Source organism: Rhinolophus ferrumequinum, chromosome 24 (assembly GCF_004115265.2).
Source record: "Rhinolophus ferrumequinum isolate MPI-CBG mRhiFer1 chromosome 24, mRhiFer1_v1.p, whole genome shotgun sequence".
NCBI classification, from domain to species: Eukaryota; Metazoa; Chordata; class Mammalia; order Chiroptera; family Rhinolophidae; genus Rhinolophus; species Rhinolophus ferrumequinum.
Genome location: NC_046307.1, coordinates 20,782,556 through 20,904,678, shown reverse-complemented (window position 1 = coordinate 20,904,678; position 122,123 = coordinate 20,782,556). Strand labels below are relative to the sequence as shown.

Genomic DNA, 122,123 nt, shown 5'->3' with positions numbered 1-122,123 from the left:
AAATTTTAAAAATAGTCCACAATTTTTAAACTTTGAATATTTAACAAACAATAAACAAATAAAACATGAGATTAAAAAGAAATATTTGGGCCCTTTATTGCCAGGGCGAAAATCAGCTGAAGGTTAGTGGTGTTTGGTTCACTCACCTACCTTACTTGTTGCGGGCCCTAGAAGGTATTTTAGTGAGAATCTGGCCATTTGACACTGATAATCCTTGAGAATTCTTAATTCTCCATGAGAATTCTTAATTCTCATGACACATGTCTTTACTTTTCTTGTGAAACTGTTCTACTTTGTAAAATTATGCCCATCTGACACCTCTATTTGTCTAGAGGCTCCCTCGGAATAGAATCTATACCTTATTAATCTTTTACCCTTCAAATTTCTGTCTTGTATTTAGCAACTATTCCACATTTATTTACAAAAAATAAGATTTTAAAAATATAATTTGCATTATATATTCATCAGAGATCATTAGCTACAGTTGTAGCCAACATTTTCCAAAATCTATTGTTTTCCTTTTTTGAAACAATGTACCTATAGACATTGTACGTTTTCTACAATTCCTTTCATTTCTTTCATTTCCTGTAGACATATTTCAACAGGACTGCAACCTCACTTATAATTCTCTCTGTTCTTACCTGTTTTCTAATGAGCTAGAGGGAATTAGTCCAACACTCACTGATTCACATACAATATCACACAGATAGCCCATCACATGATTGGGAGTCAGATTTTGCAATTTGATAAACGTTGAATGGCAGTTCTCTCTCCATTCAAGCCATATAACTTGTTCCATTAATTGCCTTTGCTCCACTATCCATATTTCCTTCATATCCTATTTTATTATGATCAAGGCTATCTACATTTCTTTATATTACTTTAGCCACAATAAAAACCAAACTAAGTCATTTAGTTTGCTTTATGAAACTTTTGGAAGTTAACTGATGTTATGAATTTTAATATAGTATTAAGGATTTTTTTATTTCATTTAAAATGCTCTCTTCCTAATTTTCTTTTTCATATTTTTGTATATTTTTACATTGATTCATTTTTTAAGGATGAATTTTGTATTTATGTTTTTATATTAAGCCTCCTCAAATCTCTTACTTTGAAATTCAAGTGTTACAGCTTAACATTAATTTGGATAAAATTCAAGAAGAGATTACTATAGTATAGGTTTAGGGATACTGTGGAAAAAAATGCCATTATCCTTAAGTATCAAAAAAAACCCCAAAAAAACAAAAACCAAAGGTCAGGGTAACTTTGTTTTTTTTTTGATTAGGCTGGTAGATCTGAGCTATATTGGAAATATAATGGATTGAATATCGGCAAGGCATTAAATAAAGTCTCTCATGCTGTCATTGCTAAAGGATAAAAATCATGAGTAGATGACTGTATCTGGTTGAACAACTGAACAAAAACCTGCTAATGGATGAATTAACATAACTGAGAGGAAGAGAACGCTGTCCCAGTCAGGACTTTTATAACTGACTTAAATGAAGATATAAAAAGCACACTTTAAAAATAAAGTCATATCTCTGTCATGCTCTCGTTTTGTGGTTCATTTTCTTGACTTCCTTAAAGAGTGTTTCATCTTGTTCATTTCAGCCAGTCATCACTCCCAAATGTAGAAATCTTTTTCACTCCTGACATGGAATCCTTTCTTTAATGACTGCATCAAATTTATCAATAAAACTGTTTAAGATAACATGGGTCCAGTCTATTCCTGCGATCATTTATCTCTCTCTTCTTAGAGCTTTCTAAGTTGTTCCACAGAGGTTGGTACTGAATTGCTATGTTACAGTATTTACTGATTGATTTTTGTTTGGTAGTTTTATCTACAACATGAGATTAGAATGCTCTTGAGGGCAAGACAGGAGTTTACCTTATTTTTCTTTTTAATTCTCCTATTGATTTCCCTGGGCTGAGCCCATAAAATATTTTTTGAATGAAAAAATGCAAACTATTTTTATATTTATTTACATTTTTTACCTAGCAATCTTTTGGTTATCTTATCTAAACTGCCTCCTAATTTTCTATTCCATTCTTTGAATGTTGAGGTTTCTCAATGGTTTCTATCAGTTTGCTTGGCTTGCTTTCTATACATTCTCATAGTGATTTGCTCATGCCTCGAACGTAGTACTTATAACACTGTGTTAACCCTGAACTCAAGGAGCTTACAGCTTAGCAAGTCAGATATATACAATATAATTCACATACAATGTAATGACTTTCTAGAAAATATACTTTTTCAAAATTCTATGAGTGCATAAATAAAGATTCAACTAATTTTGTTAGGATAGTGTCATCCGAGGTCTCATAAGAAAAGAAAAAGATACACTTGCACAGGTGTGAGCCTTGGAGGATAAATAGCAAAATAAGGCTGGTTGGAAGTGGAAGAGTGGTGTTGAAGAAGAGGAGGACACACAGGTATAGATAAAAGCAAGCTAAAATCCGTAAGAATAGACATGAAGTGTGAAGACAAATGACTATAGGAACACCAACTACAAATAGCTCAGTAGGCTAAAGCACAGGTTCCTTGCTAAAGGTGGCTGAAAAGGAGACTGAAAATAGGCCAGGTCGAAATCGGTCCTGAAACATCATGCTGTTTACACAACGCACAGGGACCTAAAGGTGAAATGAATCAAGACAATAATAAAAACTCTTGCTGGCATACTGGCTTTCTCTACTATCCTAAGTTGAAACATTTATTCTCTCTGGCAAGTGTGATGGGAAAGCTAGGGTGAACTGTACTTTTGGTAACAATGGAAATAAGGAAATAGTTTCAGTTCAACTAAATGTCTGGCTTTGCTTGTTCCCTTTGAAGCTTAATTATAACCATCACGGGAAGCCTCTTAAATGATTGCTAACGCACTCTACAATATGAGGGAAAAGTTGGCCAACATCTTTTAAAATCACAATGAAGCAGTATCGCCCAGGTCAGGTGATGTAGTTCACACAAGACATTATTACGTTTGCCCTAAACGCTGGCAAAGCCTCTGCACGAATTTTTATTTCTAAGTGCCGGAACATTACTACTTCTCTACACATTCTTTCCCAAGCCTATCAACTCTGGTCCTGACAAGCTACCCCAAGGAAAAAATACCTGGGAGTGCCTCTCCATTGCTTAACAAAGCTTAGCCAATAAAATTAAAGAGCTTTAGCCTGGGATTCAGTGTTCTGTGATCTGACATACCTTCTGCGTCAATTTCATCTCCCAGTTTCCTTTCGCAACCTCAGAGGCTCAAACCACTAGAATTATGAGTATGCTGCATTTCCCTCTTTCTGTGCTTTTGCCCATTAACATTTGCTCTGTCGCAAACACATTGTTGCTACCTCTGCCCATCAGAATCTGACCCAGTTTCCCGGCCAACCTAGCATAAAGCCCATTCGAAAATATTTTCCACAGTTACCCAAGAAAGAACAAATCACTCTCTCTCTTCTGACTTATAATAATACCCAACATTTTATCTTTCACAGCATGTAGCATGTAGTATATTATGACTATACATCTACCTTCTAGACGTTTTTCATTATTACTTAAAATACTATATAGCCTTTGAGGGTAGGGATTTATTTGACTGATTTATTTATATATCTTTCAGAACCACTAGAAAAAAAAAACAGTAGAAGCTAAATAACTATGTTGGGTAGAAGGATCATGCTTGTATGACCCAATTTACAAAAGCTTGATTTATTTTATTTAATTATTTGCACATAGAGGGCAATATGTGTGACTAGGGCTTGTTGCCTGAATATGTAAAAGACTGAATCCTGTATGTATCAGTTAGTACAATCCAGTAGCTCCCTTATCTCCATACCCTGATGCAGGTAAATTGTGCATTATACTTTTTATTACAAATTGTTTCATGTAGAATGATCTCAGTTGATATAACAAATTACCCCCTACGTATATTAACTTACACAGGAAGAAGTCTGTTTCTCAGATGATTTTCTTGGGCTTATAGGCAGCTTTTCTCCAAGTTGTGACGGACAGATCCCGTCTCCTTTCATTTCTGGCTTCAACTAAGTTGTTCCTCAGAGGTCGGTACTTCACCATCTGGCTCAAATTTGCAATGCTCATTTGCATCAAGGTGATGGGAAGATGAAAAACACTGGGAAGGCTTCACACATGATTCTTTACCAACTTGGCTTACAAGTGAAACAGCAGTCGTCATTGATGAGAACTAGTCACATAATCCTCCTTATATGCAATGGGGGTAGAAAAAGCAAGCGCCTCGTTGGGCTTCCACTCCCCAGCAATGAGTCGATATTGTAGCAGTGGAGTGTGAATTTTTCTAGACAATTTGCCCCTGTGACTACCAGACAGCCATGCACATCCTTTTCCCCACACTTAGGACATACTTACAAGACACAATCTAAAGCACTAAGCAGTCATTGCACGAGCTAAAAGTTCAGGATCGCTGCAAGTGGCGCTTTATGGAGACCTGTGTATTATTATAAGGCAGCTATCAGCCCCTATCTCCTCCCCCATATACAAGGTGTAATGGAGGAGCTTCGACAGGATCACCACAATGCAAGCTCCCATTTAGAAAAAAGGTGTAATGAGATCCACGGACATCACTGGCACATAGCACTGATAAACTCCTGCTTACCTGGGCTGGTGAAAACTCCTGCCCTGGTAGCTGGGGAACCTTCTTTGATAAGACTCTGAATTTGTTTATCTGAAACAATGCCCCTTTCCCTACTTCTTTGTAGTTTCTGGCTCTGCCCTCTGATAGGATCTTACTTGCCCTTCTTTCATCAGTGACCAGTCTGAGATGGAATTGGGAAACATGTTTACCTTTGGGGCTGCACTATTTTCAAAACCTACTTCTTTACGGTCAAGTTCAGGGGTTTCAAACTTATTGAAGATAAGAGGCTCCTTTATCTCTTATCGTTTCTCTGGCAAACCAACCCTCAAAATTTAGAAGGTCCTTGAACTTGTGTCCATATAATACAGGTAACTATGTTCAAAGTCCCTTCTAACTTCAATTCTAAGGCCTGTCCTATGACTTTTCTGTCTTGATGTTTTGTTTCCATCTCTATTAGTTAGCTTGTGGCATCTGAAATAAGCTTAGTGGGAAAGTAACATCTTTAATGTGATGTTGGCAACAAACCTGAATGACTTTTTTAAACTGAGGAAATGACTGTGGCTTTCGTTACTAAAGGGCTTTTTCAGTTTTATTTCTTACTGTGTGGGAGTCTAGAAACATCGTTTTAATCTCCTCTGAAACCCATTTCTGAGGAGTTCTGAGTGTTCTCTATATTCTCTTTAATTTATATTCATAAGCCTCCAAATACTGCAGCTCTACATCCTGGATCAGAGACAAACTGTAAATCCCCTATTGCCTGCTCCCTGCCCCCATAGATTCCATAAATAGAATACAATCGTTGTTATTTTATACTACTAATTTAAAGTTTGTTGGTAATGCAGAATTAATAAATGGAACTGAATTTAGTGTCTGGAAATTATGTTTGGCAATAACAAAAATCTAAACATGTGTCGTTGGCTTTGGGACAAGGTGGTAGGCAGAAGCTTAGAAGGACCTTGAGGAAACAATTAGCAGAAACCTGATGAGCCCCACGCAGGCTCTTGGAAATAGCATAAGTAAAAATGGGGAAAAAAATGTTATAGTAAACTGGAGGAAGGGAGACATATTTTATTTAGTGTTGAAAAGTTTAGCAAAACTGAGGTCTGGACTAATGTAGAATATAGAAAATTATCATCTAATGAGCTGATTGATCTTGCTAAGGAGAATTCCAGGTTAAACGCTGAAAATATCAACAATTTCATCATAAGGCACAGAAAAAGAGAGCTGAGATAAAGGAGGAATTACTCAGCTTTCAAGAAGAACCTGGAGGGAACATAAAGGACCTAGGACTTTCTGGATTAGAAACCATAATTGTTTCTCAGCCCCAGTCTCTCCCAGAAAGGAGACTTGGGACAAAAATAAAAGCGTATTTGCTGCCAGTAAAACATCTCAAGGTAAAGATATATCCAAGTATGGAAATGTCAGACCCTTTTAAACCTCAGATAGTTTTCAGGTGGTCCCTCATTGGGCCTTTGTAGTAATCAATAGACCTTCTAGGTATCTTAAGGATGTGTCTCATAAATTCTGTGTGAAACAACAGACCTTCCAAATGCATTGTCTGTCAGTAACCACACAGGGACCAAAGGTTCAGGAGGGCTTTTCTTGAATAGATTTGAAGTGTGCCTTTTGCCCAATAAAGTCTAACGCAAAAACGATGCATAAAGAACTCAAAACATTTTTGAAGACATTAAGCTTAGACTCAAAAGGACAGATAATGAAAATGAAGAAACCGTATTTGCGCAACTGGATACAAAACATCTATGGGCAGGAAGCAGGCTAAGAAAATTACTCAGCTGTAAACAACAGGCCATTTTTTATGGTGGTGGGGAGGGGAGGTGACTCAGAGGGAATAACCCACAGACCTGAGGACACAACCGAAAACAACAGAGAATACTCTGAGGTAGTAGCAAGGGGCCTTTATGAAACAGCTGGCAAGTCGTCCCTGGTTATTAGAGACTTCTGATGAAGGAAGTGGCATGAGAAAAATTATATTTAGACAGAATTATTCTGTCTGAACGTATAGTGCTAGTGTATAATGTTGAAGACAATACTGAAAGAGTAGACACAAGAATGGTAATTAGAAGATTATTATAGGAATTCAAGTGAAATAAGACAGTGGCTTGTGTTGAGGGATTAAAGTGGAGGTGATAAAAAGTGGTCAGCTTTAGGGGATATTTTGAAGACAGAACCAGAAGAATTTGCTGATGGATTACATGTTGGGTGTGAGAGAAAGAGTGGAGCTAAAAATGACTTTAAGATTTTGGGAACTAGAAAAACTGGAGCTGCCATTTTACGAGTTGGGGAGCAATAGGGAAGAAACAGTTTTGGGGGGAAGGATGTCAAGAGCTCAGTTTAGGACAGAATAAACTTGATATTTTGCTTAGATATTGAAATAAAAATGAGGTGTGGCTGTATGTATATAAGAATCTAGATTTGGGGGAAGGCTGACTTAGAAGTTTATCCATTTTATTAATCTTCTCAAAAGTACAGATATGAGAGCTAAATCTGGATCGAGGTGAGATCACTAAGAGAATAACCATAGGCAAAATCCAGAATAGGTCCAAAGGCTGAAACCCGATAGCCCTCCGCTCCTTAGTGGTCAGCTGATGAAGAGGAACTTGCAGAGAGAAGATGGAGTATCTCTAAGAGGAAATTGTTATGGAAGCCTAATGGCGGAAAAAACATTTCATAGAGGAAGGAGTGTTTAACTGCATGGAATGCTGTTGATATGTAAAATGAAATGAGGATTAAGAATTGACCTTTGGCGTTAGCAACATAAAAGGACATTGATAATAAGTTTTGTTGTAGTCATGAATGGAACTTGATTCGGCTTTATTAAAAATAGAAGGAAGTAACTTGGAGTCCTCCTTTTTAGAGGAGTGTTGGCCTAAAACGAGGAAGTTAATGAAGAAAAATCAAGGAAGATGCAGAATCCAGGAATTATTTATTTTTTCTGTTTTATTTTTCTTAACGGTAGAAATAACATGAAGTATATAAGCTATGGGGAAGGTCTAAAAGGAAAAGTAAAATTGAGAATTCGGGACGTTGATAAAATTGCTGAAATAGCATTCTTGGGAAAACAAGAGTAGATGAGCTAGTGAGCACTGGAGGAGAAGTTGGTCTTTTATTTCTCAATAAAAATTGTATATGTATAAGGTGTACAACATGATGATTTAATACTGTGTTTCCCCGAAAATAAGAACTAGCTGGACCATTAGCTCTAATGTGTCTTTTGGAGCAAAAATGAATATAAGACCCGGTATTATATATGTTATATTATATTATACCCGGTATTATATTATATTATATTATATTATATTATATTATATTATATTATATTATATTATATTATATTATATAAGACCCGGTCTTATATTATAGTAAAATAAGACTGGGTCTTATATTAATTTTTGCTCAAAAAGAAGCATTAGAGCTGATGGTCCAGCTAGGTCTTATTTTCGGGGAAACACGGTAGCTGGAGTTTTACTTTTTACTCTACTAATGGTGTATTTTGATGAACTGAAATTCATAATTTTAGTATTATACAGTTTACCATATTTTAATTTACACTTAGTGCTTTTTTTGCCAGGTTAAGCAATATTTGCGTACTTTAAGTTCTTGAAGATATATTTCCTTCTAAAAAGATTTTTTGAATTGGCTTTTTGAATATTAATTCAAATTGAAGTTGAGTCAAGATTCATTTACTCCCATGTGTATATCCAATAGATTCAGCATAATTTAATAACGAGTATCCTTTCATAATGTTATTACAGTGTCTTTTTGTGATAAACCAAATGACCATATATGTGTGGGTCTATTTCTGTACTCTAAATTCCATTGTGCTGATCTATTTGTCTTCTTTGCATCCTGTATTTTCTTTATTATTATTGCTTGAGAATAAGTCTTGTTACCTGGTAGTGTTAAGACCTCCAGCTTTGTTCTTCCTCAACATTATCTTGTCTATTCTTTATTCCTATTGGTTTCACACAAATTTGAAAATCATACTGCTATTTTCTCAAAAAAAATGTTGCTTGAGTAAGATTATGTTGAATCTATAAAACATTTTAGAATGAGTGTACCTCTTTTCAATATTGAATTTTTAAATTGATAAATAGGTACATATTTCCATGTTTTAGGATTTCTTTAAAATCTTTGATTAATTTTTTGTAACATTCAGGGTAGAGATTATACATATTGTTTGTTAGAGTTGCTATTCCGTATGTATTTATTTTTGATATTCTGTGAAATAATATCTTTTTTTTAATTTATTTTTAATTTATTGGGGTGACAATTGTTAGTAAAATTACATAGATTTACATAGGTGTGCAATTCTGTACCACATCATCCATAAATCACATTGTGTGTTCACCACCCAGAGTCAGCTCCCCTTCCATCACCATACATTTGATCCCCCTCACCCTCATCCCCCACCCCCCAACCCCTTTACCTTCTGGTAACCACCAAATTACGTTCCCCAGATTAATTTTCAAGCCCGTGGCCATCCTATGGTCACCGATTGCCCTCCAAGTAATATCTTTTAAATAAGTTTTATTTTCAATGTATTTATTGCACACATTCAGAATGTAATTTCTTCATTTTTATATTGACTTGTATTCAAGAAGCTCTCCTTTCAAAAGTAGCATGTATAGTATGTTCCTTTTTACGATATCATTTCTATCACACTCTTAGTCATTAAAAGAGGAAGAAGAAGAGCTCAGGAAAGATTTTCATCTAAATTTGATGACAGTAAGCCTTGGTTGTAATGTTTTACATAATTTTATTTTTTAATTAAAATTTACTTTTCTGTATTTTTGAATTCTTGTTAAGAAAGTATATATTAGTTTTTTTTAAGTAAAATAATATTAAAATACAAATTTTAAATTTAAATTTAAAAAATCAGCCACAGTGTAGGTTTGTTTGTATGTTATTTCAATGAATCTCTTTGGCTGCCTACACATGCCCATACTTCAAGTAATTTCTAACTTCTGTTTGGAAAGCAAATGATAGATAGCTTACTCAAGTCTGTCTCTTTGAATTGACTAACATTCTTTGGGTAAAAAAGAGGAGAGGAGAGGAGGGAAGGGGAGGAGAGGGGAGGGAAAAGGAGAGCTAAGAACTCCATAGAATTATACCAGCAGGGGGTGAGCAGTTAGCTCAGTTGGTTAGAACGTGGTGCTAATAACACCAAGGTTGCCCGATTTGATCCCCAAAGGGCCACTGTGTGCTGTGCCCTCCTTAAACAGAAACAAACAAAAGAAGTAACAGTAATGTTCAGTCTAGTAGTTAGAACCATTTTCCTACTCTCCCCACCAATGGGAGACCTGAATAAGAGTTCAGCATGGAGTATATTAGGAGATTTCACCTTCCTGGGAAGAAGAAAAATAACATCAGAAAGTGCTGGAATCTCTTTCCATCTTGAAATCTTCCCCTTAATTGGGTTCAGAAATGGGGATTCATAAATAGGCAATGAAAGAGGGCCCTCTTGCTTCTACTTAAGGTTTTGCCCTCATTTGTTACTCGCCGTACATTCCTATTTAAACTTTTTTTGGAGCTTCACTTCTCAAAGTCAGGTATGTGCTATTATTATCATCATTTTAAGTGACGAGAAATCTACAGCTTAGAAACTTGTTCAAAATCACATTGTTGGTATGTGATGAATTGGCCGTAGGTCTAGTGAAAGTTATTGGTTTAAGCAGTAGTGCATTACTGCCACCTTGTGGGCAAATAGGGTTGGTTACAAATCCTATAAGAACATCAACAAATCCTATAAGGTTAAAGTTGGGCTTTAGAGAGTGCCTGTAGCAGATAAAATAGTGTCTTGTAAGTCATACTGAGATAGTGATCTTTGAAACAGGTCATATTTTAATGATTACAATAATAGAGATAGGATTATGGGTGGGAGAATAAAATGCAGGCTGCGATTAACAGTTAAGAAGAATATCAAAATAACCTATTAAAACGTGGTGAAGACTTGGATGAAATACATGTTCATGTGTTTAATTTATGTTTAAGATAAAATAAGGAATATCTATCTATCTCTCTCTCTCTCTCTCTCTATATATATATATATATATATATATATATATATATATATATATTATACTGAAATCGATTTAGACTGAGAAAGACTCAGAGTAGTTACATTGACTTTCATTAAATCAAAATATGGAGGAGCACATTTAGAAAGAAAAAAACAGGACTTATATTTGATAGATTGATTTTAAAGATTCTATGAGCCAATGAAATTAAAGGATGTAGTATCTGCTATTTAAGATGGATACCGTCTTATGATGAGGATCCATGAGTTTTAAGTTTACAGGCAATTGTGTAAGTACAGATGTGAGTGGGATTATCAAACAGAGAAAGTATGCTGGGGAAAGAGAAGATAGCCTTGACACAAATTTGGGACTCATCAATAATTAGAGGCTTAAAAATAAGGGGAACCAGACAGAGGGATTTCAAAATTGAAAACGCCAGAGAGGGAGAGGGAGACGGTGAAGGCAAAGGAGAAGGGGGAGGGAAGAGGGGGAGGGGAGAGAGCGAGAGAGGAGCACAGGTAGTGGCTGTCAGAGCTAGGACACTTAGAGGGAAGCTCCTTCTGTGTTGGCAGTGGTAGGACATGTGTAGAAATGATTAGCTTTTAGGAATTGCACTGAAAGGACGGAAGTCTTGCATTGAGATAAATATGCTGACTTTCTTTCTTTCTTAGAAAATGTATACGATCAAATGATAGAAAAAAATATTAATACGACAGTCCTTTTTAATCTTGTATATAGCAAACTTGAGTAAATGCTTTATTATCCACTGAAAAAAATTATATTATTACAGAGCACAAATCTTATTGTTTGGAAATCTTAGAAAATTAGAATAATGACATTATGCTGTAGTCTAGATTTTAGAAGGTATTAGAGGAAAACATAACTACAGTTGTCCCTTGATATCCACAGGGGATTGATTCCAGGACCCTCCAGTGATACCAAAATCCACAGATGCTCAAATCGCTTATATAAAATGGCCTATATTTGCATATAACCTACTCACATTCTCCCATATACTTTAAATCATCTCTAGATCACTTATAATACTTAACACAATGTAAATGCTATATCCGTAGTTGTCATACTGTATTGTTTAGGGAATCATGACAAGAAAAAAAAGCCTGTACAGGTCCAGTACAGATGCAACCATCGTGGGCCTAACTACATAGTACACTTTGTGTACTATGTGTACTATGTGTATTGTGTACTATGTGTACACTTTGTGTACAAAACTTTTTTTTGATCTGCAGTTGGTTGAATCACAGAAGCGGAGTCTGGGGATACAGACAGCCAACTGCCCAGTGACATGATAAATAAAAAGCTGACTTTTACTTTCAGATAATATGGAGTAAGATAAACTAGATATACCTCCTACCTAAGAAGAAAACAAAAAATCACACAAAAATATATGAAACCATGGTACTAGACATCAGGCAATGAAGGAGAGTGGTTCCTGATAGATGGGAAATAAATATGGTGAACTCTACGACTAGCCTTGGTTTCTTCGCTGTGAGATATTCTAAGAATACGAAAGAGGAACTCAGATGGAGCAAGTGGATTCCCTGAATTGAGGAGAGAGCTGAAAGGAGAGAGATCAAAGTGGCTATAGTTTGCAAGACCACAGTGCTGGAGAGCTGGACAGAAAGCTCAGCAGGTTACTGGCTGGTGCTTACATGTGCGGACACTACCCAAAGCCAAGAAAGGACCACCAGAATTAGACATAACAGAGCCCAGATTTCACATAGGGCTGATATTGGTGCCTGTTCCTATCAGCCAGACTAGAAAAACCTCATAATTCACAGAGCATTGAGTAGGGTACTCAAAAGGGTCTTGCCTCAGCAGTGAGGTATTATTAGCTCTCTTAGTGAATACTGCACTTGTCCCACCTAACAACTCTTAAAAGCAATATTCCAGAGGGTCAGACTATTTCCGTGTAATTGAGCAGTGTCTCAGAACAAAGCTTAAGAATATTTCTAGAAGTACAAAAATACTCAGAACCAAACAAGATACAATTCACACTGTCTGCTATCCTAAAATACAATCCATAATGAGAAGAAAATCAACAAACCCAAACCTACCTAGAACTGACAGATATTAGAATTAGCAGATAAAATCATAAAAAAAAATTATTATAATTACATTCCAGTTATAATAACTTTTTTGAAAAGTTAGAAACATGGAAGATATAAATCAAACTTGTAGAGATTAAATTAAAATGTTTGAGATAAAAACAATCCACTGAATGATAACAGATTGATTATTGCAGGAGAAAGGATTTGTGAACAGGAAGTCAAAGCAATCGTGTTGGAGAACAGTCCTCCCTGGAGTTCTTGGTGTTCCTGCATATGGCCCAAGACTTGGAGCAATGGAAAGTGACACGCTATAAAGAGAGAGAAGATTTCATTTTCCCCAAAACTATTTGCTTTCCATATTCTAAAGATGATAGACCAAAGGGGACTCTTTCTTTTTCAATGGAGTCGTATATCCACCATGTAATTGCCATGGTGGTCAAGGTCAAAGAGCTAACAGAACATATAAACTCTCTGACCGTAGTCTTATGGGATACTCAGAGGCAGAAGAATGCTCCTTCCTAAGCCAATAGGGAGCAAGCTGCTCTCAGAAGAGGGCATAGTAGTGTACATCAGTCTTCTCTCCTTATTAAAACACTCACACACAACTCAAAGAAGTACACTCCCCTTATGTTTCAGAGGTTAAAATGGGTCAAAAATTTAAGAAAAAGACGAGTGACCAATGGTGCATTCATGGATACCATCAGTTGGGCCTCCTTCTACGGAGAAAAGTAGAGCCAGTGAAAGTGTTGGGCGCTGTTGAACTAAGCCAGACATGAATAGATGCTTCTCTTTCAAGGCTGAGTCTAAAAGGGGGGCTGTTTGATGAGGAGTTTGCAGAAAGTAGGCAAGAGGAATGACTAGGAAGAGCAGAGTGCTTCATAGTTCTAATTGTTTTTTCTTTTCTTTTTTTAATGCTAAAGGAATATAGAAAAAATTTCTGTCATGTTCCTTGAAAGACAGCCGGGGCCTTTACATAGATTACTCCACGTTCACAGTATCAGAGAGCTGATTAATCCCAATGTTTGTCTTTGACCCGCGGCTCAAATGTTTCATTTGTTCTACTTCTGAGACTTGAGACACAGATATGAAACCCAAGTGAAATCAAACTTTCAGAACATTTTATTAGAGAGAGCATGGAGGGCAGTAAACCCATGAAGGAAAAGGTTTAAAGAAAGAACACTTAGCTGTCTGATACAAGCCTGTAAGAGCAACTCTATCACCAAGAACACACGTAAGGAGGCGTAAAGGACAGGTGAGTTGCAAGAGGAGGATTGATGGAGAGTAACAGAAGATATCTTCTTTCCCATCCAAGTCCACTCAGCTAGCATTTTCCATCATGTAGAAACTTAATTTCCCCCTTAGATTTCCTAAAGGAAGAGTCAGAATAAATATTACATTAAATAATAGAATGTCAGAGCTACAAGAATACTTTAAAAATTGTCTTATCTAACACCCTTATTTTATATTTGAGGAAACTACGAGCCAGAGCATAAGGGGGAATTGACAAAAGACACTAGTCAAGTTATTGCATTTCCTACCCAATTATCCTTTTATGATTCTAAGATGTCACTGAAGATATTATGACCTATGCTACAATCTCATTGAAAATAGGTCATTGAATTAGTCCTGAGCTTGAGATATGTGAGGCATATCAACCCTCGTATCTGTCAATACTCACACACTTTGGCTGAATTACTTATTAGTTCTGATGACCTGGGGTTTACACACTCCTGTCATTGCTCCGTGCACAAAATTACAAAATAATAATTGGGATGAGGGCTCCAGTCTGATGCCGTGGGAATAATTTTTCTCCCTGTGAACTGCACTGGCTTATCCAGAGATCAAAACTGAAGTCATAGTTTTATGAGACCTCCATATCTAATCACACAATCATGTCACATAAATCCAAAAAATCTGAACACTCCTTCTTAGCTGAAGGACGCAAATTTGCTGTCACCTCCTCCCAGCTCAGAGTTTTAGACACATCAGAGGTTGACTATATCTGAAAAAAGGCAAAACCACAATTTGGCTTAAAAATCAAAGAATTTCAGGACTTGAAGGGATATTTGAAGCTTCAAGTGAAAATCCATCCATCACTTGGCATATGGGGATGCGAGGACTCAGCGAGAAGAAAGGATCTAACAAACACCACTGAGCACAGAGAGGCAGCTTGCTTCTCCAATGGGCTTTAGATGACCAAATGCTCTTTTGAGGAGGGACTGGTTATTATTTGTGCAAATTCCCGGCATCAAGGCTGATAGAGAAGAGGTAGATAATAATTGCTGTGGCCTAAGCTTCTCCATTGTTCTCTCCTTTTCCCCAGTTAGTACTCACAAGCTCTCAACGCACAGGATGCAGGGGTTTTCATAGGTGACGAAATCGGTGCCGCAGATGGGTTGATATACACCAACGCAGGGGTTTATTTTTCCTTTGAACCAATGCAAGTCTACTGTTTTATATGGACATTTCACCTGAAATTCAATTGAAAAGAACGATACACTTAGAACCACATGCACAGATGGGTAGGGCACCTCTGGATTTTATTAGGAAAATCTAAACATAGCCAGGATCATATTCCAACCTCACCAAAGCTCTCACAGTTCCCTGCTCCCCAAAGCAATGCAATCAGAAGCTATGCATATCTCATCTGATAACACCATGATGCCCTCAGTGTCAGGACCTCCTGACAGTAACAGAGAACAGAGGCCTGCTATGCTAGCGTGGGAGTAGGAAGACTGGGTAAACAGAATCTGCTTTGAAAATTTAGCTTCTCTCTCAATCTCCTTTGCTCCCAGAGTATTAGACCTGGAAATATTCTGAGGGATTTTCTATGCCAACTCAGCTAAGGAATCTAAAGCCCCATAATTGGAAAAGATGCTTCCCTGAAATCCAGGTGCCTTGATTTAAAATATTTATCACCTTTCATCCACTCTAAAAACCCCAAGTCAACTCTTATTTTGAAGTTTTGAAACGTGAGATCATTTGGAATAACTCCCTGATTTTGTAGGGAAAAAGTGAAAACAAAGGAAGGAACATGTGTCATCAGGGATTAGAACCCATGTCTACTTGCAAAGCTGGTGTCAGTGATGGCTTCAAGCAGTGACTCTGGGATGATGGAGCTTGAGGATGGTGGTCTCTCGGGCTGTGTGAGTACCATATGATAGATAAAATACCTCTGACCCAAGGTGGGAGAGAGTTTTGGCTGAGTATTTAGAGAAAGAGGATTCATATTTGAGCTTAGAAACTCTTCTTCCTACTTTCCTTATCTTATCCACCACTACCACCACGGCCAGGTGGCTCTCTTCATCTACCTCCTGTACGTCTGTCACTCTATGACCCATGTCCTCTAGTTTCCATGATTTAAACATCAACGAAATCATTTTATTCCCTTGATCCTTAATTATACCTCATTTCCCATAAAAAAATGTGCTTAGTATGGGATAGAAGACCTTATGTGATCTGGATCCTCCCAACTCTTCCAAGTTTGCCATATACCACCTTGCTCTTTGCCTTTTTAGTTTCATTTCTCCCAAATGCTCCATGTTCCCTCCATCTCAGGTTTGTCATGACCACCCCACCAAACATATTTTTTCCAGAGTTTAAACTCATTCTACCTTTAGAACTCAGGTTATATAACCCACTTGTTCAGCAATATTTCTCAAAATACAATCCCAACTCTCCATTCTTTCTTTTTATACCTCTCATTAGTGTGTAATAAAGCATATGTGTAATTATTTGCCTAATTTCACATGCCGCCAAAATTATAAGCCCATCAGGGTAAGGTCTGTATCTGATTAGACTAACCAATGTGTGCCTGGCACAAATATTGGCACTTAGCCATGGCATAAATGAGTGAGATATACAATAGTTTAATCTGAATTAATATAGAGTAATCAAATAAAAAAAGCAAGAATAGTTAGTATCATTGTCTATAAATATAGCTCCATTTTTTTTTCCTCTTTCGAGTGAGATGTTTTCATCAGGCTGTAATTGTAGCATCTGCCGCACTCCTCTCTCAATGTTCCACTCACACAGGTGTTCAATCAGTGACTCAAGTCGGTAAGTCTTCCTCACTGCTCTCCACCTGGGTGGCGCCTTTTTACCCTTCAGGTCTCAGCTTAGATGTCCCCATGCCAGAGAGGCCATCACTGATCACACTGTTATAGTAGTATCTCTACTCCCAATATATATTCTCTATGGTACCATCCTACTTCTTTTATTTATGGAATTTACTACAAATAATCATTGTCCCTTTCTCTTTTTTCTGGCTATTTGTAAACTTCTGAGAAAAAGGAATATATTTCTTTTCCTCAATATTGTATCCTAGGGCACAGCACAGAAGTTATGTAAATATTTCTTAAAGAAAATAAGTAAAAATGAGTAAATTAATTTTTATTTATGCATTGCTAGGCAAGGGGATAACTCCTGCAGGCAACTTTCTGGAGAGGAAAATGCTGAAACTGGACTCTATGGGACCAGAGTATAAATCCTGGACAAATTCTGCAGATTCTTTTGCTGGAGCTACAGCCTCTGTCAGGTTCTACGCTCTGATCTATGGGTCCCTTGAAAGCCAAGCTGCCCTCGTAATGCCTTTCTCACCTGTCAGCTCATAGCTCACTTTTTAAAAGAAGTCTGTTCATGGGTTTCCTATTCCTTCACATTTTCCTCAATACGTATCTCAGAGGTTGTGTTCCCTATTCACAACTCACTTAGGCATCATCTATAGTCTCAGAGCATTTAGGAGCATTCCCTCCTCCAAACTGTGAGTTCCTTGGGAGCAAAAACCATGTTATGCCCAAGTCTGTGGACTCTTCCGAGCCTGCCCTGTCTCTGGCTGTCGTCAATGTTCACGCACATTCCCCAGGCACTCTGGAAGGTTCCCTAGTATTCGCCTGACCAAATTTCAGCTTGGTTCCCAGTTTGGATCACTCTACTTTGGGCTCCTATACCTGCAGTGTACCTGTCACATTAATATGAGTGGCCCTTGAAAAATGTCACAGATGACCTTGCTGTAGTAAGGTTCTAAAACAGCAATTCCAAAGAACACGCAGATCAGATCCTCGGTCCCGGGAAATCTAGTAGGAGATTACCTTAATATTTCCATGCGGTGGCCACCAGTGTCGAGGGCCTGAAACTAAGACACACTGAAAATAGTTATAGAATCTAATATCTGGAAAATCATATCTCAATAAAGTAGCAGAACAAAAGACTTCCAAATTATTCCCAAGGAAGCTTGCAATAATTTCAAACATTATTTTGTTTATAGTTGGACATGTATTCACTTATTTGTTTTTCAAAAATGTAGAACAACTCTTCTACTCCTGATAGATAATCAGCAGACAACTATATAGATGTATCACTGCTCTCATAAATGTTGCCAATCCAGTAAATCAAATAACTTTTTGGTTAACAGGAATTAACCTCAGCTTGAGCAGATTCTGAACCAGCAGCCCATATATGGGAAAAAAAAATTAAGAAATGCTAGAACTTTCTAGAGACTTTTTAGCTCAATCCCCACATTTTGCAGAGAGGGGAAAGACACTCGCTCATGAAATGCCTGGGAATTCATGCAGATATATGAAAAAATCAAACTCTTGGGTCTTTGAGGCTAGGTGACTTTATAACTCCCTACATGACTCTTCTCTAAAAGAGGATACCAAAAATAATAACCCAATCAAATACATGGCAAAGCATTTTCAAAAGTTCTGAGTTTTTAAGATGCACTGCAATGTAAGCATATTGCCAATCACTTCTACATGTTCCTTCACTGAACTACGCAAAACCCTGGTCCCCATGACTTGGGTCTCATACTCGGCATTAATAGATGAAAAAACTAAGGTTCTTTGCCCATTGGCCAAGGGACTTTTTTCTGGCCCTCATTCCATTGTCTTTCTCTCTATAGATACAGATATATAGAGATAGTAAAATGGTACCTTTAAATAAAAATAAATAAATAAATAAATAAGAACTTCGAAGCATTCTATTTCAGATCACAATGTTAGAACCCACAAATCAACCTTGCATGCCTGCCTGAACCAGCCAAATTACTCACCAGAAGGTAACACCAAGTGTATCAGGATGAAGAACAAAAGTGAGTAGAGCACTGGGAAAGATTTGGCCATGTTTTCCTCCTGGTCTGTCCTTAGAACGATGCTCTGAGATATTGTCTCAGGATGTTGCCCTCTAGATAAAATCACCAAAGCAGAATAATCAGGATATTAAGACCACCTTTGAAGTGAAAAGTCATTTCTAGTCTGTCCACTGTAGTGTAAACTTTCTATACTTCACTTGGATGGTCCATTCCACCCTTCCCTAAGGACAAATGCTCAGGAAAAGTTAAATTTTGGTTAGTCAAAATCACAAGTATAGACCTCAGTGACAGATCTGTGACGACTCAGAGGACAGAAGTCAATCTTTGGGCATAATTGTATTATTTTAGTATGGAGGTGTCTTGAAAAGGCAACTCCTTACCTGAAGATTCAACCAATTTTTTTTTTTTTTCTTTAAAGGGCTAAAAGAAAATGATGAGGCCACGAGAGGCTTCTGGATAACAAGAGCTTCTCACAGAAGAAGCCAGTCTGTACTTGCTCATGAAGCGGAGACCATCTCTTTGGATTAAGACAAAGATTTCTAATGCTCCAGGTACACTTGCCTGTGTTGACAATTTTCTGACTGAAAATGCTAGATAGATTCTCTTGGAGCATTCTGAGAGAGTGCGTAGGGAGAAAAACCATTTTGTGCCATCTCAGGGGGCCCCAGAGCTATTTTCTTCCAGACAGGAAAGGGAGACATCAATGATCAAATCCTTCTGTGGGATTGCCTTGCCTGTAGCAGCCTTCCCAACTCTAGAGACTGGCATATGCACATTCCAGGGCCTGATCTAGGACCACACTGAACTCTCCCTGTCTCCCTAATGATGCAAACGTGACCTGGTCCTCCCTATGTCCCTTAGGCCTTAATCTCTGCTCTGCAGCATGTGCCAAGGTAATTTACATGAACTCTTTGCTGATACGCCGTGGTGAGACATATTACCTGAGACATTGACATGTCTCCTCAGTATTCCACTCTCCAGGACGGTTGGAGGTCCTTGGCACACAGCTGCCTACTCTGCCTGTTCCTGAGACCATCTAGGACACCACGTTTTGGTGAAATACACCCCCATCTCTTCCTGACATCTCCCCTGGATTCCTTCAGGAATGGAGCAGCAACAGTGGAAGATCCAACTACGCTAAACCACAATGCCAGATGTCCACTCTCCCCACCACGTGTGCCCCAATTGACCCACCTCAGAAAGAAGAGGAAAGGAAGAGAGATGCGACATGCTTTTGTGGCTGGTGACTTTTATGTAAGGAGCATGTGCTAGTGCCTCAGGAGGGGTAGAGTAGCTGCGTAGGAGAAGGCACTGAGGCATTGTGTGCTGGGCTGAACAGACCCTGGGAGGCCAAACATTCAGGTTGACTCAACACCAAACCTCAGCAGGAGGCACTGGGGAAGGAAACACAGAGCTGCCTAGAAGACTTGGGAGGTGGACAGAGCAGCCTTGGGTAGGCATTCCAAAGAGGCAAGAGCATGAGGCAACATACCACAGTAAGAAAGAGCACAGCAGAAAAAGCATAGCGTGTTCCACAACAAAAACTAGTACCTTGGGCTAGAATGCAAAATATGGAAACAGCTGAGGAAGAGAGGAGGTTGCAGTGACAGATGAGGTAATAGATGCCATTTGCAGTGGATCCAGGCTTGTTCCTGTATCAATCCAGAGTCTTTGCAGCTTTGCCACAGGGAAGATATGTTATGTAGTAGCTGAGTTTCCTCCTGTTAATCTGAACTTGCGGCCTCTCTCTTCCTTTCTGTAAAGAACAATTGTTCTAAGAAATTGTGGTACATACATACGATGGAATATTACTCCACCATAAAAAGAATAAAATCTTACCATTTGAGACAACATAGATAGACCTAGAAGATATTATGCTAAGTGAAATAAGCCAGACAGAGAAAGACAAATACCATATGATCTCACTTATAATGTGGAATCCAAAGAACAAAATAAACGAACAAACAAAACAGAGGCAGACTCATATACAGCGAGAACAAATTGATGGTTACCAGAGGGGATGGGGGTTGGGGAGCTGGGTGAAGGGATTAAGAAATACAAATTGGTAGTTACAAAATAGTCATGGGGACGTAAAGTACAGCATAGAGAATATAGTCAATAATGTTGCAACAACTACATATAGTGTCAGGTGGGTACTAGACCAATCAGGGCAGATCACTGTAATTATTTAAATTATATAAATGTCTAACCACTCTGCTGTACACATAAAACAAATGTAAAATAATATTGAATGTCAACTATAACTGAAAAAAATAAATAATTAAAAACAATTGTTCTTATAGCAAGGAAATACATGTTACCTTTAGAAAATTAGAAAAACAGAAATATAAAAAAAGAGAATATGTGATATCTCAAAAACCCAGAGATACTGTTAAGTATATATTGAATTATATCATTCTAGGTTTTAAAATATATATATATATATATATATATATATATATATATATACACACTCATGAACACATATATATGTTCTTACAGTCATATTCAAATTTTTGTAGTATATATACCTAGTTTTCTGCTTTTTTCACTTAGAAATGTACTATGACATTTTCTTGATCTTTAAATATAGTCACACTGAACATGAATTTAGATGCCTCATGTCATATTTCATCACATATATGGATTATATTGTACCAATATTCTTCCATTGCTGCTCAATTAGGTTGATTCCAATATTCATTATTAGTAACAATGCTGAATGAACAAATTTTTATTTACCTCAGTTGATTTATCTCTTATTTCATTTTAATAAGTGACTAAAAATAAACCTACTGAAAACTTCCAGAAAGGACCTGGGTCACATAGCACATGAAAGAGGTGGTTTTCATCCAATTTATGGGCTCTGTGCTTATAACCTACCATGGAGCGTTTTGAAAATACCCTGTCACCTTCCTAAGTGAATCATTTGCCTCCCAGTTCAGAGAGGTAGAGGCACCTCATCATCTAGAAAGGATTCTGGACAGAATGAAAACAGAAGATCTAGTTATAATAGTTTGTCAGCTTGGAAAGTATAACAATTTCTTCTCTCTGGACAGAATTTTCCCATCACGGGGTCATCAAACCTTCCTTACGGGCCTCTTTGGAGGTTTAATTGAACTAACATTTAAACAGCTGGGGAAACTTCCTGACCCCCATTAGCCACCAATAAATGCTATTTATTTTGGCTCTTTCTTTGCCACAGTGACTGCATGGGCCTCACAGGCTTTGAGCTGAAGATTCAGGCCATTATGTGAATATTCAAAAATAATGAGTGTGAAATTACTTCCCACCTGAGGAAAAATAATTTATATTTTAACTTGGCTTTGTCACAGATTTTGTTATGAGCAGAGCCTCACTGGTTAAGGGAGTCCCCGGAGGCCTTCTACTGTCTGTCTGGCTTTCTGAATTGTCAGGAGCTGTGTGGAACACTGAAAATACAGCCGTGAAAAAGACTCACCTCTTCCTCACCCTAATGGAGATTATATCATGGCAGGGGAAAATCATCAAACAAATAATTACCCATGGCAGGCAGACTTGAGAAAGGAATTGCCAATATTTAAGTTTTCTGAATCTTGTGAGATTCAGGTACTAATCATGGCCCCTGTGATTCTTACCCACATCAGCCCTGAAAAATCAAACAATAAATTCCACAAATTCAATATATCAAATAGGTAAAAGGGAAGCAAATAGTCCTAAGATAAAAAGAATTGCATACCGGTATTATCATTATGTGGCTCTATTTAATAGATGCAAAAATAAGATAACAGAGGGAGGTCTATAGACATTACTCCACACTAAAGCACACCAAGGAAAAAGTGAAACATCATAGAAAAGAAATAAGGCTAAAATATCTTTAGCTTTTCCATGCTCTCCTCAATTCCAGTTGAACTAATATTGGAGAAGAGAACAAGTAAAATAAAGTTATCACATGTCCCTAAGAGAATCCTTAGTCTATGATTTCTTCATCATCTGTCATGTCACATGCATGGCTTAATTTCACAAGCTACAACCTGGGGGCTTTGTCCCTGGATGTCAGGCTCCTATTCGTAGCTATGGAAAAATTCAGTTTACATGTTCCATTATCACCTCAAACCAGCTCCTCACTCTATAGTCCAGGGGTGTCCAAACTGCGGCCCGCGATCCATTGTTAATTGGCCCACAGCAAATTCCAAAAATATATTTAGTTTACTTAAATAAACCAGGTGAGGCAATACGTACTTCACCTCGAGTGAGTGGCCCGGCTGTGTGTGTATTTTACCGCATACGGCCCTTGGTGAAAAACGTTGAAAAAAGTTTGGACACCCCTGCTAAAGCAGACTCCTATAACCTTGCAAGGATGTCAAAATCCTTCACAGAGTTTAACTTAAGGCATCACTGTTTTCTTGCAGAAAGGAAAGTCTCAATTCCATGGCACACACTACACAATTTTCACAGTCTAGCCCATTCTTTAAACAATTATTTCTCCACAATGGTACTGAGCTGTCTTCCTTTAGGTCTCAACAGCTATTTCTCCATCACAGAAGTGCCACCACACAAATGACCAGTCCCACCACAGGCTGTAGGATAAAGTCTTTCCCTTCTCAGGGGTTGTATGGAAGCCAGAGGTTAGTATTAGCCAGGTCTGTATATTCTCCTGCTCTGTTTTTTTTCTTTTTCTTTTTTCTTTTAACTTTCGTGGGAGTAACTTTGGTTAATGACGGTATATAATTGGCAGGTGTACAGTATAATTCCACATCTGTATACCCTACTGCGCACTCACCACCTGGAGTTCACTTTCCTCCCATTTCCATATATTTGATCCCTTTACCTATGTACTTATGGACATTCGTATCAGAGGTGTTTCTGTGAATTTGATCCCAAAGGCAAAGGAAACAAAAGCAAAAATAAATGAATGGGACTACATCTAACTAAAAAACTTTTGCACATCAAAAGAAATCATCAACAAAACAAAAAGGCAACCAACGGAATAGGAGAAGATATTTGCAAATGTTACTTCCAATAAGGGACTATCATCCTGCTCTTTTCTTTCTTTCTTTCTTTCTTTCTTTCTTTCTTTCTTTCTTTCTTTCTTTCTTTCTTTCTTTCTTTCTTTCTTTCTTTCTTTCTTTCTTTCTTTCTTTCTTCTTTCTCTCTCTCTCTCTCTCTCTCTCTCTCTCTCTCTCTCTCTCCTTCCTTCCTTCCTTCCTTCCTTCCTTCCTTCCTTCCTTCCTTCCTTCCTTCCTTCCTTTGTTTCTCTTTCCCTCCCTCTCTCCTTCTCTCCCTCCTTCTGTCTCTCTCTCTCTCTCTCTCTCTCTCTTTAATGACTTTAATGTTCCACTCAGCTTGGCTAAACTTTAAACAGACTTCTATCTGACTCTAGGCCCTTGACGACCTCCGTTATCTTCCATCATTTGCTTGAGAAAACTTGTAATAGTAAGATCTCTTTCCCTTTGAGATGTAAATCTTTTAGAATCCTCTTGCCAGTTTTATAAGCCAGTTTTATAATCTGAAGGACCTAGGAGCCATTCCTTTGGAATATAACCCTCAAGGAAGACAGTGCAGGTTTTTCCTAGTATCTGTGGAAGGGCAGGAACTTAACTTTTTAAGGGCACTTTGCTCCAAGTTGCAAAACTACCTCCTTTCATAAAGATATGTGAAGTTTATCTTCCTTTAGACAAGCCAATTAGCAAGCAGATGGCCTATGACTTCCCCCTAACCACCTCCAGCACTTTCCCACCAACTCACCCCAGACCTTAAAAGCCCTCCTTCTTTTTGCTGTAGAGTTGAGTTCAGACAGGTTCTGGCCTCTCTCTCTAGTGCAACAGCCTTGAATAAATTCTTCCTCGCCTACTTTCTCCAGTGTTGTGTTATTTTGACAAGACCATCTCACATGCCAAATAAGACTAGTTTTCTTATTATCCCTTCTGTGTGGATAGAATTACTGTTTTGTTATTTCCTAGACTCCTTTTTTGTGAAGACCGGTGTTCAATCTAGTATAACTCAACTGTCATTGTTTCTGCCTTTCAGAGGTGCAATTCCTCTAGCACAAAGTGGAACCACTATTTTATAAGCTTATTTCTTTCCTAAGTGGTCCACTTACTCACCCTTCTCTGTCGTTCTGAGCTCCTCCTCTCTGAACTATGCACTCACTAGCGGCTGGTCCCCACTGGTAACTCCCTGTGGGGAGGGCTACTGCCTGGCCCTTGGGGTTAACCGAGAGCTGGCACTGAGACAAGCCACTCTTCCTTGTTTTGCCCTAACCCTTCTTTCTCCCCAAAGCATCCCCGGCTGTACAGATGTACATGAATTGCTTTCCTAAAAGGGTGGAGGGAGGGAAAACTTTAAATGGAATTACTGAGAAGGGGAAAAGTAAAAAGCTATTACATAGAGATGGGTTTCCTGAAAGATTAGGAGGAAAATAACTGAGAAGTCCTTCAGGCGAGGCCTTGGTGGTGAGCTCACCCCGTGTCGGATCTGATGCCTCTTCCTTCCGGTTTATGTCCCTTTTCAAAGACTGATTTTTTTTTTTTTTTCCATTTCATTTTGGGACAACAAACCCTGCCCACGATATCTGACAGGGTGCCTGGAAGGAGAGGTTTGACAATCTAAATCTTGGTGGGGGCCCAGGTTGGGGTGGACCATCTGGATTAACTCTTCTTTGCAACAGTGTGAGTTGAAGATATCCCTCTTTCTTTTCACCTGACACAGAAGTGTGAGCACACACACACAGAAACACATTCATGTTGCCCAATTTAAGCATTAATTCTCAGGACACTACAGTGCAAGTTTTTCAAATTGCATATTGTGACTCTTTAGTAGGTTGTAAAATTTATTTTGTTACCATCATTATTTTTAAATAAAATACAGTAAAACAGAGTAAAGTAAAATAAAGTAGAATAAAATAAGAATTATAATGCATCTTAAATAGTGTGTGTATGTGTGTGTGTGTGTTTCTAGGTGGTGAGGTCAATACATTTTTTTTTTTTTTTTTTTTTTTTTTACTGTAGTTCATAATCAAGAAAGTTTCAAAGTCTCTAGACCAAACCTACAAGTAAGGAAACAAAGCTTTGCTATCTACAAGCTGTGAGCCTCTCACAAGGAGAAAATTACTTTTATTTTCTTTCATGTTTTGAGAAGGAACCCTTTCAGGTTTGCCAGAATAATAAAGAAACAAAATATCCCTACATAAAAAAGTCTATCAGTTTTATTTGTAATATATTTGGAAAGACCATTTTAGTGAGGGCTTAAATTCTTGGATAAGAATTTTTGGTCTCCTGAGGCTCCAAACAAAAGAATGAAAAGAGATGTTCTGTTCTGCTCTTACCTTCCACTTTCTTTCTTTTTCCTGATATCCATGGGAGTACTACCCTACGTGCAGGTGTGCATTTCCTCCTCTAGCATTCTCCCTGTCTATTGATTTGGATTTCCCTATGTGGCTTACCTCTAAGAATACTAATATCCACGAAAGCAGAATTTGTCTTGGGCATCACAGGACCCCTAGAACCTGGCACAAGGTCTGGCGATGGTGGGTGATAAATTACAATCATTGAAACTGCGTTTCATCCTTTCTTTCCATTGCTTTCTGGGCACCAACCTCTTACTATATCTCAGTAAGACCAATCACCAGTCTAGACTCCCAACCCCTGCAAAATAGTAGTTGATACATATGTATTTGCAAGAGGTGCATAGATAGAAGCGTATGGAAGACTGGAAGACGGAGGCACATTCAGAGACTGCCCTGGCTCTGGCCAGTTCTTTGCACAGAGGATTACTGGTGGTCCTATAACTGTTTTGAAGATTAATCCAATAAAACTTGATATCAGACATTGTTAGTAAGAATAATTTAACAATTTGGAAGACGTTTTTGTAAGATATTTAAAAAGAAGGAGATACTTGGAAGGGGGTATTTGGATACATTTTATAAAAATGTATTTCAATAATGAGAGACATGGTTTCTTAAAAAAGAGTACAAACCCAAACTATAGGCTCAAAAGTGTAGAGAAGAATTGACTACATTAAATTTAAAATTTTTTGGTATATGCTTACATGGCTTCATATTTTAATAATATACGCTAAAATTTGTCCCTTCTTTCTCTTCAGATTTGCATCTCAGCTGATGAATGTTAGTAATTATAATTTATTTATATTTATATAAGATATAACAATTTATTTATATTACCTATTGTAGAGTAGATTTACTTATATAACTTGTTTTAAAAATATGTATACTTGTGCAATTACAAAATTTTGCTTTTTAATCTATAAATTGGAAAAGTGAGTTTATTTACATAAACTGTTTTTGTCTAATCAAATTTTTCCCAGTATTTAAACATTTTCTTCTAAAAATATAGTAGCCACTCTATTCATTTAATGATACCACATCTTTATTATTATTTTATCAACATATAATTGCTATTTTTACTTAACTTACTGTTTTTCAGTTGGAAAGTATTTATTTGATATTAACCTTAAATCTCTACTTTCTTAAAGCCCACAAGGAGTATTGTGATTATGAATTATTTTATTTATACTACCGTGTTTCCCCAAAAGTAAGACCTAGCTGGACAATCAGCTTTAAAGCGTCTTTTGAAGTAAATATTAATGTAAGACCCAGTATTATATTATATATCATATCGTATCATATCATATTATATCATATCGTATTAAAGACCCGGTCTTATATTACTGTAAAATAAGACCGGGTCTTATATTAATTTTTACTTCAAAAGACACATTAGAGCTGATTGTCCGGCTAGGTCTTATTTTCGGGGAAACACAGTATATGCATATTATGAAATCAAACATGAATATCAAGACTTGATTAAATAAAAAGTATAATTACATGTTATGTTTTCGTATTTTTAGTCTAATATCAGCTTGAGATTTCACTTTACTTGGCAATTTTGTTTTGGTTGCTATCATAGACTGAATTATGTGCCCCCTTAAAATTCGTATGTTGAGACCCAGTACCTCAGAATGTGACTGTTTTTGGAGACAGGGTCTTTAAACAGGTCAGTAAGGTTAAATGTGGTCATTGCTTGGGCCCTAATCTTACGTGACTGGTGTCCGTATAAGAACAGGAGATTAGGAAACAGACAGGCACAGAAGAAAAACCACGTGAAGCCACAGGAGGATGGCCACCTCCAAGTCAAAGAGAGAGGCCTCAGAAGAAATTTATATCTATATCCTCATCTGTCCCAGCTTCCTTGAATTTTCCTCTGGCCTTTTTAACGACTTCAACATTTAATCGGATCATATTGTTTTTAATCTCTTCCCCAACATGATCAGCTCAGGTCTGTTTAAATGGTAATAACCTAAAGTATAAGTTATTCCTGGTCTATTCTGATTAGCTTGTATTGTGGATTCTCACTCTATCTTTCTCCAAATCTGAATTTTCCACTCTTCATTAGTGTATCAAAAGGTAACGTAAGACTAGTGGTCAGATCCCCCCTTGGACATGTTTACTTAAAAAATTTGAGTCTTTTTAAAATGGGGGCCGGCCTGGTGGCTCAGGTGGTTGGAGAGCCAGGCTCCTAGTGCCGAGGTTGCTGGTTTGATTCCCACATGAGCCAGTGAGCTGCACCCTCTACGGCTAAGATTGTGAACAACGGCTGTCCCTGGAGCTGGGCTGTCCCTGGAGCTGGGCTGCTGTGAGCAGCCAGAGGTTGGCATGGGCTGCTGAGTGCTGCTTGGGCTACCGTGTGCCAGCGTAAACGGCCGGCAGCCAGCGTGAGCTGTCGTGGGCTGCCGTGGGCTACCGTGTACTGCCGTGAGCTGCTGTGAGCTGCTGACAGATGACTGGGGACCAACTGCCTCAGCCCGGGAGAGCACAAGGCTCATAATACCAGCATGGGCCAGGGAGCTGTGTCCTACACAACTAGACTGAGAAACAATGGCTTAAGCCAAAGTGGGGGCGGGGGAGGCGGAAGAAGGTGGAAAAAAGAAACATACATACATACATACATACATACATACATACACACATACATAAATAAATAAATGAAATGGGATGCTATGAGATTTTTTTCTCCACTCCCAACATGAGTAGAAATAGAGGAAATCTTTCCATGTGACTTACAGTTCAGCAAAATGACCATAGTTATTCTCCTCAAGAGAAGAATCACATCCACAGAAAAAAGCCTGACAGTTTTTTGCTGAAATTATTTTATTGAAGATTCAAATCCATATATTTGCCCCCATATCCATCCTAGAGGAAACTGGTTCTCTCTGTGGAATCTGCCAAAGGGATCTGGGGGTCCTTGAGCATCAGAGAGACTCAGCATGTTCCATACTTTGCCAAAAATATTGCACCACGGCTCTTCCTATAAGAGAAATCATATTTTTAAATGGAAGCCTTTGGAGACCTTAAATTAAAAGTTTGATATCCTTAGATAGAGCCAGGAAAATGAGTACACAGCATGAACAGTGAGCAGTTAACCACTGAGTTTCAGCATGGTGAATAAAATAATTCAGTATGCTAGTAAAAGCCAGTGTTAGAAGGCAAAAAAAAAAAAAAAAAATCTGCAAATTTCTCTTTTATCTGCCACTTAATAATATTACAACTCTTTAGTTTTCCTAGCTTCAGTTTCTTCCTACTATCTACTTTCTTTCTCTTTCTCTCTTCTTACTTTTTGTAAAAATATTATGATGATCAGTGAACCATCTCACTCTTACGCTCCATAGCAACATCTAGCTTATTAGGTAGCTAAGATGATTTCTGGCTCTGCGAGAAAGGTTATCTCTGCAAACAACATACTGATTCCAGCACTTACACAACACTGTTGCAAAACAAGCATTTGTTGCCATACACTACTCCATCAGATCCACAGTGAGGTTTGTATTCCATGGTACATGCGTTTGCATAGTGGGTGCACTCAACCTGCCCATGTCCAAAAAAAAGGAAACAAAGAAAAAACAATTTCAAATAATTAAATCATAGAAAATGAACTTTTAAAAGACCTTGAAGGATCATTTAGTCCAAAATCCCACATGCAAAAGACATAGCCTCCGCAGTTTATATAATGTGACCCAACAGTCTTGGGAATATTGTCTCAACAAGTCTCAAGCTCAGCTCAAGTCTAGGGCGCCCTTCTCTCTCATTCTCTACATCTCAGTGACAAATACATCCGGTGGATTCAATCTTGTACTTAATTTCCAAATTAGTCCTCTCCTCACCATACTGTCATTCAGGCTCTTGGTATGTCTTGCCTACACATTTGCAATTATCTGCCAATTTATTGCCCAGCCTCCATGCTTTATCTGAGATTTCAATTACCCTCCACACTGATGCCAAAGTGATCTCTTACAAACCAAATTAGGTCTTGTTCTCCACCAACAGAAATTCCCCTCATGACATGTGCTTATCTCTCCAGTCTGATCTGCTGTCCTCTTAGGCTAGGTAACTTAAGGACTGGATTCTCTGCTGTGGAACATCCCTGTGCTTTTGCTCATGGTGGCTTTCCTCCATTGCATGGCTTTATCCTCTTTATCCATCAGACCAACTCCTATTTCTCCTTGAAAGTCAATTTATCTACTTTTATAATAGTTTCATGATGACGTTTCTCGCTCACCCACCAAATTGGGTTGCGTGCCCTTCCTTAAAATGAACTGTCATTACTACCAAAACCCCATGTTTACAATTCTCTTATATCACACTTCAAACTCTATTAATATTATTGACACCCCACTCACATAGCTCCTTACCCCTGAATTGTCTCTATACTTGTTCGTGAATTTTTTTTGTGCTTTAAAAAAATAACTTCCTTTATTGTTATGAGAGTGTCCTTGAGTCTCTAATTACCCTGAAATCCTTTTCTTAACCTGCTGATTAGTTGCAGTGTTAGAAAATAACCACACGTATAACAATCTGCCCCAACTAAGGGCTATGAGTAAAGTTTGTGGAGTCTTCCTCTGAGTAAGTCAATTAACTGTACTTCAGGTCATCTGTTTGGGCTGGCCAGGTGTCTGACCTATGACTATACATAGTGTCATGCGGGGCGTCTGGCGGGGTCTCTGGTCCCACTCCCCGCACAAGAACGCAGGATATGGTGAGGCCAAAAAAGAACACCCACGGAGCCATAGGTAGGGGAGTCACACCACTATACTCTCACTGGCGACTGGGTTGGAGACACAGGAACCAGGAGCAACACAATTCTCAACCCTCACTGCTCCGCTTGCAGGCTCAGCCACCATCTTCTTGCTAGCTCCCCGTTTTTCTGCTAGCCTAGCCTCGGCAGTTATATTCATGGCTAATGGCTCACTGGTTACAGCTGACGGCCAACTAGCCACAGCTGATGGCCATTTGATCACAGTCGATGGCCATTTACTACCTGAGCCAGCACCTTTCTATGTGAGGCCGAGAGCCTGGAAACTGCTTTTTGGGGCTCTGTCCCCACACATAGTCATAGATAATTTCTAGAATACACATTTTAAAATGGTTTTCTCTATGATAGTGAGGAATTAGAGTAATATTTTATATTAAGAATAAATAAAATTTCTGCATATACTTACACACTGGTCATCATGAAGTTTTCTGAGGATAATTTTCTTATTCCTGGAAGAGAAGATTTTATTGACTGGGTAATACAGTTACTTGATATTTCATAATCTACAGAGTAAAATACAGTCCCATGTCGTTCTGTGTTGTCTGACCTGGACTGAGAATGAGGATTTCTGGTTAACATAGTCAATTCTAGTTGGCTAATATTGACCATTAACATCTTTGATGGATAATCATTTTGCAAACAGAAATTCTTAAGATCAACACTAGAAGGAGATTGGGCATTTTAAAAATAGTCCACGAATATTAAGATAAAAATCAGAGGCATAATATAGTGTGAAAATATTTTTGCAGTTAAGAAAAAGAAAATATGCTCAAATCCATTTCTGGCACTTACTAGTGTGGTTAATTTTGTGATAGTCACTTTTCCTTTCTGTGTATTAGAGTCCTGCCTTCTAAAAAGAGGATATGAGATAATGTAATAGGTAAGACCTTATCAGTCTTTCAGCTCCTATGGTTTTAGTAGTGCATGTGTTTGCATATCCCTGAGACTTCATTATGGATAACACTTGCTATTACACTTGACTGTAAATTTCAGAGGAGCTAGAAAATAAGAGAAAAGGAGGAGGAAAATGAGAAGAAAGAAGAACTCATTTCTATGTGTATTTACTCTGTGTCTGTTGCTTAGGTAAGCTTTGACATGTTTCATCACAGCAAATTCTAGACGCTGGTATAATTTCTATCTTACAGGTGAGAACACTGAAGCGTGTAGTGGATTGATTGGGTATTTGCCTAATGTCACAGATCTCGTAAGCGCAGTTTGGATTCTAATCCAGACGTCGGACACCAAAGCCCATGATTTTAACCACTTAATCATAAAGTAGTGAATTCATATGGCTGGAAATAACCATTCTTTCATTTCCCCGGAAGCTGAGATGTTGCTTCTACTGAGGAATTATTTAATTTGAGGCGCTGGTGACAGCAGGGATTCCAGCTGGTTCCAACTACCCATTTGTACTTTCACTCTCTTCCCCAGACTTTTCCAGACAATCATGTGAAGCAACATGAATTTCCCCTGGGGTACGAAGGATAGAACAAAGTCTGACAATAATGTCCATGGCTAAGAGCCTAAATAGAGAGAGCTGTCCTCTGAGTTCCTGGTGCAATAAGAATAATGTTGTTAACATAGGAGATTCATGGAAATTTGACCAAGATGCATTTCCTGCCTTAGACCCAATTTCCTTAAATGCCATGTGAGAATAAAAATGTCTATATATAGCAGTTAATGGCCAAGGGATAGTGTTATAGGAATGAGAATTTGGTTGGATAGCAAAGAAATATATATATATATATATATATATATATATATATATATATATATATATCCTGAGAGATATAGGTACATTTATTTATTTATTTAATTTATTAATTTTAACAAAGCAATGTCCAAAGAGTATTGGAGGAGCATGACAAAAGAGGATGTCAAACCATGTTTTTAAAAACCAAGGAGATTTTGGCCAATGTGGACTTTGTGATCTTTAAAAAAATGGTGGGCGGGGTGGGTTCTTCAAGTTGAGTACCACACTTACTGGTTTAGGAAGCAATACATGCATTCGCTGCTGTAAGTTCTCTGATCTGCTCCACATATTGGTTTCCACTCCCTGGAGCATACAATGCTGTTTCCTTCTCTCATGTATTTGGAGCAGTCTACCTGTAATTGGAAGAAAACATAATGCTCTACATTCTCTTGCTTCAATTCTGTAGTCATTCTCATTTCAAAATGGTGAGGAGAAAAACGAGTGGAAAGAATACTAGCCTCTTCAACTTCTCAGCAAACATGTCCAGAAGATCTTCAATGGACAATGTGCTGTGCTACAAAAATTAACCAAACCTAAAACATTCCTTAAGCAAAATGTGAATTAGCTGTTTAAGAAGGGAACATTCACCTCCCCTTGTAGGGTTATGGTGAGAGTCCAAAGGAATAATGAATGTAAAAAAAAATTCAGAAAAGTTTAAATGCTACCCAAAGGTAAAAGTTCACTTTATCTGCTGTTCTCCTTTTACAAGGAAATTCTTTTTGTAACCTTTAAAGAAAGAAACGCCACCAGAAGAATCAGAGTAAGAAGAGTTTTATCTCCTGAGAATTATTTCCGTCTACTGTGAGCCAGTTTAACTATGTATCTCACCAGCTCCGTTTACACATTAGCTTTGATTTCATTTTTACAAAAACCACAGAGAAGGTTGCACTCACCGTTGTGGGTGTTGCTGGATCACCCAAGACAGTGGGATGAGATGCAGTTGGAGAGAAGGAATTGGAGAAAAAGGAAATCCCACAGTTAGAAATGCAAAGCTGAACTCATTGTTCACAATAATTAAAACCATTTCCTGACATCCCTTGCCCAGGCCAGATGTAAGAGAGGTCATATCTTAACTCAGGGCCAACTCGGGGTGAGGACAGACATGTATGTGATCCTGGTAAGAAAACATGGGGGAAATCCCTGGTCATTGGGGGAAGGGCTGTCACAGGTATCCATGAGTGCCTGTGGCCATGCCCAGTGTAGGGTTCAGTTATGGTCTCAAAGTTGCATAAGTGGTTTGTGAAAGGGCAAGTCAGAAACCTGATGGATCCTGGATCCTGATCAGGAACTGAGTGGAGAGCCGACAATCCTTTTATTCTTCTCTGTCTCTCTTCCTGAAGGTCTCAACCACCCCCACTTTGTTAATTGGACCAATCCAAATAGATCCCTTCTAAATTATCTCCGGACTTTAACATTCTATAATTACTGAAGGCTGAATATATTGCAGTTAACATAAAGGTATGAGCATTTCAAATGAATCCTAACTTACCAGCCCATGTAGTAGCTGCCAGAGCAAGAATGGCAAAAGCAATGATGCTTTTCATCGTGCTGGTGAGTGAGGGTAGTAGAGATGGGCTGCTCTGAGGCCAGAAGTCCAGAGAAAGAGAGAAGAAACCGTCTGACACACACACACACACAGTGGATATATATACATGGAAGGCAGGGTCCCACCCTCATTACAACTTGACTTTTTCAATGATGATTGGCTGTTAACCCAAGCCAGGGCCTTTTTTTTTCTTTGTCAAGGAAAGCTTCCTTATTATCACGATTTATAGACAGAACAGGTACGCCCTGAAACTCATTGACCGTAAGATATTTTGCGTAATATTCTTTGATTTCTTAACAAATACAATGGCAGGGCTATATTTGAGGACAAATAAATCACAGGTGTAGGAAGGAGAAATAAGAATTAAAAGGACACATATAAAGGGTAAGTTTGCACAGTGACAGATAAATACTGGGATTAGTGGGGTGATCACATTGTAAGGTATAAAAATGTTGAATCACAATTATGTACACCTGAAACTAACATAACTAATATAATATTGTACACCAACTATACTTAAATAAAAAATTTTTGAAAAGGTTATGTTAAATGCAGGAAAGTTGAAATAGACAATAGAAGCATGAGGACATTTCTTTAAAATCTACAGTAGTAGACGACATTAATAGTTCGCACCATAACACCTTGCTTTGCTAGAGTATGAAGATACTTACAATGTTCTCTGAAGGTTTGTTAAATGATTAAATAAACTGGTGAATTATTTAGAGCATTATTGTTGCTACTTAGCAGATAGGACAACAAACTCAGAAAGATTAAATGTATTCTATTTAGTCCAGAGTTCATTATCAGGAGAGCCAGTTCTTCAAAATCCTAGGCCTGTACTTCTCTCCCAAAATATCTTTTCCCTCATTAAGATATACTACTTCAATAACTAAAATGGTTACAGTGGTACCTCGGTTTTCGAACATCAGCATTGACGAACATTTTCGTTTATGAATGCCGTAAACCCTGAAGTAAATGCTTCGGTTTTCGAACATGACTCAGAAGTCAAACATGTCACATGGCTTCCGCTGAGTGCAAGATCCTAAGGCCTAGCTGTCGGCTGTTTTTGAACGTTTCAGAACTTATGGATTATGTTAAAAAACTGAGGTACCACTGTATTTCTAATGAAAATTCTGATTTTAGCATTCTGTCTCATGACTCATACGATTATAACCATGATATTCTGTTTAAGACAATCCCCTGCACTCACGCCTATATATTTCTCTCTTTCCACAACCAATATTCTTTTTCAATAACCCAGGCCCAGTGATTTCCAATTACTTAGCACTTTCATCCCTATTGTCCCATGTGGTCGTCACATCAGCTTTCCAGAAGATAGAGTGAAGATAATTGATTTACAAAGGACAAACTCAAAGATTGGAGGAGTTAAGCAAATTCTTCAAAGCAGACAGCTACTGAGTGATAGAATCTTGACCAAAACTACATCTTCCAATTTCAGATCGTACAACTTCACAGTAACTGCATTTGTTTCTAGTTCTTTAAGGAACGCCTCTCTTATTCATATTTTCCATTTTCTAATACCACCTCTTTTCCTCAGTTAGCATTCTATAGTTTTAGTTTCTGCCATTGTATAATTAGAGTAGTTACACCTCACCCGTATTTCAGTGCTTCATCACCATTTGAAATATTAATAAGTATACTTCAATGAAATGCTCCCCAGAAGCTTTTGTGAATGGGATAAACGATCTTCTTCCTAAGTTACAGTGAAGCATCTCATTAGACTCCCATGTTCTAAGAAGACAGAAATAAGAACAATGGCTCAGGGAATGTTAGAGCTGATGGGTCCCTGAACAAGCATCCGGGTCTGTAGTTTTCAAACTTTTTGTTGTTGTTTAATTAAGAAATGGAACTTTCCCCCTTCCAAATGTAATTCTATAAGGCAAACAATAAAAGAAGCAGATTTTTAAAAAGACGTTAACTTAAATGGAAGCAAGACGGGGCTCAAGAGTACCTCCATTTCCACATTTCCACCACACACCTCAAGGTTCCATGTAAATCCATTTGAGAACTTCTGATCTAGACCCGCCCCTCAACCAAATAAAAAAAAAAAAGTGAGGCCACTCAGTGAATCAGACCCCCTGATTCTTTTGTGCTTTGCCATATTTTCTCACACCACCACACAGCCCTGTGTCAACATGGGATTTCTGCCCTACTTACTTTTCCAAAGAAGGTGAGGATCTGCCACCTGGGTCCTAGACTCAGTTCTTCACTACTTACTGGACATCACCTTCTGGATATCCCAGAGCACCTTCGAGGTCAACATGTTCTCCCAAAACCTTGAAGCTAAATCTCATTTTTAATGGCTTTTCTCCAGTGTCACTCTATTAATAATAATAGTTGTCAGTAATAACCTAATCCAGGAAAGTTCAGGAGTCTTCATTCCTAATTTTCACACTCTCATCTAATATCTTACCAACTGAGTTTTAATTTGTGCGTATGCTTTCTTTTCCAGGAAGAATATAAGTTTTGGGAAATTTTTTCCCCCTTTTTTCACTCACAGTTCACGAATAACGGTGCAGAAATCCACCTCCCATTTTCCTCCCTTTCTGGAAATTCTCATGGGAATGACAGAGAAATTAATCCCATCGATACATTCTAACAAGACTGAATTTTTCTTTCTTTTGCCACCTACTCAGTAACTAAGGATTTAAAAACAATGCATAGAATTACGTTGAACTCAGCATCATCACAATATATTGCCCAAATTAAAAGTCACTTCAAAGAATCCACACCCATTTCTATTATGAATTGCTCAAGGTTCTTGTTTCACAACAAATTGATTGGCTGTGACTATATGGTAGCCATGAGGATCTGCACGGCACATGGATCCCCAGCAGTCCCCATGTATACTAGAGGTGCGTTTCGATCAAGAAATGTGGATGTACAAAATGGTCTATTCCTTCTTTTTCTCTAAATAAAATGACATCTGATTCTGAGCCCCTCCATTCTCCCTGGATTTGGGAGATTTGGCTCCATTCATCATTGGAGTTTATGAGGATGTAAGATGCTTCAGCAGTGCTAAGAAAATAAGAACAGGCCCTCCAGTGGGGACAATCTTGGTTGTTGCCTGGCATCCTGATGGCCCAAGGCAGCCATAAATGGTTCCCTTCAGTGAGATTGCTCCCTGATTCTGTGCCACACGTGGGACATGATGAATTTCGACTGAGACTGAGAACCCCTGAACCTAGGGTTTGGCAGACACTTTTTGTAGTCACACACTCAGCAGTTTCTGCCTTTTCAGGGTGCTGCCAAACAGCAGTCTTGGTCAGTGTTAGAATTCGGTTCCTTTCATTTTTCCTGAAAGTTTTATTCCTTCTGTTTTGTTTACTTTCTAAAGTCTTCAAGCCACTAGGTGTCATTTCTTGCCTATTATTTATGCATTTGTCCAGTTCAACTCACAAATGCCTCAAAAACGGCAAAAGTACACACCTTTACCTGCCAGCTTTATGATGAGAGGGAAGGAAAGCTACAAGGAAACTAGTTAATAGCTTTTAGCTACTGCTTTCATTGTTGACACTGTATTATTATTTCTTGTTTGACATACTGACACTAAAACGACTGTGTCAAAATTCCATTCTTCTTTAGAATCTTATCATGTGCTTCCAGGTAAGTGTTGATCGGGGGTTAGCAGCTTGACCGGGAATCCTTCAGTGGGCATGTAAAACTCGAGCTCATCCAACCTCCTTTGAGGGTACAAGAACAGCCTCTGGGTAGGAAAAGATGTGGCATTTCCTGTTTGATTTATGTCTGTCCTGTAACCAGAGGCCAGGACCTAAGCAGATATCCTTTGTGGACACGGTTCATTTTTAGAGAACTTGGCAACAGTTCTGGCAACTTTCTCACTTAAAATTTTACAAGCAGTGTGGATCCAGAGATGTAAATATAATAAACTGGCAACTTTTCATTTTATCACTTGTTCTCTGTACTTCTTTTATGGAAGCCAAGCCACTGGCATCCACTTTTCACTGCCAATGCCATTACTATATGCTAAAAACTCTGTGCTTTCTCCTCACGCATGTTCCATAGATTTGGAATCGAAGTGTTCCACAAATGAGCAGAAGTGACCATTTCTGTAGATAATGAACACTTTTATAGGATCACTGAATACAAACTCCATTCCTTTTATCCGGAAACATAATCAGATAGATAATTTCATTTACATGAAGAGAATGGAACTCGTAGTCATGTGGCCAGAGAGACTGGTGTAAGGACTATGAGCGTAAAAGCCACACACTTGGAATTGGATTTCTGATTTACACCTATTTGGGTGAGCTCAGAAAATTACTTTCCCTCTGTTGGCTTCAGGATTCCCATACATTAAACACGTTAGCTAAATCATCTCTAATTTTCTTCTAGCTCTGTCAGCCTAGGATTGTATCAACCTAAAATAAAATAACCTTTTTTCCTGAGAGTGTCTTTATCACTATGTATCATATATTTAGCTGATAAAAAGCAGTTAATTAGTTGAAAGTTAATGCAATGTTAATTACAACAATACCCTTCACAGCATATTTTTCTGCTTTCATGCTGCTCTTTGCATTCCTCCTTAGCTATAGCTTGTGCTAATGATTCTGAGAAACACCTCATGAATCTAGCTTTTCTGGGGGTGGGGAGTTACATTTTATAAGTTCTTACGTGCATGTAACTATGTTTCCAACCATCAGTGCCAGCAATTTTTAATTTGCAATATCTCTAAATTCTTTGCAGAATAATGGTGCTCCCCTATCCTTGTAGGCTTTATGTCATAGGCCAGAACTGAGAATGTCTGTCCTAAATTTCCTTTAAAAGTTTTTATCTTAAGGGTCTAGGTTTACTCAACAACTTTTAATAAGCAATTCCTCCATACCAGGAATTGTATTAGGAACTGGGGGTATAAACCAGAATAGTAAACTGTCTCTTTGCTTAAAGAAGTCATATAGTCTAGTGAGAGAGATGGATTTGTAAATAAGCAACAGAACAATGACAGCTGGTAATATAGGTGCAAGGACAGGACATTATGGGACCATAACAAAGAAATAATTAATTCACACTCTGAGACAAAAGAGGTCATGGAAGTCTTTCAAAAATAGTCTGCACCTTTAATGAGGTGAGAACAAATTAGTCTGGAGTTTAGAGGGACAGAACTTTGTGAAACAGAAGGAAAAAATGGGAGAAAGACCAGTGGTGGATTAAAAAAAAGAAGGACCAGAGGGAGAAGGACCAGTGGTGGATATGTTAGGAAGAGGGGACATGTAAGATCAGGTTCAAGAAAATTAGTCAAGGGAATAAGAGAAATGCAATGCAAGAGTTGAAGATGGAGAGGTGAACAGAAGCCCTTGCATGCCTGGAGTTCATCTTGGGAGCTAGCAACGCTGCTTAAAAGTTTTAAGCATAATACCATCCAATTTGGGTTTCAGATCGTTACTCTGCCTACAGTGGAGAATGCAATGGAAGGGAGAAGGCTGAAGCAGGAAGATCATGTATGAGGCTGTTGTGGTCAATCATGAAAGGATGATGATGGCTTGGACCAAAGAGCTTATCAAAGATGCTGATTAAGTCTGTGGAGGGCCAAAGAGAGCAGGGAAGACAATGCCTAGTTTTCAGGTTTGTCTCTTTTTGCTTTGTTCTAGTGCAGTGTGGCTGAAGTTTAAACAGGGGAATTAAACAAATCTGCTTGGAAGAGGTCATTTGGATATTAAACAAACAAAACAAGAATGAAGACAAGCAAGTCAGTTAGGCTACTGAAGAAGTTCACTGAAGACAAAAAGGGTCTAACATCCATAAAAGAAGAAGAAAATAAGGTAAAAATGCAAAATGTCTAGAGGCTTGAATAATATTTACAAGCACCGGGAGGAAGGCAGCCCATCAAGATAACCGGCAGGAGCTCTACGGTCAAATAAAAATTCCATCAAGAATGACAAATATTTGATTTATTTTCCTGATCTTCAATTGACAAAGCTTCCTCTGTGTTCTCCTTCATGCTTGAAGGATGACTTACAGTCACATATTATTTAGACAGAACGTTAATTTCCATGATGTGAAGGAAAAGGGATCTATCTGCAGGCCAAGATGGTGTCAGGGAAAAAAACAAGATGTCTTGTTATGCTTTTTAAAATGCCATTGGTAAAGGCCACAGGGAGTATTATTGCAGGGAACACTCCCTTCCTTTACTATAACCTAACTGTGTAATATATGACACTGGCCTTGGTCAAAGTCAACCAAGAAGCTCACAAAGAACATTGCATTGGGTCTTGCCATGTGCTTTTCTCAGTTTCAAGCATGTATTAAGTGTTTAGAAATGTTAACATTTATTATTTTCTATTATCATTATCATAGAATGAGAAGTGTGGTTGGTATTTAAAAGTACAGAAGGGAGCAAAGAGAAGACAGTTAACATACAAAGAAGAATGAAAAGGGACAGATTCTTACCCCTTACTGGTTTATAGCCCACAGGTCAAATTGGGCCTACCACCTATGTTTGTAAATATAGTTTCATTGGAACACACGCATGTATATTTATTTACATAATGTAAATTCATTTATTTACACAACAGCAGCATTGAGTCGTTATGCCAGACACTAAATGTCCCGCAAAGCCTGAACTCTTTTCTCTCTGGCTCTTTACAGAAAAGTTTGTTCACCCATAGTCTAGACATGGGCTTTCTGAAGACTTGAAGGAGAGAGGAAGACTTCAGGTGAGTTCCTTGCATAAGAAAATAAGGAGTTTGATAGTGGTAAATCTATGAAAACCTATATTCTGAAAATGGAAATATGAAATACTGGCTATAGAGAAATATATAACCTATGGTAGTGACCAGGAAGAGATGACAGAAATAGCTTTGCTGTCTTGACTTCTCTGCGGATCACTCATCACTTTCGGGTTTAGAATTATAGCACTGGTTTCTGAAACTTCTGTGAGACGGGCCTGATTTTTAATTGCCTTCCATCCATCAGGATATAACTTATCCATCAGGAGGTAACTCAGAAACTTACTTGATATTTAATGCAACTATTTTTTTGTGACCTTTTTGACACTGACATGTTATATTCACCTCTAACCTGTGTCTCAAAAAAATAAACTTTCAGTTTTTCAAAAATCCTAAATAATGTGTTCAACACATTACACTTGTATCCCCAGTCACTGACTCTCAGTCCATTCTCTATTTTCCTTCGTCCTCATCTCATTTCTGGCCTCCACTCCACCCTGGACCTTTATTGGGTCCCTGGGCCTTTCTCCAGGTCTCATCCCTTTCTAGACAACCCGGTCGTCCACCCTACCCTATTCCTAAGCCATGCTCTTTCTCTGGTGCTCAGAATGATTCCCCAGGATTGGTTAAGTTCTAAGCATGGGATAACAAAGTCTTTGTGTATATTACCTAATATTCATAATCATAATCAAATAATGATAATAATAAAAGAAATGTAAAGGGTTTTCTTTTTATATCTCCATAGCATGTTCAAAATGATATAACAAAGCAACTACTTCTCAAAAAATAATGTCTTGGTCATGACATGTATAGAACATCCTATAAATAACCAGGAAGGAGATACAGTCTCACATGTTATAGAATCTCTAAACCATCCCATACATCCTGGAATTGCCAAAGAAAATAGCATCATTTCTGTCTCACTTTTTTTTCTGAAATTTTCATGCTTGAAGAATGATGTATAAGCCTTCTTTCTTTCTTAATGACAATACAAGGGGGAAAAGCATAGGAATTGATTTATTTTCACTTCGTTACAAAGGAAAAGGATTACAAGATTGGCCTAGTGACAATTTATCTAAAATTTAAAAAGCAGAGGAAAAAATACAAAATGAACTTCCCAAATCCAAGTAGGCCTGCCATTCTGGGCACAGTTCTTCTGAAGCTGAGAATAACTTGAACAGGGATGGATTCTCCACCAGCTTTCACCCTCTAGAGGGTGTTCAGCACCAGCCCAGAATCAGAAAGTGAACAACGTATCTCAGTACTGTCACAAGACACCGGTAGCAAGACTCCGAGCATGACAGTTACCGGATGTTTCATCCCACCCCGATCTAACGCATGTGTCCCCTGATAGATATTTCATGTACTTTAGCTCACTAAATTTAGTAGCCTCTAGCCACGTGTAGTTATGGAGCTCTTCAAATGTGGCCAGCCCAAAGTATAAAATACATACCAATAGCAAAGATTTAGTAAAAAAAAAAAAAGTTCATATTGATTATACTTTGAAATAATAGTTTTGATATATTGGGGTAAATAAAATATATTAAAATTAATTTTACCCATTTCTTTTATAGCTACTACAAAATTTAAAATTCCGTATGTGACTTGTATGATGTTTCTAGCGACAGTGCTGTCCTAGAGAATCACACACATTGGTAACTCTCATTTCCTTAGTTTTCTCCCAAACTATGGAACTAAGGCCCTGACATAAGACATTGTTAAGAGGCAACATGATTGGACATAGGAAATTACTGGTTTGTGTCACCGGATGGGGCCTATGTAACTGAGTGACAGTTATGCTACTCATGGAAATTGAGGCACTAAAAAGGGGAGCTGGGGAGGTGACAGACAGTGAAGGTGAGGCTGAGTCATAGCTGGTTGGCTTTATGTAAAAAACAATTTCCTACTAGCCAGGCAGTGGCAAAGAAATCCCAGAAAGGGTATTCTGCTGGGTGTGCTTTTATTGAACAAGTAGTTGGACAGACAGCGTTGTGATCGGGAGGTTTTTAGAGCACAGACTGGGTGGAGATGTCTGTGTCCTCCAATCACAGAATTGAGGAGGAAAGAGATGGAAAAGACTGAAAGTCAGTGAGAACATTCCCCTCAACAGCTCTCTATTGTTTTCTATAGTTAATAAGACGAGCTCCGAAGAATTCTTTGTATACACAGTTGGTGAAGGTAGGCAATTCAGAATTGGGGCATACACTTTCCCTCACGGCTGTCGCCAATCCTCGCATCATTCATCCTAGAAGAGAAGATGGGTTGGTTAGATAGCAGAAATTCAGAGACATTGCAGAAATGTGGGGTGTGCATTTTTAGCTGTACCACAGTCAAAGAAATCCATAGATTTCTGCATTCTGCCAAGAACTCGCAATTTAAAATCATTTTCACATTTTATTCAGTTGAGCCAATGGGCATTTATTGAGCACCTAGTATGTACTACCTGTTGAGAAAGATACAAAAACGAACTCTGCTGTTGATTACATGTGACCCTCGCAGTGATGCAGAGATACGTGTTAACTAACATCATTGCACAGAGGAGGAAACTGAGCTTCAGAGAAGGTTAGTGACTTGCCAAGGTCTCACATTTGGTCAGGACTTATATCTAATTTCTCTAACATTAATGTTTTAACTCTTACAGTTTGTTTTAGGTCCTGAGAATACATTCAGCTATTTTCCTTGCCTGACTCATACAATAGTCATTAACTCTTTAAAAGAACATTTCAAATATTAAATCAACACATAAAGTTTCTTTTAAAAAAAAAAGGGGGTAAGGGCCTGGGCCTCAGGAAGTTCTCTCCCACATAACCGTCCATCTTCAGCTAGTACTGCCTGGAGCTCTAGTAGCACTACCACTCCACACTCAAACTTTCAGCATTCACATCGAAATTAAAATTAGAAGATTTCCTTTGGTTTGAGAGTGACAAGCTATGGTCTTGTTAAACCCGGGAAAATCTTTGTTATTGAACTGAGAATCGTCATTTATTCGTCTCGTAAAATAGCATTGGTATTTTTCTTAATATAGGAATTTCCTTCCAAGGTAGCTAACCTTTATTTGAGATAATGTCTTCTCTAAAGCCCCCGGTTTTCAGAATCTCCAGACAACTAAAGGATAATGGCAGAATATCAGAAATAAAGTCAGAAAATCTATATTGGACCCACGATATAATACTGAACAACTGATAAATTGCAGGATTTTTCCCAGGCTGATTTTCTGTCAAATAAGAAAGATAATGATCCCTGCCCAAATCACATGACTGTCATGAGGATGCAAATGGGAAATCACATAAAGCTCTAAAGGATTACATTAATCTTAGTAGCTATATAATAGAAAGTACTTTTTAGATAGTAAGCAAAAGTATGGGTTTAAGGCTCCTTAATCTATTTTTCCAGGAATGTTGTGATTGCCTGGCCTTTTATTCCATTCTTGGGATTCCAGACTCTCTCAGAGAATCTTCTATCCAGGAGCAAGTTTCAGGCACTAGGTTCTATTCTTCAGGATATGCCTCCATAATAGTTATCAGAGCAATGCTGAGACATGACCCACCTGTACCACCTCAGTGTAGCACAAATCAGAGCAGTGAATCACAGAGGGAACTGAAACCATGCCCTGGACACCTTTTGTTCTAATGACTTGTTGCATCAGCTACATATGAATAATTCCTATCATTAATAACGACTGTTATGCAATCCTACTGGGAAGAAAACACCCAAAAATGAAAGGAAGGAACTCCCTTACAAACCTTTTGTGCATAGCCCTGGCAAGGTTCTTTATTATTTGAATAAATACATCTTATCAGTGTTATCCTATAGCAACTTCCTCATAAAGAAGTTTTTGTCAAGTTGTCTACATGAGATTGCAGCAAGGTGTGCTCTAAGGTGTGGTCTATAGGACTTGTATAAAGATTATATTTACCTCCTGTTCCTCACATATCTGTGACCAGGAGTGTTTGTGAGATGGGGGCACAGTATGTTCTGTCAATAAAATGAGGGCCAAACCATTAAGAATTGATGTGGAATAAGAGAGCAAACACAATACAGGGACTATAGCAAAAGTGTAATCCCTCTCTTTATAGGTGTGTAAAGACCCAGAGTAGATACGTCTCCTGATTTCATCCCAGTATTACGCCTCCCCTATCTGCCTTCCAGCTGCTTGTGTAAAACGAGAAACACCTAGCTTATAGCTCTTGGTTTTCTAGTTTCCCATATCGAGGTTCACTGAGTAGCTCTTTACAATATGGTCTCATCTAGTGTTGTTTAAGATCCTTAAATCCGGCAGAATAGTTTCCAATTTCATTACTGCCAAAGCTATTTGTGGCAGTGGAAGGGAGTAAAAACAGTTGTGGATAATAATAAATAATTATTTATTAAGTATGATTTATTAAAATATTGTTTGCTTGAATTAAATATATATTTGTGAATATCAAATATAAATTTTAAAAATATAATTCATTAAACATATTAAAAATAAATAAGCACTGTGCCGAGGTCTGTTTCTTTAAGTTCATACTTTGGTCTCTTAGATGTAATAAATAATAGTGATAGCAAAAATAAATGCCATTAATTATTAGACACTGTGCCAAATGCTTAAAAGTCAGTATTAATTTAATATTTTCAATAATCAGTGAGACCTTTAGTTTAGATATTTATGTGATTTGTCAAAGGTCTCATATATGAAGAACATCAAAACCTGGAATTTGAGCCCTTATTTGTCTGGTAGCAAAAATTTTTCTCTTATTTGAAAATTCCTAGTTTTTTCCTCCATGTTGCATATCGTCTTACTACAGGAAAAGATTCCTCAAACGCAGTTGCTAGGGAGAATGTCAAACTCAGGAATGTGTGTCAAAATATCCTTGTAGGAATTTAAATGAAAAAGTCAATTTTTCATTTTGGGAGACAGTTTAACGCAATGTAAAAATGCAAAGATATTGGGGTTACTCAGGAATGGTTTAAATCCAGTTCTGTCGCAATCTGACTTCTCTTGGTCTCTGTCTCATCATCTTATTTTAGCTCTCAGACAAGACATACTCTGTGAAACTGCTGTGAGGGGTAGTGCTACTAAAAAAATCTATTAAGAATCTCAGTAAACAGTAAATATCTTTCAATAATAACTATTGTGTTATTCTTCCCACATATTTTAGCAGCCACTTAATTATTTTCACAATGAACATGTGAGAAGTTCTGGGGTTCCCTGAACTCGTATCACTTCCCTGGCCAGAGAAATGTCCATTACCCAGTACAAGAGAAGAGAAGCAGAACCAACTGGTCCTCAGACTATAATCGTGGACGCCAGTGTACTTACAGAGGCTGGCATGCTGGGTGGTGGTGTTCCTTGGGTGCTAGTCTCCTCACACTTCCCTTCGCTGCGTATGCGTGTATTAGTTTGGTGCACTCTAAAACAGAACAGAATCAGTTTCAAAGATAGGACAACACCCAAGGATCAGTGTGGGTGACATTTGGGTGTCAAACCAGAACTGCCATAAGGGGTAGGGCGTAGGCTCTGCATTCAACTCTTTTTTTTCCAGTAGGCATAATCCAGGTTTAGTCTCTGTCTTCTGATTTAGCTCCAGATTTGTTCCCCAGCCTTGGATCTATTTTGTCACATTTCATTCAGACTCATAGAACTGCTGTATGTTGGAAATAAACTTGAAGATCATCTACTCCGAAAGCCATTGTGTTACAGATGGGGAAATTGGATCCCAGAGAGAACCTTGACTTTACTGAGTACGTATAATGTGACTTAAAGATTATAAAATATGTTTTATACAAATAGAAACATGTAAAATATAAAGAAAATATAAATTCCATACATAAAAATATATTTTACAAAATATAACGAGACATAATCATATAATCTGCGTATACATGTGTTAGTTTGGCGCATCCTAAAACGGAACAGAACAAGTTTCAAAGATAGGACAAAACCCAAGGATCAATGTGGGTGACATTTGAGTGTCAAACCAGAACTGCAATTAGGGGTAGGGCGTAGGATTTGGAAAGAGGTAACTTTCTTCATATTATCAAAGGAATCTTTGACTCCCAGTTTTTTAAGGAACTATTGCCTTGGATAGAACAATAGTGTAGTGGAGAGAAAAGAAAACTGTATTACCCCCAAATCAACAAGGTTAAAATCCTATATGATCTACTTCCAGTTTTGTGACTTTAAACAAATTACCTGGACTCTTTGAGCCTCTGTACAACGATGATAACACCACTCCATAGCAGGTACTGAGGATTCAATGAGGGGCTGAACGTGAAAGTGCCTTGTCCACAGATGTGAGAACACATAAAGCACTTGTATAAAGATTTTATTCTAAGTATATGAACTGCAGAATGCTTCTTCATTTATGAGTTACTTGACTTAAAAGGAAATAAATGGAAACTCAAATATTTTTCAAGGATTGGAATGCAAGATATCAGACCCATCCTGATATTCTGGGCCTTTCTTTAGAGTCCTAAGAAAGATAGAATATGCATGGACTGCAGTGAAAGTCTGTGGTGGAGTGGGTGGAAAAGTTGAGATTTGCCACTATGCTCTCATTTAAAGCTAGTCAAGTGGAGGCTGGGAAAAGCTGAGGAATGTGAATGGAGGAGAGGGTAAGATAGCATTTGAGCAGAAAAGCAACAACAAAGCTACAACCAATAACGAAAGCATTAAAACAAAATCTTTGTGTTTAACTTAAAAATTACAATTCTCAATAACCATGTGAAGTCAGTTGGCTCAGAGGCCTGGTTCCACTTCTCCAATGAAGAAACTGAATCTCAGAATGATGAGGTAATGGGCCCACAGATGCACAAATAGTAATAAATCTGCGAGCAGAGGCCAGGTCTGCTATTTGCTCCACTGCGCTTTCTTTCGCATGCTACCTCTTTCTGCTACAAGAAGACTAAGGGAGGATGCGAAATCCATGACTAGCAGGTAGTCATAAGGTCCTAGAGATTATAGGCTGCGCTGCAATGATTCTTGACTTTTTTCTGTTAGACAAAGGATGGATGATGTTTGCCCTTCCATAAGTAACATAGGCTTATCGAGATTTTCTCTAATTGTAACCTCAACACTTTTTCCTTTCTCTCCCACTCAGTAAAGGATATAAGCAATTTTATTAAAGGGATAACCTTAAATCTTCTCTATTTTATATATGATGAGATCATTCGCAAAATTAAGTTTTGAAGTGCTGTGATTAGCAGACTGGTTGCAGCACACCTCAAACTGCTATCTGTACACTATTGTGGGTCAAAGGGTAGTCAGGAACATCTACTCTGGAAGATACGATGGTTTGACTTGTATACTTACAAGTTTTCATGACAGAGCATGCAGGGGTTGTTGTATGTCTGGCCATCGTCACCACAGACAAGATGTAAATCCTTTGGGCAAAGGTAACCCATCTTGGGCAATACTCGATAGTGTTTGCACATCTCAGAATCCTGAACAAGCAAAACATAAATCAGATTTTCTTCAGTGACACTCAAGAGGGATTAGCTGGGGGAAAAAACTCTTGACTTCCTCCACCACATTTGAATAAATGATTTGCAAAGGTACTGTAACATAGGTCAGACAAACTCACATATTTATTTCACACCATTAGTAGGTAGATTTAACCTCCTGGATTTGACTTCTTTTTACTAAGAAAGGTAAGCAGCTAAACCAAGAAATAAGGAAGAGCAAAGCAATAAGAAAGTAGAAACCCTACATTATATTGGGCACAGAGAAACTGAGGCATGCCCATAGGAAGAAAACTAGGATGATGGTAATCATGCAAAAATAGTATCTTTTTTTTTTCTTAAATGGAGGCACTAGTTACATGTAATCGAGAAAGGAAAGACTCAGAGGTAAATACTAATTAACTGCCTGGGCTTTTGAGTCCCAGCTCTGCCACAGAACTAGAGGAACGAGTTACCTAACTTCTCTGAACCTGAGTTTCTCATCTGAAAATCATGAATATAATAGCTCTTGTCTCGTATTGGTGCTTTATGAGATCAAGATAATGCATTTAAATGTATGCATAACACAGTGTTTGGCATATACTAAGGGCTCAGTATATGTTAATTGTCAGTGTGCTTCCCAAGATAAAGTATATATATTTTTTTTCATGTATAAGATGGAACATACTTGTTCCTTGTAGTCTTTCCAGAAGTGTGAATTCAATAATGATAATAATAATAACTTTGTTAATTAAAGAAAAATAGATCCAAAGGAAAAAAAATGACAGAGAAATTTAAAAAATAGAATTATGGAAGATTTAAATATAATTGTGTCAATAGTTACATTGAATATTAATAAGACTAAGGACTCTAGTTAAAGGATAGAGATGATTAGCCTGGAAAAACAAAAAGACTCAACTATATAATGTTTACAAGAAGTATACTTTAAGTATATCTTTATATTTCAACCAGTAGGTTGAAAGTAAAATGACAGACAATATATACATGTAAACATTCATTATACAAAAGCTACATATCTATATTAATATCACATAAAGTACCATTTAGGACAAAAGATATTAGCAGAAATAAAGAAAAAAATTTCTAATGATAAAATAATTGATTCATTAATATCAAATCAAACATGCATGTATCTAAAGTATAGTTTCAAAATATATGAGGCAAAAATTGACTGACTAAAAGGAGAAATAGGCAAATTTGTAAACATATGGAAATATTAACTTACTTCTTTCAGTAATTGGTAGCAGAGACAAAAAACCCCAAAAAAACCAAGATACAGAATATTTGAAAATTACCTAGTTTGACTTAAATGATACTTAGACTTCTATATCTAACAACTGCAGATTACACATTCTTTTCAAGTGCACATGAAATTATTACCAAATAGAAGTCTGGACCGTTAAGCAACTGTCAATAAATTCCAAAGAACTGAAGTCATAAAATACACATTTTATGATCACAGTGGTATAATACTGGGGTTCCTATGTATTTAGGAACTCTAAATAACTCATGCCTCAAAATAATCATAATAGAAATGTTTGAACTGAATGATAATGAAAATATAAACTATTTTAGCTGCTATTTCACAGCAGCTAAAGCAATGATTTGAGGGTAAGGTATAAATAAGTACATAATTAGAAAGAAAGTTTTAAAATCAATGATCGAAACTTACATCTCAAAAAGATAACAAAAAAAAGGCAAATTAAGCTCAAAGACAATAGAAGAAGCCAAATAATCAAGACGGGAAATTTTTGAACCAGAAAACAAAGTCAAACATTGGTTGTTCGAAAAAATTACTAATTAATAAGCCATTTGAAAAATTGACAAAAAGGCAAGAAATGAACATTACCAATATTAAGTATAAATAGGGAGGTCACAATATTAATACAGATATTTAAAGAATAATGTGGAAATGTTATAAATAATTACATGTCAATATATTTAACAACAGATGTTAACTAACAAATTCCTTGAAAAGCACTATCTGAAACAGACAAAGAAGAAATAGAAAATTTAGTAATATTGAATCTGCTAATATTCATTTCAGAGGCATAAAGAAGTATTTGTTTTCTAGTTTGTTTTGATAAATGTTTCAAACATATAAATGGACTTTGGATTGTAGTGAGTTCCATATCAATAGAGATATTAAAGAAGAATTTAGATTAAGTACCGTGTATGTATCACTGACAAAGGTAGGACTAAACCATTAGATTTTTAGTATATACAGAAGGTGCCAAAAATGTATATACATTTTAAGAAAAAAAAACTATTAAAATTGTAATACTCAATATGTACTAATAGCAAAAGATGAATACAAGTCACGTTTGACTTCTGCAATTACAAGAGGTGCTCAAAGTGGTTACCATCAGCGTCCAGACACTTCTAATTATGGCAAACTACTGCTTGAGAAACATTGACCAAAGTGTCGATTTGTATACATATTTTTGGCACCCGAGTATATACTAATATGTGTATATATAGTGTACATACATATATATGTATATATATATATATAATATATACTTATATATACTAAATATATATTTATTAATAGTATAACACACATATATAAAATAAAATATTCTGTTAGAAGAAAGAAGGAAATCCTGCCATTTAAGACAATTTGGATGAAACTTGAGAGTATTATGCTACGTGAAATAAGTCAGGCAAAGAACAAATACTGTATGATCTCAATTATATATGGAATCTTATAAAGCCAAACTCAGAAACAGAGAGTAGAATGGTGTTTACCAGGGGCTGGGATTGGGGGAAATAGGGAGATGGTCGAAAAGTGTAAACTTTCAGTTATAGGATGAATAAGTTTTGGTATCTAATATCCAGCAGGGTGATTATAGCTTATAATACTGTATTATATACTTGAAAGTTGCTGAGCAGATCTTAAATGTTTCACCTCCAAAACAGAAATGGTCCCTATGTGAGGTGATGGAGGTGCTAGATAATGCTATGGTGGTAATCATTTTGCAAAATACAAGTGTCTCAGATCAACACACTATACATCTTAAACTTATATGATATGTGATATCATAATAAAGCTGGGGGGAAAAAGAACAGATTTTTGAGAATAGCTCTTCTCCATGCCAGAGATCACCAGTGTAGTGCCTAATTTACTGGAAATATGTAATTGTTATATATTTCACTAGTGCAATTCATCTATTATCCTAGTTAAATCAGGCAAGTAATTAGGTAAAATTCATGTGTGATACCTTTCTTTCATCTTTCTGGGTCATTGACAAGGTGCTCAAGTCTCCCTTTTAGGGCCCAATTTGAGATTATGCTCTCATAATCCCTTTCCTCCTTTCTGCTCCTGACCTTGTCAAAGCCCTAAAACAGCAATCCGATCAGGCTAATTTACACTAAGATGTGCACCACTGATGGCCATCAGGCTATATTTTAAATAAAAAGTTTTAACTATTGTGAATTACTGATTGGCGGCATTTCCGACGTGGTCAGCACAGCACTCTAGACTACTGGGCAAAAGATTTGGTTTGAGGGGGGGGAGTGAGAGCAAGCTGGGTGAGGAACCTTTTTGGTCTGCTGACATTACAGAATCGAGGCTCCCAGCCACTTACATGACCACCTCTGAGATAAGTCACATTCATTACACGCTCACTTTTTAAAATTTTAAAAATGTACTACATGGGCTTGGAACGGGACTAATAATTTCAAAGAGTGATGCACTGATGACTAACTCCAGAACTCTCACCAAACATGAACTACATTTAATCCTCAAAGGACCTGAGGCTGTACTGAATCAGCCTTTCCCAGACTTTTCTATAAAAATGAAATTTATAGAGGGCAGGTGGCAACAGGCACCCCAAAATAAGTGGATTAAGTAAAAAGGTAGCTTTTCAGAAAGAGTCATTCTTACCAGAGTAGAAATACGGGAATCCTCTTCAGAAGCTCTAATGTGCGATGGCTTTTCTTGAAGTTTTGCCCTTTCCAAAGCTTCTTTCTGACTAAAAAAGAAAACAAAAAGTAATTTAAAGTTTTATCAACAAAGATTAACTCCTTTAACTTCCGGTGGAGAGTAAGCAATTCTAATAAAATATGATGGAACCATAGAACATTCTATCAGAGAGCAACTAGGATAACGTGAAGAAAAGCACACAGCTGGGAGCTGGTGTAGAGCTTTGATCACTTAATAGATGTGCAACCTTGGACACGTTGCTTAAAGTCCTTGAGTTTAGACTTTTTAAAACATTAAAGAAAAGTTAGTATTCCTATCTCAAGAGCGAAACGAATACTGATTGATTATTATTATTGTGTTCAGTGTTTTTCAAAACCATTGCTGTCGTCATCATTATCTGTCATGTCCATTGGTCTCTAAATGTGGTTATTCATCAGAATAACTCAGTGACCCGTTCTTAAAAACAAATTCCTTAGCTGTGGAGACTGACTTCATATATTTTGGGGTAAAAAAAAAAATCCGTTTTTTTGTTTTTGTTTTGTTTTTGTTTGTTTTTTTTACAAAAACACTTCTTTGTTGGGACTGATCTAGTTGTGGAACAAAATTCTGTAATAATTTCTTATAACTATGATCCTGAGAGTTGAAAAAAGTTTTTTTTTTAAGTGAAAATTAGTAAATATGATGGTTAGAATTTACATGTGAATTTACTGTCTTCAAGACTCAGGCATTCTTTGTCCTGTATCGGGGCCCTGAATCTAAAGACTTATTTTAAGGACCTTATAGTTCATTTTAAACAGCAGTTTCTAAAAATGCAGTTCGCCTACCACCTGAAGGGTAACAGGATCCTTTTACTTACAAGACATCTCTGCACATGTAGCACTGGTTTTTGTATAACTTCCCATCAGCTCCTCGCACGGGATCATTTTCTCGAGTGCACAAGAGCTCATCATTCCTCATATATCTCCGAAAGTTACCACACTGGTCCTAGAATATGAGAAAGGGGAAGTGAACATGGCTTTTTCCCTTCTTGGCTTGGTGGTTTTCTCAAACTTGGTTTTAGGAGGTCTTCTCTTGGCTCTGGGCTCAGACTTACTGCACTTATCCTGGCAAGGGAGGCCAAGGAACACCCTGACTGTCTAAACCTTCCATCCTCTGCTTCATTCTGAACCTCTCTACACTGGTCCTGGAAATGCAGGGAAACATAAAACCCTTGATAGACCTTCTAGTCTCCCTTACCTTTTCCTTCCAGCCTTCCTATCCCCCGTTTTCCACATGAGATACACCCTTGACCAAAGGACATTTTCACAAAAATCTAAGTCTACAAATGTGATTATCACTGTTAAAGGACTGAATGACAATGTCTTCTTTGCAGTCTTGAAAAGTGAATAGAAAAGGCAGCATCATGCATGCACCTATTGATTTGTTGATGCTGAGAAAATGATCTGGAGAAAACAGAAAAAAAGACATCAAAGAGAGAAGCTAAAGAGGAGGCTTTGAGATTAGTTTTCATTGCCTGAATTGTTAAAATCAATGTCAGCAAGCTCCCTGAAGCCTCATTTCACATTTAGTGTCAGATAAGCATGCACCTGAGGTGGTAAGGAATTTTGCCCTCTATTTTTCAATCCACATTTCTCCCAAAAAGAGAGACTAAAGCAATGATTGACACACAATGCAGGAGAATTCTCTACAAAATTGAGAAAAACATTAAATATTCAAGTCAGAAAAAGAAAATCTTATTATAAGCCCAAAGTGATAATATTGCCAAAATCAATTTTCTCTGAGGCAAAAGATTAACATCTTTGTTATCCAAAAACTTGAGGAGAATGGAAGATCTGAGGATGAAAATTAAAACTGTTTTCTGTATATCTTTTAAGAAATAACCTTTGCATCATTTGAAGACTGGTCATGTGGTTTTTCTTCATCGTTCTCTTTTCTTTCACCAGCTTCTCGCTCACTGCAGAATAAAAAAGGATAGTGTAATTTTTCTAGGGTTATTTTGAAAAATTTTAACCAAGTATTTCTCCAATTCTAAACATTAACGGATTTAACACTACTTTCTCATATCTAAAATATATCTGAAATTCCTTTTTTACTAATGAGTTCTGATTGTTAGAATTTTCACAATTTGTGGCAGTGCTATCAACTTTCCTAAATTCAGTTATTATATGGTTATTCAGAATGATATATTGCAAGGCCATTATGTTTTTCCTTAGTAGATTCTATTATGTCTTTCATGTAGAGTTGTTTCAGTTCTCCTTTTTTATTTTTTCTTATTAAATCACAACTAAACTCTCCAGTATAGATTGTTCTTTACATAGTTCTACTGCCTTAAAGTTTACAAACATTTATTATATTATCTCCTTGAATCCCTACAAATCTGTATTATGAAATTATCATTCCCTTTATACACAGGAGGAACTGAGGCTCTACAAAGTAAACTGGCCTGTGCCACGTTACTTAGCTGATACGTGTCCTCTTTGAAAGTCAATGATTTGGGCACTATACAATAGCTAACTCCCTCTCACAGGTGCTCCACATATGATTACGCTGCTCATCATCAAAATAATTTCTTATGAAAGTATTTTGGAAACTTATGGTCCTCTTCTAAAGTAAGGAGCTACTATTATATTTTTAAAGTGTGATGTCAAGTGCCTTAAGTTTTCAATTAAGAGGAACTATTTTCTGGCCAACAGGCACAACATATCAAATTGATCAATAAACCTGTTCACGTACAAGATGCTCTGACACATTGCACACTTGTTGACGTGCATCTTGCCATATGGACCTCGAACTGGGTCATTTTCTCTGGTGCAGATGAGCTTTCCATCTCTCACCATGCTCCGAAATTCATGACACTGATCCTGCCAAGAGCAGCAAAAAAGATGTTACTACACCAGTCTGATCTTAAACACTGAAAACATGACATACACTCATAACATGTGAGGGGGGAACATCTAGAGAAAATGAAATTTTATAGAGATGGAATGTGTTTTAAAGGCATTTTAGTCCATTTCTGCTTAGAATCCTCTCCACGGCAGCCTTCTCAAATAATTGTCTTGCCACAGTGGAATTTCACTACCACCTAAGGCAGCCCATACCATTGTTATACAGTTTTCTATTAGGCTGAGCCCCAAATCTGTCTCCCAGCAACTGTACCCATTACTCCACACAGAAAAAGCCCTGAAATGAACTAAAAGATGCTCTTTTGGCAAGACATACTAAAATGGAAACTTTTATCTGGACATTTTCTATGTATACATGTGTAAAGAACATTTAAATTGACCAAGATTATCGGTGGAATAGATGGTCTATAGAGATCATTTGAAGTTGTGCAATAAAGCCTTTTCTCAAAGCCGTTCATGTACCAAACTGTATAACAGATATCCCCAATACAGTATTTTTTAAAAAATGATAATTACTATTAATGTTTCATGTTGTTTAGTCAGTATACACCTACTGAAAAGTTGCCTCATTAATGGGAAAACCTCCCTAGGGAAATTTCAATATTTTACTTTTGTAATTGGAGTTCATAGATGGATTAGAAGAGATTATCCTTTGAAGTCAAATTCATAAAATCCTCTCTGAACCCAAGGTGCATAAATTTAGTACCTATGTTTTCTTCTATGCAGTTTATTGTTTCAGGTCTTATGTTTAGGTCTTTGATCCATTTTGAATTAATTATGGTACATGGTCACAGATAGCAGTCTAATTTCATTCTTTTGCATGTATGTGGCTTTCCAATTTTCCCAGGACCATTTTTTGAAGATGCTGTTTATTCTCCATTGTATGTTTTTGGCTTCTTTGTCGAAAATTATCTGTCCATATTTATGTGGGTTTATTTCGGGGTTCTCAATTTTATTCTATTGGTCTGTGTGTCTTTTTTTCTGCCAGTACCATACTATTTTGATTATTGTTGCCCTGTAGTACAAGCTGAAGTCAGGGAGTGTGATACCTCCAGCATTGTTCTTTTTTCTGAGGATTGCTTTGGCTGTTCAGGGTCTTTTGTGGTTCCATACAAATCTGATGATTTTTTGTTCTTTTTCTTTAAAAAACGCCATTGGGATTTTGATGGGGATTGCACTAAATCTGTATATTGCTTTGGGTAATGTGGCCATTTTAACTATGTTGATTCTTCCAATCCATGAACACAGAATGTCTTTCCATTTTTTTGTGTTTTCTATTTCTTTTAAAAATGTCTTATCATTTTCAGTGTAAAGGCAAGGGAAGTAAAAGCTAAAATAAATGAATGGGACTATATCAAACTAAAAAGCTTCCGCACAGCAAAAGAAACCATCGACAAAATAAAGAGGCAACCAACTGAATGGGAGACGGTTTTTGAGAACAACGCCTCCGATAAGAGACTACTATCCAAAATATATAAGGAATTCATACAACTCAACAACAAAAAAACAAACAATTCAATTGAAAAACGGGCAGAGGACCTGAAGAGACATTTCTCCAAAGAGAAAATATGCTCAACATCAGTAATCATCAGAGAAATGCAAATTGAAAACCACAGTGAGCTATTACCTCACACCAGTTAGAATGGCTATTATCAACAAGACAAATAATAACAAGTGTTGGAGAGGCTGTGGAACAAAAGGAACCCTCGTACACTGTTGGTGGGAATGCAGACTGGTGCAGCCTCTATGGAAGGCAGTGTGGAGGTTCCTCAAAAGATTAAAAATAGAATTACCGTATGACCCAGCAATCCCTCTCCTGGGTATCTACCCCCAAAAATCTGAAAACATTTATCCGTAAAGATATATGTGCTCCGATGTTCATTGCAGCTTTATTTACCATGGCTAAGACATGGAAACAACCAAAGTGTCCTTTGATAGATGAGTGGATAAATCATACACAATGGAATACTATTCTGCCATAAGAAAAGATGAAATAGTACCATTTGCGACAACATGGATGGATCTTGAGATTATAATGCTAAGCGAAATAAGTGAGACAGAAAAGGTAGAGAACCACAAGATTTCACTGATATGTGGTATATAAAGCTGAAAACAACAAAAGAACAAGAAAAACAAATGAAGAAACAAAAACTCATAGACACAGACAATAGTTTAGTGGTTACCAGAGGGTAAGGGGGAGGGGACTGGTAGATGAGGGTAAAGGGGATCAAATATATGGTGATGGAGAGAACTGACTCTGGGTGGTGAACACACAATGTGATACATAGATGATGTATTACAGAATTGTGCACCTTAAATCTATGTAACTTTGCTAACATTTATCACCCCAATAAACTTTAACTAAAAAAAAAAAAAAAGGAGGTAGAAGCGATTGCTCTGTGTCATATTCTATGTGTTGGTGTTGTAAAGCACTGAACATCATTTGTTAAAGCCCCAAACTGAACACAAGATGGCACTGCAATGCCAACTTAAGAATTTATCACCTAGAGCTCCGAGTTTTTCATACTTGCTTTCTTGTTTGTAATTTTGGTATCTGTTGGCTTGGTTATTCGTTTTAAAACTTCAGAAAAGAAATTCACTTGATGATAACAATTTGACAATTGTCACTGGTCCTACAAATGTGTGGTAACTGTATCAGAGTTGCTCTTAGGGTAGTGATTAGCATGCTCTTTCTTTGCATGATCTGGCCACGTCTTTCTTGTTCACCGTTACAGCCACAATGACTCTGACAGAGTAGACATTTCATAAATATTTGTTGGATGAATTAAACATACAACCAACTGTCCAAATTTTAGTATTAGCATATTAGCATATCTAACATATATTACCTGTTTTTCATTGTTCTTTTCTCTTGTGTTTGTCCTATTATTTTCCTCTTTTTTTCTTTCAGCTGCTTCCCTTTCCCTGGAAGAAAAAAATGGAAAGAAACATTTCAACCAAAATGAACGAACAACTCACAGATCTGCTTGTTAAAAAATGCCATTTTCTCAAACTGATGAGAAATGATTATTACACTTTAAGATTCACAATTAAAGGCCAATTTTTGAAAAATACTCACAGCTTTTCCTTACACATAGCACATTTATTGCCATGTGTTTTGCCATTTGAATCCCGGACAGGGTCACTTTCTCGAGTGCAGATAAGTTGTCCATTTTTCATTTGGCTTCTAAACTCATTACACGTATCCTGAAAAGAAGGAAAGAATACGTTGGAAATGGCTGCTTTCACAAAGTATTTGACTGGACTTGAAAATCTGAAGATTTCGGCTAAGAGTCAGGCAGCCACTTAACCTTGCTATGAAATGGGAGTATAATGGCCCATGAAGATTTCTACAGCCTAATTCCTGAAACCTGTAAATATGCTGGCTTACACAGAAAGGAGGAATTAAGGTCCAAGATGGAATCAAAGTTACTAATCAGCTGACAAACCTTAAAATAGAGAAATTATTCTGGATTATCTGGCTAGGCCCAATGTAATCACAAGGGTTCTTATGAGCGAAAGGGGGAAGCAGAAGAGTCAGTGTCAGAGTGATAAAACATGAAAAAGTTTCAACTGACCACTACTGGTTTTAGATGGCCACAAGCCAAGGAGTGCAGGCAGCCTCTAAAAGTTATGAAGGGCAAAGAAACAAATCCTCCCCTAGGAGCCCTGCGGACACCTTGGTTTTAACAAAGGGAGACCCAGTTAGGACTTCTGAACTCCACATATATATGAAAATAAATTTGTGTGGTTTTAAGCCACTGGTGGTAGTAACTTGTTATGTAGCTAAACCTCATTTTCCCCACCTATAAAATAAGATTTAAAAAATGTATTTGATCAGGCTGTTGAGAGACTTAAATAAACTACAATTTATAAGAGTACTTTGTAAAGTGTTAGACTGAAAAGTCTCCACTTAGCATTAAATTTCCACACTGAACGAGTTACCAGTGATATTTACATTAATGATGGCTTCTGAACTAAAGGCAAGATCTTGGTTGGCAACATTGACACACTCTTTCTATATTTTTGATAGCCAAGTGTTGACTTACAGAGAGACCATTCTTTCAAAAGCTAGTTAATGACTCACCTTTCCTGATGCCGATTCAGTCCCATTTGATCTGGAGCCAGAATGCTTGTTTTTTTCATCTGCTTCTCTTTGCCTGGAAGACAAAAGAGTCAATAGTCATCTTGTTAACATACTCAGGTTTCAAAGGAGCCATGGAGTTTATGTACCCTAAACCAGTTCCTTCACAGAGAATCTCTCTGCCTGTCCCCATGATGGATAGTCAGCTCAGTTATTTCTTTTTTTTATTAGTTTCAGGTGTAAAAAACAATGTAATAAATATTTATCATTTATATCCCTCACACAGTGATAACCTTCTTCCCCCCATCTACTACCTCTCTGACATCGCACACAGCTATTACATTTCCACTGTCTCTATTCCTAATACTGAACTCCACTTCTTGTAACTATATATATATAGTTTATATATATAAAATTTTGGTTGATAGTCATTATTTCAGCTTCAGCTTCAGGTGTACAGTGCAGTGATCAGGCATCTACATCATCCCTGAGGTGGTCTCCCTAATGGGAGCCGTTATGGGAAACAGTATGGAGGTATCTCAAAAAACTGAAAATAGAACTACCTTATGACCCAGCAATTCCACTCCTAGGTATCTATGCGGAGAAACCCAAAACTCTAATTCAAAAAAAATTATGCACCCGATGTTTATTGCAGCACTATGCACAATAGCCAAGACATGGAAACAACCAAAATGCCCATCGGTAGACGACTGGATTAAGAAACTGTGGTACATTTATACAATGGAGTATTATGCAGCCACAAAGAAGAATGAAATCAGCTCAGTTATTAAGAAGCTGCTTGATCAGGTAGTTTAGATCAACTCAAGTAATTTCAAAGTCCCCTTTATTTGTGTCCAAATGTATCTTCCTATAACTTCCATCCTTTAGTCTTATTTCACATTCTCAGCACAACACAGAACAAGCCTGCTGAATCCATTACCTCTTCCTGATATTAATCCTTCAGATCTTTGAAGGTAAGTTTCAGGTCTCAAGTCCAGCTTCCTTAGGTCTTTCACCTTTTCATCATGAGCTGTGGTTTCTAAATTCCCCACCAACTCACCATTCTAGTTCCTTGATATGTAGCTCAATCTATTATCATATTATTTCTTAAAGTATGGAGTCCAAGACACTAGAAAGGAGACAAGTGATCTAGAAAGTACCTTAGGATCATTTTCAAACCTGATAAATTTTTAATGTTAGTGGTCCTTAAGTCTTTAGGTGCTTTAAGAATCATCTGTACAACTTTTTGAAATTCAGATGCAGTAACCATCTCAACAAGATCTAGACTGAGACTCAGTGACCTAATTTATCACAAGCAAGCCTGTGATAATAATTCTGATGCATTTTGCCCAATATCCAAATACTGAAAATCTCTAGTACACGTATTTCTCTTTCAAACTTTCTTTAGTTGTTTTTTTTTTCTCAAAACAAACATATGTGTGAATCTATATAACACAAATATGTACACACACACACACACACACACACACACACATACACTCACAATTTTTAGGGAGCTCCCTTTGAGTATGTAAGAAATAGGGAAGTGGTAGTAAAATATATCCTGAAGATTCAATCACATATTAATTCATGAAATTTTAATCAAGTAAACTACTGGAAAAAGAGGGTGCCTAGAACGATTCAGTTTGGTGGACTTATAGTTATAGTCAGGGTTTGCTCAGAAACCTTCAGTGGCCTCCGATCACACATAGACTAAAATTCAGTGTCCTTCTCTTGACCTAAAAAGCCTTATATAATCTTTCTGAACTCATATCTCACAATTTTCCATGCAATGATATTGATATACAGTGACCTCCTTTGTGTTTCTGAGCTTGCTAATTTCATACAAATCTTCAGATCTCTGTGTTGGTTCTTGCTCTGCCTGAAATGTTCTTCCTCCAGATAATCAAATGGTTCACTTCAGTCCTTTTTAAAGGTCACCCTCACATGTCAGGCCTTCCCTGAACACCATAAACAAGTAGCAACTTCAATCGCTTTCTGTTGCCTTATTCTGCTGTATTTTTCTGATTACCATCTGGCCTTGTGTTATGTAGCTATTTCTTTATTTGTTTATAATCTGTCCTCCCTGTGTTATATTATAGATTCGTAACGGAAGGAACTTTGTCTTGTTCCCTTGAAGTATACTTATCCATGAATTATGCCTGTTACATAGTTGACAGTCACAAACCATTTATTGTCAGATAATTGGTTTCTAAAGAGTGTAAAAAATTATTCCATTTATGTTGTGTTTTGTTAAATACTCCAGGTAAGTATCTTATAACATAGGTGACACTGATCACATCAGCAAATTTTTATCTTAATAATTTTCTACACTGAGAATCATCATTTGTTCTTTCACAAAATTATCCACTATTAATAAGTGATGCATCAACAAACAACAAGTGCTGGCAAGGATGTGGAGAAAAGGGAACCCTTGTGTACCGTTGGTGGGATTGCAGGTTGGTGCAGCCACTATGGAAATCAATATGGCGGTATCTCATAAAACTGGAAATGGAACTACCTCATGACCCAGCAATTCCACTCTTATGTATCTCTCCAGAGAAATCCAAAACGCTAAATCAAAAAAAATCTATGCACCCCTGTGTTTATTGCAGCACTATATACAATAGCCACGACATGGAAACAACCAAAATGCCCATTGGTAGATGACTAGATTAAGAAACTGTGGTACATTTATACAATGGAGTATTATGCAGCCATAAAGAAGAATGAAATCTTACCATTTGCAACGATATGGATGGACCTAGAGAACATTATGCTAAGTGAAATAAGTGAGACGAAGAAAGACAAATACCATATGATCTCACTTATATGTGGAATCTAAAGAACTGAATAAATGAGCAAACTAAACAGAAATAGTCTCAGACATATAGAGGAAAAACTAAGGGTTGCTAGATGGGAGGGAGGTGGGGATGAAGGAGAAGGTGAGGGGACTAGAAAGCTCAAATTTGTATTCACAATATTGCCACAGGGATATGAAGGACAGTTCGAAGAATACAATCAATAATATTGTAAAGATTTTGTGGGGTATCAGATGGGTACTTGTCTTATTAGGGAGACCATGTCATGGATCGTGTAGAGGCCTGATCACTGCGCTGTACACCTGAAGCTTAAACTGAATAATACTGAACGTCAACTATAATTTAATATATATAATAAATTTAATAAATTATATATAATTTAATATATATATATATATATATATATATATATATATATATATATAATCATGGGATATGAAGTACAGCATAGGGAACAGTGTCAATGGAATTATAATAGTTATATACGAGGTCAGAGAGGTAACAGATGGGGAAGGAGGGTCATCACTCTGTGAAGGATGAAATGTCTAACTATTACATTGTTTTGCACACCTGCAACTAATAAAAAAAATAGTAAAAGTCATTTAAAAAAATGTGATGCAGAAAGAAACAAAGGCACAACTGAAAAGCTATTTCAATTATGTTGGTCATATCTGCAAAGTATAAGTTGTGCAAAGGAGCAACATGTTATATTATAAGGGAGCCTAAATTATTTATTATTATTAATGGTGATACCTATTATTTCCTGAACATTAATGGCAATGCTAATAGTGCCAACTCACACGCATTGCATGCCTACTTCGTGCTAGGCGCTATGCTAAGAGTTTCACATGGTTCCTCTCGTTTAACTTTCAAAAGAAACACTATTGGCTACTATGATTATTGTTGCCTTTCCCCCATTATAAATATGAGCTGATTGAAGCCTCGGGAAGTGAAATAACTTGTCTGAGAACGTGGAGCTGAAATAGCCATCCGATACCAAAGCCCTGGCCCTGCGCCACTCTGCCTCCCTACTTCTATTAAAGCATTTTTACAATGTGAATAAATACTAGACTGATGTTCAGAAGAACTGAATTCTAGTTTCATCTCTGAAGCTTACTTCCCCTTGAGACCTTGAACGGGAAAAAAAAATCAGTTATTCTCATCTGTAAAATGCAGCTTTTGGATTAGATTTTCTCATATGGCCTATACTACTACAATGTTGTAATCATTTTTCAAGGAGAAAGGTGAAAAAAGTGTGTGTGTGTGTGTGTGTGTGTGTGTGTGTGTGTGTAGAAGCATTAGATACTTATTAAATACATATCAATCGAGTGCCACAACTAATAGCATTGCAATATACGCATCAAATTTTAGAACTATGATGGATACCTTAATGGATACCATCAAGGTCACCTAGAAAACCACCTCAATATACAAATGGGATGGACAGTGGTTATGTTACTTGCTCCAGTAACACAAAGAAAGAGTGGTTCAATTGGTTCATAAAGCACTCTAATTCAGTACCATTCACCCAGGGAAAAGAAATGGAACACACCCTGGATTATGCAATAAATGTGCCCCACATACATGACAAGAGACAATTCTCTTGAACTATGTGGGTCAACTATTCCAAGTGGCCATCACAAACTCTCCCTAGGATGTAGGCGCGATTATCCACGATGATGGCACTTATGTGTCAAGGAATTATGATAAAACGTAGAGTAGGAATCAGCCACTGATTAACTACCTTTGCTAGGGCTCACTGTTCCTTCAGGGAAACAAGAGAAAGAGATAATATTTGGGAATTAACAGAAAGAATGATTTTCATGGAGAGAGCCCTAAGGAAATAAGAAATAGCCATTCATTCAGGGGGAGTATGCGGCTATCTTTTAGACATGCCTGTTGAGAGAAGTACTTACAGTATCTCTTTACACATGGTACACTTATTGTTGTATGATTTGCCATCAGCATCACGTACAGGATCACTCTCCCTGGTACAGCTGAGTCTTCCATTTTTCATGTTTTCCCGAAACTCAGCACATTGGTCCTGAAAAGAGAGAAGAGAGCAGGCCTTCTGGATTACTTGATCGGTTGCATTGTTATTAAATGTGTTAAACCATTTGAGTAAGAGAAGTTCCTGTCTACCTCCTCTTATAAGGAATATAACCTCTAGGATTGCTATCTACAGAGAAAGAGGGGCTGATATCATCCATATTCTAAGAGGTCAGCTGTCATGGCTAGTAATGTTGCTTTTAAGGTTTTATACGGAGAATAGCTGGCTGGGATTTAACAACATAGATCAAGCGTCAGTAAAGTGTAGCCTACAGAACTAATCTGTTCTGCTGCCTCTTCGTATATATAAAGTTCTATATATAAAACTTGAAATGCACCCACATTCATGCATTCATTCACTTACATAATACTATTTTCGGCTGCTTTCCCAAAATAGTGGCAGAGTTCAATAGCTGCAACAGAGACCATATAACCCACAATGCCTAAAATATTTGCTATCTGGCCTTTTACACAAAAATAAAAGCTAACCTCTGTTGTGGACAGAAAGGAGAAAGAAATGAGTAAAAATTATGCAAAATGCTAAGGAAGATAGGTTTGAGCAAATTATGGAGAAGACAGACAAGGGGTCTTGACAGATCTATCACTTGAGAGTGAGAACTCAGCCTCCTAAAAGAGAAAAGATGGAAAAACAGACAAGCCAGAATTTATCAAAGGTGAATATTGGGCCTGTGTTGGATCTGGAAGCAAAGAGATGGTCTTGATATCCCAAGGTCAAAGGAGAGAAATAAAGTGTCTGTAGTCTTACAAACTTGTGTTCACATGCTCAAGGAGTGGGCTTGCATGCAACATTGTCATGCTGACACTTAGGAATATCTCAGGAGGCGTGCTATACACTTCCCTAGGCTATTTTATCTCGTCCTTGTAAGAGTTCTGCTACACTTGAGTTCAGTGAGATGAAGTAACTTATTTAATGCTTCATAAGACCTAAGTGTCAGGGGCAGGGCTGTACTCCAAACTATCTGACTCCAAAACCTTGGATCAACAGAAACTATACCTCAAAAAAGGGGCTCCATTCAGGGAAAGAGAATAATAAAAGAAAATGAAGAGCTGATGGGAAGCATCTCCACCACTTACGCTCCTAAGATAAATTACTGACGTGATGGCTGGATTATATAAAGAGGAGTGAAAATGCTTGTCAGGAGATTGGGATAAGGTCGCCATGGTAATTATTTCCAGGTTGAAAACAGTTGACATGAGCCCTAGAGAGACTAAAAATTGCTGAGGGATTTATTACCCTACAGTCTTGAGGGGACACTCCCGTTCTTCCGAGGACACTTCCATACGCAGTGCTGCACACATTCATCTTTCACCACAGGCCATGTCATGGTCCCACTGTGAGTTGAGCCCACACAGGTTATGAAAAGTAGAGGTGCTCTTACCTGAGCTTTCCCGCTTTCACCACCATTGGCATCATGCCCTGTAGCAATTCTCTGACTTTCCTGTTCTTTTCTCTTTCTTTCTTCATCTTCTTTCTGGCTGGAAATCAGAAAGTGGGAGGTAGGGAGAAGTAGATTACAGAGAGTGGAGTGCATTTCTATGAGTTTCTCATCATTTGACCTGATTAGATTGGCATAGAATTGACCAGCACTTACTGACCATCTACTACGTTGCAGGCCCTCTTTGAAAATAAAAAGATGAATTCCATGGGGTCCTTTTGTCTGGAAGAGCCCTCATCTCAGTAGAAGGAAACCAACATTTATATAACCACAAGCAAGAGCAGGTGAGCAATTAATTAGCACTTCTTAAATGCTCTCTATGAATCTCCAGCCGGATTGCTCTCAAATACCTCAAATTCAAGAGGTCCAAAAATAAGTTTCTTTTCCATGAAATGCATTCTTCCTCCTGGATTTTCTGCCTTTCATGAAGAACAAAACACTGGAGTGATCTCTAACTGCTCTGTCTCCTTCAGCTCAGATAGCTGTTGCCACATTCGTTTCACCTTCACAGTGTCTCCCATGATGACCCGCTCACTTTCTGTCCTATTTCCCTACCCTACTTACTTCTTACCGGGTCATAACAAACCCCTACCACCGCCAGCAGCATTCTGATTTTTAGTCCCTTCCTTCTCTTTTTCTCCTTCTTACTGCTGACATACGAATCTTCCTGAAAGACCATATTTATGCCACATCCTCTCCTACCTGAAAAATTCAGCTTCCCACTATACATAGAATTGACTTCAAAAATCCTTGATCTGGCATTCAAAGCTGGTGAAATGGCTACGTTCTAACTCCACTAAATGACCTGTATTTTGCATACTATAGTTTTCTTAATTTTAGGTCTTTGCTTATGCTGTCCTCCTCTTTTCCTCTCATTCCTTCCAATGATGCCCATATAGTATCCAAATGAGAAAGTCCAGTTCTAGTCCTCCAAAAAACTTTCTATTAACTTTTCCTTCCCTGAAGTATCATAACACACTGTACACATCATTTTTCATTGTTCTGTCTCCCCTTTGTATTATATTAACTAAAGTCCATGTCTAATCTCTAGTAGCTATGATTTCTAGGAAGACTGTTTCATTCATCTTTGTATAATCACTAAGCATGTTATACATTATAGATGTTCAGTAAATGACTGTTGAATCACAAATATTTTAGGTGTACTTCCAAACACTGTGTAAAAAGCAATTTTTCATTTCCTGAAAATGTGATATTTTTAAAAATGTAGGTAGAAGAGTTAGATTGCTGGCAACATCTGTGTGTTTTCGTCCCAATAGGAATTATAAAACAATCCGGAGAAGGGATTGAACTGACAGCAAAGGATTTAGAATTTTATCAAGAAAGATGTGATCTATTGATAGGCTTTCCCCCCAAACTAACGGAGAATATGACTTAGTCATATATTGTCTAATTCTAGAATTGTGAATCTTAGCATTCATAAAGACAGATTCACCTAAAAATGCTTTACAGATAATTATTTGTTGCTTTTATATGTAAAGGAAGGACAAACAGTATTTATTATCTTCCCGGCTATTTGCCTCCCCAACTCTGTCAACCCACAGCAGGAGCTTCATTTGTGCACTCACAAGACTGATTTACACATGGCACACATGTTGCCATGGGTCTTGCCATCTGGGCCACGCACAGGATCATTTTCTCGTGTGCAGAAAAGATTTCCATCTTGCAAAAGGCTCCGATATTCATTGCACCTATCCTAAAAGGAGGAGAAAAGGCAAGAGCTTGGGTATTTTCTTGGAAATTACTTTGTTGGGTTCCTGTAAAATGACCTAAGGATTTTTTTTCCCCTGGCAATTGTTACGTTCAATTTCTACTAAGCACACAGGACTTAAAAGGCAGTTTCTGTTTCATTTTCCTTGATTTTCAGCCCCCAAGTCCATACTGAACCTACAATCACAAACAAGCAGGAATCTTTTAATAAAGTAGGTTCTCTGATGACTGGTCACATTCGTTACTCAGGGTTTTAGTGGCCATCTCTGTTATAGTGCAATGACAACATTGAACATGCCCCAGAACCAAAGAAATTCAAGTTCAGATAGAACTTCAAAGTTTATCTGGTCCAACTGTCCATATTATATCTCAATCCCCTTTATATCATGCCTGCCAAGAAGCTGTCTAATTTGCTTTGGCACACCTGCAGTAGTAAAAAGTTCATTAGCCTTCAGATAGTTCATTCCAAAATTTCTGTTAGATAGTTCCTCCAAAGTAACCATAGTGCTACTTTTGGGAGATCTTGAAAAATAGTAAGTCTTACAGGATCCCTACTCTTAGGGTTTGATTTTCCTAAGATGTCACTGCAATTGGGATGAGTTCTTCAGACCAGTAAGCAAAGTCAAAGTATTTTACGTCCCTCAGAGAAAATGAGAATATTTTTCTCCTTCCACATGAGAGTCCTTCAGATATGTGGAGAAAGCTTTCTTGTCCTTCTCCCAGAACTCCCTATGTTCTTTTCCAAGAGCTAAACATCCTCCAGATACTTCAGTCATTCTGTTTCAATCATCTGTATCATTTCTTATTCTGAATTCTTCCCCTTTCCTAAAGAATTTTACATAATATTCCAGGTATGTCTGGACAAGCGCTAACGTGTTGACAACTATATCCCATTGTTAATTTTAATTCCAATGTGCCCCCAAGAGACCTCAGCTGAGGGGTGTTGCCTCTCTGTGCATCAGTTACCTCATTTATAAAATGAGAATAATAATAGCATCTATTCCACCTGGTTAAAATAATAATGGCCAGGATGCACTAAGTATTCAATATATGTCCTGGATTGTTGTAAGAATAACGTGAGATAATATACGCATGTATATAGACAATGACTAACGTCTAGGAAGTACTTGGTAAATGTTAGCTCCAGAGTTATATGAGGAATTGAGAGAAAATAACCGAATCTCTTAAAATCATACAGTTAATTACTAGAGGCGATTGGAATTGCATTTGTGGGGGTTTCTTATTGTTTGTTTGTTTGCTATATCTTTTAGTTCAAGTTGAAACTCAATGAGGATAAAAGTGTTTTTCTCTTAGCTCTGCTTTAAGGTTCCCTGCCAGATTCCTTAATTGGTCATATTTAGCGAAAGAAATACGATACAAAAAGATAGTTTGTTGATAGTAGCTAACGTGAAATCAGAAATTGTCTCATTCTGAAGAATTTCCTGTTATAGATGTTGAAAAGTGAGTCATATGACCTACTCATACTATTTTTAAATTCAGACTTACAATTGTGGGAAATATACTTATAAACAAACCAATCATAGAGAATTCCAAATGTGATGCTTTTCTTTAGAAATGATTTTTAATATCAAAACTTTTTGATGGGGGCAAGGAAATGACCATAAACCTGGAAAAAATATACCTGGAATCAATGTTTGTGAAACCAAGAAAACAGTATTTGGGAAAGTTGCTTTTCTTTTTTTCCCCAAATGCTGGCACCAGAAATAATTAAAGGTAAAATAAGAAACACATCTGATTTGACCAAGTGTAGTCATCTAAAACTAAACAGTATGTTAGAAATGATGCTAGATTTGGTGTCAGGAAGTCTAGGTTTGAATTGGATTGTTTCCACTTTTCAATTATGAAATCCATGAAATATGAAGATATGGATTCTGATACCAATATTCCCACTACCTTTCTAAGCAAGTTCTTCTTTCTTTCTCATTTTAAATCTTCATTTAAAAGTATGGGAATGAAGTAAATCAGGAGGTTTGCAAACTATGACCTGTGAGCAAAATCTGGCCTACCACCTTTTTTTTTTTAAAAAAAAAATAAAGCTTTATTGGAACACAGCCATGCCCATTTGCTTGCATATGATCTCTGGCTTCTTTAGAGCTACAACAGCAAAGTTGAGTATTTGTGTCACACCTTGAAATATCTCCTTTTGGCCCTTTAAGAAAAGTATGTCAACCCCTGGACTAAATGAACCTTGAGTTCTTTCACATAGGTTTTCAGTAATCTCATGAGTTAGTTTGAAAGAGAAACTGCAAAACCTCCTCCTTTCATTGTGGTATGAACCTTGCATGACAGCTACCTTTTCAGCTGCTCTCTTAACTTTTATTCTGGATTCAGCTTCTTCTTTTTCTTTTGCTTCTTGCTGGCTGTAAGAGAGGAGGGAGTTGGAGGGCTGTGAGTGATTCCTAGCACACAATACATATTATCCCACAGGGGAAATATCTCTAGATAAAAATATTCCGTTACTTCCATATTTCGAACAACTTCATTTGGGAGTAGAAAGGTAAATGCACACCCCTACAGATTGTTCTTCTTGCCTTTCATGTTGCTTAGAGAAGAAGATACTAATGCCATAGCAAACCAGTAAACAAATTTTCACTATAATACTTCTTTTAGAAAACATATTGTCCTCCCCAGAAAGCGGCTAGAATACTTCAAAATAGTGGCTAGATATTAGCGGATTTTCAATTTGTTGGACCCAATCAGTACATCTTTGGGTTATTCGTGACAGTACGTATATGGAGAACAGATCCAAGTGCTTGCAGGCCATTAACTCTGGAGAATTTGTCCTTAGCATGTGGTCCTCCCTTGACGGTGATGCAAGTACCTTTCAGAACACCGAGAACACTACAAAGAAATATGCTAACTATCTGGCTTTATAATAGTAGATCCCCAAACTCAGTGCGAAGTTAGCCTTCATGTTCTATGTCCTAGAGAAAACCTTCAATGACATCGCTCTCGCCCAGCCCAGGCCCAACTTCTTCTACACTCAGCAGTGGCAGTGGCCGCGGCTCGACTCACAAGAAGGCTTCACACATGGAGCAGGTGTTGCCATGGATTTTCCCATCAAGGCCCTCGATGGGGTCATTCTCTCTGGTGCAGAAAAGTCGTCGGTTCCTCACAAATTTACGGTATTCACTGCACAGCTCCTGACAAATGAGAAGGGATTTAAGAACCAGGTAACTAAATACTGGAAAGCTCCCTCCATAATACTCCTTTGAAAACTATAATATAATGCCCCAGGACATAAAGGATGCGTGGGAAAGGTGATGCAGAAGGTGGATATTAGCCACAATGTTTTTCAGAGACCCAGGTCACATGCTATTTGGAATATAAGATTGCTGTTGTGTATGTCATTAAAAGAAGAAGTTCAATTCAATTCAAATATTATCTGCTAGGCACTATGAGAGATATCAAGAAGAATAAATTATTGTCTCTTTTGTAAGGAAATTTGTGGTAGGCAGGCTAACACTCCCAACCCCCAAATTTGTCAAATCCTAACACCCAGGACCTGTGACTACATTACCTTGCAGGAATAAGGGACTTTGCGGATGTGATTGAAGCTGGGGAGATGATCCTGGATTATTCTAGGGTGCCCATGTAATCACAAAGTTCAGCCCTTAGAACTGGAAGAGTGAGACAGAAGAGATAGCGCGAGGGAGATGTGATTACAGAAGAACAGTCAGAGATGCAATGTTGTTGACTTTGCAAATGACAAAGGGGTCCAAGAGCCAAAGAACATGGAGAGCCTCTAAAAGCTAAAATAACCTAAGTGACAGATTGTCCCTGAGAGATTCTAGAAATGAATGCAGCCCTACCAACCATTTGATTTTGCCCAGTAAATCCATGTCAGACTTCCAACCTAAAGAACCATAAGATAATAATTTTGTGTTCTTTTAAGCCGCTAAGTTTGTGGTAATTGGTTAGTGCAACCATAAAATACTAATACAGATTTTTCAGTTTCTTTGGAGGAAATACATAGAAGCATCCGTAAGTTAGAATAAAATGGACGATATAATTGAGAAATAAAGGAAAATTGCCGGCATAATAGACAATAGAGTTATCACGTATATTGTATAAATGGGGGAAATCTTTAGGGAACAGCTAATACCTATGCTGAGCGATGAAAAGTGGCCAGAATTTCAACAGACAGAGGGAAGGGACATTCATGACTGAGTGTGAGCAAAGCCACACAGAAGGTAAAATTCATTGCATGTATAATACTGAGGACTTAGAAAGATATGCGAGGGCCTGTACTGTTACACGTGGATGAGTTCCTTAGGACTTCATAAAAATAATCTACGTCGCTGTTGCCATCATCATCATCATGATCTCCTTATTTTATAATGAGAAAACCATGGCACAGAGGTGTTAACTGTCTGACCTAACTGGTAGGGGGATGGAGCCAGTATTTGAACCCTGATCGCCTGAGTCCAGAGTCCAGGTTTTTAACCACAAGGGTATTGATTCCACAAGATGGGAAGCCTTGAATCAATGCTTGGCATGTCCAAGAAACAATAAGGTGACTAGTATGGCTGGCATAAGAGTAGCAATGTGCAGAATGGTAGGAAATGAGATCTGAGAGGTGGCAGAGGTCAGATCACGCATGGTATTGTAAGCCCCTAGAAGAACCTTGGTTCTTACTCTGAGTGAAATGATAGCAGATTGTAGGAAGCAAAGATCAGAGGAGGGAAAACAGTAAGAAATGAGATCTTTCACATAGAAAAGGATAAAGGGAAAGAGAAATGAAGACCTGAGACACAGCCTGTAGGAATATTACAAATTGATGGAGGGTGAAAAAATCTAAAGCACGCCATGAGCTAAAAGGGGTCAAATATATGGTGACTGAAGGAGATTTGACTTTGGATGGTGAGCACACAGTGTAATATACAGATGATGTACTATAGAATTGTACACTTGAAGCCTATGTGATTTTATTAACCAATGTCACCCCAATCAGTTTAATAAAAAATTTTTAAAAAGCCAGAACTGGTGGTCCAATTGCTAGCTCTCAAAATACTAATTATATATATTTCCTAACTTCTTATCTGAGCCTCTGAGTCCTCTTCTATAAAGTACAGATAATAATACATGTCTTGAATGGCTACTACAAAGATCAGTCATAAAATTGTTATGTCACACAGCATACAGTAGCACGAAATAATTAATAGTCATCCCCATTACCACTGTCATCGTCATCATCATGTGAGACATTACAGATACAAGCCCAAGGCTCAAAGTTGCTGTTAAGTAATTTTCCCAAAACCTCAGAGAATTAACTGAGATGAAAACCTAGGTGTATTTTTTTTTAACTAAACACAACTATACAGAAAGGTATGGAGAAAAATCTAAAATCTGCTTCTACTAGTTTGTATTCAGAACAATCTGTATACACTTCTTTCTTTTCTTTTCTTTTTTTTTTTTTAAAGATTTTATTGGGGAAAGGGAACAGGATTTTATTGGGGAACAGTGTGTACTTCCAGGACTTTTTTCCAAGTCAAGTTGTTGTCCTTTCAGTCTTAGTTGTGGAGGGCGCAGCTCAGCTCCAGGTCCAGTTGCCGTTAAGGGCAACTTTGTGCTTGAGAGCACACGCTCCAACCAACTGAGCCATCCGGGAGCTCAGTGGCAGCTCAGCTCAAGGTGCCGCATTCAATCTTAGTTGCAGGGGGCGCTGCCCACCATCCCTTGTGGGACTCGAGGAATTGAGCTGACAACCTTGTGGTTGAGAGCCCACTGGCCCATGTGGAAATCGAACCGGCAGCCTTCGGAGTTAGGAGCATGGAGCTCTAACCGCCTGAGCCACCGGGCCGGCCCCCTACACTTCTTTCTTAGAATAATATCATTAGTCAGTGGAGAAAAGGGTGATGGACTTCTTTTCAAAGGCACCGGCAACTGGATCAGATTTGGTATGAATAAACTGAGTAAGGAAGAAGGGATCCTCTTATACATGAGGATCCAAATACATTTTCTGAGTTTGCAGTCACTAAGGACACTGGGATTAGAAGGAGGGTGTGGGACCTGGCCCAGAGAGAATGGAAGAGCCACTTGGTTTTGATGACCTGGAACAACTACCTGTATTGCTTCTCTCTTAACTTTCTGAGCTTCAACTTTCTCCTCTCCTTCCTTGATATTAGTTTTCTTTTCTTCTTCTTCAAGTTTGCTGCAATAAAAAAAAAAAAGAAAGAAAGAAAGAAAGAGAGAAAGAGAGAAAGAGAGAAACAGAGAAAGAGAGAAAGAGAGAAAGAGAGAAAGAAAGACAAGCTAAGTATAACTTCACATTTTCTTTGGTAATGTATCTTCAGAAGGAATGAGGATCTTCCAAACCAAAGGTCAGATTCAGCCTTCAGTACAAATTTATCCAGTCCAAGAGGTACTGTTACTTTGCCCATTATTGCAGATAAATTCAGTAGTTTACAATACCCTTAAAACAATAAAACCAACATGCTTTTTTAATCAGTATGTGACCTTCAGGTGGTCTTTTTTCTATCAATGACTTCAAACAATAACCTGAAAAAAGCTACCTGCCTTGACTTTTTAAAAAAAAAAGTGAAAACTTGTCCTATCTAAATAACTACCATATCGGTGGTGAAAGTCGGGGATGAAACCAAGTCAGATGATGGTCCCATCATTAAAATAGACCATGTTTCACTACAAAATAAAAATTTTAAATATTATTTTAATGGCATTAATACCGTGTTTCCCTGAAAATAAGACCTAGCCGAACCCTCAGCTCTAATGCGTCTTTTGGAGAAAAAATTAATATCAGACCCGGTATTATATTATATTTATTATATTATATTATATTAATTATGTTATATTATGTTATATTATATTATATTATATTATATTATATTATATTATATTATAAGACACAGTCTTATATTATAGTAAAATAAGACCGGGTCTTATATTAATTTTTGCTCCAAAAGACACATTAGAGCTGATGGTCTGGCTAGGTCTTATTTTCGGGGAAACATGGTATTCAAGTTGAAATTCAAGTTTTAGAGTGTAATAGTGACTCAAGTCCAAAAAGATTCAACAACTAATATTTTGAGGTCAACCATGAACCTAAGATTCTGGCATTCTTGCCATTTTCTACTGACATAAAGCATATAAAGCTGGGAAAAATCCTTAGCATTTATTATGTCTAATCTAGCCATTAACACAGAACTAGCAAATTGAGCATGTGAGAGAAGAGCCCTGATTTCTTGAATCTCAGGCCACTGTTTACTAGCCTACTCTGTCAATCTCTCTTTTAAGAAACTATGTGCATATACTTAAGATTGGACCAAGATGCGTGAAAGGGACAACAGTAACTTTGCACCTCTTTCAACAGATATTATTTAAATATTTTTCTTAACATTTATTTTAGTCTGAGGCTCAGTAGGGGAGTGGGAGTCTAAGAAGGAGAAGAACCAGAGGTGGTGTGATGGAATTAACTTCTCCTGTATTGTTCCACACAGTGGAGCTCTGGTCCCACTCAGCAAAATCATGGTCTTTTAGGCCCTACACCTGGCTTCACAAGAAAGCATTTTAATAAACATTTATTACATGGACTGCCTCTTATGGGTTTTACTCTCTACACTAACCCACTTATCAAAGTATTTATTTCACCTGTATACAATAATGTCCCTGAAAGGATAAGTACAATCCTTTCTATTCCATTTCTTGTTCAGGTTATTTTAACAGTCTTTACACACTGGCCCCATAGATCTCTGTCTAACTGCTTTTTCCTTAAACAAGATCTGAATATACTCACAGAATCATAAAATGTCAGGGATGGAAGAGAGACCAGTGAGATCTTCCCAACCAGATCATCAAAATTCTGCTCTCTCTTCGTTATGAATGATAATTATCAAGGATTAAAAATGTATTATCACTAAATTAAGACTTTTCTCATGACTTAACTAGAAAATAGAAAGATAATTGAATAAAAAATAACACAGTCACTATGTAATTCAATATTACCAAATGTTTTGTCCGTGTGCTTTTAGAATTATCTAGGATGCCACCCACAATATATATTCTGCACATTTCTTAAGGCACTGAGACGCAGAGAAGCTCACTGATGAAGATATCAGTGGAGAGATGAGGGCAAATACTCACAATACACTTGCACACATGGCACACTTGTTTCCGTGCATTTTGCCATCGGGGCCACGGACAGGGTCATTCTCCCTGGTGCAGGGGAGTATTCCATTCCTTACTTGGTTCCGAAATTCACTGCAGAGTTCCTGGAAAATAAAGAAAATATCTTCTAAGAGCACTTTTCTACCTTTCTTGTACATTTGCCTATTAGAAGGAATAAGTGATGAATAAGCAATACAGGGTAAGCAGAAAAAATAAAAGTGATTGCATGTTTAGTAAATCAATAGGTATTTTGGAAGCTTCCATCATGGACTCAGAACTGTCCTGGTGAGACAGTGGGTCTGTAAATATTTATCATCATTCTTCTGAGGGTGTTGATAATCTAGGTGCAGAAGAAGGCTGACACAATTGAGAAAGACCAATGTAAAACATATGCTTGTGTTGTGTTGCACATCACAGTCTATAAAAGCTATGCAAGATCAAAGGTAAGAAGGCCCCGAAGGGGAGGCTTTCTGGAGGAACTGACAAAATTGCTGAGCCTTCATGAGAAAGAAGGAAATCCTGCTGTTCACCACAACTTGGATGAAACCTGAGGGGCACTGTGCTATGTGAAATAAGTGAGACAGAGAAAGAAGTACTGGACGATCTCACACGCGAAATCTAAAAAAGCCTATGGAAACAGAGAGCAAAGTCATGGTTACCAGGTGCTGGGGGTGGGTAAAATGGGATATTGTTGGTTCGAAAGTACTTCCAGTTATATGACAAATAAGTTCCAGAGATCTAACATTGAGCATGGTGATTACAGTTAACAATACTGTAATAAATACTTGAAAGTTGCTAAGAGAGGAAATCTAAAACATTCTCACCACACAGACACACACACACACACACACACACACACACACACACACACAATGCAATTGTGTGACATGATGGAGGTGTTAGCTAAAACTGTGGTGGTAATCATTTTGCAGTATGCAAGTATACCAAATCAACCTATGGTACATATTAAAGTTATACAATGTTATATGTCAATCATATCTCCAGAAAGCTGGGGAAAATAAAATAAGAATAATGTGCAAAAAAAATATTGCTGAGCCTTGATCTGTCTTTAGAAGGCTGAGGAAAAGAAAAAACATGCTCAAACTAACAAATAAAGGTATATCTGAAATAAAGTTATGGAGGTTAGAATAAGTATGACACCTGGAGAAGTTGACACCTTTCTGAGAGTAACATGATAAAGTTCAGCCATGGGAGATACGTATTTGAAACAGGAGAGTCACAGAAGTGGAGACAAAGGGATACGTGTTAGGATCAAAAAAATCTAAGACAACTTTGCAAATGATCAGATATTATGGATAAAACAAATTTTCAATTCTAGATTACAAATACAAAGATGGGTCCAGCTAACAGAAATAAAGTTATTGAGAAAGTGAGTGAGTTTAAAGGTGAACTTTTAAAACTGTGTCAACTTCCCCCAAATAATTATTAGGCTATTCTTTGCAGCTATTGTTAGGACGTAAACTACATAAAGGTAAATCTTGTATATAGCTATTATATAGAGTAATCAAACATCTACATACAGACAGATTTTGTTCTGCTACTTGTAAAATTATAAAAATATAAAAGCATGTACAGTAGATTAAAAATAATTGGAGAGTCAAAAATGTACTTAATAACTGTTAATTGGGGGTAAGAATACTAGTACTTCCTCCATCTTTCGGATGTGACAAAAATAAAATACGATAATATGTGTGCATTTTGTTTTATAAATTGAACTAATGTGAATGATAGGGATCTTGTACTCCCTATTTGAAATAATACAGGTTCAAATGACCTGAATTGAAATTAGTACATTGTAAAGATTGATATTAGTAGTAATCTGTGTCTGGCAATAGAAATATTAAAAATGCCAAATATGGAGAATATCCCTTACAAAGTAAGTTAACACTCCACTTTTTATGAAATGAAACTCAAAATTTGAGTTATACAATAAAACAATACTCTGGAAACTTTTAATCAAGACCCTTTTATTTGAGGTTAAAGGTTTTCTTTGTTCATTTCTGGCATGAAAACTGAACAGGAAAAATTTCTACTAATAAGATATCTAGAATGCTATCACAGAAAAAAAAAAAAAAAACCCGTCAAGCATAGCATTGGCGTTCCTGAGAAAATTACCTTTGCAGCTTCTCTTTTAGCCTTTGCTCTTGCTCTTTCTTCTTGTTGACTATAAGGAACAGGGGGAAAAATGAGAGAAAGAGAAGAAATGGATCTTAATACAGCAGAGCGGATCCTTAACATTTACAAGTTGATCATTCAATACTATAACTATTCTCAAACAACCCCAAAGATCCACTCGTAGTAGTTTGCAATTTTATTGGATAATAAATTAGAATGGTTCACCTCATCGCAAGAGAATGGTGTGCAAGAGAAAGTCCCTTAATGAGTAAATCCATTTAGCTTCCCAGCAAATGGATTTATACTGTAATAAGACTTTCTTGTTTGCTGATTTTTTTTTTTGCATTTGTAACACCTCTTTAAATGTGGTAATATTTGGCCTCTGAGAGGCAGTAGAGTGTAGTGGGTAAGAAGAAAAACTATGGAGCCAGATTGCATAAGGAACACAAAAAGTGTCTTAACCTCTTTGTAGCTTCCTCATCTTTAAATGGGAAGGACAGGAAGGAATAGGAGAGGTAATAAGAATACTTTTCTCATAGGATTGTTGTGAATATTAAATAAGTTGATACCTGTAAAGCAATTAGAATTAGTATCTCGTCCATAATAAAATGATCAACAAAAGTGATATAAGTGATTCGTATCATAATCATTGTAATCATTATTAAAGTGAATTCTCCAAAAATAGGCATATGATGGAAATGAAGTGTGAGTGATAGTTCTTAACCATTTTGGATAACTAACAGAGTTGCAAATTGAGTTTACCGAACTGGATCTATAGCACAGTTGAATCTACAACACAAATAATACAATCATGTTGCATAGACAGAAAAAAAATTAAATAACTTGTGAAAACATTTTAATATTTTCCAATTGACATAAGACTTGCTCAAAAATCAAATCACAACTTTTTAAAAGTTGAAAAGACTGTTTGCATACAGTTTGAAACTGCAAGAAAAGACTATATGGCCTTTGCTAACACCTCCATAAAATATGAAGTGATAAACCTTTATTTCTTTTTGATATGACATTTTATAGTGATGGGAGAAAATTACTAAAATGATCCAAAACTGAGGTTTCTTTTACTTCTTTAAGAGAAAAACTGAGCTAAACTTTATCATGAGTCTAGTTCAGTAAAAAATTCGGGAAGCACTTTCTTTCCATCCTGGAAATTATCAGAGGAAGCAGCAGAACTGACCACTAGGTGGCAGAATTACTTCTTTGTCACTGAAAGATTAATGTAAAGGTGACTAAATCAAGCCTAAATACAGGCAACTATAACTATCCAGAAGTTGATAACGGCTTTGCTGAATGATTATATACTATCTACACCATACAGTGAGAAATATTTTCATTGTTTCCTGTGCTAATATTTCTATTATTCTCAACTTCCCAGGATCTTTATTTTTCCATCAAAAACTTCTAATAATATAGACGCTGTTTCATATGTTTGTTCCAAAGATTAAACGAGATTAGGTAGTAAAGCTCTTAGCAAGTATATGATGATTCCATGCATTCAATAAATGTTAGCTATGATGTTTACATGGTCATTATATTGACTTCTACCTCAGAGACTTTTAGTGATTCTGTTTATATTCTATGGTTGTATTACTTTCTACCAGGGAAGACTGCCTGACTCAATTCTTTCAGATATTCTGGGTATATAAAAAATAAATTGGAGTATCCCTTGGGACAATGATCCAAAGACTAAAGGAACATCATAGACTCTTGTATGAGGGCACATGTCATGTCATTTATTCTACAGTTATATTTCAGTTCCCTATAAATGGCATCTAACTCCTACACAACAAAATCACCTTTCCTGAAGAAGCCTTTCCCTACTTGACTTATTGCAAAGTTCATCTTCCTTTTGCACCCAAGTCTGTCTTTCTGTCGCTCTTATTCATTTTAATTATATTCCTTGAGATCACACAGCATGAGTAAGAAGAGAGGTAATGAACTAAAATATATAAAATCTAAAGTTTGCTGTGCACCATAATGACATTTTACATGTAATCTCATCCATTTCCTATTTCAGCTGATAATCCTTCAGAAAACTAAAAGCAGTGAGTACGGTCAACAGTGTTCTCTTCTCTAAATAAAAGATTCTGAGTTCTTTCTGAAATAGCCTAAAGGAAATTATTCTGCATCTCTTTACATCACAATCATTATCATCTGAGAGCTCTCCCCTTGCTTTTTGGTTTTGTGTGGGGTTTTTTTCTAATTTATTTACATGTGACACCCAAAATTGAATGTTACACTGAAGAGGAAAATGAATTCTTCACAATTGTTTGAAAACTTCTCTTAGTTGCATCTCCCCACTCCTTCAGAAGCCCCGAGCTCTACTCACAAGAAAACCTCACACATGGAGCAGGTGTTGCCGTGCATTTTCCCATCCGGGCCCTGGATGGGGTCGTTCTCTCTGGTGCAGAGGAGTGGTCCATTCCTCCTCGATTTGCGGAATTCACTGCACAAGTCCTGTGAAATCAAGGAAGGAGGTTTGAGGTGCTGACCACCGGTTGGATGATATTGCAGAGAGGTCTGAAGTTTAGACTTTTTCTTAAACGGGGATCAGCAGTTGGCCTATTTTAGAATAGCTCTTAACTTGGAAGACATGAATATTTTTAAGTGATAAAAGCAATGGACCCTCAACCTAGAAATAGTCGCATATGTCACATATGTCTATGCACACATATAAACAAACACACGAACACAAACTGTCCAAATGTTCCATACAGGTTCAGGGAATTTATGGGTTCCCTGAACATCATCTATGGATCTCAGGTCCACATGCCTCTGACTTGGAGAAGATCCCCTCACCTCAAAGGAAGTTGTATTCCCATCTTGTCGCTTATTTCTTGATTCAGCTTCCTTCTTTTTCTTTTCTTCTTCTTCTGCTTGGCTAACAGAGAGTGATTAAGAAAGAGATCAGTAAGAATCACAGAGTCTCCAGATTGAAAGTAATCTTGAATATCATTTAATTGCTACACTTAATATTTATTAGATTCTTACTATGTGCCTAACCTTGTGCTCACACTAATGAAATCCTCACAGGTGCATGTAGCAAAACTACTATTATAACCCCAGTTTACAGATAAGACAGAATGCATGACTTTCTCAAGGACATAACTAATAAATGCAGACTAAGGATTTAAACCCTAGTCCAGGGATGGTTTTCTAAACTTCCAATACTCACAACTGTATCTCTGGTTACTATCTAGCTTTGCTTTAATCTGCCAGTAAATTCTCTACCTACATCATCCCTGAAATCCCATGTACATCATTTCATCCTTGCAGTCCTCCAACCATTAGAAAGCTCCTCCTCTCATTGAGCTGAACCTTTCAGTGTCCCAGGCCTTTCACTCACTGGCCCCACTTTCTTCCATGGAGACAAGCTAGAACTACGTAGTCCTGTTTCCACATTTAAAAACAAACACTACTTGGATATTTTAAGACTGTCATTTTTCCCTGGCTAAATGTGCCAAGGCTCAGTGACCCTCAAAGGACATGGTTTTATACATGTTTCCATTTCCTCTAAATTATGTGATTTAGAGGAAGTTGAAGTATCTCCTTATAACTGAATACAGAAATGAAGCACAAAGTTATTCTGAACTCAGTGCTTACATTTTCTAGAATCCCTGTCATAATAATAATTGTCTAGTGGAAGAGAGAAATGTTAAACAAATAGTCACACACATAAATTTATAGCCACTGACTGTGAGTAGGACGAGGAAGGAAAAGTCCTGCTTTGCAAGAGGGAGGATTTCAGGGCTAGGGGCGTAGAAGAGGCTTCAACAAAGTTCTTCAAGCTCACAAGAAACATGAGAAGACTTAACACCACCAGATCCTAGCCATTCCTTATTCCAAATCATTCCCCAGGTCCTGTGTAGGAACTGAGGCATGGTTTGCATATTGCTTTGTTTGGTCTGGGATTTGTTGTGTGATTTCAGATGGTTTCAAATTCCACTCTGCACGGGTAAGATTCTTGTTCTACATCTTTCACATCTCCACAGGAACTCAGCTAGTGATTGCCATGAAGGAATTATTCTTTGATGATTATAACATCAGGCAAAAATGTGGGACAAAATGTGCCAAGAAACAAACACAATTTAAGAAATAATATTTAATAAAGCTCAAAAAACAAAGAAAAAGAAATGGATCAGAAAGGCCAAGACCTCCCTCATTTTCCCAGCTGCGGCTCTACTTACAAGAAGGCCTCACACATGTAGCAGGTGTTGCCATAGATTTTCCCATCAGGGCCTTGGATGAAGTCGTTCTCTCTGATGCAAGGGAGTTTTCCATTCTTCACAAACTTGCGATGCTCACTGCACAGCTCCTGTCAAGACAGAGAAAGTAAGTTGGACATACATATCATTCCTATTCAAAGCAGAAGATTGGAACATGGGCAGAAACTAATGCTATGTTTCTTCAAGCCCAGGATTTCAGTTGTGTTTCTCTCAAATCAAAATTCAATGCAACAAACAAAACTCATCAGTTGCAAAGAGATGGGAACAAATAAGACATACTAGGATATCACAATTTAGTAAAATAAGACAGGCAAACTCTACTGTAATTGAAACAAAATGAAATCGTTGTAAACATATCGGTACAAGAAAAGCTGAGAACTCAGAAGTTGGGACCATGGAATCTGACGGTGGAAACCAGGGGCAGTGTCAGGAAACAAGAATAATTTGCTGCTGTGGGCTGTTGACCGACTACTGGCGACCGACTGCTTAGCTGGGGGAAGCGAAAGGCTCATAATACCAGCATGGGCCAGGGAGCTGTGTCTTACACAACTAGACTGAGAAACAATGGCTTGAACCAGAGTGGGGGTGGGGGGAGGCGCAAGAAGGGGGGATAAAGAATAAATTGAGTGAGACTATGATAAGTAAATAGGATTTCTCTAGGTAAGAAACGGATTGGGAGACATGCATACTAGATTGTTAAAATAAGCTGAGAAACACAAGGAGAACACTACATGGCATATAGCAGAAGGTGAATTTCCAAATGAATCCTGGAGTTGAAGATGAGCTATATGTGGGCATAAGCAGAGCGGTGCTGTGCTCTGATTAATATTTGGGAACTTTCGCTGTGTTAGGAAGGATAGCTGGGCAAGGGAAAGAATAGAACTTGGAGGGAAAATCAGGACACTTTCACCAGCTAAACAATAGTTGATAATAACTTACATAAGATGATGGAAACAAATATTATAATATTTCAAAGGTAAAAACCATGTTTTGTGTGTGGGATCGAGGTATTTTTTATCCCAACTCATATGTGAAATTCCAAAAACCCATATGTAGAAAATATACATGTAGAATCGCTGAAAAGTGGTTAGCAAAAGCTAGCACAGTCTGTAACTGATGAAATTAGAAGGGGAACTCAGTTTTTCAGGCTTCAAATCAGTTGTTTTTATTGTACAGGCTTAGTCTCTAAAGCAGCAAAAATTGAGCAAGCTCCCACAGCATTCGTCTCAATGTCCTCCCCAGACTGAAGGGTTAAGATTTTCTGCGGATTTTTACTGGGCACCATTCCAGCCTTCGGGCTCTTTGAAGTACGTTCAAATTATAGTGTCAAGCAGCATTTATTGGATAGGTTCCACTCACTGAAAATGAGGCTGCTTTTTCAGATTCTCTTTTACGTTTTGCTTCTGCCGTTTTCTTTTCTGCGGCTTCTGCTTGGCTGAATGAGAGAGAAAAAGAGAGAAGCCATAGGACCAAACACAGGCAATGATTTCTCCACATTCCTGCATTGTTAACCTGTCCTCCTTCCGTAGGAAGAAGCAATTTTGTCCTTTGATCACTACATACCAACGAGAAGCAACAAAACAGCCTCTAGTGCGGTAAAATACTATAACTTCTTCACAGTTTCTGCTTAACATTGAAACAGGGATAGGAATTGTGGATCTGGAAAGCTCTCTTTCTATAAATCACCTATCTTGCTTGTGGTCAGAAAAGAAACATCACTAATGTCCATAAAGGAGATTACCAAAACTGGTACCGAGGCTGAAAGTGGCCTTAACAAAGCACATTGACTGGTCCCCTGGTTTCACAGAGAGGAGGTGAGGCAGCGAGGGCTTTGGCTACCCTCTCAGGATATGACTACAACTAGCCAAGGTCGCTCCTCTCAAGTCTATGGTCTATCTATCACATCATGCAAACCTAGCTTTCTTAATTCAACTGAAATGTGTTCCTGACTCATGGCTGTGTTATCTAAAGACAAAATGTCGGGCAGCTGGGGAAATGCCAATAATTTCACACACTGATAAACCCAATGAAGCTACATTTGCTTTGAACAATAGAATTGCTTGGTATGTACGTACTAGTTAACTGAGGGTATTTCAACCATACATGGTGGTCAATCAAAAAACCATAGATTCAACATGTAAATCAACTACCTAATCTGAGCTCAATACACTGAGAGCAGCTCCACATTTTGAAAGCACACTGTCAATTTGAACTTATTGAGAAATGTCACATTATATAAAGTAACATTTACTGTCGTTTAATAAGGGTTCGTGGTTGTTTCGTGGGCAACTTTAAATCTACTAATCAATTTCTGCATTGAGTGCTAGCTTTCGTCCCTACTGCCTCTGAAAGACTAGATGCCTATAAACCAGTACAATGGGGTCACACATGAAGCTTCAGCAATGGGAAGAACTTGATATTTGCACAAGCTCATGTTTGTCAGGATGCTCCAATGCTAAGAGAATGGGTGCCAGGGGACAAGAGCTTGGAGTAAATAGCTCTGGGTACTTACTCCCAGCTCTATTGCTAACATTCTCCGGGAAACTTATTCCACTCCATTCCCTACTTTGAGCCATAGTTTTCCCATCAATGACAGAAGCTGGTTTTGTTAGCTTAGCTGTAAGAGTCCATCTCTCCTGGATATTCCAAAACTCCATACTCACTAGAAAGCTTGACACATGGAACACAAATTGCCATGCATTTTCCCATCTGGACCACGAACGGGGTCATTTTCTCTGGTACAGAAAAACATTCCATTCCTTGCATGATTCTGATATTCACGGCAGAGTTTCTGAGTAATGAAAATAAGACAGTTTAGATATAGTTCTCTGTTGATAAATTTCAGATGCTCTTTATCAATGATATTGAAAAAGAAGAATTGAGAATAAAAAACAAGACTTTTAGGATTTAGTAGCATCCAAAAATTTTGTGATAGTTCTCTCCTTGTAATATTTATCCATGTAAGTATTCAACAAATGTATTAAGTGAAGGGGATATAAATACAAATGTGGTTTAGCTCCCTTATCACTCAAGTGGAAAGGATAAGAAATTGCAATATAAAAAGCTAAGGGACGTGACACAGGTCTGAAATAAGTGAGTACAAGCACAAAGGAAAGAATGACTGGCGGATATTCAGAGAAGAGCGTGCATCTGAGTTGTATTTTTAGGATGTATCCAGGAAAACAGTGGGGCAAAAAGTCCTCCAAGAGGAATTATGACAGCAAAGACATAGAGGCAGAAAACAAATGTTATTTCAAGATAATCTATTGCAGCCATGAACACAGTGGCTAAAGAATTAGCTGGGCAAAGAGAGGGAGGTTTGGGAACTGGTCAAAAAGGAGACCTTGAAGATAAGTCAAAACCAGGCAACTAAACTTTGAAAGGAATTTGGACTTTATTCTTAGGAAATGGGGAAATGACAAATATTTACAGCAGAGAAGGAAGGACATAATCAAATATTTGTTTCCAGATGTGTAGAGGTTTTGAGTGACTAGAGACTTAAGTGAGGGAAACTAGAAGAAAGGAAAGAGGGAGAAAGGGAGGGAGGAAGGGAAAGATGGAAGGAAGAAAAAAGGGAAGGGGGAGGAGGTAAGGAAGGAAGATAGAAAGAACAGGAAGAAGGAAAGAGGAGAGACAGAAATTGCAAATGAAAAATAAAAGAGTAGTTGAGGAACATGTAAGAACTAAATTAAAAGGACCTTGTAACTTAGGATTGAGGGGAAGAAAGCAGTTGGATGAGGCTTAGGCAATAAGATGGAGTCACGTGAAGGCAGAAGATGAACTAACACAGTGGGCAATTTTATCAAACTATGAACTACACATCACAGAAGGTAGGATAACTTTCTGTACGACATAAGTTAAATAGGGTGTCTTCAGGGAGTGCAATGGTCCAAATATACTCTAGGATACCTTCAAATGTTGGATTTTCATAATGCGATTGGTTCATGGAAATATTTTCTACTCTATGAAAACAATGTGGAAGATGAATTGCATCTTGAGGACTGAGGAAGATGTTGCCTGGACGTATAGTCATCAGGCAGGTAGCTAATTATAACCAATCAATGCAAAGGAAAGCTAGTAGGTATCTGAGCTAAGACGGTAGCATAGAAAAAAGGCAGATGACGAGTTGGGACATGTTTAGAAAGTAGAATGTATTATCATTTTAGAGGGAGCATATTAAAATTTTCCATTTACATTGTTTTCGAAATAAAAACTTCCAAAACAACTACCACACATTTGAAGAAGGATACATATCAAACAAGATAGTGCTTTGATATATACCTTCATTTAGAAATGTGAAACTATTTTACTAAGATGACTTGAAGAATTTCCTCCAAATAGAACTAAACATTGTAATGCCATAATTATTTTTCTAAATCTTATAAAATAATAAGTGTAAATTAGTTTCCAGAAATCTCATCAGTAGTGGAGGGAAAATGAACCAATACTGAAAATGCCTTCTAGAGTAAAATGCCCACACACATGCCACAAAAGTCATAATTAGATTGATCAAACTAATTCTCACCTCAGTTTCTCTTTTAACTTTAACTTTTTCTTCAGCCTTTCTCAGGTTTTCATCTGCTTTATTTCTTTCTTCTGAAAAACGCCGTTTGCTGGAGAAAGAAACAAAAGTAAATAAATGAATATAGATGCTTTAAACTTTCACGTTCTAAAATGGTTATTTAGGGGCAGGTGGAAAAATAGCTAAGTGTTCCTGAGTTCTTGTAAGAATACTTCCCAATCAGTGTAAAGTTCCTTATTAAAATGAGATCTTCACTATTTCCCCAAAGACCCCTTCAGTATGTTATTCCCTTCCACTGTAATGAACGTTTTTGTCATCTTCCTTTCTTTTAAATCTCCCCAGCTTAAATTCTACCTTCTTTAAGAAGACATCTCAGACCTCAAAGTAGAAATGAGTTCTATATCTCTCACTGTATTTTTATACCTGAATATTCTCCTCTTATGGGATAATTTTCATTTTGTCTTGCAGTGTGAGTGTGTGTGTGTGTGTGTGTGTGTGTGTGTGTGTGCACATGCATGTGCGCTCATATTCATGGCTCATTCCTGCTATTTAGCCTTAAGCTCCTTGAGAACAGCGATCTTTGTTCATAAATTCATTTGAGATTTAGTTAGTAACTACTTTTTGGCAAGCACTGGCCTGAGCCCTGGGCACATAGTACAGTAGTGCACAAAACAAACACGTACACCCATCTTCTTGGAACTTATAGCCAAGTTGAGAAGACTGACAGTCAACAAGAAGTCATAGAAATTATTATACAGTTACCAACTGCAATGATTGTTATGAAATAAAATCGTTAAGAGTTACAAGGATTGAATTTCAATTAGGGATTTTAAGAGGTCTTATCCAAGGAAGTATAACCTTGAAATGTGATATACAGAAGAGAAGACAAGAGCTGACCAAGACTGAGACAAACTGGTAGTAGGACAGCATATAGGAAAGAGTTTATAGAGTTTAAGGATCTGAAAGAAAGTGTGATGAGACCTTGTCTGAAACATCTTCATAAATGCTATAATTTACATGTTGTGGGGTTTGCTTTTCCCCCAAAGTCAGATGTCCAAGATGAAAAGATAAAGTTAATCCAATTCACATATACACATGAATTTTTTGCGGGCATCCTATCTAACTCTGTCACAATGGGATAATTACTAAAGGAAACAATCAAAGTCTTGGTATCTGTTTTTGCCTCATTCTTTATTAACACTATCTCATAAAAAGGCTTACAAAGGTCAGGAGAGGAAATGTTAAGAAGTATTGTATAACCCAGTCTTCCAACTGGGAAAATAGAATCCATTTGTGCTCAGAAATAGATAGACATCATTAGGATCTACTTGGTAGGTAGTATTATGCTTTGTAGAAAGCATAAAACTGCCCCCACATTCTCAACAACAAATCCTCACAGTTCTTACTCATCATTCCCATCAATCTCCACTTCACTGTCTGAGTCACTCCAGAGAAACCACATCTATACTCACAAAACTTCAGCACACAGGGCACATTTGTTGCCATGCATCCTGCCATCAGGACCACGGACTGGGTCGCTCTCCCGTGTACAGAAAAGTCTTCCATTCCTCACTTGGTTTTCATATTCTTTGCAAAAATCCTTTAAAAAGACAGGTAATAACAGTTAGCACTTTTCTACTTTTCAATACAGAAAATATACGTCACGGATTTATAGTCAAAGAATGTCAGGTCATGAATGTGTTGGTAAGCAGATGGAACATACTGAAAATTAATAAGAAACAGTAATTACATTGTGAAATTACTGTCTACATCTGCTACATGATCTTTTTGTTAACAGGCCAAAGAGCCTTAGAAAGAATAAGGTTGAGCAAATAGTTCTTGTTCATTTTCAAATGTATGAAAAAAGATAAGAAAAACAAAAAGATATTACGTGGAGTTTCAACAAATACATAACAAAATGCAGCAGCCAAGACAAAAAAAAAAAAAAGTTGCCAGTGAGCAGAATATAGAATGTGTGAGATGAGATGCGTAAACATTACTTAATATGGATCAAGTCAAGGACAATCCAAACTAGTTGGCAGGGAAAAAGGAATGAGATGGTATCCAACAGCAGTTTCAGTTTATTTTTTTTTGTGGATCTGGGGTTAATTTATATGTACTCTGCCTCCTTTATTGATGTTCATTTCTAATACAGTAGGTGGAAACCTCAGAGAGTGAATCTAATTTTCCTTTACTCCCCATCTAAGACAGGTAGAACATCAAGACAAATATTTATTTAGAAAACCTTTAAAAGGTGGTGACTCCCCCAAAAAGATCCGAAAGAGGTTTGTACCCAGATTTCCTGATACTTTGGTTCAGTACTTCTAGGTTTTCTCTGTGTTTTGAAAACTCTACTATTTGATAAGGGTGAAACTTCACACACACACACACACACACACACACACACACACACCAAATTACACTTGGGAATTTCTATGTCAATAAACATATTTTGTGATGACATATATTACTATAACCTACAAAAAAAAATGCTTCTCTTTAGGCTTCTTTTCAACTATCACCCTCATCTTCCCATATTAGCCAAGAAAACATGAGCATAAAGAGTGCTGTCTGAAGGCAGAAGACCTGGGCAGTGAGACTGTGCTTCTAACTCACCGGAAGAACACAGAAAAGACCTGCAGTCTTTGAGTCCCAAATCTCACCACTTACACAAGGAGGTTTTTGGAACAGATGCTCTTTACAACCTTTTTTAGAGCTTAAAGAAAAAAATTTTCTGATTTTTTCTTTAAATAAAACGTATTTCATTAGGACACTTTAAAAGAGAATTCAAATTGCCTCCTAATAAGAAGATATTTGTTTTTGGAGGAGCAACTTTCTGGGTATGACAATCTAGGAATACAAACGCAGAAGACAGTCACCTGATAACCTAATGATTCCCATAAAAAAACAATGATTATTTCAGTTTATAGGTTGTGATTTGTCTGAGGAGATTCTGAAGAAATACTTTTGTGAGCAACCTACCGACAGTTTAATTATGGGGCAGATACTGAGCTATTACTACAAAACAGTCCTATTCAACACAATCATGTCTAATGACTCCACCAAAACAATGACCCCAGCCACAGAGAGGCAGAGGGAGAAAAGCTGAGATGTGATAAAAGACAGGGAAAAGAACTCTCTGTGTTCATGGAGTAATAACATACTGAATATCACAAGATGACTCCAAGTTTTAGACTGAAATTTAACAACTACCATGAAAGAACTGTTCTGCAGATTTCAGTGAATGCTGAACAAATTGTTGACAACGTGGAATGCTCCGTGTTTCTTAGCTGAAACACTGAATGCCCTATTTATAGTGGGACATTTGCTTTATTGAATAGCATTATGAAGTAGAAGGTCAGCCCTAGACTACCAGAAACTAGACCTATGTCTCCCTTAGGAAATCGTGTGCTCTACAATCCACTAAAGTAGTATACTTGTAGTAGCACAAAAGGGTGCAAAACAGATCACAATCTAACAGGAAAGCAAACTGAGATCATTTATCCAACCTTCTTAAGGCCCAGAGAGAAGACCTCTTGCTCAGTTTCACACACCCAGATCATGGCAGAACTAAGGCTAAAATTCATGTGCTCTGACTTCTCAGCAGAAGGATAGTCATTTAGCAAAGTAACAGTTATCACTTTTATTGAAAGGTGTTTAATAATCTTGGTGATCTGAGAAATCCAAGTTGCATCACCTACAATGCCTAATCTATTAAGAAAATGAATAAGTTTTTATACTAGATGGAAAAATTAAATGATCAATGATTTGGCAAAACTTAATTTTAAGGTTATTTTTAAAACCACAATCTCAATATTTGTTTGAGATCTTTGTTTAAACAGAATCAAGACCTTTATAAATGCAAGCCTCATTGAATGTAATAACCATAAGGGAGACATGAATAACTCCAATTTCTATCAATGGGATTGTACATAAGATATACCAGTGGCAAGAGTGTTTAAAAGACTCTAAAATTATTTTGAAGTTATTTCTGATGTATATTATGTTGCATTTTTTAAATAATTTATTCAAAGCAAGATTAATTAACACTAAGACAGGGGGCAGTCTGGTGGAAATTAAGCAGAATTTAATTTGCATAAACTTTCTAACATTCTTTTTTTTTTTAAGTAAGCAGAGAGAAATTGCACATTTTGAGCTGTTGGTGGGAAACGCTGTTTAATTTGAATCTTATGATTAATATAATAGGAATCATCAACTTGGGAAATTGTGAAATTAAGGGGGAAAATACAATGTGATAATGAAGAACAAAGACACTATCAAACTACCTCAAACGGTCAAGTATACGTTTGTTAATATTTATAGCCACAAGGACCAAATTATGTTGGTGAGTAACTTACCTTTTCAGCACTTCTTCGAATTCTGGTTTCATTATATTTCTTGGCATTTTCTTCAACTTCCTTTAAACTGTTAGGAAAGAAAACAATTGGCCAGTTAATGGCTCAATCAGAATTTCAGTGTCCAGTTCTGTGTTAAGCACTTTCATATCCTTTGTCCTAACTTGTTAAACTGATCCACTTAATATGACACAAGCTTTTCTCTGTCTTGAGTGTCTGAGCCAGAAAATTGCTAAAGATAAGGAAGGGTGTGAAACTGACGCACTGACAGTCAATTAGAAGCTTTGTTCTGTAAAACTGAATGGGTGTGACTCCCTGATTGACAAACACAGAAGACTGTCAGGAAAATTCCCTTTAACAAACAGAACCAAGAGCTTCAAAACAATGCTGTGTCAAGGGTGAAACCAAAGTGAGTATTTGAAACACTGTCATCCACACCCTTCTGTATAGCTATTTATACATTGTAAAAGTATTTGTTTGCTTCATGTAAAAGCATCATTGTTAATAAAAACTACATTGAGCTGAACTTCAAAGTCCTTTCATATCTATTATCTAATTGCAGTCGCATCCTGAGATAGACATTATTATCTCAGTTCTACAGAGTAAAAAACCAGGAGGTAGGCAGGTCAAATTCACTTTTTAGCTGGTGCATGAAAAAAATCAGAAAGTCTCAGAATTAGTGCAGGCTTGAACACTAGAGGCACATGTCTTCTAGATTAAAAAAAAAAAAAGTGGAAATAAGACTGATTTCCTGTCTGGAAACCAGTTATAATCACTGTTTTGTAAACCTGATAGGACATGCCCTTGAATTCTACAACAGTGCACTGTAATTTTCAAGGCAGGTGTGAAGTTTATCAGTCTATAAATCTTTCTCTGCCCTGAATTTAAAGATCCAATGATGTATGTATAGATCACTTTAAGGGTTGCTGACATACAGATTAGAGTCTATACCTTGTTTAACACCCACATTAAAGATTCTGGATCATATTCATACCTGGGTCTCAATGTTCAGACCCAACCAAGTCAGGCACTCAGAGGAAGATTAATCCAACAGTTCTTCCCTCTCACAAAGTTCCACCTTTTACGCTAATAATGAACGCAGCCACATTATTGTTATTAGAATTATTTAAAATTAGGTATATTATTGTTATTAGTATTATTTAAAATTAGGCTGTCATTTTTAGTAAGAGTCTCTACACATTCCCAAATGAAGAAATGCATGTCAAATGACTAATCTAGATCATTCCATATGAAAGTGCTTTTTAAATTTTAAAACATTGTGCCTTACAAAATAGTGTGCCTTTTCAAATCATTCTAATTAAATAAATTAAGAGTCTTGAATGTAACAACTATCATAACCACCTTGGCCACTCTTTTTTAAGAAACACACCATCTACTCCTTTTAAGAAACTTGAGCAGATGATATAAATTAAAAAGAGAAAAGGCACCCTGGGCTCAAGGATTATTTTAACTTATAAAGACAAAGGATTGTGTGCCTCATGAAAAGGACTTTATGCCTCTGGGGGGTGGTTCTTAGGACAGCAACCCAGTGCAACCCAGTGCATCCCGAGAAGGCCCCCACCCCCCCCCGCCCCCTGCTTGGTCTGCTTGGGGATGGTGATACTCACAACAGCTCAGCACACATTGCACACTTATTGCCATGTGTCCTTCCATCAGGACCAAGAACTGGATCATTTTCCCTTGTGCATCCAAGTCTTCCATCTCTCACATAAGGCCGAAAAGCACTACACACATCCTGAAGAACAGGGAAAGAACTTGACATTCACCATTGTGATTGTAATGCTACAACACTGCTTTCAGAAATTGTATGGAACTCAGTGCCTGTCTGTGCAATGCACACTAGCCACCTAGAGCGGTCCCAGACGTGTAGAAGTAGCTGGGAAGGTATTGTGTAATTCAAATGGATAAATATGGAACTCCTTCACTTACGTATTCACTTATAGGTACACATGGGCAACCTACCACGTGCTTAGAACTAAGGGAGAACACAGCCCTTGCCCTCAACTGGCTCGCAGTCAACTGGGTGACACAGGCAAAGAGAGATTTAAAATACATGCCAGCAACTCTCAGTTTTTCCTCTATGTCTCTGAGACTGTTTCTGATTAGTTCATTCATTTCTTCTTTTCTTTAGATTCCACATATAAGTGAGATCTTATGGGGAGGGATACGGGGGAAGGTGAGGGATTAGAAAGCACAGTTGGTAAACACAAGATTGCCACGGGGTTATGAAAGTCAATTTGGGGAATGTAGTCAATAGTGTTGTAAAGATTTTGTAGAGTATCCGATGGACACGTGTCCCATTAGGGAGACCACCTCAGGGATGATGTAGATGCCTGATCACTGCACTGTACACCTGAAGCTGAAGCTGAACAATCATGAATGTCAACTACAATTTTATATATATATATACATAGTTACAAGAAGCGGAGTACAGCATTAGGAATAGAGGCAGTGGAAATGTAATGGCTGTGTGCGATGTCAGAGGGGTAGTAGATGGGGGAGAGGGGTTGTCACTGTGTGAGGGATCTAAATGATAAATGTCTAACTATTACATTGTTTTGTACACCTGAAACTAATAAAATAAATAAATAAAATAGGTGCTAAATATCTTGGTGGAGGGAACCTCAGGTGCTCTAGTTGCATACAAAAAGTGCACCAAACACTAACTAACGAAAATCATTCAGCTAGAAAAAGTCAAGTGGGACATGTTGAGACATCCACTTCCTTCCCTTACCATTACAGGCTCGGAGAATTTAGAGTAGAAAGAACTATTTATTTCAAAGCTTGTTTTTAGACATAGAAACACTGGTACAACATGGTTATGTAATTGGCCCAAAGTCTCCTGACAGTAAGGGACAATGCGGGGATTTCAACTCAGGTTAAGTGACAGAAATGTAGTATCCTTTCTACTATACATGTAGTTTCCTTTTGATTTCTCTACTTTCCCTCCCTCTTTCACTCCCTCCTTTTCTTCCTCCCTCCCTTCCCCCTCCCTCCCTCCCTCCCTCCCTCCCTAGTCCTGTCTTTTCCTTTCCTGTCCTTTCCTTTCCTTCCCTTCCCCTTTCCTTCCTTCATTCCTTCCTTTCTCCCTCCCTCTCTCCCTTCCTTCCTTTCTTCTTTCCTTCCCTCCTTGTCTGCCTGTCTGTCTTTTTTTTTTGTTTTCATAGAGAGCAGACATAGAGCTGAAAGCTCTAACTACCACATAACCTGCACCAGTTTTAGGAACTATCAATTGTTTCTCACCAAACTTGCAGTATCCCATTTCAAGTACACCAAGAATCACTTCCAACCACCCGACCAAAGAAGGAAGAGGAAAGCATCTTCTCTCTTCTTAGCCCCCCAGTGTTTCCCACCACTCTGGCATGTCCTCACCTGCTCTGGATTACTGCCTTTGCATTCCCCTTCATGTTTTATGCCAACTTGGGACCTGGTTTTACTGTAATTGAAAGTTAGTAGACACAGCAGTTTAATATCACAGAACTTCTCATCATTCAAGTATAACTTAACTTCTTGTATTGTGATTCTCCTTTGTTCTCGAAAACAGGTATCACATTGTATTCTTTAGTTAGTCTTTATAATGAGAATCTATGTTCATAACTTGGAGTCAAAGGAATGGAATCACATGGATGGGCCGATAAGATTCACACCTATAAATATTATTTCCAGATTTTTTTTTCTCCTATGTCCATAGGGGATCCATATCAAAGGCATAGGAAATAGTAAAGCCTGAAACCAGATATCAGATGCCCCTCAAGGATCTTTGCTGTTGTTGTTTTAAATAAACAAATTCAAGTTTATAGTATCCAGCATCCTATTATACCAGTTTTCATTGGGGTTGTACTAACTAATATTTTGTTTTTTGTGGAAAATATATAAAGTCCTAATAATTAATTTTATTCAGTCTAATAAATAGAGCTTTAAAGCATATCTGAAAACATAGAAGAACCACAAATGTAAGATATACACTTCCTACTTCCTAAAAAGATAAGGCAGGATACAACTATAGCATTTGTATAACAATAAAAACAATATAAAGAAAAAACTAAGCAGTTAAAAGTGATAAGAAAAAAGTTATATCAAAAGCTATCAGCTGAGTAAAACAAAAAAAAAACAATTCCAATGCTATTTCAGAGTCTTCTAGTAGATAGAGCTAAGGAAGAAACACCATTAGCGATATGACTCTCACTGTGCAATAAAAGAAGTATACCAGAAATTAGGGGAGGGAACTTTCACCTGACCCAGAGATTTAAAGAATCTATCACAGGATCCACACTTAAGACATTTACAAAACACATATCTAATAAAATCCTGTATGTTCTTCCCATGGCTGTTTTTGTTTTCTGTTTATGTTGACCCTTGGTGAGAGTTGAAGGCATCATTTTAGAGTATATCTCTGAAAATGTAGTCATTGAGGGATCAGAGTGATTTAATTCAGTTGCGTTTTGGTCAAGATACTTGTTACAAGGAGGGATAAAGCTCGCAGAAGCTCGAAGAGTGAGTATCATAACCTCTACTAGCCTTCTCAAACATTGGTTGCTAATATTTACAAAAACTGAAGAGCAGACAATTCAAGATTGAGGTCACAAGCCAGAACCTGTAAAGCAGGTATGCTATCTTGTTGGTCGAAGACAATCAATAACCAAACCTAGTATTGAGGGTGGGGAAAGAACCCAATGGGGGCAAAATATAGGACAGCGAGATGCTTTAGCAATGTGGTGAAGGTTGAATGATGGGAAGAAGTTCAACGTTAAAAGCCCCAATCACCCACTCTAAATAGTATAAATTACTGAGCACTTAATAAATAAATATAATTTGATGATTAAATAATTCTCTATGAGAAAGGATATATTAGAAATAGATAGAAAATAGGTTAGTGTGTGTACTATATGTATATGTGTGTATGTGTATATATGTATATATGTAGATATAGGTACATCATATCTATCTACTTCATAGAGACAATGGTAAACATCTGGTAAATTGCACAAAAAGTGCTTTGTAAAATATAAAGTATTATAAATATTTTTTCTTTAAGAGTAGTAAAAGAAGTAGTCCTACTAATTTATGGATGACTAAACTACCACAAAACGGATTGTTATCGTAAACATCACAAGAAAAAAACAATGTGTCATGTAATTATACAGCAAACATACTCTAAGAGGACAGACTGCTTCAGAAAATACTCACATGTTCTCAGCACACAGTGCACACCTGTTGCTGTATGTTTTCCCATCTGTGCCACAGACAGCTGCAATATCAAAGGGACAGATAAAATCCCCATCTCTTTCTCCTTTCTCGAAATCATCACAATTCATCTGCAAGAGACATGATCAAAGAACATAAAATATACAGAGATAAAAATTCCTTACATAATTAGGTTAATGTTTTAAGCCCACAACAATAAAACTCACTAGAAAAGAAAAATGTACTAAGGAGACCATAGTGAGCTAATAAAATCATGGATAATAAAACATGGTTGAAGAACAGAGATATAATTATATTTCACAAGGAAGAATTTCAGTATAATTTCAGCCACTCGCTGTCTGGATGAGGTAGATTCAATCACCTCTCTGAAACTTAGCACTGTACTGTTTGTCTATCAAATCCTGCCTGACTTCTCTACACAGTGGTACTGTGATCCAGTAGACAATGGATATGAAAACTCTCTGTAAACTATAAGCTGCGAAAAAGTTTCTATTATTACAGACTATGGGTGTGATTAAGAGCCAGGTTTCTAGGTTCACAGTTCTAACTCTGCCACTCACTAGTTGTGTGATTTGGAAAACTTACTTAACCCCTCTGTGCTTTAGTATCCTCATTTGCAAAATGCGTATAATATTATCAACCTCCTAGGATTATAAAGAGATTTAAATGTATTTATACATGTACAGCACTTAAAACAGTACCTAGCACATCATAACAATTTGTTGTTGTTTTTATTACCACTGTTGTTATTTTAAATGTTTTCTCTACCAACAATCAAGCCAATAAAACTAAATACCTTTTTAGGGATAATGGGAGAAATCCCCAAATCTCTTCTCTAATAATATGACATATACTTAGGGACAAACCTGTATGGTGAGAAAAAGAACTGCACTAAGTAATAACTGAAGACCAGTGTTTAAATCTCAGATCTGCCACCCACTTACTTCACCTCTTTGAACTTCACTTTCCTCATCTGAACAATGGGAATTCATACTCTATCCACATTTCAGCTCATGGTGACAATCAAATTAATACTTACGAAACATTTGGCAACTCACTATTGTGACATAAGCTAGCTAAAGAAAACATAGAGCTAACTTGAATTTATTTCCTATCTAAAAATCAAAGAATAAAACTGGAGGTTTTTCTTTATGATATCACATTGCAAAATAAAAATGTTGAGGCCATTATTGTCATAATAAAAATATTTTCATTATAGATATGAAATATTTAGAGTATAGATCTGTGACCTAGTGTGTCATACAATATAAAATAATAAAAGTAGGATGGATACAAATATATAATGAATTTGTGAACCAGAAGATTACATTGAGGAACTCTCCTAGAAGACAATTAAAAAAGAAAAAAAATTAAAATAGAAAAGCTATAGAGGATATCCCACTATTTATATCATATGTTTAAGAAGTGAAAAAGAGAATGAAAACAGGAGAATGGCCATATGTGTTGCTTTCATTCATTTGGTTGTTCATTTACTCCTTAAAAGCCATTACACCTTCACTAGTAAGAAACTTGCATTCTGATAGGAAGAGATAATAAATACAATAACTTTAAATTCTAGTAAGTGCTATGAAAAATACAATAGCACCTAGGAGAGTGGCTATTTTAAAAATAGTGTCAAGAAGGATCTCTCTGCAGTGGTAATATTTGAGGTGAGATGAGACGAATGAGAAGAAGCCAGCTATTAAAGATCTGAGGGAAAGATACTGGAGGCATAGAGAGCTACCACTGCAAAGGATTTGTATCAGAACCAGACTGTCCTGTTTGATGGACAGAAAGAGAAGTATGGATGGAGTATGAGAAAACAGCAAGAGAGCTGCTGGTTTTCTCTCAAAAATCATTTCTGGAGACCCTATAAACGCATCAGGGATATGGATCACAGTCATTAACTTTCACAATCACTGCTATTCCCGTTCACCAACAAAGCCAACAGTGGCATACTAGGTCACAGGTGTTAGCAGCATGTTGACAGGGCAGATCAAAAGCCCAGCTGGGAGGTGATGAGAACAGGTGCAAGCATTTACTATGCCACCTCCTCCTCCAAACCCCAAGGGCTGGTGGATCACAACCTACGTAGAACACCTCTTCCTACTGCCGACAATTTCTGAGAACGCACAGATGGATTCCTGACCTGGTGGAGTGGCAGCAAACTTGGGTGTATAACACTGGCTCCAGAACCTTCAGCTCTTTGGGCCTTATCCCTTTTTCTATCCTTACACTCATCAGGAGAGGAAGAGACTAAAGCGTGGCCTTGAATATTATCTAACCTCACTTTAGTCAGAAAAAATAGTAACTACAACCAGTATGGAATCTTAACAGTTAAAATATCTGTATATCTGAGGAGTAAAACAACACAAAAGAAATATGGTAATATGAACAATATTCAGTAACAATTGAAGCAGAATTATTGGAATGCACAGAAAAATAATTTATTTAGAGAGATAAGGGAAGATACCTGCAATATAAAGCAAGAAAAAAGAAGTTACCAAGGAAGAAAAAGTGGAATCTTTAGCTATGAAAAATATTTAAATGGTAATAAGTAAACCAATGTGAAAACTAAAAATAGGATAGGTACAAACACATAATGCATTTTTGAACTAGAAAATCAGATTAGGAAACTCTCATAGAAGGTATAAAGAAAAACTAATTGAACATAGAAAAGAAAATCTAAAAAACATAAAGAATAAAATTAGAAATCTCAAAAAAAAGTAAACATATATATGGTACGAAGAACATTTGAAGAAATAGGGAAAATCTCTAGAATTAATGAAAAGTGAAAGAACAAGAGAAAGAGAGAAATAGCCATAATAATTCAAATCTAAAATCTGGTCAGTAATAAAATTGTGGACATTTAGAAGATTTTCACAAAGTTGAATTAAGAGGCCACTAACACACATTAATTAGGGGAAAAAATAGAGATATTAACAATAAACAGAGACATTAGCAATAGTGATTATTATAAATACAAATATTTGGTTAAAGGTAGTCATAATAAGAACAAAAACGGGTGTTACATTTAAATCATCATCAAAGAAAAGCTGTGAGGAAGAAACAACTTTAAAAATAATTTTTAAAAAAGGCTGATAACTGAAAATATAAAAAATTGGGAAAATCAACTCCTAGCGTAACATAAATAAAAAAATGTAAATGGACTAACACCCCAAATTAAAAGACTATGATTGGATTAAAAAATAGGATCAAACTAGATATTGATCCACAAGAGAAAAACTAAAATTAAAAGGCATTCAAATATTAAAACAATAGGATAAGGAAAGATATACAAGGTAAAACTGAATAAGAGAGCAGAAGCAGCAATATTAATACTTAAAATATAGAATTCAGTCCAAAATGCATGGTAAGTAACAAAGAGGGACATTATGTAAAGTCAAAGGAAGAATATGGGCACATTCACCTAATAATAAAGGCTCTAAATATGTCAACAACCAGCAGAATGTGTTATATAAATCAATAATTGGAGTTAGAGATTTTAGCACACCCTTCTCAGAAACTAATATATCAAGGGGAAAAAACTAAGATGCTTAAGCCATTAGCTTTTTATAGAAAACTACATCCAAGAAACAGAAAATAAATATTTTTTCCAGAACATCTGAAATATTTATGAAAGTAGAATATTAGGCCACGAGAAACTTAGGAAATTCCAAAGGATCCATATCATATGGTCTATGTTCTCTGACCAAAATTCAATCAAATTAGAAGTTAATTTAAAATAGAAAAAAGGGCCACATATTTGAAAATCAAATTATGTATTACTAAACTCTGGGAGGGAAGAAAACAAAGAAATGTTGTCAAAGAATGACAGATGGAAACATTTAAGTACAAATCTTAAGACAGATGATCATTAATATATTCAACCACCCTTGTCAAGAAATTTGAAGAGTTAAAATTTCAATACGTAGGTATTGCTCAATCCATTGTAAAATGAGCAATAGAGCAAACCTAAAGAAACAGGAATGAATGACATAGATAACAAAAAACGATAGAGAAGACTAAAGCTGATATCATAGATTTCTAGTATGATTTATAAAAGAGAAACAAGATGAAAATTAAAAAATACATGCAATGTTAATTGAAAATAACTGTATAAACACTAAGAAATAAAAACAATGAAAGAACAAATGTACAATTCAACACTTTTTAGTAAATTTATGGAGTTGTACAACCACAACCAAATTTTAGATTATTTCCATTACCCCAAGAGTTTCTTCCCCTGTGCCTATTTACAGGTAATCCCAGCTCCAGCTTTAGGCAACCACTAAACTTTCTGAGTTTACCTTTTCTGGATATTTCATATAAGTGGAATCATAAATAATTGATTCTGGCTTCTTCAACTTTGCATAATATTTTTGAGGTTCATCTGTGTTGTAATAGTATCAGTGGTACATTCCTTTTTATCGCTGAAAAATATTTCCTTGTATAAATGTGACTCATTGTATTTATCCATTCACCAGTGGACTTTCAGATATTTGGATTATTTTCAGTTTTGGATTATTAAAAACAATGCTGCAATGAACATTCACATGCCTGACTTTGTAGGAACATGTGGTTTCACTTCAGTGGGATAGATTTCCAGGACTGAATATTTGCTAATATGATAATAACATATCATATTAAACATCGTATGAATAACATAACATCATAAAAATAACATCATATTAAACATAAATTTATGTTTAGCTTGTTCAAAACTGACAAACTGTTTTCCAATGTACGTGCATACTTGTGTACTCTTCGCAGTGATCTGTAAATATTCCAGTTTCTCCACAACCTTAACAACATATTGTATTTTCTATCTTTATGATTATAGCTGTACTTTATTGTATAACTGTCCTTCATTGTGATTTTGATGCGCATTTATTTCTCTAAGTAATAGCAATGTAGAACATCTACTTATGTGCTTGCTGGCTAGCCATTAACATATCTTTAGTGTAATGTTTATTTTTAGTTCAGTTGTTTGTCTTCTATAATTGAGTCGTAAGAGGTCCTTACATACACACTGTGAAGTCTCGTACCCAGCATATGATTTGTGATCATTTCTCCCAGCTCATGACTTGCTGTCTCCATGATCTCAGTTAAAGCACAAAAGTTTCTAATTTTAATGAACTCCAAATTATTAATTTTGTATTTATGAATAATGCTTTTGGTTCCAAATAAAAAAACTGTCTAAGCCAAATTCATTATTTTTTCTGTTATGTTTTGCTCTAAAAATTTTATAGTTATAGCTCTTACACTTAGGACCATAACCCATTTTGACTTAACATTTGTGTATTCTGTAAGCTAAGAATCTAAGTTTATTTTTATGATTATGGATATTCAATTTCCCAAGTACTGGTTTATCTTGACATGTTGGTCAAATGTTAATTGAGCATAAATGTAAGGTTTCTCAATTCTATTCCATTGATCTTTATGTCTATCCTTACACCAATAACTCTTTTGATCACTATTTTGATCACTGTGACTTTATAATAAATTTTGAAGTCAATTGCTGTTAAGTGTCTCAACATTTCTATATAGATACTAGGATCAACTTGTCATTTTCTACCAAAAAAAAAAAAAAAAAGGGGGGGCGGCCCAGTGGCTCAGGCAGTTGGAGCTCCATGCTCCTAACTCCGAAGGCTGCCAGTTCGATTCCCACATGGGCCAGTGGGCTCTCAACCACAGGTTGCCAGTTCAATTCCTTGAGTCCCACAAGGGATGGTGGGCTGCGCCCCCTGCAACTAGCAATGGCAACGGGACCTGGAGCTGAGCTGCACCCTCCACAACTAAGATTGAAAGGACAACAACTTGAAGCTGAACAGCATCCTCCACAGCTAATATTGAAAAGACAACAACTTGACTTGGGGAAAAAAAAGTCCTGGAAATACACAGTGCACCCCAATAAAGCCCTGTTCCCTTTCCCATATATATATATATATATATATATATATATATATATATATATATATATATATATATATATAAATTCCCTCAAAGGGCCACTTTATGTGATAGTAGTAACAAATGTATAAAAAAAAAAGAAGAAGAAAGTCTGCCAGAAATTCATAGGAAATGTGTTAAATTTATAGATTAATTTTGGGAGAATTCCCATATTGACAATACTGAGTTTCCAATCTATAAACATGGACTACCTCACCATTTATTTAGATCGTTCATTTCTCTCTGCTGTGTTGTGTAGTTTCTAGTGTACAAATCTTGCATTTGTAAATTTATTTCACCATATTTTATTGTTTTATGCTATTGTGAATGAAATTAATAATTTAAATTTTGGATTGTTCGTTGTTAGTATATAGAAATACAATTCAGTTTGTATTATTGATTTTGTATACTGTTCTTGTTAAATTTGTTTATTAATTCTAATTTTCTTTTTGTGGATCTTCAGGGTTTTCTATATAAAATATCATGTCCTTATAATTAAAGACAGTTGTTTCTTTTCCAATCAGGATATCTCTAATTAATTAAGAAACTTTGCCTTTTTATATTGGCTAGATTCTCCAGTTGAATGTTGAAAAGAAAGAGTGTGATGAATTTCTTTGCTTTCTTCTTAATCTTAAGGCCAAAGTATTCACTCTCTAATCATTCAGTATAATGTTAGCTGTTGTTTTTTTAATAGATACCCATTATCAGCTGAGAAAGTTTGCCTGTTGGTAGTTATTTTGTGTGAACTTTTCTCTTGAATGAATGTTGGGTTTCGTTAAGTGCTTTCTCTTCATCTGTTGAAATAATAGTGTAGTTTTGTCCTTTATTCTATCCGTACAATGTATGTATTATATTTTCTATTGTTAAACCAACTTTGCATTCCTAGAATAATTCCTGCTTTGTTATGGTTTTATCCTTTTTGTGTTGTTCACTAATATTTTAAGAATTTTTCCATCTATTTCTATGAGGGGTATTTGTCAGTAATTTTCTGTACTTGTGATACCCTCTTTTGGATTTTGTATTACAATAATACTGGCTTCATAAAATGTACTGGTGTTACCACCTGCTCTATTTCCTGAATGAGTGTGTAAACGGTTGGTATTATTTCTTCTTTCAGTATTTGATGAAAATCACCACTGTAGTCTTCTGGATCTGAATTTTTCTTTGATTTAATTATGGATTTAATCATTTTACTTGCTATTGGTCTATTTTGATCTATTTCTTCTTGGGTCAGTTTTTAGTAATCAATCTTTTCAAAGAACCAACTTTTGGATTTATTAATTTTTTTTCTATTTTTTAATGTTTTGTATTTTATTAATTTCTGTTTTAATCTTTTGTACCTTCTTCTGTTGCTTGGGGTATAGTTTGCTCTTTTTTTTCTTGAAGTTTCTTAATGTGGAATTTTAGATTATTAAATTGTGACCTTTCTTTTCTGATTTAAGGCATTTAAAGCTCTCTACAGTTGGCACTGTTTAGGTTGAATTCATGGATGTGGAACCCATGGATACAGAGGAGCAACTAAAGGATTTGAGCATTGACATATTTTGGCATCCATGGAAGATCGTGGAACCAATCCCCCCTGAATACCAAGGGATGACTGTATACTGCTTTAGCTGAAACCCGTAAGTCTTGAATTCGTATGTTTTAAATTTTATTCATTGCAAATTATGTTCTAATTTCTCTTACAATTGTTTCTTTGACCCATCAGTTATTTATAAGTATGTTTCTTAGTGTCCAAATATTTGGGAATTTCCATAGTTTTTATTTGTTGTGTAATCAATTCTGTTATGGTCAGAAAACATACTTAGTATAATTTTCTTTTTAATTTATTGAGACATATTTTATATCCTAGTATGTAGTCTATATAGAAGAATAATCCACTATTATTTGACAATAATATGCCTTCTGCAATCAATGGGAGAGCACTCTCCATATTTCAGTTTAGGTTAAGTTATTTGACAGTGTTTTTCAATATTCTATATCTTTAATGATATTTTTCCTAGCTGTTCTGTAAATTTTTGAGAGTAAATATCTATTATTGTTGAATTGTATATTTATTCTTTTAATTACAGCATATTTTGTTTCATACATTTTAAGCTTCTGGTAGTACTGTGTTTCCCCCAAAATAAGACCTAGCTGGACCATCAGCTCTAATGCATCTTTTGGAGCAAAAATTAATATAAGACCCTGTCTTATATTATATTATATAAGACCTGGTATTATATTATATTATATAAGACACGGTCTTATATTATAGTAAAATAAAACCAGGTTTTATATTAATTTTTGCTCCAAAAGACACATTAGAGCTGATGGTTTAGCTAGGTCTTATTTTCGGGGAAACATGGTAGGTGCATATACATTTATAATAGTTTTATCCCGACATATTGATATGTATCCCCTGATACATATTAATACAGAATTTAAAATTATGAAATGCCCTTATTTGTCTCTAATAATATTATTTGTCTTAATGCCTATTTTGTCAGATAGTAATATCGCAAATCTTGCTCTTGTATGGCGATATTTTGCATGGTATCACTCTTTCATCGTTTCAGACTTTTCGTGTCTTTGAATCTAAGGTATTAGAGACAGCTTATAGTTGCTTTTTAATGATATAACAATCTCTGCCTTTTGGTTGGGGTGTTTAAATCATTTACATTTAGCATAATTATTGATATGGTTGTATTTATATTTGCTATGTTTCTATTAGTTTTCAATGTGCTCTTGTCCTTTTTATTTCTCTGTTCTTCTGCTATTGCCTTCTTCTGGGTTGACTATTTCTCGTGTGTTTTTAATTTATTTGTGTATTTTATGTATTTATTATATATGTCATTTTCTTAGTAGTTATTCTAGTGCTTACAATATGCATTCTAATTTATCATAATTTACTACAGATTAATACTTAATTCTGGTAAAATTTGTCCCCCCAAAATTTGAAACTTTGTCCCAATATAACTCTATTTCCTTCATCCCCCTTTGTGCTATAGTGATCATATATGTTGTATCTATGAATATATACCCAATAAAAGAGCATTATAATTATTGTTTCATACAATATTATATTTTTGAAAGAGGCCAGATGAAAATAAGAACAATATATTTATAGAGTTAACCCATTACTACATCTAAAGTAGGTTTGTAGTAACAAGTTCTCTCAGATTTCATTCATATGGGGATATCTTTATTTTGCCTTAATTTTTAAAAGATAATTTTGGTACATATAGAATATTAGTTAACATTTTTTTTCTTTCAGCACTTTGAGCATGTCATTTCATTGCATTCTAGCCTTCATTATTTTATATGAGAAGCCAATCATTAATTGTGTATGTCACTTTTCTTTTGTGACTTAAAATTTTTTCCTGATTTCAACATTTTTCATGATGAGCCAAGGTATGGATCTCCTTGTATTTATTCTACTTGGGACTTGTTGAAATTCTTGAATGCAAAGATGAATTTTGTTCATCAAATTTGACACATTTTGAGCCATTATTTCTATTTTTAAGCGTTATTTCTTCTTTAATTTTATTAATTTTTAACATTTAAGTTTAAAGTGTACCTCATGGTGATTTGATATACATATACATTGTGATAGAATTCTCCCTATCTAATTAAGAAATCTTTAACCTCACATTTTATCTTTATTTCATTGCGTGTGAGAATATTTAAGTTGTATTCTAATAGCAAATTTCAACTATGCAGTGTAGTATTATCAGTTATAGTCACCATGATTTACATCAGCTGCTCAGACCTTATTTATGTTATAGCTGCTGTTCCCACTCCCTAGTTCCGGACAACCACTTTTCCTTTTCTACTCTCTGCTTCTGTGCATTTAAATTTTTTGTTTTTGCAAATGGCAGAATTTCTTTCTTTCTAATGACAGAATAATACTACATTGTATATATCTACAGTATCTTCTTTTTTCTTCACCCTTGAAATTATTTTATTTATTATTTTAGTATTAGTTTCAGGTGTACAACATAGTGATTGGATATTTATATACCTCACAAAATGATAACCCCAACAAGTCTATCACCCATATGACACTGTACATAGTTTTTATAATATTACTGACTATATTCCCTATGTTGTTCTTTATATCCCTTGACAAATTTTTAAAATTATTATTGACCTTCAATATTATTTTATGTTAGTTTCAGAGGTACAGCATACGGGTTAGACATTTATGCAATTTATGAAGCGATCCCCCACTAAGTCTAGTACCCATCTGACACTATACATAGTTTTTATAATATTATTGACTGTATTCCCCTTACTGTACTTTACATCCCCATGACTATTTTGTAACTATCAATTTGTACTACTTGATCCCTTCACCTTTCTCACCCAGTCCCCAACCCCTCTCCCATCTAGTAACCATCAGTTTGTTCTCTGTATCTATGAGCCTATTTCTCTTTTGTTTGTTCGTTTATTCTGTTCTTTAGATTCCACATATAAATGAGATCATATGGTATTTTTCTTTCTCAGTCTAACTTATTTCACTTAGTATTAATACTATTTAGGTCCATCCATATTGTTGCTAATGGTAAGACTTCATTCTTTTTTATGGAAGAGTAATACGGATAAGGGGTTAATAGCTAAAATTTATTTTAAAAAAACAACAACACAAAAAACTCATACAACTCAACACCAAAAAAACAATTGAATTAAAAAATGAGGAGAGGACCTGAATAGACATTTCTCCAAAGAGGACATACAGATGGCCAATAGATATATGAAAAGATGCTCAACGTCACTAATCATCAGAGAAATGCAAACAAAAACCACAATGAGATATCACTTCACTCCTGTCAGAATGGCCAACATCAATAAATCAACAAACAACAAGTGTTGGCGAGGATGTGGAGAACACGAAACCCTTATGCACTTTCAGTCGGATTGCCAATTAGTGTAACCACTATGGAAAATAGAATGCAGGTTCCTCAAAAAATTAAAAATAGAATTACCTTATGACCCAGTAATTCTACTCCTGGGTATTTATCCAAAGAAATCCAAAACACTAATTCAAAAAGATATATGAACCCTTATATTCACTGCAGTGCTATTTACAATAGCCAAGATATGGAAACAACCAAAACAACCCATGCCAATGGATAACTGGATAAAGAAATTGTGGTACATATATACAATGGAGTATTAAGCCATTATTTCTTCAAATAATTTTTCTTTTTTCTCTCTGCTCTATTTCTGGTTTTCCTATTGATAAGTTTGTTGTTATCTCAAGGACTCTGTGATTCTGTTCATTTTTCATCGATATTTTTCTCTCTGTACTTCCATCATCAACTTTTATTGATCTTTCTACAAGTTACTAATTTTTTCTTATGCATCTCAAAGCGTCTTTTGAGCCCCTCTACAGAATATTTCATTTTAGTTACTGTGCTCTTCAACTCCAGAATTTCCAATATCTATCTGAGATATATATATATATATGTGTGTGTGTGTGTGTGTGTGTGTGTGTGTGTGTGTTTTAGCTGAAACTCATAAATCTTGAATTGTTTGAACCATTGTTCTAATACAAATACATGTATTTTCATTGAAAATCTCTTTGTTCATTATTATTATACTTTTCTTTAAATCTTCAAATTTGGGTTTCTTAGTATTTGAACACTTTTTAAATAGCTGCTTCAAAGTCTTTGTTTGCCAAATTTAACCAGGAGACACTCAGTTTCCATTGACTTGTTTTTTTTCTGAGTATGGGTTATACATTCCTACTACTTTGTATATTTCATACTTTTTGTTGAAAACTGACATTTTGGATAATATATTGTAGTGACTCAAGATTATTATTTTACTGTAAAGATTATTTTTGCTGTTTTATTTTCGTTTGTATCTTTGGGCCAAATATCTCATTCCTTGCTTTCTTGCTATGTAGCTGTTGATGTATCTGCTAAGAAAATATTTATTCATTCATTTATTTATTTTTTAAAGCCTGTCTTCCTAGGTTTCCCCCCTGCATTTGTATAACTTAGTGATAGGCCAATGACTGAAACAGTTGTGCTCAAACACCTCAAGCCAGTAAGCTTCTACCCTCTGCATATGGTCCTGTGTATATTGGGGAGGGCACACAAAGTTCAGGCCATTTTTACATTTAACCCAGCATTTGTTTTCCATTGGGATTTTTAAAATGTCTTCTAAGTGATGGTACACAGCCTTATGGTCAGCCAGAAGTATGTGAATTGCTTGGTCCCTTTTTGGCCTCTGCTACCAAGATGTGAAAACAGCTAGAAATACAAGGACTGACAATTAAGTTCACGAACTCATCCTAGAAAAAGTGCTACATACCTCATTGCTGAATATCACTACAGTCACCTACAAAGTACTCCCTTGGGAAGCTATACACTGACACCAGTGCTTAGTTCACCCTTCGAAGCAATTTTGGAACTCTTTTTCTGGAATGGCCATCAGAGCTGACATTGTATTACCCTTGATTTTTTAATGTCATCAAAATGTCTTCCTTTCAATATTTCCTTTATCTTCAGGTAAAGAAAGAAGTCATAGGGGACCAGATCTGTGAGTAGGGAGGATGTTCCAATACAGTTATTTGTTTACTGGCTAAAAACTCCCTCACAGATAGTGCCGTGTGAGCTGATGCATTGTCATGCTTCAAGAACCATGAATTGTTGGCGAAAAGTTCAGGTTGTCTTTTTCCCGCAGCCTTTTCAGCACTTCCAAATAGTAAACCTGGTTAACTGTTTGTCCCATTGGTACACATTCATAATGAATAATCCCTCTGATGTCAAAAAAGGTTAGCAACATTGTTGCAACAAGTTCGTGAACTTAATTGTCAGACCTCGTATATTTGCTCCCACCATACAACTTCAGGCCATCCTCCTTACTCTAGGTGAAGGTCATAACTTTCATCAAAAACATCTGTGAATATGACTGTTGCCTACTACCTCAAATTAGGTAAAAGCCCCTTTCAACCATGGCAGTGCAGTCGCTGACCCTCATAGCCTACCCTGCTTTGGTAGACCCTCGGTACCAAGCAAGCAACAGGGGTAAGATAAGAGTATCCCTAAGCAAGAACATTGTAGATTCCTATTGTTCTAATCCAAAGTTTACCAGTTTTGCAAGCTTAAATGCTTGTCAAGTTGATATAGGCTGCTGATCAATTTCCAGAATGCTATAACAATTGTTTTGGTCAATTTGTCTAGATTTATAGTTGCATTTTGGGGAAAACATTTGCTGACCTCCTTATTCAGCCATGGCTTGAAATGCTACCACTCAGGGTAATTGTCTAGTGATTCCTAAACCAAATAAGAATAAATCAAGAGAGAAAACTGTAGACTCATTTTACTTATGAAAATAGTTTCAAGTTTTCTAAAGGAAATATTAACTATCCAAATTCAACAATGTATTAAAAATATGTTATGGTTAAGTATTATTTACCCTAAGAAAACAATTGCTTAACATTAGCAAATTTATCAAGAATTTTATTATATTAATAGACTAAAGGAAAAAAAATCAGAAAATTATTTCAATAGTTGCAGAGAAAGCATTTGATAATGGTCAAAATATTCAGAAGATTAAGACCATAAAAGAACTTCCTAAACTTGCTAAAGTTCATAAAAAAAATACAGTAAACATTATACTTAATGGAGAAACTTTGGATGTAGTCTCTTTAATATAGTGGAGAGAGGCAGTGTAATATTCATTATCATCACTACTGTTTAATTACTGAACTCTAGATCTTGTCCAATCATATAAGGAAAGAAAAAGAAATGAAGATTGAAAAGGAAGTTATAAAACTATTATCTCCTATTATAAGCAGATAATGTGATCACCTACCAAGAAAAAAAGAAAGAATTAACAAATAAGTGATCAAAATAGAAGATATCATAAAGTTGTTCAATATAAGATCAACCTGTATAAATAAATACAATTTATCTATATTAACAATAACCAGATAGAAATATCACATAAACAACAAAATATCAATCAAAATAGCAATACATTTACAAATTTTCTAGGTATTAACAAAATTACAAAAACACTGTGGAATCTACTTTATAAATTTCATAAAGTACACAAATTATAGGAATTAATGATAAGGTATTTTGTGCTTTTCAGTTGGCCAAGTCAATATTATAAAAAGTCAATTTTACTCAAATTAATTTATAAATTCTTTGTGTCCCTAGTCACATTGGGTTCCCAAACTCAAATTGGATTTTTTCATAAACTCAGTAATTTTTGTTATTTCTAATAAATATATGAAAACATATTATCTATGCATTAGTAAATCAACTTTGAAAAAAGAAGAACTAAGAAAGGAAACTTGCCTTGTTAATTATTAAAGCAATAAACTAAGCTGAACTAGAATAGAGAACTTAGAAACATATATACACATTATGTGTTAATATCCTACAAAGTTGGCTTCCTAAATCAATGAGAAATACTGAATGAATCAATTAATCAATTAAAAAACAAAGGTCTCTATATGGACTAAATACGTTAGAGATTAGAAATTATGAGGAATTTGACTGGGATGGTAGAAAGGGAAATGGTGAAAAAGAGTCAAATTTGGGATTTACTTTAGAGAATACCAACAAGACTTATTTATGGATTGGACATTAGAGTTGGAAGGTGAAAGAATAACATACTAGTGAAGAAGAAATTGATGATGCAAGATAGAGGATATCTGTAGGACGGAAATTCTTAAACAGGCAGAGCACCTTATTCTGAGAGTGAGTGTAAGGATTAATTTTTGATGGGAGGAATCTAAGCAGAAAAAGTTGGTTGATTTTTTTTTCTGTTATAGTGGAGAGTAAAACACCAAGAAACACATAGCATAATGGCAGGAATCCATCTACACACAGAAAAGTAAAAATCTAGACAGAAATTGCCTAAAAGGCGTTAACTTAGAAGTAAGTAGTTTCCTAGGGAGCAAAACATGTAACTGTAAACTTTACTTAGAGGTGAAAATTCTAATTCAGGTATAAGATGTTAACAGAGAGGTAAAATGTCTTAAACTTTTGTAATTTTATTTCTTAAAAATCCTATTTGATTTAAATTCAATAAATGTGTGTCAACATACGAAAACATCTCACTAGTAATATTTTTAAAATAGCAAGTTTGTTAGAATTGAAACTTGTGTGTGTGTGTGTGTGTGTGTGTGTGTGTTTTATTTTTATGTCATTTGCTTATATACTATATTTTAAAACACCATTGATGTATCAGTTTTTCATAAAGGAAAAAGAAGCAGAGAATGGGGAAAATAAATCTTCTAGAATGAGTGCTCTCTAAATGTGACAAATAAAGGCAAATTTGAAAGTCACTAGTAAAATTTTCTGACCCTCCATAGATCTTGCAGAACACAGAAGCTGCTCCCTTTTGCTCAGATAAAGGATTTGCAAATTGATTAATTGAGTGGTGAGGGAGTTACTGTTTTAAAAGTGAGACTGGTTGAGCCCAGGCAAAGAATTTGGTTGACTAGCTTTTCTGCGGAGGCTGAGGTTCTCAGACATTCCTAAGTAACATTAACAAGGAAGATGGTAGCTTGGTTAGACTAAGGATGTTAAAGTCATTTGGGTGTGCCTGCCCTGACTGATTATTTTAATTATGTGTTAGAGACAGGAAAAGAGGAAGAGAAAAAAATATTGGAGAAGAAGCTACATAGGAGACCTGGAGTGATGTGAGTAGTTGTCAGGATACCTGGTGATGACGCCAGCTTTGTCGATAACTTATTGTGAAACACTATAGGCCAGAACATTTTCCCCAATCTGGGCCTAGAATTTTTATTTATTTCTTTGCATAAATAGAAATTTTTATATAAATAAAAAAATATATTTATAAAGTGAAATGGTTGTATGGTGATTTGCATCTGGGCAATTTCTTTCACTTTAGATCTTTTTTTTTTTTAATTAAAAAATATGTTTTACTACAGAACTCTTTTCTCAAACAAACTTTGGCCTGAATCCCAATCTGGAAAAAGAGCAACTCTCGTTGAATTAGGAGTACAATTTAGGTATTAGGAAAGAGCTTAGAAAAGTAAACGAAGAAAAGAAAAAGGAAATAAAATGAGTCAAATGCCTGCTAACACACGTGGAACACTGTAGCTGGCTTTTTAAACTTGGTTTCTCATTTGATCCACATTCCATTTCACAGATGAAAAAACAGGCTTAGAGATTCGTCAATTGTCCAAGTGACATACACGATAAATAAGAACTCTGAAATTTGGACTTAGTTCTACAGTCCTATGGAGGCTGTTGTCGGAGCTCAGACAGGACAGGGGAAATGAGAAATGGCCATGGAAGGCAGACATCCCACTGGCTTACTCCACCTCTTAGCACCTGCCAGTGCCCAGAATGTTTTCAGAGACTTGGATCATGGGTTGGGCCTACGGACAAGCTGTACCAGATATTTAGCTCACCCGTGGACAAAGCCATGTTCACTCCCTTCTTAGTAGTTGGCTTCACAACAGGTATGACCTAGTAATTGGGAAATACACAACTCTACATAGAGTCAAACATAATCTCGAAAGCAAACATGGCAAATTGACTCTCAATAGTCTCACCTTTGCTGGGGCAGTGGCCCTGGTGGCTCTTCCTAAATACCTGGCCCTTTTCTGGGATTTTGCTTCTTTTTCCCTGGAAGAGAGCAAGGAGCAGCATAGTTTAGACATGCTCGCCCAGCTTCTAGGGATAACAGTATACATAGTCAACTTAATTCTGAATGTTTTCCTTAGTATGTCAGAAGTGGACGTATGTCCAGAAATGAGCCCAAGTACCACAAACCTCTCTTCAGCTGAAAAATACCTCAAACATGTTTCTACTGAAGGCGAGAATCTCTCTCTCTAACTTCCTAACGGATAACCTCCCCCACACCTAAAATGCATCCAACATCCAGGTGATCACCAACTCTAAAAGCTATTTGTATCATTGTTGGAATGCTCTCTTTGAAAGGCAGTATTCATATTGAACCAAAATCTGCCTGCCTGTTTTGGTCCTGGTTCCAATGTCTAAGGACCCACGGAGCAAATTCAGCAATTTGAGGGTAGCTTTTATGTCTTGTACCGTCTCCTTCTTTCCGGGTTAAAAAACCAAGTTTATTCCAACATAATTTACATAGGTAATAAAACATAATTCCATACATAGGAAAAAAACCCTACATAATTCCATTCCATAATTCCAACATAATTTACATAGGTAATAATTGAGTGGGTGACTTCGAAGTGGTAAATAAACTGCCTTGTGTGTCTTAAGTCATCTCATTTTTATTTTAAATTAGCTTTCAGCAAATTTATCATATTCACAGTTTTAGTCTACTATCAAAACATCCTATCTAATAAGAAGGAGACTTCATAGTAAATAATACACTTGCTGGTTTATATTCCGCTTTCAAGAGAAGAAGAAAGGATTTTTCAACTTTCCTGGGCCTCCTTCACCCTAAATCTTGTCCTGCCTTCCTTCATCTTCCCACAGTATCTTCACTAGAAGCAGCACATGTAATCAGAGCTTCATTATCCCAATATTATTGACTGTCAAATTAAATCCACTGACACATACCAGCCTGGCATTTAAAAAGCTAATTATCACATAATTATCTTAAATTAAGCTTAGCATCGGTTTGGTACCAGTGTTGAAGTTTTCACGGTCAGAAACTGAGAATGACCTTCCTGTTCAAAAATAAATTAGGACACCTTGATTTGAGGACTTGCAATTGATAACTCAAGCCTTCTTCCACTTTTGGGGTGTCGCTGAAGAGAAGGAATCAAGTTGAGGAACATTGCATAGATGTTGGGGAAATTCTGGGGTACTAATTCTGAGTTACACGTGACTGAAGGCTACCATCAACTTTTTAGTCCATCTCACCCTAGCTAATCCCAGATGTCTGAAGATACTGGCAGCTCAGAGTCAGACTATATCCTGCTTAAACCCTTCTACGGGTTGGCTGCCAGAAGAAATGTCTGGCATCATTTCCCAGGGGTTTTTCTCAGTCCCTAAGGTACAACAGAGTCAGGTCTTAACAGGCCCAAGAAATCTGACTTTTTTTCTTATTTATTTATTTATTTTTTTTCCAGAGCCAGGAAACTCAAATTGGAACTACATTCTCAAAAGACTATTAAGTTTTACATAAGGTGTACTGGGCCCTCTGGGGTGTTTTGGAATACCATTTGAGTGATTATTAAAATCTTTCCAGGTAGGTGGCACTTATCCAACTTGATCTGATAAGAGGTGCCAGTGTGGTTTATGAAGCATTTTATTTAACCATTTCGATTTAGAAAACTATAATGGACAGAAAATAAAAAAGAATGCATTATATTTTACATAAGAAAGTTGAAGAATCCTTTCTTATTCTCTTGAAAACTGAATGTAAACTAGCAGGTGTATTATTTACAATAAGCTTTCCTTCTTATTACATGTTTTTGATAGTAGACTGAAACTATGAATATACTATAACATATAAAACTATAGACATTATAGTTGATGAGTTCAAAGAGCTGGTAACTCAAACACTTAGAAGAAAGAGAATCTTTACTCACAGTACTATTTTGCACCTGGCACATTTTTTGAGGAAGACTATTTCATCAGGGAATTTAAGAAGTTTTTTATCCTGGGAACAAAACAACTTCCCATTTTTCATGAATACCCGAAAATTATTGCATGTTTCCTAAGGGAAAGATGAAAAAAAAAAAAAGGTTGTGTTTATTGAAACCTCATCAAAGCAAGACTTTACCTTCTAAAAACTTCCCTGAGCAATATTATTTAATAACCACTACCCCCCTTTATATGGAAGACATTCACTCAGTTTCTACAAAAAATACAAACAAAAATAGTGACCCCGGATTATCTATTGGAGATTGCAAATTCACCTAACAAGTGTTCATTTAAAACAACTAGTGAACTGGAAGGAACAAGGGACTTGGGGTCAAAAGACTTCAATTTATACTCCAGGGTTCTCATTTACAAGCCCACCAGCCCTAGGAAATTAACTTCTCAAAGTCTCACTTATCCTATCTGTAAAAATAAGGGATATAAATATATATGTTTCACAGGTTTTCAAGGATTAAATATTACAAGTGTGTCAAGCCCTCAAAGAATGCCTGATACATAGTAGATATTCAACAAATAGATTCTCCTTCTCTCCTCTTTCTGCTCCTTTATTATTATTGTTGCTTTTGTCCTTACTGTTACTGGAGTATGCTGATGGCACATGTAAAGCACCTAGAACACCGTAGGTCATAATATGTTGTAAAAGGGACTATGAAAAGGTTGCTGAGGGACTGAGACAAAGTGTGTGAGCATTAAAAACTATGAAGTGCCTCTGCCCATGTACCCGAAAGGACGTAGTGCAAGATACCAGCTCCTAGAAATGTTAACGGTTACTAAATTTAAAAATTTTTTTTAAATTAAAAAAAAAAAAAAGGATCCCTTGGTCATATATGTTTGGAGAACATATTTCTAGATTAGTTCTCTTCTGAAATAAACCTCAGATTCACGGATATTATGTCTAATGGACACAAACTGACTTACTTAAAAGCTAACGAAGCTTAAGTTTCCAGGCCCTTCGTTGTCACATCCCCGGAGAGGCCTAGTCATTTCATATTTTCAAATTTGTGTTCTTTTCTTAAAAATTCCTCCCACCAGCACCCCAACCACCATCACCCCCGTCACTACCAGAATCAAACTTTACAAACCTATGGAAATACTGTGCAATTTTCTCCAAACTTGCTTAAATCTCTCTCTCTTTTTTTTTCCCGTTCATTTGTTCTTAATTTTCTTTTTCTGGCATATTCTCTGGTATTACTATTTTGCTACTCTGTGTGACACCCTTCAAGACATGGTGCGCTATACTTGGTTTTTGGTTTTCTTTTTGGAAATGCCAATGACAGCACTGTACCAAATTTAGTGAGAAAAGTGGAAACCATTTTGAATGATATTTTACTACATAGTGCAAATGCACTATTGATTTCAAGCTCCTAGAAAAGAGTGACATATAACAGTCCTTCCATAAATATACTGAATTAATAAATGAAATAAAAGAAAAAAAAACCCTCATTCTTAAAGCTCTTTCCACTGTCCTATTTCCACCTATTCTATTATTCAAAATGATTTATATTCTCTAATAGTTTTGAAAATCCCCTGGACCTGTAGAGCAACTGTTTGAATCTATGTTTTTTGGGTTTTTGTTTTGTTTTGATTTTGGAAAAAAAGAAAGAAAAAATCTTGCTTCGAGATACTTGTATCAGAAAAAAATTAAATCAAGACTTTGTTCCAACTCTGACAAATGCAACCTCTTCCAAAGGATTGATTATAGAATTCTATTCAGCTTCCCATATCTTTATAATGATCAATCATCCAACAAACGCTTATTATGAAATTACGATATTTTGCCAGGTGCCATAGATACAGCAGTAAATAGGCAGAAGGATCCTTGTCTAAATGTTGCTTACCATCTAATGGATAGTGGTATACGTAACCTAGCATCTTAAACATGGGAGGCAGTTGGCTGAACTTACAGAATGATTAATGGTGAAAAAGAATAACTAACTAATGTCAGAAAACAGCCCTGGGAAATTCTGCTAAGGGTGACCTACTAAAATATCTCTAAGATTGTTATCACCACCCAGTGATCTTATCTGAGTAGCACGGTAATAATTTCTGACAACAGATGGACAACTGGGTCTCTTAAAACTGTCTAGTCTCTGATTCTATAGTATCTTATGCCAACACTGCAAGTTACTGCTTAGCTTGCCAGATACAACTGATTCTATAAAGTCTAGATAGTTTGTCATAGAATCAGAGCCTAGTGTCTTTGTAATAGAAATATGTTCCTTGTGAGGTAGGTCTTAAAGAATAAGATTCATAACACTAGGATGAAGCCTTAAGTAATTTTTAGCAGACAAATGAATACGAACATTTAAATCAGGATAATTACTAAATTGGACTTCTCCAATGTCACAATTAGATGAGCTCCTAATTCCTAGAAAAGATCCACCTGTTTTACAAATGGACAACCGAGGCCAAGAAAGCAGGTTAAGAAAGTAGTGTTTAATAAATTAAGATGGAATTCAATGCTATTTTTCTGAGTTACGATATAGGAAAAAGGCCATAACCATTGAAAGCAGCAGTTGGGTTTTTCTCTGGGAAAAACGTAATATGCTCCCAACTACTGTAAGAGAGAGGGTTGAAACAGGAGCACATCTGGACCAAAGTGGCATCCTGAGGTGGGAAGATGACTTTCCAACAACAGTTTCCTTGCAGTCTAACTTCTGGGCTTTGTTTCATTTTGTTTTGCTATTGTTGCTATTTGTGCTTTCTCCAAATCTCAGGAAAACTGGAGCCCTCTAAGGCCAACCTCTTTCTGTTTCCTTAGCTGGCTATTATATAGCCCGTTGTCTTCCATTGTCCCTCCCCAGAAATCATAATAAAGTGCCCCAGGTGCTAGCATCATTCCTTCTCTGTGTTAGAGCACTAACAAGATTGTTTTTAGCTTTATAATAACCCTCTGTGATGACATATTTAAGAATATCGTAAAGATCCTTGCAGATTACTACACAGCTTTTCCGTGCTGTTCTGACTCATGTTCATAACATTCAACACGCTTTTATGGTACTAGAAAGAACTCAAGCTACTCAACTTGAAAAATGAAATTCCAGCACCATAAAAAAGACTAAGTCAACAGTTTTCATTCCTGACAAAATATCCAAGGACTGTGATCAGAAATATTTCTGGAGAAATAATTACTTCTATGTTCTTGCTTTTGCCAGCAAAAGAGGTGGCTAAATTTACATTTTTAAAACATTTTTTAGTGAATTAAAGCTTGATGGCATAAAAAGCATTAATGCAAAATTTGAAATAACTACCAGAAATCCCTACCCATTATCACAGACTCTGAAAAAAAAAAAAATGGCTTCATACACAATGAAGTTTACACAACACCCTTCTTTTTGCCAGCATAAAACATCCAAGTGATTTGATTCCCAAAAGTCCAGCCTTTTTCTTTACCATACCTAACTCTACTTACACCATAGAGGTTTCTAAACTACTCCTTAATCAGCAAATTTACATGAAATCATGGAGACTGTGATGAATGTTTAGAACATTCCTGTAAGAAGTTTCTTTAAAAAGAAATGTTATAATAAAATACAGCAAGAGAGTATTTTAACTATGGTTCTGAGTTTCATTGTGGAAAAGGGTTGTTTTACTGTTTTATTATTTAATGTTTATGGCTTTTGAGAGACATAGCAAATGTTTGCTATATACTGAGCACTATTTTAATGGCATAGTTGAGTGTGTAACTTAATATTTTTTTCCCGAATAGATAGTTCAACTTTTATAGAAAATGATTCTTTTATTCTGCAAACAAAAGGCCTCTAAGAAGAGGTAGGTGATAAAGCACCCTCCCAAGTCAGGGCTCTGCCATCACATGTGTCTCTGCCTGGTCGACTCAAAACTGGAAATATCTTCATGACTCACTCCCTTGGCCCCTTCAGACTCTGTTCTAATGTTAGCATCAGGGAGAACTTATCTGACTGTCCCAAGAAGAACTGATACCATCTCCATCCCCAGAAATTCCTATGTTCCACCCTTTCATCCTACTTTATTTTTCTCTTAGCACTAATCATCATTTAATGTACTATACATCTTACTAATTTACTTATCAACTTGTCTGTTTTCCTCCATTAAGATACAGATACAGACATAAACTCCATGAGGGCAGAGGTCTTATCTATTTCCTTTGCTTTTGGATATTCCCAGCATCTCAAATAAGGTCTGAAACATCATAGATGCTTAGCAAATATACATTGAATGAAATATGTACACTGACAGATACAAGATATAAAGAAGCCCTTTTTAATACAATGATCACAAGAAAACTTATTTCGGCTTCTTATGTGTCATGACTTTTTCAGCTGTTAAACCGAACAATACTAAGTCACTGTTTGTTTTGGGAATTTCAAAGCACTCCTTTAGCATGGTAGATGGTCTCTTGCAGACATCCATTATTATTAATACACCGAGGTGTGTGTGTCTGAGAGTCATGCCTTGATTCATAAAGACCTCTTTCTGTGTTTTAAACAAAAGCTATTAGTACTTATCAGTATACTATGTCTGCATTATTAACATTAAGGTGTTGGCCACAAACTAATTTTCTTTAGAGATCTTGGGATGGATTCAATGGACAGAAAAAGCAGGACTAACCTGATTTTCCTCCTTACTGGCAGCATCTGGGACAAAAATACAAAAACCAAAGTTAAGGGAATATAAAATATTTAAGAAATAAGAAAAAAACCAATTCACTCAGTACAGTGTCTTGCTTATTTTAATGGCAATATGTTATAGAATGATTCTTGAACACATTAAAATTGACCATGACAAACAAAATGAGGGCACTGCACTAGGAGGTTAGCACATACGCTCTGAAAGATCCAAATACTCAGAAAGGTCCGACTACTTTGGAAAATAATACTTACACGCTTTCTGACCTCCTCAAAATATCTAATTTCTAAAAAATTCTTTCACAGCAAACGATGTCAGACCTCTTTTAAAATTATAACATAATAAATATCAATCATATCAGTTATAATTTGAAAGTATACTTTGGCATAAAGTTTATACACATAAAATGAAATTTTCTGAATTCTGGTAACACTGCTTCCTTATTACAGCTACACAAATTAGAGATCTGATAAAAATTAAGATTAATTAAAATCACAAACTATTACACGTTAGGAAAGTGGGAATCACTTGTTTATTGATCTCCTGACCCTCCATCTCAGGTTTTCTTTTAAAAAACATAAATGCTTCAGAGCAAGATAACTCTACGCAATCTCTGTTCCTTTTAAATTCAAGTAGCAAATACAAAATTCTACCTCGTAGCTCCCATTAAAGTCCCTTACCTTTTAGGAGAAGTACCTTCAATCCATTTAGGATTTGAAAACACAAAAATTAAAATACGCTAGAAGGCACTACTGCTTTAAAAGAAGAATAGACGACAGGATTTAATTTTTAAATATTTTTATAAATACGTCAATATGTATAACACACATCTAAGTTTCAAATATATATTCTATACATACTTCCTATCAGTATGAATTGATATGCTTGGTAAGGAGAAGAGGGCGAAGAATCTATTAGCCTTTTAGAACCGATGTAGAATTAAGGGAACGATTTCTCATGGAAAAAAATTCAGATTATCTCAAATTACTTGCCATTTCTAAAGATAAGAACATAGTCATAAAGCATAGTCATAAAGTACATAATTTTTAAAAAATGTGTCTGGCAAGATATTTCAGGATTACATGTATATATATATTTATATATAAAACATTGAATACCTTCAATATATAAATTGGGCAGGGGAAGGAGACTAGTCCCTGCCCAGGGCTTCCCAATGTGTGGCGAGGAGACTTAGATTACATGCAAATTGCTCACCTTGTATGAGGCAAAGAGCCAGGGTCAGAAGTACTGGCACCGGGACTATCTTCATGATGAAGATGATGTAAGTCGGTTACAAGTCTGCTCCTTGCATTGCTCACCAGCTGGTGCTCTAGGACTGAACCCGGGGAGATGCAGCTTACTTTTATATATACAGATGACACCCACAACAATAGCCAACATTAAAAAACCAGTTGTTCCAGGTCGTGCTGGACTTTATATACACGTCAGTTTTGCTTCCATCCTTTAGGATCCTGTCAAGGTAGCAGATGTGAATACATAATGTCTATTTCCAAAGTAGCTTTAATGTGTTCTCATGCTACCTCTTCAAACAGCAATACATTGAATTCAAGGACCCTGGACAAGAACTGAATTCCTCAGCCACACAAGATGCATTGCCTCGTAGACAAACATGTTTCTAACTGGGCTCCCTTCCTAAGTGGGAGGGGAGGAGAAAAGAAGACAGATTGGTTGTCCTACCAGTCAGTGAAACATTTAGAGATTTCACCACATCTGGAGAAAGCTGCTTAGAGTAAGAGAAGCTAGGATTCTTATTGTTTCCATCTACAGATGTTTTGAAGTATCTCCATTCAGTGTCACAGACATATATAAATTAGAGTTGAAAGAGCCTAATAGATAACCTAGCAAAATTCTCCCATTGAATACACGTGGAGACAGAAACTCAGAGAAGGAACAATGACTTTCCCAAGAGCACACAGTTTAGGTGGAAGAGGCAGAGGTAACAGTTGAAAGACCATAAGTTCAACATTGTTTCATGCTATACAGTGCTTCACCATTACACATTATTAGGAAAGGCAGAAACTTTGTGAAATCAAAGCTTGCACATAACTGTTTTTTAAAATCCTCAATCTGAAGGATATTTTATATTCTAAAGCTTTATCTTATAGTCTAAACATAATAATCATAAATTTTAGAGACTCAAGGATTAACTTTCCACACAGCCCATCACTCGGAAGTTACAGTTGGGAAAACTTGGTTCAATCAGATTTCCTTTAAGTTAAATTTACCCCTGTAGTGCCTAGTAGTCAATTTAAGAGAGCACCTGAAGAAGCGTGCAAAGGTGACTGAAGCCAGAGCCAAAAGATTTGATTCCAGTACTCCACATCCATTGAAGGAAAGTTTTGGACTTTATAGGATCAAAACCCTTTTAAAGAATGTTCCAGAAAAGCTGATCTAAGGCTGGTCAACTTGGGGATCGTGTCAACATTCTGAATAACATCAAAACCAAAGTATTTCTTTTTCTTTTTTCATAAAATAATTTCTTTCCTATAAAACATAATCAATAGTTTCATGGTCTGCACTATTTGCTTTGCTTCTTTCCAATGGTTTAGTAAAATCAGTGACCATGGAAAGCACGTTCAAACTCATTACTGTTACAAGTTAGAAAATTGACGTCCATCATAGCTTAATGGAATAGGGAGTCAGGATATCTGTTTCTATTCCTGTCTTTGCAACAACACAGGGCAATGGAAATGAACCTGGCTTTGGGGTATGATAGATCTGGGCCCAAATCTTGATTCACCGATTATTAGCTATGTTGCCTTGGGCAAGTCACTTATTTTTCCTTAGCCTCGGTTTCCTAATATGTAATAAGTGTTAGAGGTAGTGTGTGTGTGTGTATGTGTGTGTGTGTGTGTGTGTGTGTGTGTGTGTAATGCTTAGAACATTCCAAGTATGTTTGATAAGCTCTATAGTTAACAATAGCTGGTATTGCATTTTTATATCATTATAATGACGTGGTTGTACTAGATAATTTCTGGGGTTCCAAGAAAAGTCAACATCTCTTGAACGTGGACCTCAATAACAGGTTAAGTTT

At 36.6% G+C, this 122,123-nt stretch overlaps 3 protein-coding genes across 4 annotated transcripts; all 3 read right to left on the bottom strand.

Annotated features, from left to right (window-relative positions):
• Positions 1-14,029: 14,029 nt before the first annotated feature.
• SPINK14 (serine peptidase inhibitor Kazal type 14 (putative)) lies at positions 14,030-18,898 on the bottom strand. Its single transcript, XM_033097040.1, has 4 exons — positions 18,761-18,898; positions 17,799-17,842; positions 15,043-15,179; positions 14,030-14,075 (listed from the first exon to the last, which is right to left on the bottom strand). Exons 1-4 carry the CDS (start codon positions 18,828-18,830, stop codon positions 14,030-14,032), a joined length of 297 nt encoding a protein of 98 aa, XP_032952931.1. The 5' UTR covers positions 18,831-18,898.
• A 10,029-nt stretch (positions 18,899-28,927) lies between these two features.
• Positions 28,928-34,274, bottom strand: LOC117016825 (double-headed protease inhibitor, submandibular gland-like). Its single transcript, XM_033096551.1, has 6 exons — positions 34,128-34,274; positions 33,532-33,545; positions 32,870-32,991; positions 31,292-31,334; positions 29,554-29,660; positions 28,928-29,103 (listed from the first exon to the last, which is right to left on the bottom strand). The coding sequence occupies exons 1-6, from the start codon at positions 34,180-34,182 to the stop codon at positions 29,058-29,060; spliced, it is 387 nt and encodes a 128-aa protein (XP_032952442.1). The 5' UTR covers positions 34,183-34,274; the 3' UTR covers positions 28,928-29,057.
• An 8,560-nt stretch (positions 34,275-42,834) lies between these two features.
• SPINK5 (serine peptidase inhibitor Kazal type 5) lies at positions 42,835-120,418 on the bottom strand. Of its 2 annotated transcripts, XM_033096959.1 has the most exons (33): positions 120,284-120,418; positions 119,051-119,076; positions 114,388-114,515; positions 112,420-112,492; positions 95,916-96,043; positions 94,101-94,164; positions 92,336-92,463; positions 90,711-90,777; positions 87,825-87,952; positions 86,356-86,443; positions 84,494-84,621; positions 83,190-83,265; positions 81,792-81,919; positions 80,404-80,485; positions 79,934-80,061; positions 77,587-77,635; positions 75,427-75,554; positions 73,393-73,480; positions 70,342-70,469; positions 69,620-69,686; positions 67,164-67,291; positions 65,521-65,617; positions 63,988-64,115; positions 59,253-59,325; positions 58,245-58,372; positions 58,015-58,090; positions 54,996-55,123; positions 54,144-54,216; positions 53,119-53,246; positions 52,224-52,311; positions 48,186-48,316; positions 46,194-46,284; positions 42,835-43,136 (listed from the first exon to the last, which is right to left on the bottom strand). In XM_033096959.1, the coding sequence occupies exons 1-33, from the start codon at positions 120,336-120,338 to the stop codon at positions 43,128-43,130; spliced, it is 3,165 nt and encodes a 1,054-aa protein (XP_032952850.1). In that variant the 5' UTR covers positions 120,339-120,418; the 3' UTR covers positions 42,835-43,127. The 2 variants fall into 2 exon arrangements, with proteins under 2 accessions (XP_032952850.1, XP_032952851.1); XM_033096960.1 differs by lacking the exons at positions 112,420-112,492; positions 114,388-114,515.
• Positions 120,419-122,123: the final 1,705 nt, after the last annotated feature.

Coding starts and splice junctions, on each gene's coding strand:
- LOC117016825 (XM_033096551.1), bottom strand. CDS start 34,182: ATGAAAAGCATCATTGCTTTTGCCATTCTTGCTCTGGCAGCTACTACA. Junction 29,661..31,291: donor AACTTCATGATGACCAGTGT/GTAAGTATATGC, acceptor GGACATGGGCAG/GTTGAGTGCACCCACTATGC. Junction 29,104..29,553: donor TTGTTTTGCAACAGTGTTGT/GTAAGTGCTGGA, acceptor TTTCTCTTATAG/GAAGAGCCGTGGTGCAATAT.
- SPINK5 (XM_033096959.1), bottom strand. CDS start 120,338: ATGAAGATAGTCCCGGTGCCAGTACTTCTGACCCTGGCTCTTTGCCTC. Junction 96,044..112,419: donor GGGCCACTGCCCCAGCAAAG/GTGAGACTATTG, acceptor TGTCTCTTGCAG/ATGAATTGTGATGATTTCGA. Junction 87,953..90,710: donor TTCGAAGAAGTGCTGAAAAG/GTAAGTTACTCA, acceptor GTCTTTTTAAAG/GATTTTTGCAAAGAATATGA.
- SPINK14 (XM_033097040.1), bottom strand. CDS start 18,830: ATGGCCAAATCTTTCCCAGTGCTCTACTCACTTTTGTTCTTCATCCTG. Junction 15,180..17,798: donor CACCGCATGGAAATATTAAG/GTAATCTCCTAC, acceptor ATTGAATTTCAG/GTGAAATGTCCATATAAAAC. Junction 14,076..15,042: donor ATCCTGTGCGTTGAGAGCTT/GTGAGTACTAAC, acceptor CTCTTCCTTTAG/GAAATCTAAGGGGGAAATTA.